Consider the following 114,363-nt stretch of genomic DNA (forward strand, 5'->3'; position numbering starts at 1 on the left):
CCCATTACGCAATCTTTCTCCCTAGGGAGGCTCTGCCCTTATTTGGTGTACTGATAGGAGATACGTTCTTTTGATAACCGAATTTTGTACTGTCACGACTCAATAATGCATCTCTACTTTTAGCCTCATTTATTCTGCATCTTATATGTTCTGTCCAAAGAAATTTACTATCTAAAATTACTCCCAAACATCAAATTTTAACCTTAACTTCAATAACGTCACCTCCAAATACTAAATTAGCGTGGGGTGTTTTATGTCTATTTGTGAATAAGACGGCCTCTGTTTTTAATGTGTCAAATGTTAATTTATTATTTAATGCCCATTTATAAAAACTCTCGAAAATCTTATTTGCTACTTTTTCCAGTGTACTTACATTCTTTGCTGTAATAATAGCACATATGTCATCAACATATGCTTGAATCAAACAATTTTCCTTTATATTAATTTCAAGAATATCATTAATATTAACAAGCCAAAGAAAAGGAGATAGAATTCCACCTTGTGGAAGCCAGAAGGGAATTCTTTTTCGTTTAACCTTTTAATAATTCCTGGGTGCTAAGCCTTATTAAACGCCCCTTTTATATACAAAAATATATACAATGCAAATAACTTCTTCTTTTAATTTTTTTTCAACCATAGTCACCAAATTATCAGCCGCATCTACCGCATCTATTTTTTGAAGACCAAACTGATAATCAGAAATCATTATTAATTACTCAAAATTTTTTCCTAAATTAGAAAGTAGACGATCGAGCATTAGCGTCATTGTCCTTACAATTTGTATTTATTACTATAACATTAGCCTTTTCCATTCTTTAGGGAAATACGATACTTTCAAACACGTGTTTATTATTTTCAAAAGAGTTAGTGCAATTAAATTCATATTCTTTTTCAAAGTTAAGTTTAAAATTCCATCCGGGCCTGGGGCTTTCATTGATTTATTTTTTTTTTTTAATTTTTAAAAGGTCTTGAAACTGAAAATTCTCACTATTTTCTACATCTTCTTCTAATATCTGCTTTACGTCTTGTCGAATTGTATGGTGATAACTATTATCATCTAATATCTCATCTTTCGTGAACCATTTGTTTAAAAGTACATCCCCAGCTTCAGATATTTAATTTGTAAAAGTACCATCACTCTTTTTAATATGGATAGACCCTGCAGTCCCACCCTTTAACCTACAAATCTTATGAATTGTATTTCATGGATCCGTCAGTGGCAGATCCAGGGGGCGAGGGGGCGTGCCCCCCCCTATCGTAGTCTAAATTGGTGTAATTTACTTAATTAACTCAAGTTTGCGTCAATTTAACTTGCTTCTAACGCAAGTTTATCGGATCGACCTATTTTGCCCCCCCCTAAATTTGTTTTTATCGGATCAACCTATTTTGCACCCCCACCCCTAAAAAATCCTGAATCCGCCCCTGTGATCTGTAGTCCTTTTGTCTTCACAAAAACGCCTTCAATCTTCTCTTTTAGCCTTCAAAATTTTCATCTTATATGTTCTTTTATCATTTTTCATGATTATTTCGCTTTCTATCGATCTTAATATTTTAAAAATTCTCGTATTACGTCTATATTCTTTCTTTAGTTCACTTAATTGTGATGCCCACCAGCGGCAACATCTTTTCAAAAATTATTATGACACATAGGATTCGATTCTTTTATAGCATTCTGTAATAATTTAGTTAAATGACCAACGGCTGAATTCATTGCTTCTTCTTAAGCCATATTACATGCAAAAACTTCACCAATACGGTTGAGTAAAACAGCACTAAATACGTCCCAATTAGTCTTCTTAAAATTATATCGCTGGTTCATATTTTTCTCTCTAATCTCATCATTAAAACTAAGATCAAAACTTATATACAAATGGTCAGACAGTGAGGGAGGGTCTTGTAGGACTCTCCAATTTTCAATAAATGTCAATAGTTGTATACTAGCAACCGTTAAATCTGGGCTAGAATAATGATGATCATATGTGGGTGAATCAGGATCATTAGTAACATCAAGTTGTTCACAAGTTACAAGATCCTCTAATTCTTTTCCTTTATGATCTGTAGAAACACCATCAGCCACATTGGACTTTTAACGTTAAAATCCCCACCTATCACATAAAAAGAATTGTTCGTTCTATCCAAAATACTTTCTTATCTAAAATACAATAAATACTTCTTGTCTTAACATATTTTCTATCTGGAAATCAACTACGCTGAACAAAATGGCTATCTCAAAATTTTGATTGGATGTGTTTAAGGAAATGATGGGCGTGGGGGGGGGGGAGGGGGTAATTGCCCTCCAATCACTTTCGACTATGAAAAAGGGCACTAGCCATTCCAATTTCCAATCGAATGAGCCCTTTTCGAAGTTTCTACGACAACTCCTTCGATACGAAGTGCCCAGGTATGGAGAAAAAAAAAATAATACATTGTGCCAACTTCGTTCTTTACTTAGGCAGCGATATTATGCTGCCTATGAAATCCCCACCTATCACATAAGAAGAATTGTTCATCCTATCCAAAATACTCAGCTGACAATCTAGGGACTGCAGCGAAGAGGGGCAGTATACTGATGACACTCTAATGGTTCTTGACTTCAAATAAATAGAGACGGTGACTCATCATTGTAGACTCATCATAATGATTTTTTTTTTTTAACTAATACCGCAGCACTGAAGAATCTTTTCTCTAAATCAAACTTTGAAAATACTGCATAATCACTTGGTACACATGTTATTTTTCCGAACTTGTTGACATATGGTTCTTGTAGCAATACCATATCCGGTTTTTAGTTGCAAAGTGTCTTCTGAAACTGAACTCGTGCGCTATAACAGTGCTGACATCTGAAAAAATGTCAGTTTGTTTGCACTACATAAGTCATTTTGCGTATTCAACTATACTGAATGTTCTTCTTGAGACAGTCCGTGATTTCGCGAGCAATTGGGCATTTTTTAAATTCATAGGATGCATCTGTTTCACATTGGACATTTTTTTTTATTACATGACCGACACATCAGGCGACTTGTAAAAGGTTTTTCATAGTCCTAGTAAGAATGGTTATCCATGCACCATGAGCACGTAACGTCCTTACAATCTGAACGTTTATGTCCATAGAGACAGCACTTCGGACATCAAATGATGTTGATGCAATCCTCGCATTCAACCATTAAAAAACCAAACTTAAATCTACGATTTGAAATGATTTCCTTCCGTAATACTGGGCTGACTTCAATAAATACGTTTTTTCTCGTTCCTCTTTCCACAGCAATGTTAACCTTGATGGTTTCTCCTTTCGCTACGAGGTTTTTAACTGAGGGGTTCGAGTCCATCACACAGCTCATACATCCTTCGCGTGTTCCGTAACCTGGTATTTCTTTTCCTACCGTTCGTGGGAGACGCTTCGTGACTGGTTTTGGTTTGAACTGCAACTGTTCAGATTTTTCTGTTAAAATCATGAGGGCTTCATCTAAGTCTTTTTGCTCTGCATTTCAAGAGTATATTTACCACCTCGTCCCGGTACAATTTTCCTTGCTGTATTTGCTGCAAACCTCATGAATTCTTACACTGTTAGCTAACATTTAAATTATTTCTGCAATAGAAGGGTAGCTGTCATCCCACAACATCCACAGTATAGGAATGTGTTTTATTGCTCAACTATTTATTTGAAATCACTCTAAATATCTTTTGTATGAGTTAGGGCTCTTCCCGAAAATGCCGTTGTATAAAAACTAATCTCATCAATAAACGCATCGAGTTTTTAAGGTATCTAGAAGAACAAATATCTCCAATTTGACAATGCCACAACATACATATCCACCATTACTGGAAAACCATGGAAGGGCTTTTATTTGAAAATTAGATTGTCATGGAGATCATTTTCGGAAACAATATGTTTTGAAACGAATCGTGAAAGAAACAAATTATCTATTGGTTGTAACTTTGATATTGTGACTTTAAAGGAAATTACTTCGGAAACACTAAAAAATTACACTCACTAAAGTCTTTTTTGACTGGCGGAATGGTGATGAAGAGGACATCAGAGGAGCGCTTAAAAAATTGTGGAGAGAAGTTTCAACTTTAATTCACGAAAAGACAATTAGTAGAAACAACAAATTTTCTCTCCTTCGCTGGTCTCCTTTTTAGTAGACATACGACGATTTGAAGAAACCATAACTTTTTTATCCTTCTAAACCAATAGTCATTCCAGCCTGTAACGGGTATTGCCTCAGTACTAATGTGCATAAAAAATAGAAAGGTTTCTGTCATACTTCAGCGTTATTAGCGCTTTTCACCTTGTTCATGATAATACCCCAAAAATGAAGGATTTTTGTTACCGTTATTTAGGAACTGCGGCAATTTAGGGCTCTTTATCTTTATTTGCTCCTTTAGCTATAGCTTTTATTTTTACAAAATTGGCAAGAATTTTCTCTATTGCTTGGAAAGCTGTGGGTGAGTTTTTCTTACAGAATTAGTGTCCCGGAGACCATTTTTGGGAACAATATATTCCTAATATCTTTCAATCTTTCTAGCCGAAGAAATCAGAATCCAATCTTGGTGTACTTATGATGACCAAAGAGGAAATAATGAAAAGTGAACAATTAGATGAAACGAAGGAGTCTATTAGCAATAAATTAGATCGCCAGATAAGCAACAGATATGAACTATGGGCTATGGGAGAAATTGACAGTGGATGGGTAAGTGTAATATTTGGTGATTTTACTGTGACGTCTTGTCGGTGATTAATTAGTTAATCAATCATTTCAAACAAAATTAAATCATTTTAAAAAACCTGATAAGCTGATATGAACAATCTGCTAACGTAAGTCATACGCGTTCTTCAAAACCCCAAAGCGTTATTTATATTGTGTCGGTTTTAAGTTTCATCTGCCACGAATGCTAATCGTTATCGCTATATAGATTAGTAGCGTCTAAGAAATTGACTTTCTGATTTGTATCCCTTCAAAGTACTAATTTTATTTTGAAAAATGTAGGTTCAAACAGCATATCTACATTATGTCAGTTTTAAGTTGCATCTACCACCCTATGCTAATGTAGATCGCTATGTCGCTTAGCAGCGTCTAAGAAACTGAGATGTTTCTATTTTCCGGTTCAAAGCGTATCAGTTCAAAGCGTAAGCAACTAATTGCATTTAAAAAAAAGGTAGGTGCAAACTACATTTTCTCAATCGTTTATTTAACTGTAGAGTTACTTCATACACTTCTCTTAAAGACCCCATTTCTTGTTTTCAGTGTTATTAGTTTGCTATCTCGAGATTTTTTCTAGTTGTTACTCCAGGAAAAATAAAATTGTTCTCTGTTTTGAAACGGAATTCTATTTTCTAATTTGGATTTCTTTTTGATTTTTTGTGTTAACATATTTCGTGTAAACAATTCGTTGCTGTTTCCGTCCCTGGAGTTAAACTGGCTATATATATATATCCCCTACAACAAATAGTTTCACTTTCTGGGGAGATAGGGCCCCAGAGGCAACTCAGAAAAGTCCAAGTTTTGGTAAGCAAAATGTTATCTTATTCTTTTCTGCGTTTGTTTCTAAATTTCTTTACGGTGATTGTGCTGCCTATGGCATCTGAGATGATTTTTTGAAATCTGAATTTACTATTAATAATTTCTCATTCACAGCTTTTCAATCGGCTTTTGTATTCTTCCATACAATTGAACTTGCCAAAATATTATTTACAATTTTATCATGAAAAATATAAATAAGGCATAGTGCTCAGTTTTGAAATTACAATTACTTATTTTGTAATGGAAAATTTAAATGCCCCAAAAAACAGACACAACTGCATTTCGGCCATTTCAAATTACAGTGTCTTCTCGACAATAAGTAAGTTTTCAGGGTAAAGTTGATCCCGGAGGTGACTCTGAAATATCAACCTACTCATATATTTTCACTTTTGAGGTCAAAGATATTATCATTCTTTTCAACACTTGTTTCTTTATTTCTTATGCTGATCGTGCTTCATCTTACATTTGAGAAACATGTTCTGAAACTAGAATTTATTATTAAATATTGCTCAGCAACATATTTAGAGTGAATAATAATTTTGTTGTATCTCTCCACACTGTGGAATTAGAAAAAATACCGTTTACCGTTTAATCCGGAGATAATATAGACAATTCAAATATTGTGTGTTAACCAAAGATTAATTAAGAGGACATTGAGCAGCTTCCAACTGCCACAGTAAGACGGATAAAAGTCGAATTTAAACAAAACAAATCCATATATCTGGGAGTGAATCTAGTTATACTCAGTTTACCTTCCACAACTACTCCTGGTTCTAAAGATAACAATAATATTAATGTCAATAATAATAAAATAATAACCACTTACAGAAATAGATAAATAGATGGGTAGATTTATGTTGATATAATAATACAATTATTATAGTTTAGAAACAGACGTTCACATAACTTCGCTGTTTAGCGTTAGCAGCAAGCTCGTGGCACATAAAAGCTGCAATAATTTTCTAAAATGCTCAACGGTTCTCATATTAGAAATAGCAAATATTTTTAAACCAGTGAAACGGTTTTGGTATTGTAAAAATCCATCTCTTAGTCTTGTAGAATGTTCAGGAGAATACTCTTGTAAGGAATTCAGACTGTTTAAAAGGGACATTAAATTGATTTTCTTTTCTATGGTATGCCTTTTAAAGTAACTGTACATGCTGCTGAGCAGTGTGTACAGCAGTGTTCTCAGCAGCAGCATGCTGCTGCTGCTGAGAACACACAATTGAGCAAATCTGGTTATGTGACAGAAGTCTAGTTTCTCTCATGTAGGAGCTCCACACTATTTTTCAAAAATAACATTAAATTCAGAGCTTTGTGCACATTATTTGGTGTCAGGATCCTCTCTATTGAGTCAAATGAGGGAGAAATATAACATGGAAGAGAGAAAGAAGGTCAGTCTCATAGATTGCACCGTAGAAGCTGATGTTGGCTTTTTTTTCTGTGTGTGTGTTCTAGCTTCATAAGACATAGAAGTTACAGATAAAAAATGAAACACAATTAAGTAGATACGATTACAAATCATTTGGAGGCCCTTTGACCTATGTTAATGAAGCTTGTGTCTTAACGGTGTATTTTCTAAGCCAAAATTTCAGAACACAGTAACGGTATTTGAAAAATAAAAACATATACGAGAAAAACGATGACAAGAGTACAGACACCAGTAACGTGCGTAAAGGTGGAGCGTTGCGCTTAGCCCATCGAAATTTCAATATATTTGTACTTTTACATAATGTTGTATTTGTTTTTTAAATAATACTGGGAAATCTGGCGCTTTCTTCATAGCAGTGTCCCTTCTCCCGTGAAAACTTCCTCCATGGAAAGATCCTCCCACACCCGAAACTACGAACGAAACGTCGACTTCATCCTCGTAAAATTCTCTGACCTGCGACGGATGTATCTCAACTTTGTGGGACTAAAAATGAGCGTGGGAGGGGGCCTAGTTGCGCTCCATTTTTTTGGTCACTTAAAAAGGCCACTAGAACTTTTAATGGGTTTAGATGATTTGATGGGTTTAATGGATTTGATGGGCATAGCCCATCAAAATTTCATTGTATTTGTAGTTTTACCAAAGCCTTTGTTGTTTTTAAGGACCCTTCCCCCACCAGAATATTTTTCTTTTTTAACTTGAACGGATCTTTGCATTTATATTTTTTTTTAAAGAAAGAGCCAACCCGCTTTATTAATGTAATTAAACAAAAAAAAAGTTTTTTAACTGAAAGTAAGGAGTAACATTAAAACTTAAAACGAACATAAATTATTCCGTTCATGAAAGGGGCTGTCCCCTCCTCAACGCCCCGCTCTTTACGGTTATGTTTGACTCTTCCTCACAACTCTAATTTTTAAAATACTAAAAAACTTTAGCCCAAATGTAAAGATCCTTCCACTTAACCCCCAACCCCCCACTACTAGAAAAAATCCCCCTGAAAACGTCTGTATACTTCCCAATAACCAATACTATATGTAAACATTGGGCAAAGTTCATACCTTGCAGCCCTTCCCCCGGGGACTCTGGGGAACTAAGTCATCCTTAAAGACATATCTATTATATTTTTCGACCATGCTGAACGAAATAGCTATCTCAAAATTTTGATGGGGTGACTTTGGGAAAAAATTAGTGTGGGAAGGGGCCTAGTTGTCATTCATTTTTTGGTCACTTTAAAAGGACACTAGAACATTTAATTTCTGTTCGAATGAGCACTTCCGTGATATTCTAGGACCAGTGGGTTGATAAGATCACCCCTGGGGAAAAACCCAAATAAACACGCATCCGTGATTTTTCTTCTGGCAAAAAAGGGGAAATTCCACACTTTTGAAGAAAGGAGCTTGAAACCTCTGCAGTAGGGTTCTCTGATACGCTGAATCTGATGGTGTTATTTTCATTAAGGTTATATGATTTTTAGGGGGTGTTTTCCCTTTTTTTGAATATAAAACAAATTTTTATGGGCACTTAACTTTTGAAAGGTAAGACTGAACCTGATAAAATTTATATATTTGAAATCAGCATAAAAATCCGATTCTTTTGATGTATATATTGATATCAAAATTCTGTTTTTTAGAGTTTCGGTTAATATTGAGCCGGTCGCTCCTTACTTACAGTTCGGTTACCACGAACTGTTTAATCTAACGTTTAATTAATCTACATCAAACAACGACAAAAATAATCTTCTTGACCAAATGAAAAATCAAGAGAGGGCCATTGTCCTTTCCTACTCAAAGAGAATGACGCCCTTCGGAAGTTTACAATTCGAAGTCATCTTTTTCATTTACCAATTATAATTGCTTTTGCTTCATAGGAAGATGAAGGCAGTTCTTATAGATTTGCTGATGCTAAAGCTGAATGTTGCAACTAGATTATGACGGATATTTGGCTAGAAAAGCGAATCCAGCAAAAGGTTTACCATTGTTAGTTTAGCAAGATAGTCATCATGGTTTCAATGTCCTTGGGTCAAAATATGCCAGTTTCTTTTTTTTATGGAAGGATAGCAAGGAAAATTCCCCCTAAATTTCCAAAATAAATGTAGAAAGGAATAGAAAATTTTATAGACTATCTTACGTGGCTCCTGCACTGTCAGCTCCAAAAAGAAGTTCATATTTCTATGGTAAAGTAGATGAAAAAAGAAGGAGGGACAAAACAAGCGTCTGCAGGGGCGAATCTCCAGCATTTTTACGGGGGGGGGGGGCAAGACAGCTTCATATCTGGAACTCAAAGGGCATGGGATGTATAATATTTTTTTCTCCACATTATTGGGGGGGGGGGGCAACTGTCCCCCCCCGTTCCACCCCCAAACGACGCCCCTGAGCGAATGCATGGTTTTCATTAAAGTCTGGGGAAATAATTACCATGGACTTAATTAGGATTCCATTTCCGAGGGCCTAACCATATTTAGAGAGGGTCTTAACTACGGAAGAACATTCTTCTTAGCTTTATTCTAAGCCTTTTTTATTAAAAACTCAGGTTTTTCAAGATTTTAGTAGGAGGTGCTTTCAGGAGTCCCTCCTCTCTGGCTATATCACTTTAAACTGCCTATCAGGATACCAATCTTTAAATAAGATTTTTTTTTTGTAGATCTGTTTCTTTTCTTAAGAATAAAATTTTTCATTTCCCCAGCCTTTAATGGTTCATGCAAAATATGTCTATTTATTATTATTTTTTTTTTAACTTTTAAGGACCGTTGATGAATTTGGCCATTGTTGGTGGTTTTATTCATGACGGTTTAAATTCATGAAGTCTTTCAAGAATTGAAATTTTAGGGATAAAATGTCGCTTTTTTTATTTATAATATTTTATTAATAAATTAATAAAATATTTAAATTTTTTAATTGTTATTTAAGAAATGTGGTAAATGCCAGTTAAGTATGATATAATTATTAGTTGAAAATAAAACCCATCTAATATCATCTCATCTCTCAAAAAGCAGACTTGCTGTGCGTTTTTTTTAATAAATTCTTTAATGGGAGGCTTGGAACTTCCAACATAAAAAATGTGGTACGTCAAGTACTATGGAACAGTATAAGATAAATTCTATGAGGTTATTCATCTTGTTCGTGTTGTATCACAGATATCTAAGGACCATTTAAAGTTGCCTTTCTTTCTTATTTATTTTAATAAAGGCAACATTTTTCTTGAGGAAGTAACGAGTGAAGCTGAAAATTAAAACATACAAAAACTATTTCTTTGCAAAATATGTAAGGTAAATATACAAAGCAAGATCAATTATACTAGCTTGTGATATTTCTCTCTATTTTTAGAATTGTAAAAACTAGTGCTTTACTGAAAAAAAAACAACGCACAAAATCAGGATGTTCTCTTGACAGAAGGGAAGCAAGTACTGCTACCGTCACAGGTTTCCTGTGAAATTTCACAGTTTTATGTATGGTTATAGGTTCACAGGTTTTTGCCATGAAACCGTAGAAAGTCTCAGGTTTTGGAGCTAAAGCTCCAGGGCTGCCAACAAAGGGGCATTTAGCCCTTTTGTGACAATTTTTCACCTTGGGTGACAATTTGGGGTCTGTAAAGATGACTTTTGACATTTTGTCCAATCATGTATTTTAAATAAAAAGAAACTGTTGATGCCAAAGTCCTGAGAAATACATCTTAAAATATCAAAAAATCGATCAATAGCAAAATTTAAAAACAAACCGTTTTGTTTTTTGAAAAACAAACTGTTTCCGGCTTATTTGATATGGATATTCATTTACCCGGCATCAGGTTCTGTTAAAATTTTAAAGCATCTTCTTTTATGAGAAAATACGTACATTTTGCATCATTTATTTCAGAGAAGAGCAATATTTTCATTAACCGAAACTTCGTTCCGAGGAAATAAAAAGATCTTGCTAAATTTTGATTTTTATTCAGTCTGAGAAGCCCATAAGAAGCCAGCATAAAATAAAAGAATAATTTATAAGGCTCTCATTTGTCTTTCACCGGCAATAATATTTTCACTTTAAACATTAAATTATAACTCTCTAAAAAAGCTCAGTTTTCAGTAAAGTGACAGTTTTTAGAATTCTACAAGTATAGAGAAATATTGCGAGTCAGTATGTTTGAGCTTTTGTTAGAAATATTTTGCATAATCTGAAAAGCAATAGTTTTTGTTCGTTTTAAGTTTCCACTTCACTCTTTACTTCCTCAAGAAAAACCTGAGGGAGGTAGACATCTTTTTTCAAATAAATTTTTTTTTGTCTGAATTTTTTTTTTCAAGTATACACAATAAAGATTGCAAAAATATTATTTATCTTACTTGGGTGATGAAACTAAAAAAACCAACCTGAATTTTGGTTAAAATAATAAATAAAATGAAATCCCACACAGTATCCCACAAGTTATTTGCAACTTTGTCAAACAAATAAAGGGTCCGAGGGTATATTGTCATCTGTATCTTCAAGAAATTGCACTTAATAAAGTGAAATGAAAATCAGTAAAAAAATTTTTAAAAGGCAGTTTTTGTTTGTCAAAGCGCGTTATTACGTTTAGATTACTTAGAGGACTGGAAGGAACAAGGTTTAAGAGGGGAGTTCAGACTTCTAGCAAAGGGCTTTCGACGATGGATATTACAACAATTTTGTACCCTTCTTATGCATCCCTGCATTTCCAAGCTAGAAATGGCACCAAACATTTTGGTGTCATGTGCTACTTTACCACATTAATTTGGGCCATGTGGTCCTTTACAAGGGAGATATCAGAACAAATTCACCAAAGGAACGCAAAAATGAGCAGTGACTTTTAAACAGGCCACTAAACATCTCTCTAACATCTTACGATTGCCTCTTGCGGAAAAAAATAACAAAAAGAAGACGCATTACTGCTACCCAAGCAAAATGCGGTTTTCCTTGTTGCTTAAGGTGTGGGACTAAAGTATCCAGCTTAGGGTTTTGACAATGATGATTACAACCTTGCGCTCTCATTTTGATCTACCGCCATTTTGAGGGGATTTCAAGCTCTTTTTCAAAATCTCTGAAAAATTATTTCTGAATAAACTTGTACTATTAAGGTAAGCCTATGTAAAATTTATCATACCTTAATAAAATTTAAATGAATTTTTTTCACCACATAGTTTTTTTTAAGATACTTTTGTTAGCTTCCGATAAAAGAAAAAGAAAAAAAACATTTATCTAATGATTTTTCTGGAAAGAATGCTGCTAAAATAAAAGGAAATGAAACATTACTCGAAAAAAGAATTAAAACTATCCCCCGCTTCTTAACAGTGTTGTTATATTTTACTAAGTTAATGATAAATTTTTTCATACCTGGGGGCGGGGGGGCTTAGAATATTAGCCTGCATTGCTGATTCTCCGTTCAGTGAGTTTTGAAGTATTGCTGCCGGTAGTTGAAGCTTATAATTGTATTTAGATGACTGTCATAAACAATCGTAATTTGGACATTGTACAAGTAGCATATTTGCCAGTAATTTTATATAATGACTCACGTGGCAAAGTAGGCTAAAACATTAAGTTAAGGTTGTACTACCGTGATATCAAACAGTTCGTGGTAACGAACTGTAAGTAGGAGTGATCCGGCTCAATAATAATCGAAACTCTAAAAAACAGGATTTTGATATCAATAGATATATCTAAAGAATTGGATTTTTATGCTTATTCCAAATATATGTTTAATTAAGTTTTCTTACCCGTCAAAAGCTACGAGCCTGAGAAAATTTGTCTGATTTTTGGAAAAAAGAAGAAAAGACCCCCTAGAAGTCACAGAAATTTAATGAAAATCACAACATCAGATTCGGCATATCAAAGAACCCTACTCTAAAAGTTTCAAGCTCCTATCTGGGAAAATGTGGAATTGCGTAATTTATGCCAGAAGAAGGTTCACGGATGCGTGTTTATTTGTTGTTTTTTTTTCCATGGGTGATCTTTTAGACCCAGTGGGCCTTGAGCTTCAGAAGAGGGCTCATTCTAACGTAAATGAAAAGATCTAGTGCCCTTTTTAAGTGACCAAAAACAATTGGAGGGCAACTAGCCCCCTCCCACGCCTGTTTTTTCCAAAAATCGTCCAATCAAAATTTATAGATAGCTATTTTGTTCAACATGGTTGAAAGGCTCAATAACTATGTCTTTGGAGATAACATGATCCCCCAAAGCCCCTGGAGAACGGTTTTTAAGTTATAAAATTGACCAGTTAATTATTTATATATTTGTTATTGGGAAGTATACATAAATTTTTCGGGTGGGGAGGGGAGGATGAATCTTTTTTTTTGGGGGGGGGGATTTCGGACGGCGAGAATTATCCATGGAGAGGGGAGTTTCCAGGGAGTGAACTTTTCAGGGGAAATTTTACGCTGGGGGAATTTGCCAGAATTCCTATATGAGATTTCTTTATATGTCTTGCTTTCTCTTTACCGATTCAATTTTACGCTTGGAGACGTTAAGGGTAATTGTCCGGGGTAAATTTTCGCCAGGACTGAGTTTTCCAGAGGATATTTTAGTGGGGAGGATGATTTTTCCGTGGAGATGGAACAGATGAAACAAGTTTTTTCAGCTGAAAGTAAGGAGCGACATTAAAACTTTAAACAAACAGGAATTATTACGTATATGAGGGGGGGGTTGTCCCCTCCTCAACACCTCGCTCTTTACGCGAAAGTTTAAATTTTTGTCCCACTTCTTGAAAAGTGACTCCTGAAACACAAGGGTCGTTTAACTACAACAATAAGTAACTTTTTTAAAGTGCCGGAAAACCTTGGCGTGAAGAGCGAGGTGTTGAGGAAGGGGCAACCCCCCTCATATACGTGGTAATTCCTGTTCGTTATAAGTTTTAATGTCGCTCCTTACTTTTAGCAGAAAAAACATGTTTTTTTTATTTATTTGCAGATAAAGAATAGATTGAAAACTTCCAATCTAATTTAGCTCAAACGGAAGTACCTGATCTGAGCGCCTCTTGCGGTTTATAACAAAAAGTGAAATAAAAGAAATAAATTAGTTTAGTTCTACTCTGGGCATTATTATTTGTTTATGACCTCTTTTGGACAGTAATAACATGGTATTATAAACTTCGCTGTTCTAATATAATAATGTTACTGTTTGTTTTCTTAGGAGACATCAGGCTGCATAAGATATTCTAGAGGGGACAGTGTAATTTTTCAAAACAGGGAAGGGGGTTGTACACAGATATTTGAATTTTTTTTCCAGAAGTGTCTAGCAAGAATGCGTTAAGTTTTATTAAGATAAAGATGAGTAAGGATGTTGTTCTTTTTCAAAACGATTCGTGGTAACGAACTGTAAATAAGGAGCGACTCCTGCTTACAGTAACCAAAACTCCAAAAAACTAGTTTTGATAACAATATATACAAAAGAAATACTGGATGTTTAGGTTGATTTTAAGTACGTAAAATTCACTAAGTTTATTGCTACCTTACAAAAGTTGGGAGCCTTAGAAAATTGTCTAATCTTCGGAAAAGGAGAAAAATACCCATAAAAATTGGAATGATTTTAATGAAAATTATACTATCATGTTTAGTATATCAGAGAAACTCAGTGCCAACGTTTTGAGACACTATCATCAAAAGTAGGAAATTTTGTATTTTTCCGAGTAAGGTGATTACGAATGCCTTTTTACATGTTTAGTTTTTTTCCCAGAAACGAGCGAATCAAACCAACGGTCTTAGGATATCGAAAGATGGTATAATGGAAAGGAAATTAAAAGCTCTAGTACCCATCTCATATATAAAGAAAAAACAACAACAAAAAAATAAAACTCACATCTTCAATAACATCCATTATCAGTAAACCAATGTCAATATCACTTCCAATAGACTGATAATGCAAATAGCACGAATACGCACGAAAGAATGACAAGTTAGACCCAATCAAAGAGAACCGTACCAGAACAATCTAACTTGTCATTCTTTCGTGCGTATTCGTGCTATTTGTATTATCAGTCTATTGGAAGTGATATTAATATTGGTTCACTGATATTGGAAGTTATTTAGATGCGAGTTTTATTTATTTATCGTTTTCTTTCTCTTTCTTTATATGCTGTGTTTAATTTAGCTTAATTCATTTTTTTTCTGCTGAAAAAGGATCCTGGACATGGAGCCGAAATATTCGGATTTTATTATTTAAATTTGTTTTCTTTTTTGCCCAGTGCTATATTTAAATATTATACCCGTTTTCATTCTATATTTGTATTTTTTTAAATTCTGTGCCCAAATCCTTATACACCCTTGCACGCACCCTTAAATGTCAGATAATTTTTTCTCACTGATTAATTTAGCCAAAGTTCCAAAGGAAAGTAGCTGAATCCTTGCGAATATTTTTTTTCTAAGCATTTTCTCTGAAACTATGAAGAAATGGCTGCAACTTTTCTGTGGTTTTTGCCTAGTGTTTTCTCGGATATAGAATGTGTAGACACTGTAAGAAAGAGTCGAATTATGAATAGCTAACTATTAGCTGTTGAAAAAGATTTCTGAGAATTAAGAAAGCAATATCCCCTTGTATCTATTTTATGAAATAGATTCCTTTCTTAAATGTTAATCATCTTCTTTAATATGAAATCTATTGATTGCAGGATATGTTTACTTTTCCCTTTCTTTCAACTTTGAAACAAACTATGAGACTATACTTCGTAATCTCAACTTCTTGTTTCGTTTGAAAGATTCATTCTCATAAATCTTAATTTTGGAAATCTATCTCACACGCAATATTTGATCAAGAGACATAAGGTCATCATTTGAAGACTATCGTTGAATTCTTTGCAGAAAATCCTTATTATTCTGCAAGGCCGTACCCAGGACTTTTTCGGAGGGGGTTATACTCAATTTTTTTTCTTTTTTTTGGGGGGGGGGGTTACACAAAAAAAACTCAAGAAACGCATACAAATTTTTTTTATGTCCATTTTTGTTACTTTTTTACGAGTCAAACAAACATTTTTTTTTTGGGGGGGGGGGGGGTTCAAACCCCCTAACCCCCCTCCTGGATTCGGAATTGTTATTCTGATTATATTTTAACAATAATTTGTATTTATCACAGAGTGTTCTTTTAGGAGATAAAAGCATAACCATTTAGCAGTTAAGAGTTTCAAATTCTTGGAAACAACATATCCTTAATGCTTGGATCCCCTCAATAACACAAACAAAATTGCATCTTAATTTATAGAAATAATACCTGGAATTATTGAGCAGCTCTTGAATTATTGATACACAAAGGCTACCTTTGTTGTATTGTAAAATAGTTTCAGGGAAATACTGACCAGACATTAGCGTAAAGAACAGCGATTTAGCTAGCGTCATTTCTCTTTTCTTTTCTCTCTGTAAGTTACTTTTTGTCTCAATATGTGACCCGTATATCCCCCACTACTTTACTGGCCAAGGAGCGTTTGGGGTAAATTAATATAGTGTACTATTGTATGTGCATTGCATTATAAATAAATCTTATCAACCCCCTTCTAATATAGGATAATATATGTCTTTTTCTTTTCAATGTCAATCTTTACATTCGTTTGAAAAAATTATTTTTATTTTCTCCTAAGTTTTAATGTTACTTTTTAAATTCATTGTTAAAAATTATCGAACGGTTCCATTGAAGTACAAACATATTCGCGCCTACTGTGTTCCACCTCTTTACCCTTAGGTATCAGAAGCATTATTGTTTCTTTAAATTGCTTGTTTTGTAGCTCTAAAGTCTCAGTAAGACATAAACGAAGGAACATTTTTACTGTTTGACTTTTCCTCTTTACTGAAATAATTCCCAAAAGCCACTTGCAGTATCCCACGGGGCAATGTAGTTCAAAAAGGTCAAATTGCTCTGAAAAAAAAAATTTCTGTCTGATTGTCCCTCTGACAGCAGTTTAGAAGACGATTGTTGGCAATCACCCCATGTAATCTAAGAAACGCCAAGTGTGAAAGTGCTAGATATAACATCTATGCGTGGCATCACCTACAGGAGCGTCTTTTGGGGGTGGCGAAGGGGAAAGTTGCCCCCCCCAATAATGTGGAAGAAAAAATAATATGGACCCCTCTTGCCCCCCCCCCTCCCCAATAAAAATGCTGGAGATTCACCCCTGATCAACTATACAGATCCTTTGAGACGATCATCTTTGAGAATAAAAGCAAGTTAATCCTGCTTCCCTGCGTACACAAGTTGTCACAAGCAAAATCAGAATAAAACAGCGAGAATCAGAAATTGCCAAACCAGAATATAGGTGTAACTTAATGTTAGCTTATTTAAATTGTTGATGTGCTCTTAGTGTTGAATTTGTCATTGTTTTACTAGATTAGTTTCATATTGCAGAGGAATACGGAACCTCCAGATGATAAATGGGAATTTCCAAGGACTAATCTAAAGATGCTGGGAATACTTGGTGAAGGATGTTTTGGACAAGTCTGGAAATTTGAGGCTAAAAATTTCCTTGGTAAGCACAAGAGATTATATACGAGTGGTAAAAATACTGGTCCTCTAAGACTAAAACTTTTGTGCTTGCAAAAGCGACTTCAGGATAGTGACTTCGAATTTCTTTTCGCTACTCCTCTTTATCTCATTTTCCCCTTTGTTAGAAATTCAATACACTAAGAGGCTCCACATTTGGTTCCATGGGGAAACCCCTTCTCCTCAATCTTTTGGCCAGTCAAAAGAATCTTGCTATCACTTATACCAATAGTACCGCAATTTAACCTCGATTTATCTATAATTTTAGCAATTTAAAAAGAAAAAAAAATGGACTTAATCAAGATCCGTGATGAAAAAAACAAGCCAGTTGCTAAGTTTTTTGTCCCCTTCCCCTAAAATATCCTGGATAGCAATGTATATCATCTGAAAGGATAGATAAATCTTAGAAGAATGAGCTCAAAAATAACTAAAATGAATTATAGAGAAATGAATAAAAAAAAAAAAAAATATATACCACCCTAAGGTCATCCATTTACTTTATACAAAAGAGGGATTTTTTGGCAATCAGTTTGAAGTTTGAAGACACCCTTATTTGAAAATGTGGCAGTGGACAGTTTTGATGTTCTTTATGTCAGATGTGATAAAGTAAAGAGGACTAAAATTAAAATTAAATGGTTTACTAAAATTTAATAGTAGTTACAAAAAAATTAATAAACATATCAGTATATGAGAGATAAAAGGGGCGTTTTTTCACTTATCAATGTGCTAAGATCTTACATCTTTTGTCGGAAACCGCTTAAAAGTGACATATTTGAACAAAGATCTTACATCTTTGGTCGTTTTTGTGCAAACGTCTTTCATCATTCTGCTCTGATCAGCGGTCTGAGAACAATGATGAGTAGATCATCAAAGTTCTCTCCATCATTAATCTATATGGCAGAACAATGGCGGTCTTCACACTTTTTGCTAACATCAGTGAGCTGTAAGATCTTAGAACAAAGATGAGTTAAAAAACGATAATCCTTGCAGAAAGATGTAAGATCTTAAATGTAAGATCTTAGTGCTAAAAAACAGGCCTAAATTATCTTACTCCCAAAACACTGCTTCTTAGATAATTCGTTTTGAAGCTTGAGCACTGTCGCGTTCACCGAAGCAGAGGTGAAAACTTGGCTGCTCTTACTTTTAGAGTTAGATTAAGGTTAAGTGAAATGAATAAACTATGTATGTATCCAAAAAATCGAATTTAAAATATGAACGTTGCCATATACAATGGTAGTGAAAAAATATGCAGTCTCAACTTACTTTATAAAACAGATCAGTAGGAAAAACAAAAAGATAAAAAGGCGGCGTCTTTCACTTGCAGGTATTTCCTATTCGGAGAGTCAAGCCCGACATTTTTTTTTTTTGCGATGATAATTCGATATATTTTCGTAGCTAAGAAGAGAACTTTGCCTGCTTTTTATTGTGTGGATATAATAGTCTCTCTTCTAAACGTACACTATGTTGATGACAGCTGTGCAGTCCAAAACTTCTTGCTACCAAATTTCAAAACTTTTTGACCCAATTCTTTAAGAATGACCCCTTAATCAAAAAGACCGTTTAATTAGAATAAATAGCTCTTATGGAAGTACTAAAAAAAACTTTAGCGTAAAGTGCGAGGTATTGACTAGGGGGTGTACCCCCACATATACGAAATAATTTCTGTTCATTTTAAGTTTTGATGATTCTTCTTACTTTTAGTTGAAGAAACTTGTTTTCTTTATTCAATTTCCGATTGTTTGTTATAACAGAAATTATTCCGTATATACGGAATAAGCCCCCCCCCCGTCCCCCTTATATACGGGGATTTCCCCTTCTTAACGCCTGGCTCTTTACGCTAAAGCTTTTATTGTTTAAAAAAATAAAGTTGTGAGACAAAGTCAAACTATAGCGTAAAGAGCAAGGCGTTGGGGAGGGGACAGCCCCTTTCAAATACGGAATAATTTCTGTTCGTTTTAAGTTTTAATGTCGCTCCTTACTTTCAGTTAAAAAAAACCTTGTTTTCTTTTGTTTAATCTATACAGCATCAATGATCCTAATAGATCTCAACTTAGCTGAGCAGAAAAACTTCCTGAGGGAATGGAATCTATGTAGGACCATGCTGTTGCTACTTGAATGGAGCTTGATCCAAGAGATATGATTACTGAAACTAGAGTGAATTTCCTAGTCATACAAGATGTTGTTCAATCTGGCTGTAGAGATTATCATTACCTTCAAACCTGCTCAGAATCACTCTGATCATAAAGTAGTCTTTGTGGCAATATGTATTTTGTACAGGGAAGCTTTCGACCATGTTGCACCGAATCAGATCATTCATCGTGCATTGCTGTTTTCGATGAAATTGGAGATATATGACAGAACTTGAAAATCGCAAGAAAACATACTGCCACTATTGAGAACTTTCATTGTCTTAAAGGAAAATTTTCATAGTATTTCTGTGTATGGAAATGTTCGAGAATTCCCAAGTACGCTCAAAAGCCATTGATTTCTGAAAAGAGTATAAAAATGACACTAATTCGTGGCAATTTGCGTACAGTGAATGTACCTTTTATGTGTCGGAGAATTGCCATCCCCCAGAAGGTGACGCTTTGGGTCGGGACCCAAGTCAGCTATTAATAAAAATCTGAAAGCAAAAAAAATCTGAAAAATAGACCTGCTAATTTCGATATTAGCAGTGAATCGACTAACTCAGGGATGATAGGCTTACTGTGCATTTAAGAAACTAGTTGCCAACTGAATCAGAAGCCACTAAGAGCTAGGGAAAAATGAACATTTTCTACTCTTGCGTCTTTTAACAGTGACAATGAAGAAATGTATGTCTTTGCAGATCAATATCACGGAATATCTGGATATTGTGACAAAGAAGGCTTGAAGAACTGTGATTGTTGCGACAAGCAGCGAAGACCCTTACATAAATTTGTGGTATCTCTAGGAAAACACTCAAAGATCGATGATTCAAACTCGCCACTATTAAATTTCAAGGCAAAGGGAAGAGTGATTGAGCTTTTATTTGACCCATTCTAGAACTCAGTCCATGTGCAACGACCAAGTTTAACTGTCTACCACTCCGGAGGCTTTGAAGGTTTTGGAGGCTTTGAGAGTGATGATGCTCAGCAGAATCAGAATTGTCGATACAAATTTTGAACAGCGCTTGAGTTGCCCCTTGAAGAGGTGAATACAAGAATTGTGGTGCACCTGTTGGACTGTTTTAAGAGGGGTGTAGATGTTGCGTGTGTTCATGTGAATGTCAGAGACATTTTGTCCTTTTGCTGCATCATTAAAAGCTATTGCTTGGATCCCATTCAACTTTTGAAAAGCTAAACGTTTCGGTCCAATTTCGAGAATTTTCAAGCCCAATAAAACAACTTTGCGGAAAATTGCCAAACAATATGGTTTTTTCAATTTGCTTTCTCCATACAGTTTTAGGCTATGACACGGCTGCTTTCCTTTTCTCTTAGGGAAAAAGTGCTCAAGGTGTTGAGAAACGAGGATTGCATAAACATATTGCTTTGCTTGTGTAAGCGATAGAGGGGTCAAAGGTCGACTCTTAGGCACAAGAAAATCTCTTTTCTTTTGCACTGTCGCCACATACGGATAAAGATCCACAAGGATCCACACCTCTTTGACTCTTTTGATGACTTACGAGTACATTCATACCTTGGGAAATGACAGCTCTCAAGTATTTGAAACCACCTAACGGTTTTTTAAGTAAGCGCATTTACCTTCAGTTGGATTTTTTTTTTTTTTTTTTTTTTTTTTTTTTACAAGTGAACAGAAATAAACAGCGGTTCATAGATTCCCTACATTGGCTGGATATTCATTTTTGTTACATTTTTACGAGTCAGACAAATATTTTTTAAGAGGGGGGGGGGTAAACCCCCTACCCCCTGGATATGCCCTTGTGCCCATGACTCACCAAAATATTACCATGCTCTACCGGTGGGGCCTGTACCCCACGTTGGGAATCACAGCTTTAAAGAATGAAATTGTTTATTCAAATCTTTAAAATGCAAGTGGTAAATAACACACCTGAAGTTATCAACTGGCTGTATTTTTTGTATTCTACAATGCTTTCCAGAAAGCACTTACCAAATGCAAGTGCAAGAGCGGGGAGTTTATGGGGCGATAACCCTCATTATGCATAGCATAATTTCAGCTCGCTGTAAGTTTTAACGTCGCTCTTTACTTTCATTTGAAAAAAAAATCATTGAATTAACATATTTAAATAGGTCTACAAAGGATCGACCGTTAGGGCGAGTCATGCAACATCGTTGAGAGAGCGAGCTCCGTTTAATAGGAGTCTTGAGACCTTCAGATTCTTCCAAGCCATGCTTGGTATTCGGAAATTTAGCTTAGTATCCTAAGCCGTATGGCTTGGTATGAATTTGTCTGGTCAAGAGTGCTTGAAGGGGGAGGGGAAGAATACAAGCAAACTTCAATTTCAGGTCAAATTTCCCCAGAGGGTCCAGTATGTAATACTGGACTGATGTATGATGGACTGTATGATGACTGGACTGTATGATGACTTAAGAGTACATTCATACCTTGGGAAATGTGAGCTCTCAAGTATTTGCAACCACCTAACGGTTTTTTAAGTAAGCGCATTTACCTTCAGTTGGATTTTTTTTTTTTTTTCAAGTGAACAGAACTAAACAGCAGTTCATAGATTCCCTACATTGGCTGGATATTTCAAAATGGTACGATTTGCTGCGTTTTGCCCTCCTTTAAATTCTCAGATTGTATGGCACCTGAGTATTGCTCCAAAAAGCCCTGTACAAAAAACAATGCTCTTATGCGGGATATAGACCTTGTGATTTACTTTTTGGCTGTGGTGGGAAATGTCTGAATACTTTTTCTATGGTCCATAATTAATTCTGCTAGTTTTATAATTTTAACAATTTCTCCATTCTAATTCAGACTCCGATGGAGAAGTCTCACAAGCTGAGCTATTATTCTTAAAGTTCGTTTGTTAATAAATGCATTGCACGAAATAAATATCAGTTATTATTAAAAGAAGAGCATACCGGTCTTTTGTTTTTGTTCATAGTAGTAGTAAATTTACTTAGACTTAAAAAATATTTATTTCAAGGTCATGTGTATTAGGTCCTGAGTGTATATACTAACTAGTATTGGCTATTTTTCCAGTTTCGCACATGCCATTATTTGCCAAATATTTGGATATTAGACCGTTTCCTTTAGATGAATGAAATAATTAAATTACAAGTTTAAGCCCTTAGCAATGGGCCCAACATTAGAGCAATAGTAATCATAATCAGTGGCGTAAATCACCACAGGCTGAATGATCGTTGTCGAAAGTTTTTGCGTAAGGTGTTTTTAACAGCCAAAAAACCTGATTTTTTCAAATTTTGAATACACTAGCAACCTTCTGCTGACTTTAAAACTCAACATATTCTTAATCAACTCTATTGATCAGTCTTTATTGCTTGGTCAAATCTTCTGCAGCTTACTGATATCATATTAATCACATTTTCAGTGAATTGCTCCCTGACTTTTAGGTATACTAATTGCGTTCTGATGTTTTAATTGCGTATTTTTACACGAAGGATATGAAGGATTTGAGGACTCCGTAGCAAGAAGTTTGGTCTGCACAGCTGTCATAAAGATTTTTTTCTCGAAAATCAAGGCACCATAAGCAGCTATAAGAGTTGCCAGTCTACTGTACAGGTAATATTGAAGACCGCACTGTCTTTCCATGACAGTTCAAACAGAAATTCAAAAGTTCTATTGCCCTTCTTAAGCGGCAGAAACTGGAAGACCACGAACCCTCCTCCTCTATCCCTTTCTTCTCCAAAATTATCTCGTCGAAATATCTAATAGCCATTCTATTCAGCATAGTTGAAAGGTTCAATAATTATGCCTCTGGGGATGACACGAATCCCTAAGTCACTGGAGAAAGGGCTGTAAGTTATGACATTTACCCATTGTTTACATATACTTTTCTTTATTGAGATGTATAGAGGCATTTTTGGGGGTAGGGAGAATTTTTAATGGGGGTGATTTCCAAAGAGAAAAATTTCCGTGGGTAAGGAAATTTCTGCGGGGGAAATTTCCAGGGAAAATTTCGCACTGGAGGGATGTGCCAGTATCCCTATACAAAATTATTTTTACTTGTCTTACATTCTTTTTACTTGTCTTACTTTCTCTTTGGCAGCTCATTTTTACACGTTCAGATGTTCGAGGAAAATTGTCCAGGGGAAATTTTCAGCAGGGATGGATTAGTCTGTGGGATTTTGCCTTGAGAGGGTGGGGATTTTCCGTAGAAGAAATTCCCCATGGGAGGATTTTCTATGGGGAAAACTTCATTTTGGGGGTGGGGTAGATTCCTGGGAAAAATATTTGCCATGGGTGGGGGTTCACTGGCATTCCTGACAGGATTTGATAAACGATCAAAAGTTAAATAAAATTTTTTTTTTAATGAAAGTACACTACCTATCTACCCTATCTAACCTATCAGTATCCGAACCAATCATAGGCAGCGCGCGAGTGCTGCCTAAGTAAAGAACGATGTGGACACCATGTGTTTTTGGTTTTTTTCTCCATACCGGGGCACTTTATTTCTAAAGAGTTGTCATAGAAACTTCGAAAAGGGCTAAATTGAATTGACATTAGAGTGGCTAGTGCCTTTTTCAATATTCAAAAGTGATTGGCGGGCATCTAGCCCCCCCCCCCATGCCCATCATTCCCCCGAACACATCCAATCAAAATTTTGAGATAGCCATTTTGTTCAGCGTAGTTGATTTCCAAATAGAAAATGTGTTTTTGAGAAGGACAATCCCCCACAACCCTCAGGGCAAGGGTTTTAAGTTATGTCCTGGGGGCATATAAAATTTTTATATAAGGCGTTGTCGTAGAAACTTCAAAAAAGGCTCATTCGATTGGAAATTCAAAGAGCTAATACCCCTTTTAATAATCGAAAGTGATTGGAGGGCAACTGCCCCCCCCCCACGCCCAGCATTACCCCAAACACATACAATCAAAACTTTGAGATAGCCATTTTGTTCAGCGTAGTTGATTTCCAGATAGAAAATATGTTTTTTAGGAGGACACTCCCCCACAACCCTCAGGACAAGGATAAGGTTTTTATAGAAGACAATGTCGTAGAAACTTCAAAACAGGCTCATTCGATTGGAAATTCAAAGGGCTAGTACCCTTTTTAATAGTTGAAAGTGATTGGAGGGTACCTAGCCCCCCCCCCCCACGCCCATCCAATCAAAATTTTGAGATAGCCATTTTGTTCAGCGTAGTTGATTTCCAGATAGAAAATATGTTTTTGAGGAGGACAGGAGTTCTTTACACAGGAGTAAAGAACGATGTGGGCACAATGTGTTTTTTTTTCTCCATCCCCGGGCACTTTGCATCGAAGGAGTTGTCGTAGAAAGTACGAAAAAGGCTCATTCGATTGCAAATTGGAGTGGCTAGTACCCTTTTTAATAGTCGAAAGTGATTGGTGGGCAACTAGCCCCCCCCCACACACACATATTATTCCCCCAAACAAATCCAATCAAAAGTTTGAGATAGCTAGTTTGTTAAGCGTATTTGATTTCCAGATAGAAAATATCTTTTTGAGGAGGACACTCCCCCACGACCCTCGGGGCAAGGGTTGTAAGCTATGCCCTGGGGGTATATAAGATTTTTTATAGAAGGCATTGTCATAGAAACTTCAAAAAAGGCTTATTCGATTGGAAATTCAAAGGGCTAATGCCCTTTTAATAGTTGAAAGTGATTAAACGGTAACTAACCCCCGTCTCACGCCCACCATTTCCCCAAACACATCCAATGAAAATTTTGAAATAGCTATTTTGTTCAACGTAGTTTAAAGTTCTGAAAATTAGGTCTTTAAGGATGACAACCCCCTCAGAGCCCTCAGGACAATGATTGTAAGTTATGCCCTGGGGGCATATACAGTTTTTATAGAAAGCATTGTCGTAGAAACTTCAAAAAGGGATCATTCGATTAGAAATTGAAATGGCATGTGCCCTTTTTAATAGTCGAAAGTAACTGGAAGGCAACTAACACCCCTTCCACGCCCACCATTTCCCCGAACACATCCAATCAAAATATTGAAATAGCCATGTTGTTCCACGCAGTTAAAGTTCAGGAAATTATACCTTTGAGCAGGGCACTCCCCTCTTAGTCTTCAGAGCAAGGGTTATAAGTTATGCTCTAGGGGCATATAAGTTTTTGTTGAAATCTTTATCGTAGAAACTTGAAAAAGGGCTCATTCGTTTGGAAATTCAAAGGTCTAGTGCCCTTTTTAATAGTCGAAAGTGATTCGTGGGCAACTAGCCCCCCCTTTCTCGCGCACCTTTTCCTCAAACACATCCAATTAAAAGTTTTAGATGGCTATTTAGTTCATTGTTGTTGATTTCTAGATACAAATTATGTTTTGAGAAGGACACTCCCCAACAGCCCTCTGGGCAAGGGTTGTAAGTTATGCCCTGGGGGCATATAGTGTTTTTTCTGAACACGTCGTCATAGTAACTTCAAAGAGAGCTCATTCGATTGCAAATTGAAATGGCTAATGGCCTTTTTAATAGTCGAAAGTGATTGGAAGGTACCTAATACCCCTTCTTCGCCCACCATTTCCCCAATCAGAACCAATCAAAATGTTAAAATAGCCATTTTGTTCCACGCAGTTAAATTCAGGAAATTATACCTTAGAGCAGGACACTCCCCCCACAGTTTTCAGGGCAAGGGTTATAAGTTATGCCCTGGGGCATATAAGGTTTATATTGAAATCTTTGTCGTAGAAACTTGAAAAAGGACTCATTCGATTGTAAATTCAAAAAGCTAGTGCCCTTTCTATTAGTCGAAAGTGATTTGAGGGCAGCTATCCCCCCTCTCACGCCCATCTTTTTTCCAAATACATCCAATCAAAATTTTTAGATAGTCATTTTATTTAACGCAGTTCAAAGTTTTGGAAATTAGGTCTTTAAGGATGACAACCCATCCCCCCACAACCCTCAGGGCAAGAGTTTTAAATTATGCCCTGGGAGCATGTAAGGTTTTTATAGAAAGCGATGCTGTAAAAACATCCAAAAGGGCTCATTCAATTGAAAATTGAAGTAGCTATTGCCCTTTTAATAGTCGAAAGTGATTGAAGGGCAACTAACCCCCCTCTCACGCCCACCATTTCCCAAAAAACATCCAATCAAAATTTTGATATATCCATTTTGTTCAACGTATTCGAAAGTTCTGGAAATTAGGTCTTTTAGGATCATAACCCCATCAGAGCTTTCAGTGCAAGGGTTGTAAGTTATGCCATGGGGGCATATATGGTTTAAATAGAAAATAGTTGTAAAACATTCAAAGGGGCTCATTTGATTGGAAATTGAAATTGCCTTTTTAATAGTCGAAAGTGAGTGGAGAGTAATTAACCCCCCTCTTACGCCCTCCATTTCCCCAAACATATTCAATCAAAGTTTAGAGATAGCCATTTTATTCAACGTAGCTGAAAGTTCTGGAAATTATGTATTTAAGGCAGGGCGAAGGTTGTAAGTTATGCCCAGGGGGTATATAAGGTTTTTAATGATAGAGTTGTCGTAAAAACTTCAAAAGGGGCTCATTCAATTGGAAATTTAGAGGGCTAGTGCCCTTTTTCACGTCCACCATTTTCCCAGACACATTCAATCAAAATTTTGAGATAGCCATTTTGTTTAACGTAGTTGAAATTTTGTGGAAATTAGGTCTTAGAGGATGATAACCACCCTCACAGCCCTTAGGGTAAGAGTTGTTATTTATGCCCTGGGGGCATATAAGGTGTTTATAGGAAGTGATGTCGTAGAAACTCAAAAAGGGCTCATTCGATTTGAAATCGAAAGGCTTAGTGCCCTTTTTAATAGTCGAAAGTAATTGAAGGACTTGACTTTTTTTATAGTAAAGATCGATGTGGGTATAATGTATTATTTTTTTGTTGTTGTTGTTGTTTAGACCAGGGCACTTTGTATCGAAGGAGTTATCGTAGGAACTTCGTAGGATATATATATATATATATATATATATATATATATATATATATATATATATATATATATATATATATATATATATATATATATATATATATATATATATATATATATATATATATATATATATATATATATATATATATATATATATATATATATATATATATATATATATATATATATATATATATATATATATATATATATATATATATATATATATATATATATATATATATATATATATATATATATATATATATATATATATAATGACACAGAATGATACATCAAACACTTCGTGGCAACAAATTGTAAGTAAAGAGCGACCCGGCTCAATAGTAACCGAAACTCTAAAAAACGGGGTTTTGATACCAATAAATACATCGAAAGAATTAGACTTTTATTCTGATTCTAAACATGTAGGTTTCATCAAGTTTAACCCTATCCATCGAAAATTACGTGCCTGAGAAAATTTACCTATTTTCGAAAAAAGAACCCCTAAAAGTAATAGAACTTTAATGAAAATCACTCCATCAGATTCAGCGTATCAGAGAACCCTACTATAGATGCTTCAAGCTCCTATCTGCAAAAATGTGGAATTTTGTATTTTTTGCCAGAAGAAAGATCACGGATGCGAGTGTATTTTTTTATTTTTTTTCGCAGAGGTGATCGTATCGATCCAGTAGTCCTAGAATATCATGAGAGGACTCATTCAAACAGAAATTAAAAGTTCTAGTGCCCTTTTTAAGTGACCAAAAAAACTGGAGGTCAACTTGGCCCCCTCCCACGCTCATTTTTCACCCGAAGTCACATAATAAAAATTTTGAGATAGCCATTTTGTTCAGCATAGTCAAACACCCAAGAAATATATCTTTGAGGGGATAACTTAATCCCCCACAGTTGCCGAGGGAAGGGCTGCAAGTTATGAACTTTGCCTATTGTTCACATATAGCATTGGATAATGGAAGTATACAGATATTTTCAGGAGGGATTTTTTTGGTGGGGGGAGGAGGGTCGGAGGAGGGGTTAAGGGGAAGCTCTTTCTATGGAGAATGTTTCCTTGGGGGAAGGGACATTTCTATGAAGGGGGTGCCGAATTTCTCAGCATTATTTAAAAAACGATCAGAAATTACATAAAAAACAACAAGTTTTTCGATTGAAAGTAAGGAGCAACATTAAAACTTAAAACGAACAGAAATTATTACTTATATGAGGGGGTTCGACCCCTAGTCAATACCTCGCTCTTTACGCTAAAGTTTTTTTAGTACTTTCAAAATAGCATATCTATTCTAATTAACCGGTCTTTACGCATACGAATAAAGAAGTTTCGTTACGTAAGTTAATTCGTAAGTTACGTCAGAACAAAATTTCGAGAAAGCCATTTAGCCAAAAAAAGTAAAATTATATGTAAATTTCGTTTTAATTATTCATGTACGGTGAGCCAAAATCAAAGCCGCATTAATTAAAAAACGTTCAGAAATTAAATAGATAAAAAAGAAATTAACTAAAAGTAAGGAGTGACATTAAAACTTAAAACGAACTGAAATTATTCCGTATATGAAAGGGGTGGTCCCCTCTTCAACGCCTCGCTCTTTACGCTAAAGTTTGACTCTTTCTCACAACTTTATTTTTTAAAACAATAAAAAACTTTACCGTAAAGGCGAGGCGTGGGGACCGTCCCTTTCATATACGGAATAATTTCTGTTCGTTTTAAGTTTTAATGTCGCTCCTTACTTTCAGCTAAAAACAACTTTTTTTTGTTTAATATATGTATAAAATTACTCAGGCGTAGTGACAGGAGATTTCAGAGGAAATTAGACTTCTGAGGTTGGGAATATATATATATATATATATATATATATATATATATATATATATATATATATATATATATATATATATATATATATATATATATATATATATATATATATATATATATATATATATATATATATATATATATTATATATGTTGTATTAAGTTGATAATAATGAGTAAGTAGCAGCTTTTTAAACAGAAAGTCACACAAAAGTCACCGAGAAACCTTTTTTAAGAAGAAAACTCTTAAGAGATAATAATTTGCTTTTAAGAAATAAAGCCGAGGGAAAGCGTAGCAGATTTTATGTCAAAATCGCCAAAACCAACATTTTATGTCCTTAAAAACTAAATGAAATGTAGGACAAAAAAGGCAGAATATTATATTTTAAAACGAATTTAAGAGGGAAGTGCGTGGAAGCTCCAAGGTCATCACTGGTAGCTTTTGCATTAAGACATTCTTTATGTTGACTAGGGAGGGATCATCTGCCGAAATGACCATGAAAAATTACTGAAAAGAAAGAAGACTTTCTAATCAGGAAGATTAGTTTCAACACGAGCCGTTGAAATTTACGTTAAGCATCCTAATTCGCATCGACCTTTTTCTTGGAAATGAACTCAGTATCTAATTGGAAAGCTTCGAAGATAGATGAACTTTTATCTTTCCAAGCATTGTAATCGTTGGACAAACAATAAGGGGAAGATTACATGAAAATAAAAAAAGATAGAAAGGATTGTTAAAAAAGCATAGGAAACGTGATTAAAGATTAAGAAATATAAGGAAGAAAGAGAAGATTACTTAAGAGCAACTGCATTACTCTTATTTGCTAACCTGAAAAAGTAAGATGTATGAAAAGGTAAGCCTCCTTTATAAGTTTGCACTATAAAGTAGAAAAAAAAAAATCAAAGAAGATTACACTTACTGACCCATGACCAAACCACGAAAATAGAAAAAATTTACAATTGACTGAGGCCCTTTTGTGATACATTGAAATAATATGGTTTTTACTTATTTGTTTTCCTTTTCCTTTTTAAGTTGTTATGTTTTACATTATTTCGTTCTGGAGGCTGAGGACATCTTTTTGGTTACAGGCGGAATATTCGCTTGACTGCTGTTATTTCTGCTGGCCATAGACTCGTTGTTTTTCAACATTTTTTCTTTGTTTCGTCATGGTAGACGATTTTGGCTTTAAATCGTTTATGTAATCGTCCCTATAAATTACACCCCTCCAAACAGGTATTTGGAGGGGGAGGATAGCAGACGATTCCAGGGTCATCGTTTACGAAGTTTTTTTTATGGTGATGCTCGTGAAGCCCCCTCCCTCCTCTCCATCATTAGTGCCGCTAAGTACAAGAAATTGGTCTCTTATGTTCTACAGGATTTTTTTTTGTAATAAGAGAAGATCCATCACCACACAGCACCCATATTACAGGTTTAGTCCAAACACTTTTCACGTGCATGTACAGCGTTTAGAGATTAATTTCGATCTCCCCCCCACCCCGCAAAAAACTAGTCCTATATTTATCCGAAATGTCATAGAGTTAGAAAAATAGGGATAAAAAAGCACTTTTAGAAGCTTCAGTCACACTATCCCCCTGTCAGACTTGCGCAAAGATCCGACGGTGCCCTTCCATAATAGCTGATGTGCAATTATACACTGTACAAATTTGTATTAAACCTAAAATGAATCAACTTAGTTTAATGAAGCTTTAAAACAAATGTCTATATTAACCGTCTATATTGTATGGACTACGGGTATCTTTAAGAGGCAATGTATCACCACGAGGCATTGCTTGTGAAACCGGAATGCTCAATATATATATATATATTTTTTTTGTCATTTTAAATTGATAGGCTATCTCAGAATTTTCAGTCAAAAGCCTTTTTTCCTTCTATGGGACAACATTGTTGTTTGGTGCCACAGAATAAAAGACCCCTTGACTAACGCACAGTCTATGTTGTTATCTAAACAGGACACTGAAATTTTTACTTTCCACTCGATTGAGGCTTTTTCTGAATTTTTAGAACCATTTGTTTAATTCAATCACCCCTGGTGATAAAAAAAAATACAAAAGAGAAATATCCCGTACTATAAGGTTATCTTATGTGTAATATCATCATTAGGAGGATAATCATTTTCTCCTTCAGTGTAAGCAGCTTTCTCATTTAAGGGGATCAATTGTCCAGGATGGAGAAGATAGGCTGCTTCGTGGGTTAATGAGGTCTAGGTCTCCCCGTTATATTGTGGCAGTAGGAAATTTCGTATTGAAGGGAAGGGTGTCAAATGGATTGTAATTTTTCTTTAGTATTTGTCTTTTTGAATATGGCTTTAAAATGCTTTTTAAAGCGAGATAGTATCAGCTAAAGTAGCCAGAGGACTCGGGATACTGAGAAAACTGAAGCATACCTTTCCTCTGTCAACCCTCAAGCTCATTTACAGCGCTACTGTAGACCCTTATATTGGGTACGGATGCTCCGTATGGGCCAGTAATTTCATCGGCAACTATAAAAGGATACAAATTGTTCAGAATAAAGCAATCAGAGTACTCGGAGAGATGTGCCATTGTGAAAGCACTGCGCAATCTTACAAAAAATTTGGCATTCTGAATGTCGGGCAGCAGCGTCATTATCAGTTATCAGTGTTTGTCTATCAGTGTCTGAATATGTTATCTCCTGAGTAGTTTTGGAATGTATTTTCCTGTTATTCTCTCTACCATGAATATTCTACACGAAATGTTGACCATTTTGTCAGTGAGATCCGACATTCAACAACGTCAAGTTTTGCTTTACGGAGCATAGGTGTTTCGGTATGGAATGGTCTCCAGGATAGTATTAGAGCGGCAGATAACTTAGTTTCATTTAAGAAAAAGTTAAAGAATTTTGTTTTTGAAAAAGGAGAATAATTTTTGGAGATTGGGAGGAGGAAGATGGAAAGGTGGAGGGGAGAGGAAGGGGGGGGGGAGGATGGTTAGAGTGTGACAATGTAAATTGTTTTCTTGACTTTTTTTCTTACCTTCTTCTTTTTTTTGAAAAAATAAGAATTTATTAATAATTATTATTGTTTTTATTTATTTTTGATTAAAGGGCGGTTAGAAGATACAGCCACCAACAGGATTTTTTTTAATCTTAATGTGGTTGTCTAGTTAATTCTGATGTTTGTTGAATGTTTTTTTTGTAAAATAAAAATGTCTATGTCTATGTCTATACAGATTATTATTATGTGCTGAATTTGATAGTGTAACTTTTATCATATTTTTTTATGTGTAGTGTTATCAAACTTTTTTTAGTTAGGTTATTAAGCACGACTCGCTCTTTACCTATACTTCGTTGTCACAAGCTGTTTGATTCCTAGGGCAGAGAAGGCTGTTTGCAGTACATGCATTACTGTATAATTAATCAAATAAAAAATTACACGGAGAAAGACCTAAAGAATAATTTATTTCAGGTAAAGAAGAGCCAACGATAGTGGCTGTTAAGACTCTCAAAGAAGTGGCCAGTGCTAAGGAAAGGTCAGAACTGTTGAAAGAACTGGAAGTTATGAAGCTTTTGGAACCACATCAAAATGTTGTCTCCCTTCTAGGATGCTGCACTGAAAAAGGTATTGACCATCATCCACGGGATTCTATCTTTCCGGTAGAATTGACTCTTTTCTTCTTCTTACTAAATTTGGGCCCTTCTAAAATAAGCCTCTTCATATATTTTTTGTATTTTGCACAATTTAAGGGAGAGGCCCCGTTCTCTTGTGTGCAAGCATAAATACTATCATGCAAACTTAAATTTTTGTTAAGCTTAGAATACTTTTTTTTCTAATAAACACATGGCGTTTTAAAAAAGATAAATTTTGACTTCAGAAAAACCCGAGTTACCCATTGAAAATCATATCATTTTGTGAAGAAAAGAATTTCTATATTAAAAAAACCTGTGATGTGTCTTTTTCTGTACTTTTAAAAATTTTATGTCCCTCAAAATTCGTCGAAAATTTTAATGCAATAAATGTAAGATTTTTGCAGACCCGGTACTTGTGATCCTCGAGTACGTATCTGGTGGTAAGCTGCAAACATATTTGAGAAAATCAAGAGCTGAGCATTACTATGGAAACCTTCATGGTACAAGCAGTCACCTTACTTCTCAAGATTTAATGTCATTTGGTCTGCAAATTGCAAATGGAATGGACTATTTATCTTCTAAAGGGGTAAGACATAAATGTGTATATGAGTTATGTGTTTTATATTGAAATCTGAGAATTTGAAGACAAGTGTGGATATAGTATATATACGCAAGAACTTACGAGGACTGACAGGACTTACGAGGAATGTCAGTTCTTTTGTCAGAACTGACATTTCCGACAAAAGATGTTGATAAAGAATCTATTCGCTCTGATACTTAGATTTTATCAATTTTATCCCGACCTATTCGACAAAGGAGGTTGATAAAGAATTTATTCATTTTAATACATAGCTTTTGTCAATGTTATCCGACGTATCCGACAAATGATATCGATAAAGAATGTTAATAAAGAATGTCTTCACTGTGATACTTATATTTTGTCCTTATTATAAAAATTATCTGTCAAATAACATTTAGACCGAACGTGTTTTATCTAATCAATGATGGTATAGATCATATGTGACCTATCGTGCACAGTAAGATTACGAGGGATTTACTCACTTTTACGCTTGTAGTTTATGAACTATATCTGACGTAGCCAGCGAAGGAAGTGATTAAAGAATTTTCGCAATATGCCAATTAGAGTTAGTCGTTGTTATCAAACATATCTGTCAAAAGACATTGATAAAGAATTATTCAATCTGATAGAATTTGTTATTGGTAATGAAAACTTACTACTTCTGACAGAAAACTTGTTATCATAACGAAAAAATTGTTACTCGTAAGAAAAATAAGGTATCATTTACAGAAAACTTGTTACTTCCTACAGATAACTTGTTAGAAGTGATAAAAAACTTTTATTACTATGAAAAAAATTTGTCTTCTCTTTACGGCCAGATATGTCCTAGGACACGAAATTTAACGCTATTAAGTAAACGCCAATTACTTTCAGGAAAAATTTAAGTGTTTTAAGTTAGAGTTTATTAGTATAAAGGAAAAAGTTGTTACTCCGATGAGAAGTTTTGTTAGTGTTAAGGAAAACTTGCTACTTCTGACAGAAAACTTGTTATCATAAACGAAAAAATTGTCACTTTTAAGAGAAATTTGTTATCTTTGATTGAAAACTTGGTGCCATTAGAAGAAATTTATTACTGCCAAGAAAAAAAACTGGTACGTCTAATAGAAATTAAAGTGTGTCAAGTAAAAGTTTATTAGTATTAAGGAATAAGTTGTTACTTCGATGGAGAAAATTTGTTAATGATGAGGAAAACTTGCTACTTCTGACAAAAAACTTGTTATCATAACGAAAAAATCTTTAGTTGTGAGAAAAATATGGTATCATTGACAGAAAACTTGTTACTTCTAACAGATAACATGTTATCAGTGATGAAAAATGGTTACTTCTATGAGAAATTTGTTATCTTTGACAGAAAACTTGGTGCTATTAGAAAAAATTTGTTACTGTTAAGAAAATACCTAATGCTTCCAAGAGAAATTTGAGTGCGTTAAGCAAAAGTTTGTTAGTATTAAGGAAAAAGTTATTACTCTGATGAGAAAATTCTCTAGTGTTAAGGAAAACTTGCTACTTCTGACAGAAAACTTGTTATCATAAATTAAAAAGTTGTTACTTCTATGAAAAATTTAGTATCTTTGAGAGAAAACCTTCTACTTCTAACCGAAAAGCTGTTATCATTGACAAAAATTGTTACTTCTAAGAGAAATTTGTTATCTTTGATGGAAAACTTGGTGCTACTAGGAGACATTTGTTACTGCTAAGAAAAAAAACTGTTACTTCAAAGGGAAATTTAAGTGTGTTATGTAAAAGTTTATTAGTACTAAGGAACAAGTTGTTTCTTCGATGCAGAAAATTTGTTAATGATAAAGAAAACTTGCTACTTCTGACAAAAAACTTGTTATCATAACGAAAAGATTGTTACTTGTAAGAAAAATATAGTATCATTGACAGAAAACTTGTTACTTCTAACAGATAACTTGTTAGAAGTAACGAAAAATTTTTACTTCTATGAGAAATTTGCCATCTCTTTACGGAAAACTTTGTGCTATGACAAGAAATTTGTCGCTATTAAGTAAACACCAATTACTCCTTAGAGAAATTTGAGTGTGTTAAGTAAAAAAAAAGAAGAAAAAAAAGTTGAATAATTTCTAAGTCCAAAAAAACTCAGTACAAAAAAAAGTGCTACTACAAACATTATTTTTCTAATAGTAAAAGTCACAACTAAATATCTATATCATTCTCATTTTGAATTTGGTAAATATTAAATGTGAATTTTTTATGTTTTAAGTATGTTTCATGTCATTCTAAGAGATGTAAAAAAAAGTTTAAAAAAAAACCATGTTAAAAAAAATAACAAAAAAGTTTAAAAAAAACGAGAAAAAGTATAAAAAAATTGGAGGAGGGGGCCCAAAATTTGGATAGAGGGGGCCCCTTGGAGGTTCGGGTAGGGGGCCCCTTGGAGGTTCGGGTAGGGGGCCCGTAGATGTTTAGGTCCTTGGTGGTTAGGGTCGTTGATGGTTGTGGTCCTTGATGGTTCAAACCTGTAATCATCTCACTAGTTGATTTCTAAGGATTGTTCTGAATTTCTGTATTAAAATTCTTTTCTTGGCATCTACATCTTTATTAGTTCAACTTTTTAGTATACTACAATGCTAAAGCATATTTTATATTGAAAACACTCCTCAAATGGTACTTGTGTATTATACAGAACACAGTCGAGGAGTAAAGTTAGGTAAAGGTTTAAGGTCATCTTCGCACCTATGACTCTATTAGTTTCAACTTTTAAGCATACCCCAATGCTAAACCAAAGGAACATGTATTTTCCCAGGGTTGGTGGTATCGAACCTATGGTAGGAAAATGAGAAATTTCACGGTCTTAGATAGTGGCATTAAGGCTATAAACCATGTTGAATTTCACAACATAATTTCTATGAGTACCGCATCCCTCTTTTGGGGGATTTTAGTTCCTGTTTCTAAAATATGCAAATTTCTCATATGCTAATAGCAACGATAAGCAAAATAAAATTAGAACATTTTGTATGTTTAAAATCAGCCTGAATAATAGACTTTATTTTTACATTTACTTCAATCAAAACTTATTTTTTTTTGGTTTCAAGTTTTGGTTTCTATTGACAAGAGTTGCTCTTTACTTGCAATTTATAACTATAAGCTTCTTCATCAAATACTCTTTTAAATTTGAAGGAAGCTACTATTCCCTCCATCAAAGTCCCGTTTTTAAGTTCGAGTTTAACATTTGTATAACAGTTCTTCTAAAATGGGGATAATCTTAGAAAAAATATCCCCTTTTAAATATTTATTAGGAAGGGAGGGTCTGAAATATCAAACGTAATTACAGCGTCATCAATTCCACAGTTTTTAGGTGATTTCTTGGAGCAAATCTTTTTCATAGAGATATTACCCATGAATGCTTGCAGTAGCGGCCAGGGGGGGGGGGCAATACCCTGGGAAGTTAGAAGACATTGGTATATAAATAGGAAAATGAAAAATATTGCCATTTTAATATCAGTGAAAACAAATCTTCTGATGGCACTTGCCACAACGGGAAATTTCCTTTCGGCATGCATTGGCGGCACTCTGCGTCTCCACCTTTTTTCCGATTAGTCCGCAAATATAATCTTTTATGTTACACATCAAAAGATCGTCTGCAACAAGCGGGTGCTATCACCTCGCAGTACCCGTATTAAGGGTGTCGCCCAAAAGTATCCCTAGGAATCAAGGGGATCAGAGATTAATTTCTACCACGTCCTCACCCCGAACCTCCTAATAGTTATCTGAAGGCTCATGAAGAGTTGGAAGGCTTGGGCATAAAAATACGCTTTTGAAACTTCAAGAGTACTCTTCCCACCAACAAAAAGATCCAGCGGCCCTCCTCCATAATCGCTGATGCGTAAATATACGCCCCAGCTCATAATTTTATCCTGGCGCAAATGAATGCATTTAGTTAAATAAACGTTCATATGAATATTAGCCGTTTGTTTTGTCTCGTATAGACTACGTGCATCTTTAGGAACAAATGTACCACGGCATGGTGTTACTGTATTTGAATGTGAGAAGCTGTATATACAGTTTTTCGATAATTTTAAATCGATTGACAGTATCAAAATTTTCGTCTTACTCGAAATAAATTGTACAAAATTTTGCATTTTTGTAGATAGGGGCTTGAAACCTCTGCAACAGTGTTATCTGATACGCTTAATCTGATGGTGATTTTTTTCCATCATAATAACTCGCTCTTTTATGGTTGTTGTCCCCCTTTTTTGAAAATCAGGCAAGTTTTCTCAGGATCGTAAGCTTGTGATGAGTAACCTTAAATAACCTCTTCATTTTAGGGTTTTCGTTACAATTTGCACAAGCCACTCGATGCTTATAGTTCGTTTCCGTGAACTGTTGTCTTTTAAACTTAGGATTATAAATTTCCATTTGCAATGTTGTTTCGGATATAAAATATGTTTCTGGCTTTGGTGATATAATTTTACTAAGATACAATTCGGAACTTGGGAAAACAGAGCTTTCTCTATCAACTGTCTTGTCCGAAAGAATGAAATTTCTTTGGATGAAAGCCAAACTAAAAGCTAAAACGTAGCTATTTATTTTAAGTGATTCCCATTTCTGGCAGTATTTGTGTAAATAGATAAATTTACCTTCGGATCATGGCATTCAATATCAAGAAGTAAAAATCTATTTATAATTAAAAAAGCTTAATAAAATGCGAAATAAATTGTTTGCATCAACGGAAAATAGATGTATCCCATAAGTAAATACTCAATAACTGATTCTTACATCAAAATAAAAAAAAAACAGTTTTTTTAACTGAAAGTAAGGAGCGACGTTAAAACTTAAAACGAACAGAAATTATTACGTATATGAAAGGGTCTGTCCCCTCCTCAACGTTTACATCAGCTTACAACGCTCCTCAACTCAACGCCTGGCTCTTTACGCTAAAGTTTTTTATTGTTTAAAAAAATAAAGTTGTGAAACAGAGTCAAACTTACTATTAAGCCTTTTAGGGGGGTGTTTCCTCTTTTTGTTTGAATATAAGGCAAATTGTTCCAGGCGCATAACTTTTGATGAGTAAGACTAAACTTGATAAAACTAGATATATATTTGAAATAAGCATAAAAATCTGATTCTTTTTATGTATCTATTGGTATCAAAATTCCGTTTTTTAGAGTTTTGGTTACTATCGAGCTGGGCCGCTCCTTACTTACAGTTCGTTACCACGAACTGTTTGATAATGCTGCAGATTATCCTTGTATCTGATTTACGCTGAAAGTTCCATTTCTATCTCGTCTTCACTTCTCGTTTTCTCGTTTACCTTCCATGCTTGAGACATTATAATTTTTTCTCATCCATTCTTGTCACCCCATTACCCTTATTTCGTGTTTATTTTCAAGAATTCGAAAAAGAAGTCGAACTTTACTGTATTAAATAAAAAAAAACAAGTTTTTTAAACTGAAAGTAAGGAGCGACATTAAAACTTAAAACGAACAGAAATTATTCCGTATATAAAAGGGCCTGTCCACTCCTCAACGCCTCGCTCTTTACGCTAAAGTTTTTGATTGCTTTAAAAAATAAAGTTGTGAGACAGAGTCAAACTTTAGCAAGAGCGAGGCGTTGAGGAGGGGACAGCTCCCTTCATATACGGAATAATTTCTGCTCGTTTTAAGTTTTAATTTCGCTCCTTACTTTCAGTTTAAAAAACTTGTTTTTTTATTTAATTTTTGAACGTTTTTGAATAAATGCAGGTTTTGATCTTGGCTCACCGTACATGAATAATTAAAACAAAATTTTCATATTAATTTACTTTTATTTAATTAAATGGCTTTCTCGAAACTTGTTTAATTTTATTTACGAACGTTTTTATTAGTAATAAATATACGTAACTTACGAATTAACTTACGTAACGAAATTCTATATTCATATATTTTTAATACGTTTATTATGGGGTTCAACCCCCTAGTCAATACCTTGCTCTTTAAGCGAAAGTTCGAATTTTGTTCCAATTCTTTAAAAGTGACCGCTTAATCACAAAGGCCGTTAATTAGAATAAATAGGTCTTATGAAAGTGCTAAAAAATCTTTGGCTTTAAGAGCGAGGCATTGACTACGGGGTGAACCCTATCATATATGTAATATTTTCTGTTCGTTTAAAGTTTCGATGTTGCTGCTGTTGCAGTTGAAATACTTGTTTTTTTTATATTTAATTTCTGATCTTTTTTAAAATAATGCTGAGAAGTCCGGCGTCCCCTTCATAGCAATTTCCCTTCCCCCATGAAAACTTCCTTCATGGAAAGATCCTCCCACATAACCCCCGACCCACCAACCCCCCCCCCCCACTACCAGGAAAAATCTCCCCTGAAAATGTCTGTATACTTCCAAATAACCAATACTATATGTTAACATTGGGTAAAGTTCATAACTTTCAGCCCTCCCCCCGGGAACCTCGGGGGATTAAATCATCCTAAAAGACATACTTATAATATTTTCGAACATGCTGAACAAAATGGCTATCTAAAAATTTTGATCAGGTGACTTTGGGAAAAAAATGAGCGTGGGAGGGGGCCTAGTGACCCTCCAATTTTTTGGTCACTTAAAAAGGGCACTAGAACTTTTAATTTCCGTTCAATTGAGCCCTCCTACGATATTCTAGGACAACGGGGTCGATATGATCACCCCTGGGAAAAAAAAAACAAACAAACACGCATCCGTGATCTTTCTTCTGGCAAAAAAATGCAAAATTCCACATTTTTGTAGATGGGAGCTCAAAACCTCTACAGTAGGGTTTTCTGATACGCGGAATATGATGGTTTGATTTTCGTTAAGGCTCTATAATTTTTAGGGGGTATTTCTCCCTTTTTTCGAAAATCAGCCAAATTTTCTCAGGTGCGTCACTTTTGATAAGAAAGATCAAACTTGATTAAATTTATATATTTGAAATCAGCATTAAAATTTGATTCTTCTGATGTATCTATTTGTATCAAAATACCGTTTTCTAGAGTTTTGGTTACCATTGAGCCGGGTCGCTCCTTACTTACAGTTTGTTACCACGAACTGTTTGAAAGAACAGGGACCTTTGGGGAGGCGGCAGTTCCCCTCATATGCAGGATTGTTGTTTGTGTTTCAAGTTTCATTGTTACTCTTTTCCTTTATTGGTATTAAATTTGTTTTTTATATATAAGTTATGTTTATTTTAACGCAACACCATGAGGTATCCCGAAAACGAGAGGTGCCACCACCCCTTCAAGCTCCACTCTTCACAATAAAGGTTGACTTTTGCAAAACAGTACTTCGAAAGAGTTTGCTTTGTGTATTTACTTTTCAAAAAGAAATAATCCAAATAAAATTTTGTTCCCGCAGTAAGAGGGTAGCTTTTGTCCTCTGAGTAACCATATTGCACGTTCCTTTTTGTAGGTTTTGAGTACCATGGCGGTTAATTGACGCTTAATTTTTTCTACGCTTGAATTATAAAAAATTAAGGTGAGTAACGAAAACGGGAAAAACTAATACACAATCACAAACTCTTTTTTGGAAGCCGGTTTGACGGCTTCCAAAGATTCTCTACCCCCTAAACATTCAAAGTGAAATGTACGTGCTGAAACACATTGATAAACTAATATATTGTAAAATATTTATTTACTTGGTTGAATCTTTACGAAATATTAAAAGTAAAGATACGTCCAAACTCTTATATTATTTTTTTTTTGGGGGGGGGGGGTTCGGTCCAGTGGTATTTTATCAAAGAGTTGTTTAGTGAGGTAGATTTTTATTGTTTTTCGTTTATTTTTAGTATTTGCACTGAAGACGGCTATTAGTCATTTAGCCGAAATATTTCCTTAGATTGTATTTTATTTACTGTCCGTAGAAAATTCCTTATTAACTATTTGTGTTTTGTGTAGCAAATTAGACCTAGACTTTTCATGCCAGATGATGGCAATAAAAAGCCCAAGTGCTCCCTTTTAAATTTGTTTAATTGAATTTGCGTCTGAACGACTCTTAAGCAACACTTTTTTATGTTTTAGCTAGCCCTGAGTAACCCTTAATCGTGACTAATCATTTAGAATAGTCACGAAAGTATCCAAAACTCTCAAGGGCATATACTTTTGGTTTTATTTGATATTCTAAAAGGCACAAAAGGCTCAGCAGTTTTTGTACCAGCATTAAACTTGTGCAAAGACAAAAATAATTCAATGACTTTTAATCAAGCTAAAATGTCAACTAATTTTTGTTTTCATTTTTAAATGGTGATATTCAAACAATATCATAGACAGTCAGAGCACTTTCAATCAGTTCTATTTAAGGGAATATAAATGTGGAATATCTCTTACTCATTTGAAACTTTTAAAGCATGCATGAGGTATTAACATCCAAAGTATTTGCAATTAAATAGACAATTTGAAACTAGGAGTGATGAATACGTTTAGGGAATTGAAACCGTTTAGGGAATTGCATATGTTTAGGGAATTCAGTCTTGACTTTTGAACTTAGTTTTGGCGTGGGTTTGGGAGATTAAAGCTACCTTTTTCGCAGTTCAATTACACTCAGCACAATTTTAAAGAATAGCAACTCCTTATAAAAGTCTAGACATCAATAAAAAAGAAAATTTGATCTCTTTGTTGTTTATCCTAGTATTTAATTGCTATTGCATTTGAGAACACATATTCTATTCCTTTTCTTTCCTTAGCATTTTCGTTGTAAAAAAAAGGAGTAGGAATTTGAAGCTATTAAGGCTGAAAATATATAGGCTAATATCGCTTATGAATTCTAGCGTCGAAGGACTTCCTTGTCGTTTAAACTTGTCTGCTCTTAATGCATTTCTCCCCCAATAAAGACTAACTGACCAAAGAAAAAGAAGTAAAAAAAACAGATGATTGCAAAAAAAACTGATAAAGCATCCTTTGCCACTGTTATTCTCAATTCTTAATCGATTACATCAATTTCAAAATTGAATTGCTCATTTAATACATTAGTTAACATTAGGCTTGGCATATTGATTGAATTTACGGAATAGCTCATTTACTGCCTTATCGAATTGCTCTTTGATATTTTATTTTATCGAATTGCCTTAGTTGATATTTTAGACTTGGCACATTGACCTTCAATCAACATAAGTTTCTAACATTTTTGGCTTTTTATGTATTAATATTAAATAAAAAACAAGTTTTTTTTAACTGAAAGCAAGGAACGACATTTAAACTTAAAACTAACATAAATTATTCTTGATATAAAAGGGACTGTCCCCTCCTCAACACCTCGCTCTTTACGCTAAGGTTTGACTCTGTCTCACAATTTTATTTTTTAAGAAAATGAAAAAACTTTATCATAAAGAGCGAGGCGTTGAGGAGGGGACAGCCCCTTTCATATACGGAATAATTTCTGTTCGTTTTAAGTTTTAATGTTGCTCCTTACTTTCAGCTAAAAAAACTTGTTTTTTATTCAATTTCTGAACGTTTTTCAATTAATTGAGCTTTGATTATGGCTCACCGTACATGAATAATTAAAACAAATTGCTTATTTTTTTGGTTAAATGGCTTTCTCTAAATTTTGATCTGATGTAACTCGCGAATAAACTTAGGTAACGAACTTCTGTATTCATATATTTTTATTACGTATATGAGGGGTTCTCCCCCTAGTCAATACCTCGCTCTTTACGTTAAAGTTCAAATTTTGTTCCAATTCTTTAAGAATGACCCCTGAATCACAAAGGCCGTTTAATTAGAATAGATAACTTTTTGAAAGTACTAAAAAAAGTTTAGCGTAAAGAGCGAGGTATTGACTAGGAGGAAAACCCCTCATATACGTAATACTTTCCGTTCATTTTAAGTTTCAATGTCGCTCCTTACTTTCAGTTGAAAAAGACTTTTTTTATTTAATTTCTGATCTTTTTTTTAAATAATGCTGCGAAATCCACTGCCCCCCCTCATAGAAATATCCCTTCCCCCCATGAAAATATCCTTCATGGAAAGATCCTCCCACATAACCCCCTCCTCCGACCCCCACAAAAATCCCTCTTGAAAACGTCTGCATACTTCCAAATAACAAATACTATATGTAAACAATGGGCAAAGTTCATAACTTGCAGCCCTTCCCCTGGGGACTGTGGGGGATTAAGTCATCCTCAAAGACATATTTATTAGATTTTGAAGTATGCTGGACAAAATAGCATTCTCAATATTTTGATCGGGTGACTTTGGGAAAGAAATGAGCGTGGGAGGGGGCCAAGTTACCCTCCTATTTTTTAGTCACTTAAAAAGGGTACTAGAACTTTTAATTTCCGTCCTAATGAGCCCTCTCACGATATTTTATGACCACTGGATCCAGGGGCGGATCCAGGATTTTTTGGAGGGGGGCGCAAAATAGGTTGAGCCGAAAAACAAATTGGAGGAGCGCAAAATAGATTGATCCGATAAACTTGCGTTAGGAGCAAGTTTAGTTAACGCAAACTTGAGTTAATTAAGTAAATTACACAACTTTAGATTACGCTAGGGGGGCGCCCCCTGGATCCGCCACTGAATGGATCGATACAATCACCCCTGGGGAAAAAGAACAAATAAACGCGCATCTGCGATATTTCGTCTGGCAAAAAAAAGCAAAACTCCACATTTTTGCAGATAGGAGCTTGAAACCTCTACAGTAGGGTTCTCTTATACACTGAATATGATGGTTTGATTTTCATTAAGATTCTATCACTTTTAGGGGATGCCTCCCCCTTTTTTTCGAAAATAAGGCAATTTTTTCAGGCTCGTAACTTTCGATAAGTTTGACTGAACTTGATAAAACTTATATTTGAAATCAGCATAAAAATTCCATTCATTTGGTGTATCTTCTGGTATCAAAGTTCCGTTTTTTAGAGTTTCGGTTACTATTGAGTCGGGTGTCTCCTTACTTACATTTCATTACCACTAACTGTTTGGTTGAAATTTATATAATTTCTCTGACCACTCTAAGAACTACAAAACATCTGTTCTATACAGAAAATTGTCACGAGAAAACTCTTCTGATCTGAAAGGTTTTAAAATACCATAGTATAGTGACAGTGAAATATGATTATTTGGGTCAGCAAGTGGAAACCCTCATAACCATGTTTCAATTTCTTCAATTAGGAATTCCAATTTTTTTAAAAAACAGGACTTCATATGCATTTTTTGGTGATAGCATGCACCAAACTAAAAAGAAAGTAAAAATAGGTGAAAATCTTCGGGCAAAAAATTGCCCGAAAAGCTTCAAAGGATCCTGGGTAATTTAATTTGATTCGGCCATTTCTCGCCTTTGGTCAGAGGTGCGTGCACGGAGGCGTGTCGAAAAGTTTCTTCACTAATTGTAAGAGTTTTTCATTTCAGTTCAGTTTTTGAGTTCTGGTAAATACGTGAAAGCGAATACAGTAAGAAATCTTGTCTTTATAATCTTTGACTTTTTGGCCTAGGTGGAGTTCGGGAGCCTACAGAAGGGCTGATATTATATTATTTGTGGTAGAAAGAGAATAGTAGCAGACGACTTTACCACGCTAATACTGGTGGCAACGAGTAAGGAGCTATCAGCAGCACTGGTAGCAAAAGAACGAGAGTTTCCGAAAAGACTGGTGAAAATTAGTCTACAGTATAGGCTATAGGCTGTAAAAACCGGCACGGAAAGACAGATTTGAAAGATTGCGAATTTAAAATTTGATGAGCCAGGCTCCTACCTAGGAACGACGCAGCGAAGGAGAAAGGATATAACCCCCTTTCATCACTTCCTTTTATCAAGGGTTAGGGCTCAGCCTAAACGGCCAAATATAGAAATTAGAGAAAATTACAAAAATCAACCGTTTTTCGCGGGAATAGTCAGACAGTTGTGAGATTTTAAGAATAAAAAGAAATAACATGAAATTAATTGAATTTTGAGTTTACTGTGGGGGAACCTCTTCGTATTAGAAAGTATTACAGGGTAAGGACGGATAAGAGAAATTGGAAGTCGGGTTATTATTTGAGTGAGTTGGCGAATTTGGATATAATCTTCAATGGCGAAGGTTATAAGATTATTGAAGACGGCAAATTAGGGATATTTGTCAAGTTTGGGCGTACATTGGATAAGGAAGGTGAGAGGCACCTGTCCCATTGAGTAATCGGCCTAAGAGGAGATTACATCGAAAGTACCAGCATCCGGGGTGGATACGTGATTTGTTTTGCAGGGAAGTTCCCCTGTTTGAGTTTTAGTCCAGCTAATTCACTAGTGGAATATTGACACGTTTGTTCACTTTGCTTTTCTCATCCAACCCCTGTTATTTCGCTTTTTGGAAATCTATTTCACTCGCAAGAAATTGCTTGCTTTGAAAGAAGTCGTTATTCTCTAATAAAGTCTAGATATTCCGGTTATTTGAAAAATTGTTCAACATCATTACGCGGCGCTAATAATTCACAATATTAATTGTGTACCATAATTTTTGCGTGTGGCAATTGTTGAACTTGCCACGAATGACTAAATAATTAAGAGGTAATAGAATCGGGAAGGAGCAGGTCCGGTAATATTGGAGAACATGAAATGGAAACAGTGGCGGTAATACACGAAGAAAAAAAAATATATGAAAACACGAGGAAAACAAAAGTAACTCACCTCTCAGAAACTGTGCAAAATGAAGGGGAATTGAGGGTCAGAGATAATACACATATGGAACGAACGAATTCAGAAAATGAATTAAGAAGATATAATGACAGATGGAATCAAAGTTGTCCGAATAGAAGGAGTAGTAGAAGCTAAATTTCCAGCAGGGACTCACGAAAAAGTAGTCATGTAGATATGACACAACATATATTAAATGTCATGAAGGAAGAAAGAATAGCTAGAGAGAAAAAAGGAGGAGGCTGATAAAATAGCCAGAGAGCGAAACGAGGAGGCTGAAAAAATTAACAGAGAAAAAAAAAGAAGGCGGCTGTTAGAATTGCCAGAGAACGAAAAGAGTAGAATGATAAAATAGCTAGAGAGAAGAAAGAGAGAGAGAGATCACCGAGAGTTTGAAAGAACCATGATAGGCCTAATAGAATCCTGCTGGGGAATTCCAGAAAGGGAGAATTTTTCACAACTATCTTATAGGCTGTCGGATAGCCATATTAATTTGTCTAAGATACAATCACGACAAATGAAAATTACCAGACATTAAATACTAAGACGGAAAAATATGCAACTTCGTTTGCTATGTGGGGAGGGGGACCGGCCCAAAAAACAAAATGGGAGGATGAGCCAGCCTGTCTGAAAAACGAAATGCTTACACTCCAGTTCGAAATGTTGGTAATCCGGTAAAATGTGAATCCTCGGAGCCTATTTCTAAAAATTGCCATAATAGAGATGAGAAAGTAACCTATAAAAGAAAAAATTGGGCTATAGCCCATAATAAAGGAAACATTGACGAGTTTATGAGATCACATAAAATAGGAGGAAAATTGACCGAAATTGTAATTGTCTCAGGGAGTGAGCAAACTTTTGTGCGAATGGACCTAATTAAAAGAAAACTAAAAGAGAGAAAAAAGGTGCAAAGCGGAACTACAACAAAGAAAAACAGTCAAAGATGATGGACACTGGAGTCCTTCAATCAGCCCTTCAATCTCAACCAAAGCTAAGCAAACACACTGCTTTTGATCAAAATGATTGAGTCATTCAAACTTTCCATCAATCACCGCCAACGCTTGACTCAAGCGTCAAACAGATTCCTAGACGGTCAATGGACTGACGGAAGCCTTTGATCGAAATAATTGACCGTCTAGGCCCCTCTTTACGCTAAAGTTTTTTTTATTGTTTAAAAAAAAGAAAGTTGTGTGACAGAGTCAAACTTTAGCGTAAAGAGCTAGGCGTTAAGGAGGGGACAGCCCCTTTCATATACGGAATAATTTTTGTTCGTTTTAAGTTTTAATGTCGCTCCTTAATTTCAGTTAAAAAAAACTTGTTTTTTTTGTTTAATTTCTGAACGTTTTTAAATTAAAGTAGTATCTCTCGTCTGGATTCGGGGCCTTTACGTTCCTTCCGGTTTTTCTGATAGATATTCCATTCTACTGGTCATTACATCTTTCTTTGCCAAGAGATTTACGCAATTTCAAAGTTCAATGTCTTTTTTTTTTTTTTTTTTAAACTGGTATTTTTTCAATTAAGTCCATAGCACTTTGCAGAAACCCGTGAATGTAGGACTGAAAGTCCAATTACTAATCAAGTTAGTATGACCGCCATTTTTGATCTGGTTAAGTGGGTATAATCTGGTTTGGTTTGTTATTGCGAGAGGATTACTCAATTTACATCTTAGTGTTAACTGGGCAATGACTAAAGGAACATTTGAAGGTGGAGAAGAAAAGGGGTAATTAGCGATTGGATAATTTTAACAAGAAATGACCGAAAAGTGTTTTGGTTTGCACAGTGTTGTCAATTTTAAATAGTTTAGAAATAAAAAAAATTAACAAGAAATGGCTGAAAAGTGTTTTGAGGGATTTGAGTTGCACGAGGGTTCAGTTACATGCCGATTCAGTTACACGAGGATTAGTTAAATGGGGTCGAGTAGCACGGAGGTTCAGTTGTACAGGGTTTCGGTTATACAGGGGTTCAGTTACATGGGGGGTACTGTTGTACGGGGTGTCGGTTATACAGGGGTTCTGTTACATGGGGGGTTCAGTTATTTTTTCTGATTTTGTGTGTTTTCGCAAGAAAATAACTGGTCTTTTAGCAAAATTAGCCATAGCTACCTGAAACTCTGCATAAATATCTTCATTTTTAATCTAATTACATAGCTACTAACGGAACATTGAAAATTTTTTCTGATTTTGTGTGACCACCCGGCACCCCAAAGACTCCTGAGCCTCCATTATAATACTTTTTAAGGTTTGATTATATCTTTTCAGAACAAATTATTATGTTAGGGAATTATTTCGGTGAAACAGTTAGAGACATTTTAAGAGGGTTGTGAGGTCCCTTACCACAACCCCAAAGGGCTCCGATCCCCCCCCCCCCACCCCCCACGCACCCCCCCGCCCACCAACGTTCTCTGGGCCCCCCAACGACCCCCGGCGCCCCGATGCCTCCTAAGTCCCCCATTATAATACTTTTTAAGGCTTTATTATATCTTTTCAGAACAAATTATTATTTTAGGCAATTATTTCGGTGAAACAGTTAGAGACATTTTAAGAGATGATTTTAGAAAAGGATTTGAGGGTGAAACTCTGTGGTCGTTATAATACACAAGTTTCATTTGAACGGTGTTGTGAGGTCCCTTACCAGAACCCCAAAGGGCTCCGATCCCCCCACCCCAACCCCGAAGGAACCCCCGGTCCTCAAAGGTTCTCTAGGCTCCCAAAGGAGCCGTGGTTTACCTTGTAACTTTTACATTCTCTTGATTTTCAAAGTTCAGTTTGAAGGACTCTGTTGCTTTAAGCCAGTGTAATTTTTTCTTTACATGGTGTTTGTTCAAAAAAGAAAGAATTTCTGTTAAATAAATAATTCTTATATTTTTTACGTTAAATTTAATGCGATGATTTATGTTAAATAAATAATTGTTATACATTTTAAAATGACTTCACGGGGTTTGAGGGGGCTCTTTTGTTTTTAGCCGTTTGATTTTTTCTTTACATTGTGTTCGTTCAAAAAGCGAGGATATTCCGTGTAATTTTTTTGGGAAGTTTAATGAATTTATTAGTTACCGAGAGTTCAATGACTCCTCCCCTCAATGACTGCCAGGGGTTTTATGACTCCTCCTCACAATGAATTCAGATGGTTTTAGGACTCATCCCTCTAGCCATAACTCCATTCAACCTTGAGCGAAGATATAAAAGTTTGATGAAGTATTTTTCTGCTTAACAACTACATTAATAACTTCCAAGATGATAGGACTTATTTTTTAATTTAATTGGGAATGAAAAGTCAAAGTCTAACATAAAGAACAAGGTATTTTGGAGGGGGTAGCTAACTTCATATACGGGATCTTTTCCATGCGTCTTAGTTTTTAACGATGCTCCTTATTTCTAGTTGAAAATGCTTATTTTTTAATTTAATTGGGACTGAAAAGTCAAAGTCTAACATAAAGAACAAGGTATTTCGGAGGGGGTAGCTGACTTCATATACGGGATAATTTCCATTCGTCTTAGTTTTTAACGATGCTCCTTATTTCTAGTTGAAAATGCTTATTTTTTAATTTAATTGGGAATGAAAAGTCAAAATCTAACATAAAGAACAAGGTATTTCGGAGGGGGTAGCTAACTTCATCTACGGGATAATTTCCATTCGTCTTAGTTTTTAACGATGCTCCTTATTTCTAGTTGAAAATGCTTATTTTTTTAATTTAATTGGGAATGAAAAGTCAAAGTGCCAGAATGGTTGAAATCCACTAGCTCAGTATTGGGGTCTTAGTCCACCAGCCTGAATGGTGGAAATCCATTGGCTCAGTATTGAGGTCTCAGTCCACCGGCCTGAATGGTCGAAATTCACTAGCTCAATATTGGGGTCTCAGTCGACCAGCCTGAATGGTGGAAATTCACTAGCTCAGAATTGTGGTCTGAGTCTACCAGCCTGAATTGTTGAAATTCACTAGCTCAGAATTATGGTCTTAGTCAGTGTTCAGATTGGAGCGTTGGGGTCCGACTATCTGGGCTTTATTTGTCAAGACCTGAATGCTAAGCGATGGACATGAGCTCGATTGGGTCCCCATTGTGAAAACGGAAAACAAAAAACAAAAAATACATTTTTGATATGTGTGTAGAGCATGGCATGGTTACCGCTAGGGGCAACAGTCTAACCGTTGACGGTTTTAGGTATCCGTGAATAAGTTCTAAGGCGAGAGTGGAAATTGGGACAAATTTTTGGAGGTGCCCACCTCACCTGCTCAGAGTCTCAGGCAAGTGACCCTAAATTTGAAAAAGTGGAAATTGGCTCAGATTTTCTAAACTGAGCTGAGACAATGAATAAATACTATTGGGAAAGTTATTGGAGACGCTGGGCATTCTTGAACAAGTGCTAAATTGAGAGAGTAATTTGATACAATATTTGGGGGCACCCAACCACCCAGAGCCTCCGGATGGTGACCCAAAAATTTAAAAAACCTACAGAGACGACAATAACAAAGAGATGACTGCCACACACAGAGGAAAAACATACAGACACGACACAAATAAACGACACAAGCACAGATACTATACACACACACAAAGTCAACACACACAGAGAGATGAGACACACACACAGAAATGACAAACACACATAGAGACGATACACACAAAGAGACGTCACACACACACACAGTTACGGGAGACACATAGAGACAACACACACATAGAGACAACACACACACAGAGACAACAAACACACACTCAGAGACAACACACTCTAAGTGACGAATCACACATAGAGACGACACACACACAGAGACCACAAACACACAGACAAGACACACATAGAGAGACGACACACACACAGAGACGACACACTCAAAGTGACGACTTATACATAGAGACGACACACACACAGAGACGACAAACACACAGAGACGACAGACAAAAATAGACAAATCACACACAGAGAGGAAAAACACACAGAAACGACACATAGAGACGACACATGCACAGAGACGATACACACACACAGAGTCAACACACACAGAGAGACGAGACACCGCACACAGAAATGACAAAACACACATAGAGACGACACACACAAAGAGACGTCACACACACACACAGATACGAAACACACATAGAGACGACACACACATAGAGACAACACACACACACAGAGAGACAACATCCACACAGAGACTACACACACACACAGAGACGACACACTCAAAGAGACGACTGACACAGAGAGACGACACACACACAGAGACGACAAACACACAGAGACGACACAGATAGAGAGAGACGACACACACACAGAGACGACACACTCAAAGTGACGACTTACACATAGAGACGACACACACACAGAGACGACAAACACACAGAGACGACACAGATAGAGAGAGACGACACACACACAGAGACGACACACTCAAAGTGACGACTTACACACAGAGACCACACACACACAGATACGAAACACACAAAGAGACGACACACACAGAGAGATTACAAACACACGGAAACGACACACACACACAGAAACTACACACACATAGACACGACACAGACAGAGAGAAGACAGACACACAGAGACGAAACACCCACAGAGACGACACACACACACAGAGTCCACTCACACACACAGAGGACAAACACAGAGAGACGACAGACACAAAGAGAGGACAAACACACAGAAACGACACATAGAGACGACACATGCACAGAGACGTGTTGTCTCTGTGTGTTTGTCGTCTCTGTTTGCGTGTCGTCTCTCTATGTGTGTCGTCTCTGTGTGTTTGTCGTCTCTGTGTGTGTGTCGTCTCTTCGTGTAAGTCGTCACTTTGAGTGTGTCGTCTCTGTGTGTGTGTCGTCTCTCTCTATCTGTGTGGTTTCTGTGCGTTTGTCGTCTCTGTGTGTGTGTCTTCTCTTTGTGTAAGTCGTCTCTTTGAGTCTGTCGTCTCTGTGTGTGTGTGTCGTCTCTGTGTGGATGTTGTCTCTGTGTGTGTGTGTCGTCTCTATGTGTGTTTCGTATCTCTGTGTGTGTGACGTCTCTTTGTGTGTGTCGTCTCTATGTGTGTTTTGTCATTTCTGTGTGCGTGTCTCGTCTCTCTGTGTGTGTTGACTCTGTGTGTGTGTATAGTCTCTGTGCATGTGTCGTCTCTATGGGTCGTGTCTGTGTGTTTGTCCTCTCTGTGTGTGATTCGTCTCTTTTTGTCTGTCGTCTCTGTGTGTTTGTCGTCTCTGTGTGTGTGTCGTCTCTATGTATAAGTCGTCACTTTGAGTGTGTCGTCTCTGTGTGTGTATCGTCTCTCTTTGTGTGTCGTCTCTGTGAGTTTGTCGTCTCTCTGTGTGTGTGTGTCGTCTCTATGTGTAAGTCGTCACTTTGAGTGTGTCGTCTCTCTGTGTGTGTTTGTTGTCTCTGTGTGGATGGTGTCTCTTTGTGTGTGTGTGGTGTCTCTCTGTGTGTGTTGTCTCTATGTGTGTTTCATATCTTTGTGTGTGGGTGTCGTTTCTTTGTGTGTGTAGTCTCTATGTGTTTGTGTCTTTTCTGTGTGTGTCTCATCTCTGTGTGTGTGTTGTCTCTGTGTGTGTGTTTCGTCTTTGTGTTTGTGTCGTCTCTATGTGTCATTTCTGTGTGTTTGTCCTCTTTGTGTGTGATTCGTCTCTTTGTGTCTGTCGTCTCTGTGTGTTTTTAAAATTTTTGGGTCACCTGCCGGAGACTCTGGGCGGGTGGGTGCCCCCAAATATTGTCCCAAATTCCTCTCTCAATTTAGCACTTGTTCACGGATGCCCAGCGTCTCCAATCACTTTCTCAATAGTATCTATTCATTGTCTCAGCTCAGTTTAGAAAATCTGAGCCAATTTCCACTTTTTCAAATTTGGGGTCACTTGCCTGAGACTCTGAGCAGGTGAGGTGGGCACCTCCAAAAATTTGTCCCAATTTCCACTCTCGCCTTAGAACTTATTCACGGATACCTAAAACCGTCAATGGTTAGACTGTTGCCCCTAGCAGTAACCATGCCATGCTCTACACACATATCAACAATATATTTTTGTTTTTTGTTTTCCGTTTTCACAATGGGGTCCCAATCGAGCTCATGTCCATCGCTTAGCATTCAGGTCTTGACAAATAAAGCCCAGATAGTCGGACCCCAACACTCCAATCTGAACACTGACTAAGACCCCAATTCTGAGCTAGTGAATTTCAACCATTCAGGCTGGTGGACTAAGACCCCAATTCTGAGCTAGTGAATTTCCACCATTCAGGCTGGTGGACTAAGACCCCAATTCTGAGCTAGTGAATTTCGACCATTCAGGCCGGTGGACTGAGACCTCAATACTGAGCCAATGGATTTCCACCATTCAGGCTGGTGGACTAAGACCCCAATACTGAGCTAGTGGATTTCAACCATTCTGGCACTTTGACTTTTCATTCCCAATTAAATTAAAAAAATAAGCATTTTCAACTAGAAATAAGGAGCATCGTTAAAAACTAAGACGAATGGAAATTATCCCGTAGATGAAGTTAGCTACCCCCTCCGAAATACCTTGTTCTTTATGTTAGACTTTGACTTTTCATTCCCAATTAAATTAAAAAATAAGCAATTTAAACTAGAAATAAGGAGAATCGTTAAAAACTAAGACGAATGGAAATTATCCCGTATATGAAGTTAGCTACCCCTCCGAAATACTTTGTTCTTTATGTTAGAATTTGACTTTTCATTCCCAAATAAATTAAAAAATAAGCATTTTCAAATAGAAATAAGGAGCATCTTTAAACACTAAGACGAATGGAAATTATCCAGTATATGAAGTTAGCTACACACTCCAAAATACCTTGTTCTTTATGTTAGACTTTGACTTTTCATTCCCAATTAAATTAAAAAATAAGTCATATCATCTTGTAAGTTATTAATGTAGTAGTTAAGCAGAAAAATACTTCATCAAACTTTTATATCTTCGCTCAAGGTTGAATGGAGTTATGGCTAGGGGATGAGTCCTAAAACCATCTGAATTCATTGTGAGGAGGAGTCATAAAACCCCTGGAAGTCATTGAGGGGGGGAGTCATTGAACTCTCGGTAACTAATAAATTCATTAAACTTCCCAAGAAAATCACACAGAATATCCTCACTTTTTGAACGAACACCATGTAAAGAAAAAATCAAACGGCTTAAAACAACAGAGCCCCTCAAACCCCGTGAAGTCATTTTAAAAGGTATAACAATTATTTATTTAGCAGAAATCCTCGCCTTCAATTGAACGGAAAAAATATAAGAATTATTTATTTAATAGAAATTCTCGCTTTTTTGAACGAACACCATGTAAAGAAAAAATCACACTGGCTTAAAGCAACAGAGTCCTTCAAACGGAACTTTGAAAATCAAGAGAATGTAAAAGTTACAAGGTAAACCACGGCCCCTTTGGGAGCCTAGAGAACCTTTGAGGACCGGGGGTTCCTTCGGGGTTGGGGGGGGGGTATCGGAGCCATTTGGGGTTGTGGTAAGGGACCTCACAACACCGTTCAAATGGAACTTGTGTATTATAACGACCACAGAGTTTCACCCTCAAGTCCTTTTCTAAAATCATCTCTTAAAATGTCTCTAACTGTTTCACCGAAATAATTCCCTAAAATAATAATTTGTTCTGAAAAGATATAATAAAGCCTTAAAAAGTATTATAATGGGGGACTCAGGAGGCATAGGGGCGCCGGGGGTCCTTTGGGGGTCCAGAGAACCGGTGCTGTCCGGGGGCTTCCTTCGGGGTTGGGGTGGGGGGATCGGAGCCCTTTGGGGTTGTGGTAAGGGACCTCACAACCCTCTTAAAATGTCTCTAACTGTTTCACCGAAATAATTCCCTAACATAATAATTTGTTCTGAAAAGATATAATCAAGCCTTAAAAAGTATTATAATGGAGGCTCAGGAGTATTTGGGGTGCCGGGTGGTCACACAAAATCAGAAAAAGTGTTCAATGTTCCTTTAGTAGCTATGTAATTAGATTAAAAATGAAGATATTTATGCAGAGTTTCAGGTAGCTATGGCTAAGTTTGCTAAAAGACCAGTTATTTTCTTGCGAAAACACACAAAATCAGAAAAAATAACTGAACCCCCCATGTAACTGAACCCCTGGATAACCGAAACCCCGTACAACTGAACCCCCCAGGGAACTGACCCCCGGTCTAACCGAAACCCTGGACACCTGAACCTCCGTGCTACTCGACCCCATTTAACTAATCCCCGTGTAACTGAATCCGCATGTAACTGAACCCTCGTGCAACTGAACTCCCTCAAAACGCTTTTCAGCCATTTCTTGTTAATTTTTTTATTTCTAAACTATTTAAAATTGACAACACTGAGCAAACCAAAACCGTTTTCGGTCATTTCTTGTTAAAATTATCCAATCGCTAATTACCCCTTTTTTTTTCTCCACCTTCAAATGTTCCTTTAGTCATTGCCCAGTTAACACTAAGATGTAAATTGAGTAATCCTCTCGCAATAACAAACCAAACCAGATTATACCCACTTAACCGTATCAAAAATGGCGGTCACACTAACTTTATTAGTAATTGTACTTTAATTCCTACATTCAAGGGTTTCTGAAAATTGCTATGTACTTCATTGAAAAAATACCAGTTTAAAAAAAAAAAAAAAAAGACATTGAACTTTGAAATTGCGTAAATCTCTTGGCAAAGAAAGATGTAATGACCAGTAGAATGGAATATCTATCAGAAAAACCGGAAGGAACGTAAAGGCCGCGAATCCAGACGAGAGATACTACTAATTAATGCAGCTTTGATTTTGGCTCACCGTATATGAATAATTAGAATGAAATTTGCATATTAATTTTACTTGTTTTGGCTAAATTGCTCTCTCGAAATTTTGTTCTAGCGTAACTTACGAATTAACTTACGTAACGAACTTCTATATTTGTATGTTTTTATTACGTATATTAGGGAGTTTACCCCTAGTCAATACATCGTTCTTTACGCTAACGTTGTAAATTGTGTTTGAATCACAAAAAAGTAGTAAAAAATTAGCGTAAAGGGTGAGGTATTGACTTGGGGGTGAACCCCCTCATATACGTAACAATTTCTGTTTGTTTTAAGTTTTAATATTGCTCCTTACTTTCAGTTGAAAAAAATTATTTTTTATTATTTAACTTCTGATCGCTTTTTAGATAATGCTGGGAAATCCGGCACCTCCTTCATAGAAATGTCCCTTCCTCCAAGAAAACATCCTCCTTGGACAGATCCTTCCTCGTAACTCCCTTCTCCGACCCCCCCCCCCCCAACCACCACAAAAAGATCCCTCCTCAAACGTCTGTATACTTCCCATTAACCAATACTATATGTAAACAATGGGCAAAATTCATAGCTTGCAGCCCTTCCCCCGGGAACTGTGGGGGATTAAGTCATCCTCAAAGAGATTAGATTTTCGACTATGCTGAACAAAGTGGCTATCTCAAAATTTTGATTGGGTGACTTCAGGAAAAAATGAGCGTGGGAGGGGGACAAAATGCCCTCCAATTTTTTTGGTTACTTAAAAAGGGCACTAGAACTTTTACTTTCCGTTCATATGAGCCCTTTCACGATATTTAGAACTACTGGATCGATACGATTACCCCTGGGGAAATAAAAAAAAACACAAACAAAAAACAAACAAATAAACATGAAACTTATATATTTGAAATCAGCATAAAAATCTGATTCTATTGATGCATCTATTGGTATCAAAATTTTGGTTTTTAGAATTTTGGTTACTATTGAGCCTGGTCGCTCCTTACTTACAGTTCGTTAACACGAACTGTTTGATTACTACAAGTCACGGTTGGTTATTAAAAGAGTTCTGTATCGTTAACTTACAAGGGACAAAAACAAATTTGGGCATATTTTGGATGTTGCAAATCAATATAACAATTTATCATCATAGCTTTTTTCGTCATTGAGGTCTCCTTCTCTCCGTCTATATTCCCTTGCGAGTCTCACCCTTGGTTCCCATTGATGCGATTTTTTTAAAAAGCAAAATGGCTCACAGATAGCGGATACAGGAAAATTACAAAAATGTTCACACAGAAACGGTTCACTGCATCTGTTGAAGCGCATAAAAATGTTATGTGATACTAGTTATATATGAAAAAATACATATGAAATTCATAGAAATATATATCATTAAAATGTAATTAAAATCTAATTAAATATGAAAATATGATTATTTCACAAAAATATATATGAAATGACATAAATGGGCTTTAACACATTCATTTGAAAATATAAGCTTTTCTTACAAATCATAAATTCTTGATTGATCTTGATGATCTACTCCCCTGGAGAGTTAGCTAATAGAGCCTTTCCCGTGAGCCATTTCGCCGACAAGACAGAAAGCCTGAGAATCGAAAAATGAATTTTTCGTATATACCAGTGTAAAGAACTGTTTACTGGGTACTGTGGAGTAAAAGAAGTCACTGGAAATGGTATTATACATGAAACCCTTAGAACCATTGGATTACTGACAAGAATTAAGACCAGCACTTTGTCTCGAGGAAACCACTACCCATGTGCTCTCTGATGACTAAATACTTCACAGTGCTCACAAATAAAGTGTTAAACCACTTCTAAAATAAAAAAAAAAATTAGGAAATTAAATACAGGTGAATCTTTAGCGTTTTAAAATGGTTCTGATAGAAAGTAAAACTCCTAGCGCGCCACTTTTGGTGGTTCGCTAGGAACCAAAAAAAATAGCGGAACTAAAACAAGGAGAAAACTCAAAACAAGTCTAAATTGAAGTTGATTTTAATGATGAAATTTCCATTAAGATCCAAATTCTTTTACGTGCCCTGTTGACGAAAATGCGCCTTGCATCTTCAGCCTATGCAAAACAAAATGAATAAAGAGATAAATACAATAAGTATCGTTCTAATAAGTATAATAAGTATAATAAGTTACTTATTATATAAGTATAATACTTATTATATTATATTTTACTTATTATATAAGTATAATAAGTAAAAACAAGATTTATGCACAAGTATAAAAATTAGCGGCATGATTTTGTCAGATAATGCACCGCATCCCCTTAATCAGAAAAAAAGAAACATAATGTTTTTATCTCATGAAACTATTACGGTATATTTAAACAGCAAATACATACGAATAGGCTAAATCAATTTCTAGAAGCCAAGAACAATATTCAAAGGGTTAATCTGTATAAGCCTGGGCTAGCTATATTTCATTAAAAATATAGCTTTTATCTTGTATGGAATTTGTTCATTTCCCGGAAAATATTCCTCCTGCGCTATGGATTAAAATTTTGGACTAAAAGCCCATGACCCTCATGCTTTTTGTCAAATATTAATGGAAAACTTCTGGTAAACATGATGATTTTCTCAGTTACTTGCAATTTATGGTTCTAAAAATCTTTTAATTCAGAATAACTGATGCGGTTTTCAACGACTGGGTAGAAATTAAGCATGGGCACTGTTCTGTTTTTCTGAAGAAACAGAAAAAAAAATAAACAGGGCTTGAATGAAACAGAACAGAAACAGAACAGGTCAACAAAAAAACAGAATACCTGTTTCTGTTTCTGATCTGTTTTTTTGGTAAAAACAGAAAACAGCTGTTTTTGATCAAAAAACAGCTGTTTAAACAGCTGTTTTTGATAAAAAAAACTACACTTGCCATGGGTAGTGCTTTTCTGTGGCGGTAACACTTTTGAGAAAACTTAGTACTCTTGGAGCATTTTTTCCACAAAAAAGAGCAGTTTTTCTAATATAGGGGCGAAAACTTGTCTGCTAACAAAATGAAAGCAAATATTGCTTTCATTTTTTTCTTTATGGTTATTTTTCTTCCATTTTCCTATTCCAAAAATATACTTTTATGTTTATAATACATGCTAGTTATTCGAGACAATTGGAAAAAAAAATTAAGCATGAAATTACGCAGTCAGCTCAAAGTCATTAGTATTTAAGCAGAGCATATAGTTGATTTGGGAGGGGAAAATTTTTCCCTCCAAACCATGCTTCCCCCCCCACGCTATCCTGATGTGTGGAAGTCATCTTAATCAAAAGTAAGAAAGAAGAAAAATGCGCGGGAAAATGACAATTCTTACGGTCAATTAAACATTTTTTTGTTACCTTGCAGCTTAAAGCAGCCTTTTAAGATCAATTATTTCCAAGCCAATTTGTGTGGAAATTTTTCCAATAATACCCCTCAAATAAACCCCTATGTTTTCCCAAGGCCAGAACAAAATTTGCACTTTACTTAAAAAATATAAATGTTTTTACTTTTATAACTTTAATAAATCAAATAATTTTGATTACTAAATATCAGTATATGTATATTAAACTGGCAATGCACATTCATTTGTATTTTTTCAGTAAAATGAAAATTTGGTTCTGGCCTTGGGAAGGCATAGGGGCTTTGCGCCCAACTTATGTTAATTTCTGCTCGTTTTGAGTTTGACTCGGTTATTTATTGTAATTTCTGTTCGTTTTGGTGTTTCATTTATTTATCGATGCTGATTTGTGGTAGTTTCACGCTTGGTAGATTCTTTGATTTTATTTTTGCTCATTTTTTATTTAATGGAGTTCTTTACTTTTTTTGAAAAACTTATTTGGTGGAAAAAGTTTTTTAATTAGTTTCTGTTCGTTTTACGAGATTCGTTTAATTCGTTTAATTTAATTCGTAATTCGTTCAATTTCTGCTCGTATATTGACATAGTCTGTTCAGGGAAAAAGAAACTAATACTTTAAATCTTTTCTTTGTTTAAAACTCTATAGTTTGGCCTGCTATTTGTAAGCTGGAGAAAAATTTTCAGCAATTTTTAACAACCTACACACTTTTAAAAATCTGGACACAAATAGTACTATTTGATTTCATACCTCCTCTAGTTGACCTGAAATAGAAAACTTGATACCATTCGCAAAAAAAATCTGTTTACTTTCTTTGATAGCTTGAATACACTTACACTATTTTGATTTGGTTAAATTTTAAGAGCAGAAGTAGCCCCGACAGATTGAACATAATACCCTCAGTCGTTCTTGGGATACTGCTGAGATGCCTATTTGGGAATTGGCATTATCACAGTGCATTTTGATTACATCTAAAGGAAACATTTTTTTTTTAAACATATTGGGCAAATGGGAGGGTAGGCGGGGAGGGTGGGAGTGGAAGGGGGATTAGTTGCCCTCCAGTCACTTTCGACTATTAAAAAGGGCATCAGCCCTTTTCATTTACAATTGAGTAAGGCCTTTTTAAAGTTCCCACGACAACTCTTTTTATACAAAGTGCCTTGGCCTAAACAACAGCAACAACAAAAAAAAACGCATTATACCCATCTCGATCTTTGCTATAAAAATGTCATATCTTCTAATAACTTTCGACTTTTTAAAAAGGCACTAGGCTTTCGATTCCAATCGAATGAGCCTTTTTGGAAACGACAAAGCTCACTATAAACACCTTATATGCCAACAGGGCATAAATTACAACCCTTACCCTAAGGTCTGTTAGGGTGGTTGTCATCCTCTAACACCGAATTTCCAGAACTTTCAATTACGTTAAACAAAATGGCTATCTCAAATTTTGATTGGATGTGTTTGGGGAAATGTTGGGCGAGAGAGGTGGTAGTTGCTCTCCAATGACTTTCAACTATTAAAAATGGCGCTAGCCCTTTCAATTTCGAACCAAATGAGCCCTTTTGAAGTTTCTAGGATAACGCTTTCAATAAAAACTGTATATGCGCCCCGGCAATAGCTAAATACCCTTGACCTGAGGGCGGCGGGGGGGGTTGTCATCCTCAAAGACCTAATTTTCAGAACTTTCTACTACGTTGAACAAAATGGTTATCTGAAAATTTTGATTGGATGTGTCTGGAGGAATGGTGGGCGTGAGAGGGGGGTTAGTTACCCTCCAAACACTTTCGATTATTACAAAGGGCTCTAGCACTCTCAGTTTCCATTTGAATGAGCTGCATTTGAAGTTTTACGACAACTCTATCTATAAAAACCTTAAATGCCCTCAGGGCAGAACTTACAACCTTTGCCCTTGGGGCTTGGGGTGTTTGTAATCCTTAAATACATAATTTCCAGAACTTTCAACTATGTTGAACAAAATGGCTATCTCTAAACTTTGATTGAATGTTTTTTGGAAAATGGTGGGCATTAGAGTTTACTCTTTACTCACTTTCAACTATTAAAAAGACAATTTCAATTTCCAATCAAATGAGCCCTTTTTGAAGTTTCTACGACAACGCGTTATATAAAAACCTTATATGCCCCCTGGGTGTAATTTACAACCCTTGCCCAAAGGGCTGTGGGGAGGGGGGTTGTCAACCTCAAAGACCTAATTTCCAGAACTTAAAACTACGTTGAAAAAAATGGCTATCTCAAAGTTTTGATTAGATGTGTTTGGGGAATAGGAGGGCGTGATAGGCGGGTTAGTTGCCCTCTAATCACGTTCAACTACTAAAAAGGGCACTAGTCCTTTGAATTTGCAATCGAATGAGCCTTTTTTGAAGTTTCTACGACAACGCCTTCTATAAAAAACCTTATATGCCCCCAGGGCATAACTAACAACCCTTACCCTAAGGGCTTTGGGGGACTGTCCTCCTCAAAAACATAATTTCTACCTGGAAATCTACTACGCTGAACAAAATGGCTATCTCAAAATTTTGATTGGATGTGTTTCGGGAAATGGTGGGAGTGGAAGGGGTGTCAGTCTCCTTCCAATCACTATCAACTATTAAAAAGGGTACAAGCCACTCCAATTTCCAATTGAATGAGCTCTTTTCGAAGTTTCTACGAAAACTTCTTCGATACGAAGTGGCCTGCTCTAAAGGAAAAATTAATTAAATAATACATTGTGCCAACATCGTTCTTATATGCCCCCAGGGCATAACTTAAAACCCTTGCCCTGAGAGTTATGGGGGAGTGTTCCTCCTCTTTACTTAGTCCCCGTCTCTTATCTCGTTCTCGAGTGTCCCCGTTCTTTACTTAGGCAGCGCGATTGCGCTGCCTATGATTTATACAACAACTTTCTATATAAACCTTATATGCCCCAGGGAATAACTTACAACCCTTGCACTGAGGGCTGTGATGGGGCTATCATCCTAAAAGACCTAATTTCTAGAACGTTCAACTAGGTTGAACAAAATGGATATCTCAAAATTTTAATTGGATATGTTTTGGAAAATGGTGGGCGTGAGAGGGAATTAGTCACTATCCAATCACTTTCAACTATCAAAAAAGGCACTAGCCCTTTTCAATTCCCAATTGAATGAGCCCTTTTCAAGTTTCTACGACAACGCTTTCAATAAAACTTTATATGCCCCCAGGGCATAACTTACAACCCTTGCACTGAGGACTTTGAGGGGGTTATCATCCTAAAAGACCGAATTTCCAGAACCTTCAACTATGTTCAACAAAATGAATATCTCAAAACTTTGATTGGATGTGTTTGGGAAAATGGCGGGCGTGAGAGGGGCGTCCGTCGCTATCCAATCACTTTCAACTATTAAAAAAGGCACTAGCCCTTTCAATTTCCAATTGAATGAGCCCTTTTGAAGTTTCTACGACAATACTTTCAATTAAATCTTTATATGCCCCCAGGGCATAACTTAAAACCCTTGCCATGAGGGCTTTGGGGGGAGGGGCTGTCATACTGAAAGACCTAATTTCCAAAACTTTCAGCTACGTTGAATAAAATGGCTATCTAAAAATTTTGATTGGATGTGTTTGGGGAAAAGGTGGGCGTGAGAGAAGGGTTAGTTGCCCTCAAATCCCTTTCGACTATTAAAAATATTACTAGCCCTTTGAATTTTAAATCAAAAGAAGTCTTTTTCAAGTTTCTACGAAAAATATTTCAATAAAAAACCTTATATGCCCCAAGGCATAACTTTGTCCCTTGCCCTGAAGGTTATGGGAGAGTGTCCTCCTCAAAAACATATTTTCTATCTAGAAATCAACTCCGCTGAACAAAATGCCTAACTCAAAATTTTGATTGGATGTGTTGGGGGAACTGAGGGGCGTGGGGGTGGGGCTAGTTGCCCTCCAATCACTTTTGATTATTAAAAAGGGCACTCAAAATTTTGAGATAGCCATTTTGTTCAGCGTAGTTGATTTCTAGATAGAAAATATGTTTTGAGGAGGACACTCTCCCATAATACTTTATTTCCAATAGAATGAGCCTGTTTTGCAGTTTCTACGACAACGCTTCTATAAAAAACTCTATAAAAACCTCTGCCCCCAGGGCATAACTTAAAACCCTTGCCTTGAGGGTTGTGGGGGAGTGTCCTCCTCAAAACACATTTTCTATATCTGGAAATCAACTACGCTGAACAAAATGGCTATCTCAAATTTTTTATTGGATGTCTGGGGGGTCGATGGGCGCGGGAGGGGCTAGTTGCCCTCAAATCACTTTCGACTATTAAAAAGGGCACTAGAACTCTCGATTTCCAATCGAATGAGCCCCTTTTGAAGTTTCTACGACGACCCTTTTCATATGAAGTGCCCTGCTCTAAAGGGAAAAAATAATAAATGATCATTGTGCCAACATCGTTCTTATGTGCCCCAGGGCATAACTTAAAACCCTCGCCCCGAGGGTTGTAATACGAAGTTTTGAAAAAAAACATTGTGCCCACATCGTTCTTTACTTAGGCAGCGCTATCGCGCAACCTATGATTAGAAATAAGGAATGATCGTATGTCTACTCTTCTTATTCTATATTTCACTAATTCATTATCCTCTGTGTCACTTGCTTTGCTATTGGGAGCTTTCTTTAGGGCAGCAGCCGGAGTTGGTTTGGGTTTGTTATTTACTGCACCAGCCGCCTAATTTATTTTTGTGCACATCAATTATATCCTTCCTTTTAAGATGGTATATAAATGTCGTGGTAGAGACTCCTTTAGCCTTTAGAGACACTTTGCAGAAATTGCACCTGATACTTTCTGTGATTCCTTTTTCAAATGGGATATCCAGAGAGAACACTTAGAAGTTTTAGTTAGAACATCCAAGTCGTCATCAGAAGATGACATCATGCTTTTCTTAGCACAAAGGTTGATTTTAGGATTTTTTACAAAATTAGAAGCACCTTCCAGTAGCCTACTATTTTAAAAATTGCACCTCCACCCAAATATCTGACCTTTTTCACCTCACTGGCATAACTAGGGGGAAAGGGACCAATTTCCTCCTGAGCTGTTTTGTTAGCACAATAAGCCAAAGAATATGTCTGCTTATAAAAGCAAAATGACATATCCCAACTACGGTTTCATAACAACTTAGACCATTTGAAGCACAATATTAATTTTTACGGGAATTAGCTTGTCTGTAATTGGTATTTATGAGACTGATACATGAAATAATTCACCGCTTAGTGTTAATTTTTTGAATTTCTTTTGCTGTATGGTATAAAATACTGTGTTCACCGGAAGATTGGTATCCTACTGAATGAGAAAAGTATATCAGCATTTTATAAGAATTTGTCCCTTCCAGAAAATCAGCTAGTTTCAACTCTAAACTTTTCCTTGAAAGGATTTCTATTGATTTTAGAGATGATTTTAGTAACACGAGAAAAAGTATTTTTGGTTATATTGTTATGTTGATGTAATAAAGATTTGCTAGCAAAAACTTATATTTCTACTGGACAAGACTTCAATACATTTACATTGCTCTCTGACTAAGCATTTAAGAGAATTTTACAAATTAATAATCAGTATTTATCAAACAGTTCGTGGTAACGAACTGTAAGTAAGGAGCGACCCGGCTCAATGGTAACCGAAACTCTAGAAAACGGTATTTTGATAAAACGGGAACTCTAGAAAACGGGTCGGGGGTTATGTGAGAGCATCTTTCCATGAAGGAAGTTTTCATGGGGGAAGGGACATTGCTATGAAGGGGACGCCGGACTTCCCAGCATTATTTAAAAAAAGATCAGAAATTTAATATAAAAAAACAAGTATTTCAACTGCAATAGCAGCAACATTGAAACTTTAAACGAACAGAAAATATTACATATATGATTGGGTTCACCCCGTAGTCAATACCTCGCTCTTTAAGCCAAAGATTTCTTAGTACTTTCATAAGAGCTATTTATACTAATTAACGGCCTTTGTGATTAAGTGGTCATTTTTAAAGAATTGGAACACAATTCGAACTTTCACTTAAAGAGCAAGGTATTAACTAGAGGACGTAGCCCCTAATATACGTATTACAAAGATGTGAATATAGAAGTTCGTTACGTAATTTAATTCGTAAGTCACGTATATTTATTACTAACAAAAACGTTCGTAAATAAAATTAAACAAGTTTCGAGAAAGCCATTTAACTAAATAAAAGTAAATTAATATGAATTTTTTTTTAATTATTCATGTACGGTGAGCCAAGATCAACACCTGCATTTATTCAAAAACGTTCAAAAATTAAATAAAAAAAACAAGTTTTTTAAACTGAAAGTAAGGAGCGACATTAAAATTTAAAACGAACAGAAACTATTCCGTATATGAAAGGGACTGTTCCCTTCTCAACGCCTCGCTCTTTACGCTAAAGTTTGACTCTGTCTCACAACTTTATTTTTTAAAACAATAAAAAACTTTAGCGTAAAGAGCGAGGCGTTGAGGAGGGGACAGTCCCTTTCATATACGGAATAATTTCTGTTCGTTTTAAGTTTTAATGTCGCTCCTTACTTTCAGTTTAAAAAACTTGTTTTTTTTATTTTATCATGTATAGGTCAGAACGGTAATCGTAGCAAGTCAATGTTATTTAGGAGCATAAATTCCATAAAAACAGTTAGATTAAAGTTCTCGCGGCTAAAGGTGCAAATTATTTCCCATGTAATGTAGGAGACAGAGGCCTTACCACTAGAACCAGGATACACAGTAATAAGTGAAATGTTTGTATCCTGCTTCTCCTGGACAGTAGTTGTGCAACTTTCCTGCTCAATTGATGGAATAATATACTGTAAGCAATACGTCGTTTTAGTGGAATTAAACTGCACCTTTACTGTCTTAACACTCAGAGGCGGATCTAAAGTAAAATCTTTGGTGAGGCCTAATGCGACAAGGCTACCATTGAGCAGAATCTTGGGGGGACCCAATGTGACAAAGGTACCAATAATTGACGAAATTGACAAATTTATTCTAAACAAAGGAGTGAAAAAAGTAAGGAATGAGGGTGCAGGAAAAAATCTTGGAGGGGGGAGCCGGGTCCTCCCTGGATTCACCACTGCTAACACTTACGCAACTACCTACAATTATCTGACTCCTAGTCCCTAATTCTGCCTAGCTGAAACTATCAAGCAGCACTATTTGATACGCTTGACAGACTGAGTTCCATCATTTTACTTACGTTCCAATTCTAGAAATCGTATGAGAGGTAACCACGCTTCTACACAATTTCAAATTCTGTTTTAAAAATCATTTTGCAAGTTAAAAATTCTCAAATATCTCATTCTCGTATCACTTAAATAAAATCAGAAATAGAAGAAAAACAGGTAGGAAAAAACAGAAACAGGACGAAATAGCTATTATAAAAACAGAAACAGAACAGAACAGGTAAATAAAAAACAGGTCATCTGTTTCTGTTCTGTTTCTGTTTTTTTGCATGAACAGAACAGAAACAGGTACTTTAAAAACAGAACAGAAACAGTGCCCATGCTTAGTAGAAATGTTTCAACACAGTCGTTAAACTGCTGTGACATAAACTTGCGGCAAAAAACTGAGAAAATTGGACGGATCTTGCAAAAACGTGTTTTTGCGTGAAATCGTATCAGTGGGAACCCAGGGTAAGCAGTTCATTGAAAGCAAAATCTTTTTGAACTAATTTGGGGTGTCATACCTTGAAACAACCAACCAATCGAAATATTTTTTTTATTGAGGTCTACACGCCCTATAAATCCGAAACCTATCAGAGACAAAAAAATAAACAAAAAGAAATAAAAAGTCATTTTTGGTCCCAAACCGATGCAGCCATAATTAGATGCAAATCTGGTTTCTGCATAGGGGTTTGCCTGACCAAGAAACTTACGAATGTCATTTTCAAGTTGATGAGTGGAACCCGACAGGATTTGTTATTAACTATTAGCTATTTATTATTAAACTAGTCTAGTAAAAAAACTAGACTAAACAATTAAAATATCAAATACGTCAAATAAAAACTTTTCGACAACCTTTGTCGAAAAGTTTTTATCATCAAGAAAAAAAGAATAGTCAATCGTTTCTTTCTCTTCAGCAGGAAAATCAAAAGAACTAAATGATAATATTAAATAAATAAAAGAACTTCATAGTTTAGTAATGAATAAATTTAAAATTAAATTATTTTTTTTAATGGAAAGAAAATTTAAAAAGAATAAAAATTGTATTAACAAATCAACTATTGAGCTATTGAGCTGATTGAGCTGACACAATTTTAAATTTGGGTTTTGCCAACTTTTTCTATTATTACATATATTAGGGGGATTGCTCCTCCTTAACATCTCGCTCTTTACGCTAAAGTTTTTTTATTACTTTTAAAAAAAGCTTCTTATTGTTTTAATTAAACGAATATAGTGTTTCAGGAGTCGTTCTTAATAAATTGGGACAAAATTCAAGCTTTAGAGTAAAGAGCAAGGTGTTGAGGAGGAGCACCCCCTCATATACTTAACAATTTCTTTTCGTTTTAAGATTTAATGTTGCTCTTTACTTTTAGTTGAAAACTTGTTTTTTTTTTCTATTTAATTTCTGATCTTTTTATAAACAGCGCCAGGATATCTGGCAACACCTCCACGGAAAAATCCATCCTCCCGACAGATTTATTCTTTAGACAATTCAATCTCTATAGACAATTCAATTATCCTTAACATCTTCACGCGTAAAATTGAGTCGGCAATGAGAAGGCAAGACATAAGAAGAACTTCGTATAGAATTCTGGCAAATTACCCCAGTGTAAAATTTCCCTTGAAAGATTCATCCCCTGACAATTCCCCTCTCCATGAAAAATTACACACGTGGAAAATCCCACCAGCAGAAAATTTGCCCCCCCCCCAAAAAAAATATATTCATACTTTCCAATAACAAATACTATAGGTAAACAATGGGTAAATTTTGTAACTTAAAGACCTTTCCCCAGGGGCTGCGGGGGGTCATGATATCTCCAAACGCTTAGTTATTCAGCCTTTCAATTATGCTGAACAAATGGCAATCTCAAAATTTTGATAGGACGATTTTGAGAGAAAATTGGCGATGGAGAGTTGCTCTCTATTTTTTTAGTCACTTAAAATGGGCACTAGAACCTCTCACAATATTCTAGGACCACTGGGTCGATACGATAACCCCCCCCCCCCCCCAAAAAAAAAAATATCTTTTTCCGGTAAAAATTATCGAATTCCACATTTTTTCGGATAGAGGCTTAAAACCTCTACAGTAGTACTCTCTGCTTCCCACTTTTTTTTCAAAAATCAGGCAATTTTTTTCAGGCTCGTAACCTTTGATGGGTAATACTAAAATTAATGAAACTTAAATATTTAAAGTCAGCACATAAATCTAATTCTTTTGATATATTTATTGGTATCAAAATTCCGTTATTTTAGAGTGTCGGTTACTATTGAGCCGGGTCGCTCCTTACTTACAGTTCGTTACCACGAACTGTTTGAAAATATGAATTCCTGTTTCCCCTCTTCACAAATGCTCCAAAAGTTTCTGCTTGATCACCTTTTGTTGCTCCTGAGATGTTGCAGATATACAAATTTGATATCCTGGAAAAAATTCTTTCAATTTATCTCTGACCCTCCAGTCAAATATTGAGCCCACCTGGCCCCCTAACATCCCTGAAAATTTGAACTAGATCCCTTAAATAGAAGCTGCTATAAAACAGATACGTTACTTTGATAACTTGGGTACACATGGTTTCCTCAAGTTTACATCACTACTTCAATGGGAATAGATTCTAGTCCATAGGAGCAGTAAGTGCCAAAATTTCAAACATATTGTAGACCAAATCTTTAAGACTCTTCCCCTCTGACCCCAACTCCAATAAATGACCAAGGTCTACTTGTCCCCCAGTACTCTCTGAACATTTCAACTTGATCCCAAATCCTTTCAAGTGATGTGTAGATAGACTTTTTTTTTACCACCTGACAATATATATTGTCTTTTGATTTACCTCGTCACTTATCTGGGTAGAGATTGTATTGTATATGGCCTGTAGTGCAAGTTTTTTTTTTTTAGAAAAATAACAGAAAAATTTCCTAGCCCCTAAAACCCCTCGCCTGCTCTCCCCAAAGTTGAAATTTGATGTCCACTTGCTAACACACCCTGAACGTTTCAACTTGATATCCCTGTACCACAGATTGTCCTTTGACTTACATTGCTTAAAACGTGAATAAGTATAAATTTTCATAGAGACTTATAACCAAAAACATTCAGGTCTATCAGAAACATACAATATCACTTTCAGCTGCTGTCCCTACCATAAAATTTCAAGTCCCTTTACCACCCTCCCCTTTTTTCCGATAGTTGCAGAAAGATTCAACTACGCTTTTCGAGATGTAACCGAGATATTGCAGATAAGGTTTTTTGATAAGATGGTTTCTATTCATTTAGCTCTATCCTCTCCCGCAGGTCATAGTTCAACATCCACTTTCCTTCTCCTCCCCCCTCTGCTCAGCATTCCCCGAAAGTTCCACCTTGAGGCTTTAAGCCGTTCCCGATATGTTGTAGACAGGCATTTTGATAAACTAGCTGAACATACTATATTTTGATTTGCCTCGCTACTTAACTGTACAGATATTATAATTCCCTGTAAGATTATAATCTTACAGTTTACTTACAATTTACTTGTAATAGAGATTATAATCTTAACTGTAAGAGATTATAGAGATTATAATGTTTTGATGATCAGAGACAAATATGATTGCCCCTTCCCCCTGACACAGAAATTTAAAGTCTCTTTCCTCCGTTTTCCCCCCGGCTTTCCCCAAAAGTGCCTTTAAATTTTAAATTCAAATCTAAGTCGTTCTCAAGATATTCCGGATATGTTATTTCCGTGACATGGATACCCACAATGTCTTTTGATTACCTCTGCCCCATTCCCTAAGTTAAAGTTTAAGATCCACCTATCCTCATCCCCAAAACTACCAATAAGTTTCAACTTGACCATCAAAGCGATTCCAAAGAAAATTTTAATAAATTCAAAACTCTGGTACATATAGCGCCTTTCGATTTACTCAGGTACGCACTCCATTTCCAGAGTATATCCTTGGGTAACTCTGGGAATGTCGATATAGCGAGCAACCCGTAAAAGCTCCTAGCTGATGGGGAATTCAAGATCTTGATCGCCTTTTCATCTATAACCTATCTGTGAACAAAGGGGAATTTAAACAATTTAGGGTCATTGCACTGGGGCTCTGGGGGTGATGTCTATTCTAAAGGTATACTTATTAGACCTTTAAACGTATTATACAATATGACCATTTCAAAATTTCCTCCGATATCGATCGAGTCAGGGGGAAGGAGTAGTAGAAAAGGCCACGGGAGAAAGGTTGTTGCCCTCAAGTTCCTTTCAGTCCTTAATAAAGGGCAATAAAGGGCAATAAAAACCCTTCGATACCAAATGGCCTGGGACATTTCATTGGACATTTCTCTGGCCCTTTTTTGGACCCTGTTTAGAGGGTGCCAAATTTTGTATTTTTGCTTTGCATTGGAATTGGGACTTAGCCTAAGGACTTAAATATACAAGTTCTAAACTGAAAGTTTTTTGGGTTTTAATGTGGGGGTTGGACATGTCCTGAAATATTGTTCTGTACATTAATTGCCTCTTGTTCTACAGGCTTGTGGCTGTAAATTTTCAACTACTACTACTAACAATTCACCTCAGCATCAAGCCACCTGAGGTCAACACAGCTATGCACGCTCCTCTTCCATCCCAATCTATTCAAAACCTCCCTTTTTACACCCTCCCAGGAAGTTCTCATTTCCTTTAAATCTTTCTTTATGTTGTCCTCCACCCCAGCCGAGCACGACGTCCCACCTTTTCAACTAATCATCGAAAAGGTTTTTTGGTCTTTTCCCGTGACCCTTATCCCTCTCCAAGATTTTTGATCCTTTTTTCCTAGAGACTGATCCCTGAAAGGTACGTGGCAATCATACACCAAATTAAAAAAAAGCCTTCTCTACCCTTTCCCATTGTAAAACTTATGCGTAAACTATTGGGAATTTCGCTCCTTCCTTCCATTCGAAAAAAAAAATCTTTTAAATTTTAGTTTTCATAACGCTTGGCCATTATGAACACGACTTGTTCACGTTTAATACTCCTTTCCCCCTAACTGAATTGATATCGAATAAAAATTTTGAGATAGTCATTTTGTTTAATACGTCGAAAGGTCTAATAAATATATCTTCAGAACTGTAATCACCCCCAGAGCCCCAGCGCAATTACCCTAAATTGGTTAAATTATGTTCAGGAATGTTTCCAGTTCACGAATTCCACAATACCACAATACCTGGAAACAATAGAAAATGTTAAAAACGTCTAAAAGCGAAGTGAAAAGAAAAAAGCAACAAAAAACAGATTTATCAGTTTTGAAGGAATAGGAAGTTTGAAGGAAAAGTTGACTGTTCCTGTAGAGGTTAAATAAAAAAAAAACAAGTTGTTTTAACTGAAAGTAGGGAGCGACATTAAAACTTAAAACTGACAGAAATTATTCCGTATATGAAAAGTGCTGTCCCCTCCTCAAAGCCTCGGTTTTTACGCTAAAGTTTTTTATTGTTTTAAAAATTATCAAACCGTTCGTGGTAACGAACTGTAAGTAAGGAGCGACCCAGCTCAATTGTAACCGAAACTCTAAAAACCGGAATTTTGATACCCATAGATACATCAATAGAATGAGATTTTTATGCTGATTTCAAATATATAAGTTTCATCAAGTTTAGTTTTACCCATCAAAAGTTACGCGCCTGAGAAAATTTGCCTTATTTTCAAAAAAGGGGGAAAACACCCCCAAAAAGTCATAGAAATTTAATGAAAATCACACCATCGGATTCAGCGTAGCAGAAAACCTCACTGCGGAAGTTTCAAGCTCCTATCTGCAAAAATGTGATTTTGTATTTTTTGTCAAACAGTTCGTGGTAACGAACTGTAAGTAAGGAGCGACCTGGCTCAATGGTAACCGAAACTCTAGAAAGTCCCCTCCTCAATACCTCGCTCTTTACGCTAAAGTTTGAATCTGTCACACAATTTTATCTTTTAAAACAATAAAAAACTTAGCGTAAAGAGTGAGGTATTGGGGAGGGGACAGACCCTTTCATATACGGAACAATTTCTGTTCGTTTTAAGTTTTGATGTCGTTCCTTACTTTTAGTTAAAAAAAACTTGTTTTTTTTTATTTAATCAGAAGAAAGATTACAGATGCGTGTTTATTTGTTTTTTTTTGTTTTTTGTTTTTTATTTTCCCAGGGGTGATCTTATCGATTCAGTAGTCCTAGAATATCGTAAGAGGGCTCATTTGAACGGAAATTAAAAGTTCTAGTGCCTTTTTAAGTTACCAAAAATTGGAGGGCAACTTGGCCCCCTCCCACGCTCATTTTTTCCCAAAGTCACCCAATCAAAATTTTGAGATAGCCATTTTGTTCAGCATAATCGAAAATCTAATAAATTTGTCTTTGAGGATGACTTAATCCCCCATAGTTTCCTGGGGAAGGGCTGGAAGTTATGAACTTTGCCCATTGTTTACATATAGTATTGGCTAATTGGAAGTATAAAAATGTTTCAGGAGAGATTTTTTCCTGATGGGGGGTGTCAAAGGAGGGGGTTACGGGGGAGGATCTTTCTACGGAGGATTTTTCTTTGAGGAAAGGGACATTTCTATGAAGGGGGCGCCGGATTTCCCAGCATTATTTAAAAAACGATCAGAATTTAAATAAAAATACTGTTTTTTTTCAAATGATAGTAAGGAGCAACATTAAAACTTAAAACAAACAGAAATTATTACGTATATAAGGGGGTTCGCCCCCTAGTCAATACCTCGCCCTTTTCGCTAAATTTTTTCTTAGTACTTTTTTAGTACTATTCTAATTAACCGGCCTTTGTGATTCAGGGATATGTGATTCGGACAAAATTCGAACTTTAGCATAAAGAGCAAGGCATCGACTAGGGGGCAAACTCCCTAATATACGTAATAAAACGTAAGAATATAGAAGTTCGTTACGTAAGTTAATTCGTAAGTTACTTCAGATCAAAATTTCAAGAAAGCCATTTAGCCAAAAAAGTAAAATTAATATGCGAATTTCGTTTTAATTATTCATGTACGGTGAGCCAAAATCAAAGCTGCATTAATTCAAAAACGTTCAGAAATTAAATAAAAAACAAGTTTTTTCAACTGAAAGTAAGGAGCGACGTTAAAACTAAAAACGAAAAGAAATTATTCCGTATACGAAATGGGCTGTCCCCTCCTCAATACCTTACTGTTTGCGCTAAAATTTGAATATGTCACAGGACTTTATTTTTTAAAACAATTACAAAATTTGGTTTAAAGAGCGAGGTATAGTAGAGGGGACATCCCGTTTCATATACGGAATAATTTCTGTTCGTTTTAATTTCGCTCCTTACTTTCAGTTAAAAAAAACTTGTTTTTTTTTATTTAATTTTTGTGAGAGAGAGTCAAACTTTAGCGTAAAGAGCGAGGTGGCGAGTACTAAACTAGATGAAAAATACTAAACTAAACTAGATCAGCATAAAAATCTGATTCTTTTGATATATCTATTGGTATCAAAATTCCGTTTTTTAGAGTTTCGGTTACTATTGAGCCGGGTCGCTCCTTACTTACAGTTCGTTACCACGATCTATTTGATAGGTACAAAACAAATTAGGTTTTACGTATTCAACTTTTACATGATGCCCGTGTTGCAAGTGGGCACCGTGATCGAAACTGTATCAAACAGTTCGTGGTAACGAACTGTAAGTAAGGAGCGACCCGGCTCAATGGTAACCGAAACTCTAAAAAAAGGAATGTTGATACCAATAGATACATCAAAAGAATCAAATTTTAATTCTGATTTCAAATATATAAGTTTCATCAAGTTTAATCTTATAGAACCCATCAAAAGTTAAGCGCCTGAGAAAATTTAGCTTATTTTCGAAAAAAAGGGAAAAGACTCTCTAAAAATTACAGAACCTTAATGAAAATCACACCATCATATTCAGCGTATCAGAGAACCCTACCGTAGAGGTTTCAAGCTCCTATCTACAAAAATGTGGAATTTTCCATTTTTTGCCAGAAGAAAGATCACGGATGCGTGTTTATTTTTGTTTTTTTCTTTTTCCCAGGGGTGATCGTATCGACCCAGTGGTCCTAGAATATCGTGGGAGGGTTCATTGGAACGGAAATTAAAATTTCTAGTGCCCTTTTTAAGTGACAAAAAAAATGGAGGGCAACTAGGCCCCCTCCCACGCTCATTTTTTCCCAAAGTCACCCAATTAAGATTTTGAGATAGCCATTTTGTTCATCATGGTCGAGAATGTAATAAATATGTCTTTTAGGATGACGTAATCTGCCACAGTTCCCAGGGGAAGGGCTTCAAGCTACGAACGTCGCCCATTGCTTACATATTGTAATTGGTCATTGGGAAGAATACAGACATTTTCAGGAAGGATTTTTTCTGGCGGGGGGCGGGGGGGGCAAGGCGGGCCTTATGTGGGAGAATAGGTATGTGGAGTATGTTTCCTTGGGGCAAAGGGTATTTCTATGAAGGGGGCGCCGGATTTCCCAGCGTTATTTAAAAAACGATCAGAAATTAATTTTAAAAAAAATAAATTTTTTCAACTGAAAGTAAGAAGCAACATTATAACTTAACACGAACAGAAATTATTATGTATATGAGGGGGTTCTCCTCCTATTCAATACCTCGTTCTTTACGCTACAGTTCTTTTTTTAATGCTTTCAAAAGAGCTATCTATTCTAATTAAACGGCCTTTGTGATTCAGGGGTTTGTGAATTAAAATTTTTTTAACTTTTAACGTAACGAGCGTGGTATTGACTAAGGGGAGAACCCCCTCATATACGTAATAACATATACGTAATAAAAAAAAACAATGAAAAAAAACAAGCGATACGGCTCAATAGTAACCGAAACTTTTAAAAACGAAATTTTGATGTCAATAAATGTATCAAAAGAATGGGCTTATAATGCTGATTCTAAATATATAAATTTTATTAGGTTTAGTATTACTCATCAAAGGCTACGAGCCTGAGAATATTTACCTGATTTTTAAAGAGGGGAGAAACGTCCCCTACAAGTGAAAAATTTTAATGAAATATCACACCGTCAGATTCAGCGTATCAGAAAACCCTATTACATAGGTTTCAAGCTCATATCTGCAAAAATCTGCAACTTTGTATTTTTTTCCAGAAGAAAAATATACGAATATAGAGGTTCGTTACATAAGTTAATTTGTAAAATACGTCAGAACCAAATTTAGAGACAGCCATTTAGCAAAAGAAAAGTAAAATTGTTATGCAATTTTTTTTTTACTTATTCAATGACGGTGAGCCAAAATAAAAGCTGCATTAACTAAAAAACGATCAGAAATTAAATAAAAAACAAGTTTTTTAAACTGAAAGTAAGGAGCGACATTAAAACTTAAAACGAACAGAAATTATTTCGTATATGGAAGGGGCTTTCCCTTCCTCAACGCCTCGCTCTTTACGCTAAAGTTTTTTATTGTTTAAAAAATAAAGTTGTGAGACAGAGTCAAACTTTAGCGTAAAGAGCGAAGCGTTGAGGAGGGGAAAGCCCCTTTCATATACGGAATAATTTCTGTTCGTTTTAAGTTTTAATGTCGCTCCTTACTTTCAGTTTAAAAAACATATTTTTTTTTTATTTAATGAAAAACCAGATTAGTTCGAATTATTCAAACACCACAAGGGAAGTGATTCTAACCTACCTAAATTTAGGTATGATATGAGAAAAAACACAGTGTAACAAAAAAAAAAAAAAATGCTAGTTGATAGACCAACGCTAAATAAAACTTGAACTCAACATGTCATGTCGATTTAGTCGACATGGAGTCATAAGCTATGTAGAAAATAACTAAATAGGTTCTTATAAGAAAAACATTTAGAAACACTACGGGTAGGAGAAGGGTAATCTCTACATCAAAAATAAGAAAAACTAGGGTAATTACGAAGAATCGAATGGAAAAGGGGGTGTATATTAAGAAAAGTGAAAAATATTAAGTTAGAGAAAAATGAAATGAAAATTCTCTCAAATTACCCACTGGATTTCCAGCATTACTCATAACTCGTAGGCAATGTGATACTTTTTAAATAATGAATCATTTTGTCATATTCTATTGCTTTCTTTTTAAATTACCCAATTATTCACATTGACCGTAACACATACAACCTAGTAATCAAACTAGGTTAAGGATGATCAGCATAGTGGACATCCATGATTACCTAGTGCCACAAAATGTGTAAAAAAAAAGGGATTTAGAGTTTACGGGATTAGAGAGAAATGGATTTAAGCAAGTATTGTTCTATCAAGGGAAACACGGCAAAAACTAGAATTGCATTGCCAGGATTAAGCAGAAATTTTTTAATATGAAAAGTAGAAATTAAGACCAAGTTATATGAAGAAACTATTGGATTTTTATGACTCATTATAGTTGAATTTTGAAAACGAGAGGATTCATATCGCAACACAGTTATTCAATAGTTTTTTTTATTGAGTATATGTCTAGCCAAACATTCAAAATGTTACTTTAAGAGTTACATGCTGGTAATCCTCCAAATATTAATGACATAATTAATCAATTAAGTTTCTAAATTTGCTCATAAGATGTCACTGTTTTCAAATTTGTTTCTGTTACTTTGTATTGGTTCTGTTCCTACCTCTTTTTTTGTTGTTTAATACTGTTTTTAAATGAGAGAGAGAAAGAGTGGGCGAGAGAGAGAGAGAGAGAGAGAGAGAGAGAGAGAGAGAGAGAGAGAGAGAGAGAGAGAGAGAGAGAGAGAGAGAGAGAGAGAGAGAGAGAGAGAGAGGTTGGAAAACTAAACACTTCCTGTTTTTAGATCGTAAATAGAAATCTGGCTGCCAGCATCATGGTAGTTTGCAAACGTTTGCAAAGAGGCTGCCTCTGAACTTGCTTGAGTCCTAAATGATAACCGTCTGTATATAAGAATTTAGCCTGTGCCTGGCAGGCAGTACTGTATCGTATTCCTGATAGCACATTTATAAACTTAGCACAAAGGGTGGAGGTTTGAGAAGACACTATTTTAATATATAGGATATTTTCTTTTTGTTTTAAATTTTATCGTCGCTCTTTACTTTCACTTGAACACCTATGTTTTATTTTTAATTTCACTCACCACACTCCATAGCAAATTTTGACTGAGATAGGACCCCCTCGGCCCATAACACAATCAAATTGAGACCTCGATTATGAGTCTAATCTTCTGGTCCCTTGCGATCTTACTTAAACATGTTTTATCTTTTAGCACAAAGAAAGAGAGAGAGAATAAATGGGAAATAATAGTGTTCCTTGTTTTTAGATTGTACATAGAGATCTAGCTGCCAGGAACGTGCTAATTGAAGAGGATACAAAGATTTGTAAAGTGGCTGACTTTGGGTTTGCTCGAGACCTTGAGGATAACCGTGTTTATGAAAAAAAGTCTGCCGATGGCCGACTACCAATAAGGTGGCTCGCTCCGGAAAGCTTATACGATAATATTTATACAAGTAAATCCGATGTTTGGAGCTTTGGAGTTCTGCTCTGGGAAATAGTAACATTGGGTAAGTCGATAATATTTGTAAGTCAAAAAGCAGTTCTTGCAGAAAGCAATAGTCAATTTTAAATAAAAGGATTAAAGCCGGATGTGGACATAAGTTGTTTTAAGAGACTGTGGTACGTTAAAGAATCACCATATCTCGTACACTATAAAGCTTTTTAGCTTGTGTTGCCAAACTATCTAGAACTGATTTGGTAATATTGCCATAACTTTTAGAGCTTGGACAAAAGATAAACAGAAAACAAAACCCGACACTTACTTTCCCGGAAATCTTAGCAAAAACATTTAACTTCTCACGTTTTATGCTGAAAATGGAAATTTTCAGATTAAACGAAACTTACATCATTTTAAAGTGCAAATTTGTTCCTTTTTTCGATTAAACGGAGTAGAATTTCTTTTTCAGTTCAGGAAGGGACAGTCCCTAAAATATTTTAGTATACCCTCATGAAAAACATTCAAAATTGGTGCAAATGGAGTGTCATTTGAGTGAACTGACAGCTTTGGGAGTTTCTAGTTGTACTACCGACCTTGATTGAAAACCTTACTGACGAAGGCAACGTAACGTTTATGCTGTATGTACATTGAATATACACTGCTTTGCTTAGCAACTAGTGAGAGATTATATGTTTTGTTTATTTTAAACTAGCCTCTCGTTAACTTTTCCAAATGCTGGCACATCTAAGATCCCCTATCAATTCTTATGCCTGTCGTACGGCATTTCTCTACTATTAGTATTCATGTTTTTTTTATCACATTACTATATAATAATAATTAATATTAATTTAGTATTAAACATAAATAATTACTTTCATGTTTTAAACACATTCAGATTTTAACCGCAGCAGAGGTCTCAATATTATTATATAATATCACTATGTTATATATTTTCAATTACTAATTCTATTAGTATATTATACTATTAATATTTTCTTAAAAATAAATATTGATGCCTTGTCTTTCCTTCACTTCCTATTGAGATGCACCAATTGAGTTTAACCTTCATTTCTAAAAGAGTTCTTGCTTTTTCTAACTAAAGAAAGGGGAATCTGAAAGGGATCTGCAAAACGTGCTAAGTTTAATAGGGTTCCTATTAAAAGCCAATATGGATTGTAAGCTTAAGTCAAAGTCAGAATTTGCAATCAGTTACTAGGAAGGAATTGGAAATGTTTGACTGTTTCTCATTTATTTTCAAATTAAGCAGCACATTAACAGCACAAGTTCTCGACGTTGGTAAACTAATAAGTTTTGAAATATTGCAAATGAACTAGTATAAACGAAAAATTAAAAGAGCTAGATTTACGTTGCGAGGTCAACAAGAAGGGTTGAAGCAACCTTTGGTCAGATCCGCCAACAAAAGTGTCGTGGAAGCAGCACTGGTCTTTTTGAATATATTTTCATAACTGAAAGATATTTTAATAAAACATATAAATAAAACACTAATATGTTATTTATAACCCGTTATAGAAAATTATCAAAGTAGATTGTGACGCTAAAACCAACCTAAGTCCCTAATTATTGACACCTAATCAATGAAGTTAGTTGCAAAATGTACCATCTTTACAAGCTAATACATTATTATTTTGACCACAGTGGTTTCAATTTGGGGGGAGGGTGGAGGAGGGTTACCACTCCACCTCACCCAAGATGTGGCTTTTTATATTTTTATTGAAAATCTTTTTTTTTCATAGAAAAGAATATTGCCTTACGATATTTTGTTTAAAAACGTAACACCTATTGAGTCTTCCCTATGTATTTGATGGCACGAAAACAATTTCATTGAATCTTTATCGCCAAGTGACAACCACATAAACACTACTAATAATTGCAAAACCATATCACTGCATTACATTATCAAACAGTTCGTGGTAACGAACTGTAAGTAATAAGCGACCCGGCTCAATGGTAACCGAAACTCTAAAAAACGGAATTTTGATACCAATACATGCATCAAAAGAATTATATTTTAATGCTGATTCCAAATATATAAATGTTATCAAATTTAGTTTTAACCATCAAAAGCTACGCAAAAATTTGGCTGATTTTCGAAAAAAAGGGGAAAGACCCCCTAAAAGTTGTAGAACCTTAATGAAAATCACACCATCATATTCAGCGTATCAGAGAACCCTACTGTAGAGGTTTCAAGCTCCTATCTACAAAAATATGGAATTTTGCATTTTTTGCCAGAAGAAAGATCACGGATGCGTGTTTATTTTATTTTATTTATTTTTTTTCCAGGGGTGATCGTATCGACCCAGTGGTCCTAGAATATCGTGGGAGGGCTCATTGGAATGGAAATTAAAAGTTCTAGTGCCCTTTTTAAGTGACCAAAAAAAATGGAGGGCAACTAGGCCCCCTCCCATGCTCATTGTTATCACAAAGTCACCTGATCAAAATTTTGAGATAGCCATTTTGTTCAGCATGTACGAAAATATTATAAGTATGTCTTTTAGGATGACTTAATCCCCCGAAGTTCCCGGGAGGAGGGCTGAAAGTTATGAACTTTACCCAATGTTAACTTATAGTATTGGTTATTGGGAAGCATACAGTACAGACGTTTTCAAGGGAGATTTTTCCTGGTAGTGGGGGGGGGGCAGGGACGTACGCAGGGGGGGGCCTCCGGGCCCGGGCTCCCCCGAAATCTCACGATTTTTTTCATTTTCCCATAATTTTCTGATTTTTCTCACAGAATAATGGGTTTGAAGGGTTTGGCCCCCCCCCGAAACAAATTGCCCCCCCCCGAAAAAAATTGGCCCCCCCCCCCCGAAAAAAATTCCTGCGTACGTGCCTGGGGTCGGGGGTTATGTAGGAGGATATTTCCATAAAGGAAGTTTCCATGGGGGATGGGACATTGTTATGAAGGGGACGCCGGACTTCCCAGCATTATGAAAAAAAGATCAGAAATTAAATATAAAAAAACAAGTTTTTCAACTGTAATAGCAGCAACATCAAAACTTTAAACGAACAGAAAATATTACCTATATGATTGGACTCACCCGCAAGTCAATACCTCACTCTTTAAGCCAGAGATTTTTAGTACTTTCAGAGGAGTTATTTATCCTAATTAATAGCCTTTGTGATTAAGCGGTCATTTTTAAAGAATGGGAACAAAATTCGAACTTTAGCTTAAAGAGCAAGGTATTGACTAGGGGACGAACCCCCTAATATACGTATTAAAAATATATGAATATAGAGGTTCGTTACGTAAGTTAATTTGTAAGTTACGTATATTTATTACTAATAAAAACGTTCGTAAATAAAATAAAACAAGTTTCGAGAAAGCCATTTAACCAAATAAAAGTAAATTAATATGAAAATTTTGTTTTAATTATTCATGTGCTGTGAGCCAAGATCAAAACCTGCATTTATTCAAAAACGTTCAAAAATTAACTGTTTTTTTAACTGAAAGTAAGGAGCGACATTAAAACTTAAAGCGAACAGAAATTATTCCGTATATGAAAGGGGCTGTCCCCTCCTCAACGCCTTGCTCTTTACGCTAAAGTTTGACTTTCTCACAACTCTATTTTTTTTAACAATAAAAAACTTTAGCGTAAAGAGCGAGGCGTTGAGGAGGGGACAGGCTCTTTCATATACGGAATAATTTCTCTTCGTTTTAAGTTTTAATGTTGCTCCTTACTTTCAGTTAAAAAAAACTTGTTTTTTTTGTTTAATTACTTGTAATCGTTGTGTAGCCACGTGTAAAAGATAAGTTTTTCTAAATAAAAAATATACGAGACAAATTTAAAGTATAACATAGTTAAATAACCCCTCGTCCCTGAAGATGAACAAGCTTTATAACTCTTGTACTAATTCAATTAAACTTTCCAGCATTTCATTTATGTAAGTCATAATTTTATATGACGAAAAAATAACATAATTGACGAATATTTAAAATGCCAGAATTTAGAGGGCTTTTAGCCTCAACTTACAGACTACAAGAAGACAAATTGTATTTCGCCCCCTTTTTACTGCACATTTGAAGTTAAAACTTTTTCATGCTAAAACTATTTTACATTCTTTGTTTCAGAGTATATTTCAGTCGTAAGATTTTGTCGCATAAAGTGTGGCTGCCATTAAACATGTGTTTTAATGGTTATATTTAGCAACCATGCACGTATTAATTTGAGATTTAAAGGGCTCCGCCAACCCCCTATGTTCATTCATGACCTTACATCTACACAGGAATTTTCTGGGGGAGGCCCGAATTTTTGGGAGGATAGAAGGTTAATTAAAAACGGAAAATAAGTGATATATATATATATATATATATATATATATATATATATATATATATATATATATATATATATATATATATATATATATATATATATATATATATATATATATATATATATATATATATATATATATATATATATATATATATATATATATATATATATATATATAACTATTATAAGTAAAATATTAGACACAATAGGGAAAAGACCGAAATTCTGAGGTTCTAGATTGGAAAGAGGAAATCTACAATTAAGGAATTACCTTGCTTACGTCAATTATCAAACCTTTCTTCGAGTATTCGAGTATTATTGTACTTTTAAGTCTAAGCTACAATCTCACACCCTTTGGTTAGTTCAAGGAGACGAGCACTAGTCTTGGCTTGAATCCAGTAAAATTTCGTGCTATTGTACCGAATTTCTTGCTAATTTATCAGCAACAAAAATTAACTCTGGAAAAATTTCGGCCGATGTATTCCGTCAAGAACAAAAACGTATATATCTATGGGTCCCAGGTAGAAATATGATTTTTTTTTTTTTCTAGGAGATTTTAACGCCCAGGTCGGTAGAAATAGGTATAGATGGTATCCTAGCCTAGGTAAATTTGGTGTAGAAAACAAAAGAAAACAGTAAGGCTACAGACTTTTGCAATTTTATAGGTATAACAATCTAGTTATAACCAGCACGGTGTTTGGTAATAAAATGGCTCATAAGTTAACATGGTATTCACGTGATGGCAAGACGGCAAACCTTAATGATTATGTTATAGTAAACCAAAGACTGGCAGGATCAATACAGGATACTAGGGTATATAGGAGTGCTGTTATTCATGTTAAAAGCAAAGATCACCATCTAGTAGTGTCAAGGGTTGATTTAAAAGCTCAAATTTCAGAAGGATAACTACCTCCCGAGAAGTTAAAATGTTGGTAGACTCTAGGACGAGAATTTGAGATAAAAATTCCAGGAACAGTTGAATACTAATCTCAAGGGTTTAAAATTAGATAATGTGGAAGATGGTTGGAATAATTTTAGAGGAATAATTTGTGAAGTTGCTGAAGGTATCGTAGGGAAGAAAGCTATAACTGCAACTAAGAATATTAGTGAAAAAGCTTTATTTTTAATAGAAAGGAGAAAGGACTTGTATAAGAATTATCTGATGTGATAGATCATATGAAAATAAAAGGAATGTAAGTAAAGTGGAGAAAGCATTAAAATATGAACTAAGGAGGTGTGAAGTAGAGGCCATGGATAAAATTGCCGAGGATCTGGAAGATGCAGCTAGACGGTATAATAGTAAAATATTGTACTGGCATGTCAATAAATTGAGAGGGAGTAGTCAATCCGGACTTGACCCAGTTAAAGATAGGAATTGGGCCATAATTAGTGATAAGGAAAGAATTGAAGAGAGATGGGCAGAACATTTTGAGAACTTGCTAAACCGAGTTGCAGGAAAAAATATAGAAAAAAATGAAAAATTTGTGATACCTTTGATGTGAAGGAAGATTTGTTTTGTGACGAAGAATTAGCGACAGTACTAAAAGGATTAAACAATAATAAGGCTCCAGGTGCTGATAGAGTGGTAAATGAGTTTCTTAAATATGGTGGCTCGGAGGTTAGAAATAAGTTACTGAAAATTATGAATATGATTTTTGAAAACGGGGAAGTACCTAAAGATTTTAGCGAAACTTTAATTACGCCACTTATTAAGAAAGGTGATAAAAGTGAGTGTGGTAAAAAATTCAAATGAAAAAAATGCGCATTGTAAGTTTAATATACATATGCTGATATTTATTCCTTAAATTTTTAATTAATTTTTGATTTATTAAAGTTATAAAAGTGAAAACATTAAAAAAAACATTTTTCAGTAAACTACAAATTATATTCAAGCTTTTAGAAAGCATAGGGTTTAGAACCATACACATGTTAATTTCTGCTCGTTTTGAGTTTGACTTCTTCTAATTTCTGTTTGTTTTGGATTTCATTTATTTATTGATACTGTTTTGTTGTCTTAAGGAGCACAGGAAAGGCAATGGGAGACCATGGAATCAAATGGAGAGGAAAAACTCTCCTTAACTTAGATTATGCTGATGAATTAAGCATCCTAGATGAAAGTGTGAGCAAAATGAATGAACTTTTAGAGGTTCTGCGAGTTCAGGGGGCTAGAATAGATTTGAAAATGAATATTAAGAAGAATAAGTCACTGAGGCTAGGAATAAGTAAAGATGAAAAGGCGACGTCGGGTAACGAAAAGATTGATCAGGTGGGCAGCTTTACTTACCTTGGTAGTATTATTAATAAAGACGGTGGGAGCAGTAAGGATGTTAAAAGTAGAATAGCCAAGGCTCAGGGTGTTTTTTTTTCACAAGTTAAAAAAAAGTTTGGAAGAATAGGAAGGTAATTCTGCAAACCAAGATTAGAATATTGGAAACTACAGTGATGACCGTTGTCAAATATGGCTCTGAAGCATTAGCGCTCCGAAAAGCGGATGAAGATTTGCTAGATGTTTTCCAGAGAAATTGGCTACGGATTGTTCTGGGTACCCGGCTGAATGACCGTATTTCAAACAGTAGGCTGTACGAAAAACTTGGTTCAATCCCGCTTTCTAGGGCTATTCTGAAAGAAAGGTTAAGATGGCTAGGGAACTTTCTGTGGATGAAGGATGACAGATTGCCGAAGATTGTTCTGTTTGGCCAACCGTCTAGGGCTAAACGGAAAGTAGGTAATCCTCGTATAGGGTTGAAGGATGTTATAAAGAAAGCTTTAAAGGAAATGGGAACTTCCTGGAAGGGGTAAAGAGGGAGGCTTTGAATAGAATGGTAATGAGGAGGAGTATGCGAAGCTGTGTTGGCCTCAGGCGGCGTTGTTCTGCGGTGAGTTGTTAGCAGTAGTAGTAGTAGTAGTAAAACAAAGAGTGACATTTAAACTTAAAACGAACAGAAATTATTCCGAATATTAGGGGTGCTGCCCTCTTCTCAAATCCCTGCTCCTAGCGCTAAAATTGGACTTTGTGTCCGAATTTCTTAATAACGACTGCTCAAACACAAGGACTGTTGAACTGGAACAAAAATCTAGCATAAGATCACATATCCTTGAAATTTCTTCTCGGGAAAAATGCAAAATTTCACATTTTTGCAGAGTGATCTTGAAGAAGATCACTTGTATTTTTAGAGAGTTTCCTTCCTTTTTTGAAAATCAGGCAAATTTTTTCAAGCTTGTAGCTTATGTATTCAAAATTAGCACAACAAGCAAATTCTTCTGATGTATTATTTTTATATAAAAACCCCCTTTTCAGACATTCGGGTACAACTAACCTATATCGCTCCTTACTTACAGTTCGTTACCCCGAATTGTTTTATAAGTATGCTCAGACGGGTTCCTTGGAAGAAAGTGATGCTGGTTTAATACCATTCAAAAGCTGTCTGGAATTGCAAATTGTCGCGAGTTTAGGGCGAAGGGCAACATTTCTAGAGCTTTTATCTGATGGGATGGGTGAGAAGATGGCTAGGCCTGAAATTCACCACGCGCATGGGCATTATTTTTCCTATTTTGATGTTTAATCCAGGTCACTGTGGAAACTGGACTAGTATTTATTATGGAAAATAAAAACACTGTTTTTATCTATTGCGGCGAGATGTCAAATTTCCAATATATTGCTTTAAAGCTTATACTCTTAGACACTAGAAGAAAGGTATATTTTCTTTTCTTGAGAGAAGAAAATATTTTGTTTTCCTAATTATTTGTCACCTGGATTTGAAACACAGTATGGTTTGGATCTGGTAAAATGAGGACATCCCCTTTCAAAAGAAACTTATATGGATACTGAGAAGAAATGTTCTAAGAAATTATCTAGAACTGAAGGCTGTCGTTCCAGCATGCTTTCATTTCAATTCTTGCATGAGATTTTCGTAACTTCAGGAACACTTGGACAAAGCTAATAATTGGCTTATGACATTCCTGCCTTACTGGCCGTACATAAATTAGTTCTTTTAGCATTTTTCCTTTTAGTTTTAATGCTCTTCAAAATTGGACCATGGACCTATTTAATGCTTTTATCCTGGTGTTGTTGGAAAGATACACCACTCGAAAGTAAGGAATTTAAAGATACAAATATACAAAAGTAAGGAATTTAAATACAAATAAGTTCTAAGAACTCACTTGCTATGCATGATGCACAAAAAAAAACGAAGAACGAAAACTAAAAGACATGACAGTAGCGAGGACAAGTTTCACCCCGAGATTAACGAAAACACAGCAACAAAAATTTTGTCACAGATCTCTTCTAAACTGTGTTCAGCGCTGAAAAAAGTAAATTTAACATAAAAGAAAAAATTAACTTTCGAATTACATAAGAATAAAATACATATAACTTGAAGGGAAAAATCAGAAAAACAAAAAAGGGGCTATCTTTTGATTCTCGGTCACACTTTTGCTTTTGTTACCATAAGGTTACTCCTTTTAGCTCCCTTATTTTCTATTCAAGTTAGGTTTTTACTCTAAGGTGCTTCCAAAGGTTAGTCTTTTCTCTCGTACTATAAGGATATTCTTTTACAAGAGAGTAGAATGCGTCTTGTGCTAACCCATGTTCATTGTTTGTAGATGCTGATAATTTACTACCCTCTTGCTGTTCTCGCGGGTATTGTCATCCTTTAAAGTTTTGAGGGGTTAGCAGAAGTGAAGAATACAGCTTAAATGATTTCCAAATTATGGATCTCAGATAAAATGATATGGTGGTTGTATTCCCGTAACTAGAGGAAAGCATAGATAGGTTTAAACAACCCTCAGGATAGGTTTGGATCACATCTAGGAAAGTTCATGTTCAATGAAAAAATTGAATAGATTGCCCTAATTCAGAGCTACGCTTAGTTCACACTTTTTAACATCCAGCTGTTTAATTCTCCGTAACTAAGGTATAGAATAAGAAATACAGTACATGACAATTTAACAGGTATATGAGCAATGTAGAAAATTAGAGACTTCAAGACTAAGTCCCCACATGATATCCATGTTTAGGCCTTTTTTTCTACGTTTTCGTATGAATTATCATTTTCTCTGTGTTTTGACAAGCCCCCCCCCCCAAAAAAAAAAGATAAAGAATTCCTGTGCACATGTATGCAAAGTAGGCTGTTATCTTTTAGTAATTATGATAATAGCCTATAGAGAAAAATGATTATTCTAAGTGAGGCTTGCTTTTAAGCCGCTTTTCTGATAGTATCTGACCTCCACAAGTTGGACACGATGATCGTCGAGCAGCCTGAAATATGTTTAGTAAAATACGGCTTTATCATTATATTAATTTGAAAATATGCTACAAAGTTCTGATGATTTTTTTCATCAAAAATCCGTATTTTTCCTCTACTACTACTAACAACTCAACGCAGCACCAAGCCGCCTGAGGCCAACACAGCTATGCACGCTCCTCCTCCACCCCAATCTATTCAAAGCCTTCCTTTTTAACCCTCCCCCCCCCACGAAGTTCCCATTTCCTTTAAATCTTTCTTTATGACGTCCTCCAACCCCAGACGGGGACGACCTGATTTCCGTTTAGCTCTAGATGGTTGGCCGAAAAGAACAATCTTCGGCAATCTGTCATCCTTCATCCGCACAACGTGCCCTAGCCACCTCAACCTTTCTTTCATTATAGCACTAGAGAGCGGTATTGAACCACATTTTTCGTATAGCCTATTGTTTGAAATACGGTCTGTCAGCCAGGTACCCAGAACAATCTTTAAGCTATTTCTCTGGAAAACAACTAGCAAATCTTCATCCGCTTTTCGGAGCGTCCATGCCTCGGAGTTATATTTGACCACTGTCATCACTGTAGCTTCTAATATTCTAATCTTGGTTTGCAGACTTATCTTCCAATTCTTCCATACTTTTTTTAACTGTGAAAAAACACCCTGAGCCTTGGCTATTTCATTTTTAACATCTTCACTGCTCCCATCATCTTTACTAATAATACTACCAAGGTAAGCGAAGCTGCCCACCTGATCAATCTTTTCATTACCCAACGTCACCTTTTCATCTTTACTTATTCCTAGCCTTAGTGACTTAGTCTTCCTAACATTAATTTTCAAACCAATTCTAGCACCCTGAACTCGCAAAACCTCTAAAACTTCATTCATTTTGCTCACACTTTCGTCTAGGATGCTTAAATCATCAGCATAATCCAAGTCCAGGTGACTTTTTCCTCCTCATTTGATTCCGTGGTCTCCCATTGTCTTTCCTGTGCTCCTTAAAACAAAGTCCATCAAAATAATCCATATAAAGGGGGATAGAACACAACCCTGCTTAACTCCTGATTTAAGACAAACCCAGCTGCTAACCTCATGTCCGACCTTAACCGCAGCAGTGTTATTCTCGTACATAGCACTAATCGCTTTAATGTATTTGTCTGGTATACCATACAAGGATAAAACCTTTACTAAAGCTCTTCTACCAACAGAATTGGACGCTTCCTCATAATCTATAAAACTGAGGACCAAAGGTGTTTGAAAACTCAGGCACTTCTCAATTATTAGCCTAAGAGTAAAAATTTGGTTGACACATCCTCTACCTGTGCGGTTTTCTAAAACCGCACAGCTCTTCTCTTAAAACTTTGTCTACGGGATGTCTCAGTCTAAAAAGTATCATATTACTAAGTAATTTACTACCTAGAGAGACCAGACTAAAAGTGCTTAATTAAGGTTTTCCTAAAATCGTTAGGTACTTTCCCTTTTTCAAAAATCATATTCATTATCTTCAGTAACTTATCTCTAACCTCAGAGCCACCATATTTAAGAAACTCATTTACCACCCTATCAGCACCTGGAGCCTTATTATTTTTTAATCCTTTTAGTACTGTCGCTAATTCCTCCTCACAAAACAAATCTTCCTTCACATCCGAGGTATCACAAACTTTTTCATTTTCCTCTATATTTTTCCTGCAACTCTATCTCGGTTAAGAAAATTCTCAAAATGTTCGGCCCATCTCTCTTTAGCTTTTTCCTTATCGCTAATTGCGACCTCTTTAACTGGGCCAAGTCCGGATTGATTACTCCCTCTTAATTTGTTAACGTGCCAGTACAATATTTTACTATTATGCCGTCTAGCTGCATCTTCCAGATCCTCGGCAATTTTATCCATGGCCTCCACTTCACACCTCCTTAGTCTATATCTTAATGTTTTCTCCACTTTCTTTACATTTCTTTTGTTTTCATACGATCTATCACTCAGATAATTTTTGTACAAGTCCTTTCTCCTTTCTATTAAACATAAAGCTTTTTCACTAATATTCTTAGCTGCAGTTCTAGCTTTCTTCCCTAATACACCTTCAGCAACTTCACAAATTTTTTTTCTAAAATTATTCCAACCATCTTCCACATTACCAAGTTTTAAACTCTCAATTTAGTACTCAACTGTTCCTGGAAAGTTTTTCTCAAATTCTCATCCTGGAATCTTCCAACATCATAACTTCCCGGGAGGAAGTTACCCTTCCGAAATTTGAGCTTTAAATTAACCGTTGACACTACTATATTGTGATCTTTACTTTTAACATCAATAACAGCACTCTTATATACCCTAGTATCTAGTATTGATCCTGCCAGTCTTCGGTTTACTATAACATAATCAATAAGGTTTTCTGTCTTACCATCACGTGAATACCATGTTAACTTACGAGCCATTTTATGACCAAACACCGTATTGGTTATAACTAGATTGTTATACCTACGAAATTGCAAAAGTCTGTATCCATTACTGTTTTCTTTTCCTACACCAAATTTACCTAGGCTGGGATACCATCTACACCTATTTCTACCAACCTGGGCGTTAAAATCTCCCAGTAATAATATCAGATTTCTAGCTGGGACCCTGTCTATTTGCTCCTGTAACTGTAAGTAAAATTCATCTGAATCACTAGTATCTTCGTCAATCGGTTCTACAGGGGCATATACTACTATAACTGATACCCTGAACTTTTTAGTCATAAAATGAGCGATTAGTATTATATTATTAATAACCTCCCAGCCTAAACAAGACTTAGCAGCTTCCTTATTCATCATGAACCATACTCCCTATCTATGTACCCCACCCTTCCTGCCTGAGTAGATAAGTTCTGTATCACCTAATTTCATGCTTCCTACCCCTGGGATATGAGTTTCTGAAATTCCTAATAAGTCTAGTTCGAATCGTATGAATTCGTCAGTCAAAATGTCGATACGACAGTTATTTTTTAATGTCGTAACATTCCAAATTCCAATTTTCATGTTCTTTAAATCATTGAAATTATTTTCGCCTCAGGAAAGGCAATGATCCCGGATACCAGTGCAGGATGGGGATCACTTGAGATATCTTCTCAAGTCTACACCGAAGTGCTTAAGCCGGCTTAGAACCGAACAGCAAGCAGTCCCTGGGACCTCCATGAATGGAGGCTTTGTGCAATCCTGGGCCCATCTTGGTCACAACATAGTTTTCAACACTTGGCGATGCTCTTCTATCAACAAAAGTCGAAATCCTGCACAGACAGTCTCAAGCCTATTACCTCCGACTCATTATATATCCATGCCTACAAAAATTATGCTACTACGGGGAGGCAACCCATAATAGATAAATTAGCTAGGAAGAGGTAATTCAGCCCAAAAGAAGCCCATCAAAACATACGAAGCCCAGAAAAATTGTCCATTAGTCAGAATTCCATGTAAATGCTGTGTTGTTAAAAAGGCTATAATTTCCTCGAGGGGCGCCACTCCTCAAGTGGGAATAGAGTTGACCGCAAGGTCCCCAGTCTTGCAGGTACCCCGAAAAGGTCGAGGCAGCTCTTTGCAGAGGCCGTTGTCAATAGAGTCCTAGAATATCGTGAGAGGGCTCATTTGAATTAAAATTAAAATTTCTAGTGGCCTTTTTGAGTGACCAAGAAGATTGGAGGGCAACCTAGCCCCCTCTCCCACCCCTTTTCCATAAAGTAACCCGATCGAAATTCTGAGATAGCCATTTTGTTCAGAATGGTCGAAAAATATAAAAAACTATGTCTTTGAGGATGAATTAATCCCCCGCAGTCCCCAGGGGAAGGGCCGCAAGTTATAAACTTTGCCCAATGTTTACATATAGTATTGGTTATTGGGAAGTATACAGCCATTTTCTTGGAGGATCTTTCTGGTAACGGGGGGGGGAGGAGTCGGGGGCTACATAGGAGGATCTTTCCATGGAGGAAGCTTTCATGGGGGAAGGGATATTGTTATGAAGGAAGCGGCGGATTTCCCAGTATTATTTAAAAAACGATCACAAATTAAATAAAAAACAGTTTTTTCGGCTGAAAGTAAGGAGCAACGTCAAAACTTAAAGCGGACAGAGATTATTACGTATATGAGCGGGTTTGTACCCTAGTCAATACCTCGCTCTTTACGCTAAAAGTTTTTTTAATACTTTCATAAGAGCTATTTATTCTAACTGGGCCTTTGGTATTAAGGGGTGATTCTTAGAGAATCGGAACAAAATTCAAACTTTAGTGGAAAGAGCGAGGTATTGACTAGGGGCAAAACCCCTAATAGAGGCTACGTAACAAAAATATATGAATATTGAAGTTCGTTACGCAAGTTAATATGTAAGTTACTTATATTTGTTACTAATAAAAACGTTCGTAAATAAATTTAAAAATTCTAGTGCCCTTTTTAAGTAATTAAAAATTTGGAGGGAAACTAGGCCCCCTCCTCCTCCCCCTTTTCTCAAAATCATCCGATCAAAATTTCGAAAAAGTCATTTAGCCAAAAAAAAAAATGTAAAAGTGTAAAATGTAAAAAGTAAGGAGCGACATTTAAAGTTAAAACGAACAGTAATTATTCCGTATATGAAAGGGGCTGTCCCCTCCTCAACGGCTCGCTCTTTACGCTAAAGTTTGACTCTTTATCGCAACTATTTTTAAAACAATAAAAAACTAGCGTAAAGAGCAAGGCGATGAGGAGCGAACAGCCCCTTTCATATACGGAATAGATTATGTTCGTTTTCAGTTTTATTGTCGCTCCTTCCTTTCGGTTAAAAAAAACTTGTTTTTTTATTTTAATTTTATGTAAAGGTTGACCTCGGAGTGATTTAGCTAATTATCGGCTTATATATTTTATTGTCAGTGTTTAGCATGATTTTTTAAAAGGCCATGCTTTCCTGTCTGCTTTTCTTTTAAGAAGTAAAGAATTTTTTTGTACTTATGTATTAAACGTACTCATTTGGAAACCAATCATGAAAAACTCGCCCATTCAAGAGACCGCTATAGAGTAATTAAATGCAAGGTGTGGTTTTCATTGCGTTAACGAGATTTAAACTGTTGTCTTTTGGGGGGTTTAGGGGGGAAAAGGTACCTAGGTTAGGTTAGGTTACGTATTTAATATATGCTCTGCTTTACCCCCCATCCCCCCTAATGTGCAAATATATAGCCCAGATTTGTTTCTAAACTATTATATATTCATTAACTATTTTATTTCATTAGCATTAACGAAACATGACTTCTTTAGCAGTATATAAAAGAGTACGTTTAATGCATAAAGACCTTTTTTTCATGACTTTCAATTCGGCTTCTGAGCTAAGCGCTCAACTAAACACGCTTGTGCTACTCTTTCGGATTTTCTATATTTGGCTCTTGATTCTAGTCTGATTTATCCCGCTATATTTATGGATGTCCGAAAAGTTTTTGGTTCCTTGGCCCAGCAAGTTCTACTCTTTATCTCATTAAATTATCGCTAACGTATCTTAGAGGGGATGCTAGCGCTTGGCTATTAATTTTGAAAGATTATTTCCGTGGATCCTCTTTTTGGTTCACTGTCTTAGGTTGAGTTTGGGGTCCCAAAAGCAGTTCTTAGATCTGTTCTTAATTTATTTTAATGATCTTTTCTTTACGGTTGTGACCCGAAAGCAAACAGTTATTTTCGCCTGTGTTTCCCCGAATATTTCAATGCCCGCAACTGTAGATATCCATCACCTGGTGACGACATTCCAATTGCATTCACTAATGGTAGTAATCTTGGCACTGCTGTCAGAACAGAGCCTGAGATCCGCGCTAAACTGTCTATTTTGTTTGAGAGAATAATTCTATGGTTAGATGTTATTTGTCAGCCATTACATGTCGCTAAGTTGAACTCTTTGATTTACTCGCGAATTTCTCATGCTTGCAATCAACTTTCGGAAAGTTATCTTTCAAGAGGTTCTCTTAGTAGATCAAGTAGGCTAATCATTATGCTCGATTCTTGGGTATTCTTCTTGATGAGAAACTCTCACTCAGGTATCACATTACAAATTAAGATGAAGATCGAGGCACCTAGGAATTCTTAGAAAGCTTAAAAACATTGGGTCGACTGCAAAAAAATTTGTTTCATATTTTAATTCAGTGGTCGTCTCTTATTGCCCCACAATACGGATGTCAACATTTTCTTCCATTTCTCTGCCCCTTTCTAGGGCATATGACAAAGCAAGGACCTTTATCCTTGACGCAAATAATTCTACTAATAAGTCATTGCTTCCTTTGAATTCACTTATATTTTTTCTTGTGTGACTTTTGTTTTTCTTCAATGACTTGGTGATTTTCCTACGGCCCTTGAAAATAGACTGCCTTTTGTCTCTGACAATTCTAAATAGTATCTTTGTAGTCATGATAATATTTGTATTCCTCTCTCTACATCAGGAAGATCAGGCTTCCGCCCCCTAACCACCTGCAAATATATATATATATATATATATATATATATATATATATATATATATATATATATATATATATATATATTTTTAACCCTTTTGATTAATCAACCAAATGACTAAAGGACAACCAAAGGACTTTAAGAGAGTGTGTCCTGAGTGTAGATTAAGGGCAACAATCAATTGCCTGGTATGTAGTACATGCAACTCTTCCATTTATTAGCAATATGCAGGGATAGAACGTTTCCAGTGGAATTAGAACTGGTTATGTATGGATTGTTCATCGAAACAAAACATCACCAAAAATCAAGAATATACCACCCCTATTTCTTCGAAAGCTAATGACACCCCACGACGCCGATTGTCAGGAATAAATTCTTCAAAAACTAGCTAGACCCTTCGACGCCGATTGTCAGAAATAAATTCTTCCTTAATATAAATATTAGATGCTATCAGATCGCCCCCCCGTGCCCCGACTTGCCAAAGGGATGTTAAACCTTTCATTGCAGCCCATAACGAGTGTCAGACTGCTCCCCTACCAGTGTTACCAGTTGCCAGACTGATTTTCTGCTAGAAACTAAAGATGCCAGTACCCAGACGGATTTTGAATATAATTGTGAGCCTTCTAATGATGCCTCCTGCCAGACTGAAAATTTTCCTTGTGGCAATTGTGATTCCAGCCCCCTAAGCGACCCTTCCCTCCCCTCCCTTTTAGTGCTAAAAAAAACTCGAGTTCGTTACCAGCGAAATTTCTACTTTCATTGATCTAAGGGAGAATATGATTAAGAACACACTTAAGTCTGTGAATACGAATAAAAAAAAACACCAATTTGAAACCAACTGCAATTCAATCCACAAGCAACAACTCCCAACACATGAATATTAATGAAGCAAGTGTCAACTCAAATATGAATTTAATCGGTCACCTAGTTCCAGAGGTCAGTGACAGCTTAAATGAGAACTCAATCAATATTCCAGATCCAGAGGTCAGTGACAATTTAAGTGTGAATTCAGCCAATATTCCAGTTCCAGGGGTCAGTAACAACTTGAGTATTATTAGTAAATTGGTTCCTGAAGCCAAATCAGGGAAGAATTCTATTGCCTGCCGTTTTCACTTGGCCAACAAGTGTATAAAAAAGAGTGATTGTACCTTTGTTCACCCTTGTATGTCTTTTAACTACTGGTCACTGTAACGACAATTATTGCTCCCATTCCAAACCCTGCCATAAATTTCAAAGTGACCTTTGTTTCGAGACTAAGTGCATGTTATTACATTTGAAAAAGAGGGATTATAGTGCTATAGCCAGGCGCAGTAATATTTTTAATAGTAAAATAGTTACAAGTTCTCAATCAACCCAAAAGCGGAGCCCCCTTCATTCAATTAATAAAATTAGCTCGCCAGCGCATACCTTTTTATCCCAAATCCACCCTGCTCACTCAAAAAACTTCCACCGTTACCACCCAGAAAAAAAAAACCATATTCCCAGCAAAATCCCTTCCCTCTTAACACTTCAGTTAACCCCTCCCAAGTTGAACCCCCTGAAAATACCACCGTCTCATTTCCCTCCCTTATTGTCCCACCTCCGACCCATGGGTTTAATCCCTTGTGCCCACCCTACCAGGGTGACTCTGGTCTGAGACCTTTTTCATTTAATAATTGTAGTTCTCAATATTCAAGTTTAGCCCCCGTCAAGAAGTCCACTAGAACCCCTGACCGCATCTGTGATATAAAAAAAGTAAAGTGTAAAAACGGTACAGTCACAAGTCGCTTTCGATTCCCCAAACTTTTGTTGAGCAACGCTGAAATCCTTAACTTTGAAAAACTCAATGAATTAGACACCCTTTCTAAAATATATAGTTTAGATGTAATCGCTATTACTGAAGTTCAAGCTCAAAATTTGCACATGTTAAAGATTAACAAATTTTCTCGATTTATTAAACTGAGACCTGAAAACCACCCTCTGGGTAAGAAAGGTGGCTGGCGGAATTCTGTTCTTTATCCGTAATGATTTATATATATATATATATATATATATATATATATATATATATATATATATATATATATATATATATATATATATATATATGTGTGTGTGTATATTTTAATGTCCAGGTGAAGTTGATGTCTCTGACTCAAGTTGGAATAGTGTTTTGTTCCGTTGTAATCAGTTGGCTGTTGATTAATATTTTCCTTTTTAGTTTGTGCTTTTCCCTTTTTGCTTATGCCTTTTTTGTCTTTTATTTGTTTTTTTTTTGCTCCCGGCATTCCTGGCAAAAAAGTCTTACATGGGGGAGGGTTGTATTTGATGCTTGATGTTTTGACATTTTTGATGTTTTTTTATTGGATTAATAAATGTTACCTAACTTATCTTAACAGAATTGGTTTTCGTTTATACCTTTATTGTTTCCAGGCTCTACTCCATATCCTGGCTTAGCTGCAGGGGAAGTGATGAACAGAGTTCGGGATGGCTACAGGCTGGAAAAGCCAGACCATTGCAAACGAGAAGTATACAATCTGATGTTTTACTGCTGGGATTCAAACCCGGATGGAAGACCAGCGTTTTCAGAGCTGGTGGAGCGGTTTGAGGAGCTTTTATCTGCTGATGTAGACTACATAGAGCTCGAAAGATTCCCTGACCATTCTTATTACAATGTTGTGCAAAGCGAAGCTTCTGAGAAAATATGAACGATATCATAATTTTTTTTTCCGTAAAATTCGTTAATATATTCTGCTAATCTTTAATTTTCTTTATCCCTAAAGCCACTAAACTCGTAAGAAAAAATGTAAAAAGATGGGGTTTGTTAACAAGGAAGACAATGGAAATTATAAGAAAAATGGTAAAGACTTCCAGGTTTTAGAGTGAAATAGGGACCAAATATCACAATCCTAAATGCTTGCCTGATCTAGTCCAAATTAAAATATAAAATACTCAATCTGAGTGCAAAAAGAACAGAACAAACAAGACAGAAAAATAATGGGTTGAAAAAGGGCAAAAGAAAAATTAAGTTTATATAGAACAGGTTTACTGATTTTTAGATTTTTTTTTCATTGTCAGGGTACGCCCATCTTTTCATATCTATCATTGGAACAAAGTGATATATTGACAACACATTTCTTACGTCACTTGAGGAGAGAGAACAGGCTGAGGAGATTTCTTACTAGATAGGAAAGTTGAGGTTTGAGGAGAGAACAACTGATGGGGAGTGCATTTCCTCGATAGCTAGATCGCCAGACTGGATATATTTTATGTGTTTATTACTAAATAAGGTTTGCTAGAATTGATAGTATCTATAAATCAAGGCTTGATTAAGAAAAGAATAAAATTTCAGTGGAACATCTTGAAGAACTATCAACTGTCTTAAGTGGGTTTTATATTGTTTTAAAAAATAAAGTTGTGAGACAGAGTCAAACTTTAGCTTAAAGAGCGAGGAGTTGAAGAGGGGCTAGCCCCTTTCATATACGGAATAATTTTTGTTCGTTTTAAGTTTTAATGTCGATCCTTACTTTCAGTTAAAAAAACTTGTTTTTTCATTTAGTTTTTGAACGTTTTTGAATTAATGCAGCTTTGATTTGGGCTCCCCGCACATAAATAATTAAAACAAAATTTGCATATTAATTTTACTTTTTTGGCTAAAAGGCTTTCTCGAAATTTTGTTCTGACGCAACATACGAATTAACTTACGTAACGAACTTCTATATTCGTATGTTTTTATTACGTAGATGAAGGAGTTCGCCCCCTAGTCAATACCTCGCTCTTTACGCTAAAGTTTCAATTTTATTTGAATCACAAACCTCTGAATAACAGAGGCCGGTTAATTAGAATAGATAGCTCTTTTGAAAGTACTAAAAAGAACTTTAGAGTAAAGAACGAGGTATTGACTAGGGGGCGAATCCCCTCATATACGTAATAATTTCTGTTCGTTTTAAGTTTTAATGTTGCCCCTTACTTTCAATTGAAAAAAAAAACTTTTTCTTATTTATTTTCTGATCTTTTTTTAAATAATGCTGGGAAGTCCAATACCCCTTCATAGAAATGTCCCTTACCCCAAGGAAACATTCTCCATAAATACATTCTTAGACCACTGGCTGACAAAATCCTCGTTTTTTCACCCTTTTTGATTTTATTTTTCATTTTATTAGTTTCTTTCCTCTCTGAGTCTCATTTGTAACATTTTCCATTAAAAAATCCTCCCCCGTAACCCCCTACTCCGACCCCCTTACCCCATCAGAAAAAATTCTTCCGGAAAACGTCTGTATACTTCCCAATAACCAATAAATACTACTTGTAAACAATTGGCAAAGTTCATGACTTGTATCCCTTCCCCTAGGGACTGCGGAGGATTAAGTAATCCTCAAAGAAAAGTTATAAGATTTTCGACTATGCTGAACAAAATGGTATCTCAAAATTTTGATTGGGTGACTTCGGGAAAAAAATTAGCGTCAGAGGGGGCCAAGTTGCCCTCCAATTTTTTGGTCACTTAAAAAGCTCACTAGAACTTTTAATTTCCGTTTGAATGAGCCTTCTCACGATATTCTAGGACCACTGGATTGTTACGATCACCCCCTGGGAAACAAAAACAACAAAAAAACAAATAAACACGCATCCGTTATCTTTCTTCTGGCAAAAAATACAAAATTCCACAGTTTTGCACATAAGAGCTTGAAACTTCTATAGTAGGGTTTTCTGATACGCTGGATCTGATGGTGTGGTCTTCATTAAAGTTCTTTGACTTTTAGGGGGTGTTTCCCCATTTTTTCGAAACTAAGACAAATATTCCCAGGCTCCTAACGCTTGGTGGTTAAGACTAAACTTAATGAAACTTATATATTTAAAATTAGCATAAAAATTTAATTCTTTTGATCTAACCATTGGTATTAAAGTTCCGTTTTTTAGAGTTTCGGTTACTATTGAGAAGGGTCGCTCCTTACAGTTTGTTACCACGAACTCTTTGATTAAATGGGTCTCTATAGTTAAAGATCTTATGCTATTTTAGCGGTTGCTATTACGGCCGCTAAGACTAAAAATTTATTTTATAAATTAGTCTGTTATTTTTGTATACTGGTTAATGCCCTTTCGGTTAATAAAATATTTTTTTAGTTTTGCTTGAGTTTTTAAGAAAGCTTAAGTTGTATCCTAAAACTTAACAATATTATAGGGGTGGAAGTGGAACCTTATTGAGAGAGTTCTAAACTAGTATATTGTTTTCTGTTGGTAGCTCATTCACCTTTTGGCTACTAAAATAATATTATTGTTTTCTTGTTTTTTTCTGCATATGTTGTGTTTTCAGTAAAGTGCTAGTTTTCCATAATCTTACAAATTTAGGGAAAAGTCATTTTAAAATTAGTTTTTACCAATTTTGTAGATATATGTCACGTAGGCTGAGAAACAATAATTTTTTTCGTCTTCAGTTTCAATTCGTCCTATCCGTCCATAAGAAAATATTTTTTTCATTGTTATAAAAAATTTGAACAAGCAGAGACCAATCTGTATATTATTCCCCCCCCCCTATTTACGTTAAAGTTTGATCCACTGCTCATTTTGTCAAGAAGCAATACATAAGGGTCTACATTGTCACAGCTTGATTCGAACTTATCTCGAGTTCAAACAAAGCTATGGTAATGTAAACACTTAGGTGTTGCTGTAAGAATAATTTGATTTCAAAACACGCCGATTAGTTACCACAGTACAATGGTGATAACAGTCTTCTCCTGCAATGGAGGATCCAGTTCTATCTCATCCGTGGTAACAAATGATTATTGATTATCATCGGACAAATCACCTATTCAGAAAATATTTGTTTTAGAATTTGTGAACTCTCCTATGGCAATAAGGGATCTGGGTTCAAAAAGGTCTGATATCACACTATTATGATTATTGATAATCATCATTAATGATCATTATAAATATGATTATTATGATTATTAGTCATTATTAATGATTATTGATTATCATTGTACCAATCACATATTCGCAAACCACATTCACCTATTCGGGTTCAACAAGCTCTGACACTATCTCACGTGTTTCTAAACAGTTAAAAATTTCTCTTAGCTACTGCAGCTTTCGATTGATATCTAAGGATAAAGCCAATCGGCCGATGGATAAAGCCAATCGGCTTTGTCTTGATCAAACGTCAATGGATGGATAAAGCCGATCGGTTTTACCTTCATCAAATGTCAATGGATGGATAAAGCCAATCGGCCGATGGATAAAGCCAATCGGCTTTATCAGTTCAAATGTCTTGAAAGCCAACTCAAAGTGCTTTGACTAGTGCTGAGTTTTTCTTTGTAAAGTTCTAATTGTGGTATATCTAGCGTATAGATTGGGGTCAGACCCCCCTCCATATTTAATACAAAGTTTGTTCGTTTTAAAGTTTAATATGGATTTTCACTGTCCTTTTAATTTTTTTATTATTTTGCTGTTCGGCTTAAGGCTCGACAAAAGTTGTAGGCTTGACCTCAAACGGCCAGCCTGTTCTTTAGAAATGCTACTAAATTGCTAAAGAAAATATCACTAACATAGATAACTAGGCAAATACCAAAATCTATCGAAAATCAAAGAAGAAAAGTCAAACCCACAGAACAGAAGAAGAAAAATAATTATAACTTCTTACACAAAACGTTAACTCAAACATATCGAAAACTGAAAGCTTCAAACTGAAAATTGGAGAGACAAAATGAATTTCAGCACATTATCATATATTCAAATGGATTATATAATGGCAGCTTAAGCGATAGACCACGTTTTTCTCATTATACAAGCGGACAACATTCAAACTAAAAAAAAAAACATGCCGGTGCCTAGAAATAAAAAGTTAACCCCAAAAAACTATTGGTCAAAACTCATATAAATATAAGTTAGGCATGAAATTACAAAACCAAGTCCCTAAATTACAAGCGATGACTATAAAACGTCAAAAAAAAGGAAAAAAGGAAGCATACATTGTACAGATAGTCCTAAGGTATTTATCAAATTATAAAATTCTCAAGTTTTATTTTTTCACTTCAAATTTCTATTGATCTCGCATTTAAAATCTCCCTAAAAATCAGCCCAAAAACATTTCTTTTAATTGGAATTTTAGATGCAATTATAAGAAACGTGTGTTTTTTAAATTACTGGAATATGCTTATCTTAATAGACAATGATTCTGCATAAATTTAAGGTTCTTTATGCAAAAAAAAGGAGTGCCTTTAGTAAATATTTCCAAGGTTCCCATTCAAAGATTTCATTTAGGAAAAGGACTTTCTTTATACTTTTGCTTTAGAAAGCAGAGAAAGCAACTACTTCATCAAGGACAATAAGCTTATTTCCCTATGAGCTATACTCCAAGTTTTGTAAAACCAAGAATTCAAGATGAAGAATAGAATACTGAATGCTAAGAGGATGCACATTAGGTTTCTGAATTAAGCACGAGAGATGGAACGGATAGAAAATTGAATACATTCGACTGAAAGGCACTTAAGCTTTTAAGCATAGCTTCAAATTTTTGTCATATAAGGCTTTCAAGAAAAACCGTTGGCAGTTCGATAAGTCTTTATTAAATCTGGAGTAGACAATAAAAAAGGATATATTCCTTGAAATTAAGAATAATACTGAGTTTTTCAATAGTGAATTCGTGTCAAAACAATGTGAATGGAGGGTATATAATCAGGTATAATAACAAAGCAATATTCTTGAGCAAGAAAATAAAAACGGCTTTTAGAGAAAGAAGGAATATATCTTTTTGTCGGAGTATTTCACGGTAAAAGAAGAAGATAACACAAATGACACCAATACGTGACCGCTTACTTGAACAGGGATGATTTTTGTTTTAGGAAAAATGTGTGCTTCATAAAACTTCAAAGGTTCCGAGAGAAGTCAACCATCAGAAATCATCCTGGCAAAACTAAACCCAGTAAATTATGTTGAATGTAAAATTAAAAACCTGCAAAATCGAGCCAGAAAAAAAATAAACCTAGCAAAAGTGAAATCGGGCAAAATTTAACCTTGCAAAACTATGCCCGTGCAAAATTCAACCCGGTAAAATTCAATCAGGAAAATTCAATGAACACAAAAATAATTGAAGCTACAAAACCGGCATCCACAACAAGTTAAAGCCAAGAAAAACGAATCTAATCAGCGTAAGAAGAGAATCCAAAACAATTCATCCAAAAATGAATATATCAAAATCACAAAGAGACGAAATTTCGCAAATTAGCGTTGTGTGTTTAGCCAAGTTGCTGTTTGTAGTTTATAGGTTGAGTATAACGGGCAAGGCCGTATCCAGGGCGGGGGGGTTACCCGGTTTGAACCCCCCCCCCCCGAAATTTTTTGACCGACTCGAAAATAAGTCGAAAATTAGTAAAACCTAGGTAAAAATCAGTAAAATTAGTCAAAAACTGAGTCAAAAATTAGTAACCCCCCCCCCCCAAAAGTCAAAAATTAGTAAACCCCCCCCTGAACAAAAATCCTGGATACGGCCCTGATAACGGGGGTCGAGTTTTGGGGGCACCACTTGCAAGAAAAAGCCCCTTTATCTTTATTTCGTTTTAAAGGACAAAACTAAGAATAGTTGTTTGTAGTTTAGCTATAGGTATAGTTCATTGAGCACAATGTGTTGTTCCTAATGAGCTATTATAAAAATCTTGTTATTCAGAAAAATTGGAATTCAGAAAAAAGGAAGAGAAAACTAAATGGTAAGAGGACAATTAAAATGAAATTGGTCCAGCTACTAGGCACATTTAAATTTTCCTTGTCAAATACTTTTGAAACAATGTCCTTGTTATTTTTAGTTTAGCTTCAGGTATTTCATTGAGCACAACATGTAGTTCCTAATGAGCTATTGTAAAAATCTTGTTATTCAGAAAAATGGAACTCAGAAAATTAGAATTCAGAAAAAAGGAAGAGAAAACTGAATGGTAAGAGGAAAATGAAAATTGGTCCATCTACTAGGCACATTTATTTTTCTTGTCAAATACTTTTGAAACAATGTCCTTGTTAGCCTGACAATCATAGATTAGATTCCCGAGTGGAGTGACAAAGGACCAATTCCAAGAAGTCAGGAATATTATCTATTATCTATCTATATCTTACCTATCTACATATATATATTATCTATCTATATTTGGTATATTTATTTGCATTAAATACACTGAGACCAGAGTACTTGTAATTAACTATGAAAAAAAAGGTTTACACCAGAACAAGAAAATAAGGGAAAATCACATAGGCTACGGTTTAAATAAATCTAAAAAAATTATTTGTTTTGATTGAAAAAAGCTTGGCAAGATTGTGAGGAAACTTCATTAATAGTCAGAATGTTTTGTGCAAACCCAAGTTTTTTTTATGATATAAGAAAATAGTTAAGATTATAGGTACAAACATACCTTTACCTGAAAAATGGGGTGGACATTAGGGAAAAATATTCTTAAACCGTGTATGATTTATGCTTATACTAATCGTGTGATTATACTATTGCGTTGTTCATTACAACGCAATAATTACATAAGACGTTTTCAAACCAGTTTTCCATCATAAGACGTAGACAATTTTAGTGGTATTTTTGGAGATAATTTTTGCCCTGATTAGTAACAAAGACTAATGTAGGAACGAATATATTTTGGTTTAATATTCAAAATGGTAACACGTGAGTGGAGTAAAAAAGTTAAAATTGACATCACAAAATTTATTAATGTCCTATTAAACTTGTAGACACCAGCCATTCTAATACAATTCACTTAACTCCATCTTCTTATACACATTATTATCATCATCTCCAAGACTTTCCCCTCCACTTTAACTTATCAAATTTATTTTGAGACCATTTTTCCTATCAGATCGTAACTTCTAACTTGATTTACCACCAAACAATTCAAAATCTATCTGATCATGCCCTTCTGGCAACTAGATTACACTAATGACTTTAATATTCTCTCAGCTCCGCTATTACGTGTCCTCAATGACTGAAATACAAGCGCTCTTTCTATTTAAAAAAACAAAAAAACAAGTTTCTTAAACTGAAAGTAAGGAGCGACATTAAAACTTAAAACGAACAGAAATTATTCTGTATATGGAAGGGGATGCCTCCTCCTCAACGCCTTGCTCCTTATGGTAAAGTTTGACTCTGTCTAACAACTTTATTTGCTAAAAAAGTAAATAACTTTATCGAAAAGCAAACGAGGTGTTGGGGTGGGGAAAGCCCCTTCCATATACGGAATAATTTCTGTTCGTTTTAAGTTTTAATGTCGCTCCTTACTTTCAGTTTAAAAAACTTATTTTTTATTTAATTTCCGATCGTTTTTTAGTTAATGCAGCTTTTATTTTGGCTCACCGTCATTGAATAAGTAAACAAAATTTGCATAAAATTTTTACTTTTCTTTTGCTAAATGGCTGTCTCTAAATTTGGTTCTGACGTAATTTACAAATTAACTTACGTAACGAACTTCTATATTCGTATATTTTTCTTCTAGCAAAAAATACAAAATTGCAGATTTTTGCAGATATGAGCTTGAAACCTATGTGATAGGGTTTTTTGATACGCTGAATCTGACCGTGTGATTGTAATTAAAATACTTTCACTTTTGGGGGATGTTTCTCCCCTCTTTAAAAAATCAGGTAAGTTTTCTTAGGGTCGTAACCATTGATGAACAATACCAAACCTAATAAAATTTATATATTTAGAATCAGCATAATAAGTCCATTCTTTTTGATACATTTATTGACATCAAAATTCCGTTTTTAAAAGTTTCGATTACTATTTAGCTGTATCGCTTTTTTTTTTTACTGTTTTTTTTTTATTATGTATATGTTATTACGTATATAAGGGGGTTCTCCACTTAGTCAATACCACGCTCTTTACGTTAAAAGTTAAAAAAAATTTAATTCACAAACCCCTGAATCACAAGGCCGTTTAATTAGAATAGATAGCTGTTTTGAAAGCACTAAAAAAAAAGAACTGTTGCGTAAAGAGCGAGATATTGACTTGAAGGAGAACCCCCTCATATACGTAATAATTTCTGTTCGTTTTAAGTTCTAATGTTGCTTCTTACTTTCAGTTAAAAAATTTTGTTTTTTTTTAATTTAATTTCTGATTGTTTTTTAAATATGCTTGGAAATCCGGCGCCCCCTTCATAGAAATGTCCCTTACCCCAAACAAACATTCTCCACGGAAAGATTCTCCGTGGAGAATCTTTCCACGGAGGAGAAAGGAGGGGGGTTAAAAAGGGGTCTTCCCCCTTTTTTCGAAAATCAGCCAAATTTTCTCAGGCGCGTAACTTTTGATAGTTAAGATTAAACTTGATAATACTTTTATATTTGAAATCAAAATGAAATTCTGATTCTTTTGATGTATCTATTGGTATCAAAATTCCGTTTTTTAGAGTTTCGGTTACCATTGAGCCGAGTCGCTCCTTACTTACAGTTCGTTACCACGAACTGTTTGAAAGTCTGCTTACTTTCTGATAAAATGGCAAAGTGTCGAGTCGCCTAAGCTTAAGTACATACTGCTAAGTACCCAAAATTTTTCCCAGAGTGGATTCATTGTATTTAAAGCAATAGAGGTGACTTTTGCGCTTTTATATTACGAAGGAGTAACTTAGGTGGTTTGGGCATGTTCTTTGGATGGAAAACACCGTATGCTTACCATATTCCTACTGAAAAATCCGCAAGATTGCAAGGAAGAGAAATGCTGGGTGCCAGAAATTCGGGCGACATGAAAGAAATGATATATTAAGTTGGGGTATTCGGGGAGGTAACCAGAAACGATGTTTTGAGCGAGGTCCAGTATAATCCCCCCCCACGGAAAATTCCCTTCCGTGGAAAATTCCCCTCACATGTAAAATTAAGCAGCCATAGAGAGTATGACAAATAAAATAATGAAGAAAATAACGAAGAAAAGGAATTTCGGAATAATCTACCTATATTCCTTATATAGGCAGAATATATGGTGTAGAATATCCTATTGTATTTAATTTTATATGTTTATTCGATTTATTCTTTCATGTTTCTCGAGGTTGAGTTATCATAGTAGAGTAAAATAATGATTTACACTGGGGCTGTTGAAATTTTTTTTAAAAATTAATATTTGAAAAAAAAACATAAAATAAGTAATCTAATAATACTACTTTAATTTTATTATCATGTTTCTCTTAGATGTGCTCAACCACGACAAGTGAAACTGAGGTTGAGTTACATGGGGTTACTTAAATGGGGGTTGAGTTGTATTGGAGGAGGAAGAGGAGTTCAAAGGGGATTAGGGGATTAAGGTTAAAGATAATATAACAAATAAAGAAAGAAAAACCGACAAAAACGGTAAATATCAATCATTTTCTTAGTGTTCTAATGACCTCTTTTATATTAGGGCGAATAATTGATTACAGTAGGCTACTACTTCATTTAAAAATAAATTTAGGTATCCAATTTGTTTAAAAACTTCAAAATGTTTAATAGGTTTGCCTTCTGGGTTGATACCCAGCCCTAGCCCCCAATGTTAACCATTGTCTTATCCTGTGATGATAACTCAACCCACAGAAACAAACACAAAAAAAATTTAAATTAACATAAATGAGAATAAAAGCACTATAGGGCACTGGGGGTCAGCAACCCTTTTGGCTCCGGGTCAAAATAAAACACAATACGAATATTAAACGGATGTCTGGGTCGGTGATATTTTCAGTTTAAGACAGTCTTTTAGTTAATAATAAGATACATGTTATTGAGAAAATAATAACAAAGGGCATAACCCGCGGTGACCCGCGGGTTATAGGTTGCCAACCTCTTGTTCTACAGTACATATTCTGCCTTTATTTTGGAATATAGGTAAACTATTCCAAAATTTCGTAATATCTTCATTATTTGTCATACTTTCTCTGTGGCTGCTCAATTTTACGTGTGGATGGAATTTTCCGCTGGAATTTTCAGCGGGGGGAATTTTCAGGAAGAGGCATACGCCTAGAACCGCATTGGACACATTATTACAAATGGGTAGTGTTCATCAGTATACTTGCCTCAGTATTAACGGTGCAAAACCTCTTTCGCAGTAGCAGTATCAGTCGCTATTTTGTCTTTATTAAACATAAAAACAAGTTTTTTTTTTTACTGAAAGTAAGGAGCAACATTAAGCTTAAAATGAACAGAAATTATTACACATATTCGAGGGGCTGCTCATCCTCAATAAATTTTTTTTTAGTATTTTTCAAAAAGGCTCTGATTCAAATTTAACGGCCCTTGTATTTCAGGAATTGTTATTATAGAATTAGGACAAAAGGTCGAACTTTAGCATAAAGAGCGGGGTATTGCAGATGGAACAACCCCTTTAATATACGGAATATTTGTTGTTCGGAATAAAATACAGAATAATATAAAATACGGTAATTAAAGAAATAAAAATATCGGCGTCCGGTGCCGATTTCTTGTCACTTAAAATTGTTAAACAAGTGTTGCCGGAATTACTTCCAAAGTTTGTTGAGCTAGTTAATAGTTGTTTCAGGGTTGTTTTTTCCCCATCTTGTTTTAAGATAGCTAAGGTAAAACCTATTCACAAAGGTGGTGATAAACAGGATTATTTCAATTATCGGTCAATTTCCATTTTGCCGGTTCTTTCTCGAATAATGGAAAAGTTGCTGTATTGTAGGTTGAATTCTTTTTTATGTAAGAATAATCATTTTTTTAGTAATCAATTTGGATTTCGTAAGGCTTATTCGACGGAACATGCTCTTCAGTTTATGGTGACAACGGTAAACGATGGATTAGATGGTCATATGAAGGTGGCTACATTATTTTTAGATATACTGAAAGCTTTCGATACCGTTGATCACCAGATTTTGTTAGGGATGCTTAGGAATTGTGGTTTCCGTGGTAATGTGATTAAGCTATTTGAATCTTATCTAGCAGATAGGTCAATATTTATGCAAGTAGGAGGTATCGCGTCTAGCCGTTACCCAATCCAGTGCGGTGCTCCTCAAGGATCTCCACTCGGTCCATTGTTTATATTAACGATCTATGTAACGCAGTGACTGGCCTAACAAATGATCTAAGTTCAGATTTTGGAGGCCCAAAGAAGGTCCTTGTATTGTTCGCAGGTGACACAAATCTAAAGATTATTGCTCGTACGTAGCAAGAATTAGTCGGATTGTTAGAAGGTGACCTGCATAATATTGAACGATGAAAGACATCGAACAAACTGGCTATCAATTTTAATAAATCTAGATGGATTATTTATGGGAGATCTAAGAATTACTATCCATGGTTAACAGCCCTGAACGCTGGTCCGTCCCAGATATCTCGGAAAAGTACGGTGAAATATCTGGGAGTTATTCTGGATGAGACCCTCTCCTTCGTAGATTATATCCAGTGTGTATCTTCTAAAGTCGCCCGTAATGTTGGAATGATGCGTAAATTAAAGCATTTCTTTCCTATTGGAATACTGCGTCTTATTTATTTTTCGTTGGTGCACCCCTATTTACTTTACTATTGTTCAGTGTGGTCGTATACATTCATTGCATATCTTAGGCAGTTACGTGTTCTCCAGAATTTGGCTATCAGGTTTCTTTCTAATAATGATTTTCGTTCTTCGGTAAGGGATCTGTATAAGAGTTTACATATACTACCAATTTCTGGTCTATTTCAGTTCTATAGAGCACAGTCAATGTTCAATATTTTTAATAAGGTAGTACCGGATTGCCTGGATAATATCTTTTTTTCTGTTTCTGAACGTCATCAATACGGTACCCGTAACACAGGTATGATTCAACAATAAAGGAAACCATCGACTCGGTCTGTTTTCTCGCCGTTTCTGACACCAGCTTCCGTTAACATGGGAAAGACTACCAGGTGAGATTCTAGACCAGACGGTTAGACTCGATTTCCGTAGGTTGCTAAGGGGCCATTGTGTTGGTTGTTATGATTTTGATTAATTTTTTTTGTTTGTTTTTTACCTCAAGCAGTGCCAAAGAGTATGAGGATTGGTAATGAATATTAATGATACCCGTCGGGGAATTGAGTGAGCAAGAGGTGTCTCGTCTTTATTTGTTTGTTTTTTTGCTTAAAATATGTGAGGATGTTAAGTTGAAAAGATATAGTGCCTGACAAGCCTGGATGACCAGGCTTCTGGAAGTTTGTAAATATTTATGTAAATAAAGTGATTTCTCTATACAAAAAAAAAATATAAAGTTTGTATCGCATATTGTTGTGAGTCTTTTTTCTTTTATATATTTTTTGTCTTGCTGAAGACGGCCCTTGGACATAGGGCCGAAATATTCATTCAAATTATCTTCCCTGTCTTGCAAAAAGATTTCCCTGTTGTTCTTCGTGCTTTTGTTGTTTGTATCTACTGTTCTCAGAATTCTGTTTTTTTTAGTTTCAGTTACTATTGTGTCGAGTCGCTCCTTATTTATAGTTCGTTACCACGAACTATTTGATATATCACAAAACTTAATAGAAAATAAAATCAGAATCACCAAATTCAGCATTCCTACTTGACTTGAATATTAAGCTTCGCAGTAGTGCTTAAGCAGTACACCCTAGGAGCAATATGCAAAATATATCACCAGCTGCTTAAATTATAGTTTTTACGTAAAAAGGGTAGCAACCCAATTCATTATTATTTTGCCCATGCTTTCCGTTTCAAAAAAAGAGGCTCAGCATAAAAAATAAATTTTATTCTGACAAACTTATAAAATATCTTCTTCCCAGCCATGTATCCAACCCACGATTGTACTACGACTTTTTATTAGCAAATTACTATGTTGAATAATTTCAAAACACACCCCGCTTCAGATCAATATTGGTTTTGTTGGAGGTAGAAAACTTATTAGAAATTCACAGGCAGAGCTTACTAACCCTTCCAAAGTTCAGAAGTAGAATAAATAATTAAAAAATAAATTAGAGGCGCGGGAACAACCACTTCGCACTTCAGATAATTGACTTTACGGCGCCGTTTGGTTAACGACACGACCGCATTCTGAACGTCATCAAAAACGAATTTCCTTCTTCTAGAGCAGTTTCAGTGCGAAAAAGTGAAAACGAACGGAAATTGAATTTTTTTTTCATCTTGAAGCACTTCATTAAACTATTAATTTTGCTTTATTTGTTTTATTGTTAATTTACCGCGAAGCAATTTTCTTTCTGTACACGTGAACCTACACGCGCTAAAAATAACTAAACTCAAAAGCATCATCAAAATTTTCTCGTTGATCGTTTGGATTCTGTAGTGTAGTCTCTAAATTACATGTGAAGCATTCTTAAATAAAAAGTCCTCTAATTCTTCAAAAGCGTTGGAGGTGGAAATTGTGCCAATACAGTGAACATTGGAGGGTAGTTCTGAGGGGTATATAAATCTTTCTCCTAGTCTTTTTCTTTGACTTCCTATATGAATTTGATTAAATATTGCCCAAGAAGCGATTATTTGTGTAATGGTTAAACCCATACTAGTATACAGGGGAGGGGCTGAGATTCTCCTAACGAAGAAACTTAAAATACATTGAAAAATATATGCCTAAAAACACATTTGTTTCCAATACTGACCCCCCCCACTCATCTCAAGAAAAAAACGATCAGATGATCCCTCCTTAAGGGGCCGATCTGTTTGGACCTATAGCACCATAAAACCAGGTCTTCAATTTCGTGTTACTTTCAGCCACGCTAGTAAAACAATTGCTCAACCGGTAAAACAATAGTAAAGGAGCAACACAGTCGTCGCACCATAATAACTGAATGCTTAAAATCAGAATGGCAGGTGGTCGTAGACGCAGATGCATTTTGAATAGCATAACAAGTTTCTAGTATTCTTGGATGATTGGCAATATTTCCACAGTACGTTCTCTTTTATTAGTTTCAAACGTGTTTACCAAACCTTGATTGTAATGAATAATGAGCCAAAACTCTAATGGGAACCTAGCTCTAAAGAAACACTGGGACGCAAAACTCTAAAAAAATTTCAAATAACAATATATAAATTTAAAGGATATGACTTTTATGATGACTCCATTATATCTAGAATCCAATAAATTTAAAGTAGTCCATAGAAAACATTATTATTAGCATGAGAAAATTTGCATAATATCGGTAAAAGGAAGAAACACACCCAAATGGCTGAAATAAAACAATTCGTGGTAACGAACAGTAAGTAAGGAGCGACCCGGCTCAATAGTAACAGAAACTCTAAAAAACAGAATTTCGATACCAATAGATATAACAAAGGAATTGGAGTGTTATGCTGATTTCAAATATATAAGTTTTATTAAGTCTAATCTTACCAATCAAAGGTTTCGAGCATGAAAAAATTTGCCTGATTTTGAAAAAAGAAGGAAACATCCCCTAAAAGTCATAGAATCTTCATGGAAATCACATCTTCAGCGTATCAGAAAACCCTACTGTAGAGGTTTCAAGCGCCTATCTGAAAAAATGCAGAGTTTTGATTTTTTGCCAAACTATCACGGATGCTTGTTTATTTGTTTGTTTTTCCAGTGGTGATCGTATCAACTCAGTGTCCTAGAATATCACCAGAGGGCTCATTCGAACGGAAATTAAATGTTCTTGTGCCCTTTTTCAGTGAACAAAAAAATTGGAGGGCAACTAGTGTAAAGTATTTAACATCAATTCGAGAAGCATTTCCGGGTATCTCCTTTCTTAGTTAGTTGGGCATTTATGCGTCAACGATAGCGGTCCAGGGGGGAGCTCTTGGGACTAAAAGCTAGTCGTGGGAAAGGGGTCGTTCCCAGGGCTGGAACTTCCGTTCCAGGAAAGTTACATTCTTCGCTCATTTCTAAAGGAGTCCATCTCTCGCCTTCGTCGTAGTTAGTTGTTCTTGTGCTACCTTATTTTCTCTATGTGTATTCTCACGTTATTTAATAAAGACCATGTACCAACGTTTATCGTCTATCTTTGGAATTTACGTAAACCATTACATCTGCCAACATAGAAGGGCATAAACAAAGAACTAAAGAGAGGTTTACGGAGCTGGTTTTATGTGCCCGTGGGTTTTGTATTAGTATGCACGGGATGTTTTTTTTTTGGTTTACTTCGAGTGTTTTATGTTGCCACGCAGGGTGGTTTTGCTACCCCGGTACAGGGGGCTGATGTTAATATCTCTAGATATGAGGGTGATGCCTCTCTGAAGGGCTTTAATGCGTAGCGCTAGTAGTTATGGAGAGATATCAACAGTAGTACTGCCATTTGTCAAACCACAAGTTAGTAGAGAAAAACTAAATAGGTCTAAACCGAGGCGTTCCACAGCAATAAAACCCCGAGGATTTTATTGGGAATAATATCTTAACGTCATTGCATCATGGTATGATTTTTAAAGTTTCTGCAACTTCATTTATTTTTCGCTGGTATTTTCAGGATTAATTAGCCTTTCCCGGTCATTCCTTTTGCCCTAATTCAAAGTTTATACATAATCCCAACTTTCCTTGTCCTCGTCAAATTCAGGGGTATGGGGAACAAGTCTATTTTAAAATATAAAAAGAAAAATGAAGTGTTAAAATATCCAGTTTCCGACTACTGTTGTTAGTGTGGTTCGTTTATACTATGTAAGTTTTTACTTATGCAAGTATTGTGTAGTGTTTGTATTATGTAATTGTTTACTAGTTCATGCTGTAGAATGTTAGTAGGCGAGAAGTGAATAATTTGGGAAGGGAATGTTTTGAATTCAATTAAAGTTTGGGGGTTTAATGAGAAGGGATAAGCCAAATTTGGGAAATTTAACTTAAAACAGGGGGGAGAATCTGTAAAGTATTTAACATCAATTCGAGAAGCATTTCCGGGTATCTCCTTTCTTAGTTAGTTGGGCATTTATGCGTCAACGATAGCGGTCCAGGGGGAGCTCTTGGGACTAAAAGCTAGTCGTGGGAAAGGGGTCGTTCTCAGGGCTGGAACTTCCGTTCCAGGAAAGTTACATTCTTCGCTCATTTCTAAAGGGAGTCCATCTCTCGCCTTCGTCGTAGTTAGTTGTTCTTGTGCTACCTTATTTTCTCTATGTGTATTCTCACGTTATTTAATAAAGACCATGTACCAACGTTTATCGTCTATCTTTGGAATTTACGTAAACCATTACATCTGCCAACATAGAAGGGCATAAACAAAGAACTAAAGAGAGGTTTACACTAGGACCCCTCCCCCGCCCCCTTTTTCTCAAAATCGTCTGATCAAAATTTCGAGATCGACATTTTGTTCAGCATAGTTGAAAAGCGGAATAACTATGCCTTTGGGGATATCATGACCCTCCCACAGCCCCCGGGAAAAGGTCTTTAAGTTATAAAATTTGCCCATTGTTTAAGAATAGCATTTGTTATTTGGAAGTATGCATACATTTTCAGGGGAGGGAAGTTTCCAGGGGATGAATTTTTCAAGGGAAATGTTATACTAAATTCTATACGAAATTCTTCTTGTGTCTTGCTTTCTCATTGCCTGCAAATTCCGGGGTAAATTTTCACCAGGATATAATAGTCTAGAAAATAAATCCTTGGAGAGGAGAGATTTTTCCGTGGAGGAGTAGCCAGATTTCCTGGAATTATTTAAAAACGATCAGAAATTAAATAAAAAAAAAATACAAGTTTTTTTCAGCTGAAAGTAAGGAGCAACACTAAAACTTAAAACGAGCATAAATTATTACGTATATGAGGGGGGTTACTCTTCAAAAGCACCTCGCTCTTTACTCTAAAGTTTTAATTCTGTCCCAATTCTTTAAGAACGACTTCTGAAATACTACATTCGTTTAATTAGAACAATATTAAGCTTTTTTTAAAATTACTAAAAAACTTTAGCGTAAAAAGCGAGGTGTTTTGGAAGAGTAGCCCCCTTCATATATGCAATAATTTCTGCTCGTTTTAAGTTTCAATATTGCCCCTTACTTTCAGTTGAAAATACCAGGGAATATTGGAGAGAGAGCTTTCAGCCCGTATCTAAGAAACTATTAAATCCCACATGGAAAGATGGTCCTGGATCAGTGGCGTAATTTCGTCAAAATCATTGGGGGGGGGCAAAGTTGGAGCCAATTTTCACAGATCAAGTGAAATGACAATAAAAACTGAAAAATGATCCATATAGTACCATAAATGCAAAGATATACTAAAGGAAACTGACCCGTTTCTGTGGATGTTTGAATTATGTAGGCTTATCTAAGTTTTGACCATAAGTTGGAAGAAACTAAATTTCAACTGGAAGGCAAACTGGGGTATGGGGGAACATCTGGAGGCAAACTGGGGTCCCTACCCAATAGCAAATTACGCCCCTGTCCCAGATTCATGTTCATTTTAAGCAACAAAACAAATCTGAAAGGTCCCGTTTTTCACCAAGGCATAGTATTATTTATAATTGGAATAAATTTCATAGTTTTATAGATTTGAATAATTCGTTGGTTAATAATAAAATTAGATTAATGAATCATTTAATCAGTAATTATTAATTTGATTCATTTTCTGGGGTGGATGCTCCTCATTTCACTTTATTTATTTGGTTATTTTGATTTTATTCGGATTTTGTTTGTTGTTACCATACGGATAGTTGAAGAGGAATCTTTTTATTCCAGTATCTGGAGATTATTCACTGCAATTGAAGCAAGTTAAAGACCTAATGTGTCTTTGGAAAAAAAATATTGTTTAACGTGAAACAGAAACCGAGCTGATAGTTGCGGATGCAAGTTTTGGATAAAATTCTAGTTTAGGGGGTCGTTTACTATGAATTAAAGCTGTTGAGATTTGTACAGCGTTTCATATTATCAAACAGTTCGTAGCAACGAACTACAATTGATATAACGGAATTTTATATTAATGAATACATCAAAAAATTGGCTTAATATACTCATTCCAAATATGCAAGAGTTATTAAGTTTAGTGTTACC

The 114,363-nt window shown here is 35.5% G+C and overlaps 1 protein-coding gene across 1 annotated transcript; it reads left to right on the forward strand.

The window, feature by feature from the left end:
- The first annotated feature begins 4,531 nt into the window (after nt 1-4,531).
- Nucleotides 4,532-96,289, forward strand: LOC148951963 (tyrosine kinase receptor Cad96Ca-like). Its single transcript, XM_089088772.1, has 6 exons — nt 4,532-4,691; nt 17,259-17,379; nt 32,653-32,805; nt 33,218-33,399; nt 77,414-77,654; nt 95,958-96,289. Exons 1-6 carry the CDS (start codon nt 4,560-4,562, stop codon nt 96,230-96,232), a joined length of 1,104 nt encoding a protein of 367 aa, XP_088944898.1. The 5' UTR covers nt 4,532-4,559; the 3' UTR covers nt 96,233-96,289.
- The last annotated feature ends 18,074 nt before the right edge of the window (nt 96,290-114,363 follow it).

The sequence above is a fragment of the Artemia sp. Qi Xiang Cuo genome, chromosome 5 (genome assembly GCF_049724085.1).
Source record: "Artemia sp. Qi Xiang Cuo chromosome 5, ASM4972408v1, whole genome shotgun sequence".
Classification (NCBI taxonomy): domain Eukaryota; kingdom Metazoa; phylum Arthropoda; class Branchiopoda; order Anostraca; family Artemiidae; genus Artemia; species Artemia sp. Qi Xiang Cuo.

What these genes read in the sequence shown, in the direction of transcription:
- LOC148951963 (XM_089088772.1), top strand. Translation starts at nt 4,560, where the DNA reads ATGATGACCAAAGAGGAAATAATGAAAAGTGAACAATTAGATGAAACG. An exon ending in ACTATTTATCTTCTAAAGGG is followed by an intron (nt 33,400 to 77,413) that starts GTAAGACATAAA and finishes CCTTGTTTTTAG; the next exon opens with ATTGTACATAGAGATCTAGC. An exon ending in CTGGGAAATAGTAACATTGG is followed by an intron (nt 77,655 to 95,957) that starts GTAAGTCGATAA and finishes TATTGTTTCCAG; the next exon opens with GCTCTACTCCATATCCTGGC.